Here is a 144,179-nt window from a genome sequence, read left to right as displayed (position 1 = left end):
AACAGGACAATGGATGTTATTCTCCCCTTTGGAGAGTTTAGATACCTCAGTTTGCATTTAGATGCCTTAACTTCCTCATCTGTAACAGATGATATTTATGGTCTCTTCAGGTTCTAAAAGGTAATGATTCTGGTATTTATTGAATGCACACTATATGTGAATTACTGATTTTGTTGATCAATTATTTTAGTCATGTCCCTGACCCCATTTGGTTTGCCAGTTTCTTCTCAAGCTCATTTTAAAGATGAGGAAACTTAGGCAAACAGGGTTAAGTGACTTGTCCAGGGTCACGGAGTTAATAAGTGTCTGAGGTTGGATTTGAATGTGGGGCTTCATGACTCTTGGCTGGGTGCTCTATCCATTGTGTCACCCAGCTGCTCCACAAAGTACTGAACGAGGTACCAAAGGGGATATAGGAGGAATATAGGAAATCCTGTCATCTAGGACCTTATGATATAATTGGGAACAGAAGACATACATATATGAAGTAGTTAAATAGCATTTCTAGGCAATATAGGATTAAGTACCAAAATGAGTGGTACAGATGATAGGTACTATATATAGGCATTTAGATGAGGGAGAGACACTAATGTGGGTTGGAGTAGCTAGGGATAGACAGGCTTGTGGAGGAGGTGGGACTTGAGCTGGGCTCTAAACCAAAGGGGAAGATTCAGATAAGTATAGTGGAGAGGGAAGGGCATTCTAGGTGGGGAATAGTCTATGTGTGTGTGTGAAAGTCTGGAGTTGGGAATAATTGTCTTATTTAGAGTACAGTGAAGAGATCAGCCTGACACAAAGTTTGTTTTGAACAGCTAGAAGGCACAGTGGATAGAGTTGGAAAGACTCATCTTCCTGAATTCAAATGTGGATTCAGACACTGGCTTTTTTATCTTGGGCAAGTCACTTAACCTGGTTTGCTTTTGTTTCCTCATCTGTAAAATGAGCTACAGAGGGAATTGGAAAACTACTGCATTAGTTTGTACTACAGCCAAGAAAACCCCAAATGGGATCATGAAGAGTTGGATATGACTGAAACAACTGAACAACAATTTAAGTCCTAGGACAGCTAGGTGGTGCAGTAGATAGAGCACAGATCTTGGAATCAGGAAGACATCTTTCTGATTTCAAATCTGGCCTCACTTACTAGCTGTATGATCCTGGGCAAGTCACTATACTGTTTGCCTCAGTTCCTTGACTGGAAACTGGGCTAGAGAAAACAAGGGAAAGCTACTTTAGTATATTTGCCAAAACGAAAACAAAAACAATCCCAAATGGCATCCCTAAGAGTTGGACAATGACTCAAAAACAATAATAAAAATTTGTTTTGGGGAATAGTAAGAATTAAAGCTTGAAAAGGCATTGGAGTCAGAATTAGAAAGGCCTTGAAATTCCAAGATAATGAGTTTGGATCTTATTTTGTAAGCAAATAAAGAGTTATTATAGTTTCCTAAGCATAGGGGTGACATGATGAAAGCAATGTTTTAGGATGTTTAGTGTAGCTACAGTGTATAAGATTGTCACTAGAGAAGAAGGGAAACACTAGCTGACTTCTTGTCAGCATAGATACAACTTTTTTATAAAAGGATCAGTTAACTCAAAAGATGACATGAACCTTGGAGAAAACCCTCAAGGATGGAAAAAAAAGAGAGATCAGCACAGGAGAAAGAGAAGTATGTAGTAGAGTAGTAATGAGAAGAAAATCTGGGAAGTAAAATATTACCCAAATCAAGGAAATATGGTGGGTTAGTTTATATAGAGGAAACTGTCTTTCAGTTATAGCTTAATTCAATCCAAATCTATTAGCCATTTTATAAATGCATGCAATTAATTACATTGAAGACTGTTGGGGGGAAGGGGTTTATTTATATAAAAGGTTTTGACTGAATTATTTACAAATAGGGTCACCAGGAATTTATATTAATTCCAAAGAGATTTATTTACAATTTATTTACAAAATATAGAAAGAGTGAAGTAAGACAATCAGAAAGAGAATAGGGTAAGATATCTAGCCTAAGCACTAAGTAATTTACTTTGGGCCCCTGACTCAACCAGGGTACGGAGAATTAGTCCCTGGGGAAATCTCTCCTAAGGTTAGTCTCTTTAGAAAATCCAATATGAAAGGAGTCAGCCTTTCACTCACCACATCTCGGGTCCAGTCAGTAGATTCTCCACCAGCTTCCACTCCAAAGAAAGAAATAACTATCAGTAGAACTGCCTTCAGGAAGTTGTAACTACCTTTTAAAGACACTTTCTTTTGAATAACTTCCCATGTCTTCCTGCACTTTTTATGTGGATAAATCATAGTCTAAACCATTGCTTAGGACTTCCCGGGAGGCAGTCAGTCGATTCTGATTTGTCACCTACTACTGCACATATGGGTCACAGACCTCCCACTTAATCATTAAGTGGGATGTTTATACTTTTGTTGGTTAAATCTAAAAATAGGCAGGGGTTACAATATAATCTTCATAATCAGGGGAGAGTTAATTAATTCCATTTTCTCCATCAGGGAAGAGTTAAGTTTAATCTTTATAGGACTATATGAGGGATTCAATATATTTGGCTTTCATTGCTAGGAAAATACTCAAAGAATGTTCTATGGATGTGATGATAGTGGGTACTACTATTTCATAGATCAGAGATTTCATTCTGGAAGGGACTTTAGATATTACATAATCTCAAACTCATTGATAAATTAGGTGGATACTTACCCCAAGCATGTAAAGACTTTTCCCAATGGAATGAGTGCATGAGAACAGTTTTTTTTTCCCATTGATCATGAATGTGGCTGAAACAGGTGCTGTGGGACACTTAGAATTTGGATTTGGTAAGATATCAAAGATGCGAAGTTCATCCATTGCATCCCGGGCATCACTAGTCATCCTGACTTTTGTTTTGCTATTGGACTTTGATGACTAGAAGAAAAAGTGAGGATGCTGACTTTGGGTAACCCTGTCCCACTTGAATCCAATTCATATGCAAGTCAAGATATCACCTAGTGATGTCATTGGTCCTCTTTGAAACAAAGGATGAACAGCAATCTCATCTCCTCCTTCTGCAGATGAAGAAACAGAGACCCATAAAGGTTAAATGCTTGCCCAAGGTTACACAGAGGAGTAACAGCTGAGATTCAAATCCAGGTTCTCTTCTTCCAAGACCAGTAGTCTTTTCCCTGTAATATACTACTTCCCACTGCATGAAGAATGCTTGTCCAAACCAAAACATAGTGCATTATTGGTGTGTCTACTAACAAACCAATTTTTTTTTTTACGAATAGCAATTTGTATGAATCAATCAACAACTAGTTATTTAAATGTATTAAGCAACACTTTTTGAAAAATTTCAAAATAACCATTGGTTTGGTTGAAATAACCTATTCCTGACTTGTTATCTTTCCTCTCCTATAGCCTGCCCTCCAAGAATTGTGTTATGAATTCTGATGTTTGTATTTAGAAGTTATTTTTTTTTGCATCCTCCTGGTGGAAGGAGCACTTTCCCCCAAAGCAACGATTCCTTTCACTATTACACTGAGTATTTAATGCCAGTCAAAATTTTAAAAAAGAGAGAGATACAACCAACAAGAACCACATGATTATCTCAATAGACGCAGAAAAAGCCTTTGATAAAATACAACACCCATTCCTATTAAAAACACTAGAAAGCATAGGAATAGAAGGGTCATTCCTAAAAATAATAAACAGTATATATCTAAAACCATCAGCTAATATCATCTGCAATGGGGATAAACTAGATGCATTCCCAATAAGATCAGGAGTGAAACAAGGATGCCCATTATCACCTCTACTATTTGACATTGTATTAGAAACACTAGCAGTAGCAATTAGAGAAGAAAAAGAAATTGAAGGCATCAAAATAGGCAAGGAGGAGACCAAGTTATCACTCTTTGCAGATGACATGATGGTCTACTTAAAGAATCCTAGAGATTCAACCAAAAAGCTAATTGAAATAATCAACAACTTTAGCAAAGTTGTAGGATACAAAATAAACCCACATAAGTCATCAGTATTTCTATATATCTCCAACATAGCTCAGCAGCAAAAACTAGAAAGAGAAATCCCATTCAAAATCACCTTAGACAAAATAAAATACCTAGGAATCTATCTCCTGAGACAAACACAGAAACTATATGAACACAACTACAAAACACTCTCCACACAACTAAAACTAGACTTGAGCAATTGGAAAAACATTAACTGCTCATGGATAGGACGAGCCAATATAATAAAAATGACCATCCTACCCAAACTTATCTATTTAGTGCCATACCCATTGAACTCCCAAAAAAATTCTTTACTGATTTAGAAAAAAAACCATAACAAAGTTCATTTGGAATAACAAAATATCAAGGATATCCAGGGAAATCATGAAAAAAAACACAAATGATGGGGGCCTTGCAGTCCCAGACCTTAAACTATATTACAAAGCAGCAGTCATCAAAACAATTTGGTACTGGCTAAGAGACAGAAAGGAGGACCAATGGAATAGACTGGGGGGCAAGCGACCTCAGGAAGACAGTATACGATTAAACCCAAAGATCCCAGCTTTTGGGACAAAAATCCACTATTTGATAAAAACTGCTGGGAAAATTGGAAGACAGTGTGGGAGAGATTAGGTTTGGATCAACACCTCACACCCAATAGCAAGATAAACTCAGAATGGATGAATGACTTGAACATAAAGAAGGAAACTATAAGTAAATTAGGTGAACACAGAATAGTATACATGCCAGACCTTTGGGAGGGGAAAGACTTTAAAACCAAGCAAGACATAGAAAGAATCCCAAAATGTAAAATAAATAATTTTGACTACATCAAATTAAAAAGCTTCTGTACAAAAAAAAAAACAATGTAACTAAAATCAGAAGGGAAACAACAAATTGGGAAAAAATCCTCATGAAAACCTCTGACAATGGTTTAATTACTCAAATTTATAAAGAGCTAAATCAATTGTACAAAAAACCAAGCCATTCTCCAATTGATAAATGAGCAAGGGACATGGATAGGCAGTTTTCAGATAAAGAAATCAAAACTATTAATAAGCACATGAAGAAGTGTTCTAAATTTCTTATAATCAGAGAGATGCAAATCAAAACAACTCTGAGGTATCACCTCACACCTAGCAGATTGGCTAACATGACAGCAAAGGAAAGTAATGAATGCTGGAGGGGATGTGGCAAAGTAGGGACATTAATTCATTGCTGGTGGAGTTGTGAACTGATCCAACCATTCTGGAGGGCAATTTGGAACTATGCCCAAAGGGCGACAAAAGAATATCTACCCTTTGATCCAGCCATAGCACTGCTGGGTCTGTACCCCAAAGAGATAATGGAGAAAAAGACTTGTACAAAAATATTCATAGCTGCACTCTTTGTGGTGGCCAAAAATTGGAAAACGAGGGGATGCCCATCAATTGGGGAATGGCTGAATAAATTGTGGTATATGTTGGTGATGGAATACTATTGTGCTCAAAGGAATAATAAATTGGAGGAATTCCATGGAGTCTGGAACGACCTTCAGGAAGTGATGCAGAGCGAGAGGAACAGAACCAGGAGAACATTGTACACAGAGACTAATACACTGTGGTATAATCGAACGTAATGGACTTCTCCATTAGTGGCTGTGTAATGTCCCTGAACAATCTGCAGGGATCTGGGAGAAAAACACTATTCATAAGCAGAGGACAAATTGTGGGAGTAGAAACACTGAGGAAAAGCAACTGCCTGAATACTGCGGTTGAGGGGACATGACAGAGGAGAGACTCTAAACAAACACTCTAATGCAAATATTAACAACATGGCAATGGGTTCAAATCAAGAACACATGTGATACCCAGTGGAATCCCGTGTCGGCTATGGGAGGTGGGAGAGGGAGGAAAAGAAAATGATCTTTTTCTTTAATGAATAATGCTTGGAAATGATCAAATAAAATATTATAAAATTTAAAAAGAAAAGAGAGATACATAAGCATTTGGATTTTTGACTCAACATAAGTATAATAATCGGATGCCCCCAGAATTTTTTCTGATCTGTATTAAGTTCTTACACCTTTAAAAAAGGTGGAGAATAACTTAGTTCTATGAAGGTAAAAGTTAAATGTTAATTTATTGTCCTACTCTGCTGACAATTGGAATATAAAAATCAAAATTTGAAACTCATTGTTAGTGCAAAGCATTTATCTGATTTATATGCCCAAATCTTTTCTTTTTAGAATACCCTTCAAGACTCAGCTCAAACACTACTTTCTTTATGAAATATTTCCTGATTTCTTCTTGTTGTTAATGTTTTCTAAACTATTGTATATTTATTTTGTGTTTATTGTGAATACACTTATGTACTATGTATACATATTAGAATGTAAGTTCTAGAGAGCAAAGACTATTTCACCAAAGTCTTCCTTTCTTGGCATAGTTTTTATTATTAATAAATACTTTGTCTCTTCCTTCTTTCTGGAGACATTTATGTCTTCAAAATATACCTCATTCTCATAACAGGATAACAACACATTTATTTGCTTTTCATATGAAACATCAACATATCTGTTTGACAGCATCAAAAGAGCAAGAACAGATTCTCAAGAGACTAGAAAATAGGTTCATATATCTCTACTCAATTGTCAAAAGTACTGAGCAAGTTAAGCCAACCATGTAGATAAGTAAAACAACTTTCTAGCTCAAAGAATGTTTGCTACCTGTCTTGGATTAGAAATTCAAAGTTCAGGAAAATATATCTGTGTGTCTGGCTTTGCTGACATGGTGGCCTCTTTTTTCAATACAAAAATGCTTGAAGCATTAGTGACTTTGACTTCGTGAACAACTTTTGGTGTGGAAACTCCCTCCACCAACAGTGACTACATTTTTGCTTTTGTAGATAATTTTTAGGGAATTTCTCAAGACACTTAAAAGCTAAGTGATTTTTCCAGGATTGCATCACTTTTAAGTGTCAGAAGCAGGGCATGAAATCAAGTCTAAAAAGAAATGTTCAGAGAAGATAACAAAGAATGAATATAAAATCATGTAACAATCCTGAAAGTATAGTGTCAGACCATACTAAAATTCAGATGTGGGAACTCAGAAGGAAAGCTGAAGATAACAAATAAATGGTGATTTCTTTGCTTGTTTGCTTGTTAGTAGCCTTATTGGGGAAATCTGGAGGATAAGAGAAGGGAATGGAGCTGCTGCTTTGAGTGGGTGAGAAGAAAATTTAGGTTTGATGTAAGGAAAAACAGCAATTAGAAGAAGCAACCCCCTCAATGATTAGAGATATCCAAGAGTTGAACGGACTGTCTTGGAAAGGTAGTAACTTTCTGGGAGACTAGTTTTTGGAGCGTGGACTAGACTATTTGGCCAGAAAAGGGTCTACTAAATCTGAAACTGTGTGAATTATGTGATGCTTCATCTCAGGGTTCAACAATCTAGCCCATTGTTTAATTTTTTTATAGTCTGTGAAGGAAGAATGTTTTTTGTAAACTATAGTCTGTCAAATATACCCTACCACCTGTTTTTTCATGCCATGCAAGATGAGGATGTTGTTGCTCAGTTGTTTCAGTTGTGTCCAACACTTTGTAACTTCATTTAGGATTTTCTTGGCAAAGATAGTGTAGTGACTTGCCATTTCTTTCTCCAGCTAATTTTACAAAAAAAGGAAACTGAGGCTAACAAGGTTAAATGATTTGCCCAGGTTCACAGATGTAGTAAGTGTCAGAAGCCAGATTTGAACTCACCATGAAGTTTTCCTGACTTCAAGCGCAGCACTTTATCCATTGGAGCATGTAGCTACCTGAACAAGATGAGGATAGTTTTTAAATGTTTTGGCCCATGGAGAACCCCTGTTCTATTCACTGCTCTCTCCTGTTTCTTCCAGTGCCATTGCTAAGTTACACATGTTCCATCCTACTGGATAAAGCTGGCATGGTGTTTTCAATGATAACAATATAGTGTTGAAAATAGTAAGATTCCCATTCAATCACTAATTGTTGATTAGAGGGTACTTTATTTACTTATTTATTTAAAAACCCTTACCTTCTGTCTTGGAGTTAATACTAAGTATTGATTCTATGGGAAGAGTGGTAGTGGTTAGACAATTGGAGTTAATTGACTTCCCTCCAGGTCATGTAACTAGAAAATGTTTGAGGTCAAATTTGAACCCAGGATTACCTTCTCTAGGTCTGATTCTCAATCCACTGAGCCCATTAGTTGCCTGGGAATCCAGGCTTGATTGCCTGTAGTTCACCTATATAACTGAGTCATGTCTACAGAAATGAGAAGTCTTATGCAGTGGTAATGTAATTCCCAATGAGTCAGTCGGACCACATATTTGTCCCCTTCACCTGCAGTGCTAGGAACACAGCTGAAAATGGGAATATATGTGGCATAAGATGAATACTTTGTTCTTAATTTGTGTCTCCTGTTTTTTTTTCCTGAAAACTATCAAATTCATTATTTTAATAGCTTTCCAAGAACCTCAAGATTAGCCTTTGGTATACCATAGTCAATCTCAACAGAAAAAGCTTTGTTTGTGCTTCTGAGAACACAGTCTCAGTAGGGTGCTGGGCAATTAAGTTCCTAAAACAGTGGGGTTCTTAGCAGGGAAGTGGAGCTTATCATGGATGCTTGCAGATGTGACCAATCTTTTTCTGTGTGTGTGGGGGGGAGAGAAAGGTGATTGTTTTTAGTTCATTTAAATGCAATTAACTAGGATGTTTGGAAGGTGACTTTTCATGCATTTATACACATACTCACACAAATGAACGTCAGGCAACAAATCCCTACCAAAAGGATCACAGAATGATAATTTTTATGTATCATGTGAATTGTCAATTTGAGAAATGGCTTAAATAACTTAAATAACAGGAAATAAATGTTTGAATCCTTGAGCCACTGATCTTTCTTTGCTTATTGTCTATTAGATATATTCATTTTGCCACATCAGCAGTAATTCAGACAGAGGCTCAAAGTAAAATAGCAAATCATTTCTTATGACTATAAAACTATTAATGTGACCATGGTTATCTAAGGGACAAATTATAGAAAATGGAGTTTTCTAATCATGTGTGTTCATTTTACCTCATCTTTAAGGTTTTTTTTTCTTTTTAACTCATTACCTTCAATTGAACTTATTTTTCATTAAAAAAAAACAAAACCTTACTATCTGTCTTAGAATCAATACTGTGCATTGGTTCTAAGACATAAGTATGGTAAGGGCTAGGCAATGGAGGTTAAGTGACTTGCTCAGGGTCACACAGCTGGGAAGTATCTGAGGCTAGATTTGAACCTAGGACTTCCCATCTCTAGGCCTAGCTCTCAATCCATTGAGCCACCCAGCTGCCCCCATGGATTTTCCATTTATTAATACTGAGATGTACTCTATAATGAAGTAGGAATAAACTACTTCCTTATTGTTCATATTGACATATGGTGAACATATGCTTTCAAGGAATCTATTCTTGGGATTTGGTTTGTAATGCTAAATTGGTGTATAAGAGAATAGATATGTAAAGATCAAATGTCCTAGAAAATGAGAATAGCCATCAACTGAAGAATGGTGGTATAAGTTGTGGTGTGTGAATGTTCTGTAGTACCACTGTGCTTTAAAAGTGAGCAGATAGATGACTGCAAAAATATACGGAAAAACTCATATCAACTGATTCAGAGTGAAGTGAAAGGAATCAGAGAAATATTTTATACAAAAATGGCAATATGAAAATATACAATTTTGAGAATTTTTATGAACTGATGAAAAATGAAATGGATAGAATCTAGAGAGTGATTCACACAAGAGTACATTAAAGGCAAATGATTGTAAAAGCTATAATAACTGACCAATACAAATGACCATTCATAATTCCAGAGAATTCATAAGATGTACTATCCATCACAGAGAGTAACTTTGGTTACTAATCATAATAGCTTTTCACAAATGTTATTTCTCTTAAATTTCCCAAGCATGATTGAATTTTTCATGTTTGAACTACTATAAAGAAAAGGTCAATCACTAATTTGATTGGTGAATACTTGTGATAAAGTGTTACTTAAATTACCTTTAGCTGTTAAAACTGAAGCATAATAAGAAGAGCTAGTATTTATATAATGCTGTAAAATTTTCAAAGCACTTTATAGATACTATTTCATTTTATTCTCACATCAACCCTGGGAAATATTTTAATCTTCATTTATCAGATGAGGATATTGAGGCAGATGGAAGTTAAATGACTTGCATAGCTATGTGATAACTAATACGTCTGAGTCAGGATTTGAAGTCAAGTTTTCCTGATTCCAGACCCAGATAATTTCTATCCCACAAGTATGTAGGACAGAATGCAGTAATATTTCACTTAGCCATTTGTAGCCAAGACTACAGGAAGTTGCCATAATATAAGAAGAAAAGAATTAGAATTCTATTTTGATGGGGAAATGTCATTCCCTTGTCTGATTTTTTTTTCCTTCAGAGATATAGGGAGCCAGCATGATAGTCAAGCTTTGTACTTGTTTGAGTACTTCGAAAGGAGTGTAGATACAAGGAAGTCCTACGACTTAAACATAAGTTAAGCGTCGCAACCTTGAGTCTCACTTTAATATTTCATGTGTGCTCTATTGGCACTATTCAGGTTTAGTCTGTGCTCCTTGTTTTTATCCCTTTTCCTGTAATCAGACACAAACATTAATCACAGCCCTATAATATTTTATCAATAAATGGCAGGTTCCCATAGTTTAAAGCTTTTAGGCATATATTGATATTATAGCAAGAGTATATATATTAACTTGTATTACTGCAGGGAAAAAAATAATATTAATATTAATTATGTGTACCTTCAGTACAAAACATGAAAAAAATCAAATATTCTGAAAAAAAAAATAAAAGAAAAGAAATAAGAAAAAATAAGAAAAAAATCAGTAATTCAATATATTCTTGAAAGAAAAACAGCATCCATTTGTCTATGGATTATTATCTCCAATTCTTATGATAAGATAGAGTCACAATTTATATGATAGGATAGAGTCAATCAGTCTCAGCAGAAGATGCTTTCTTCACATGTGAGCAATGAATCCAAGAGTCTCTTTCTCCAATCTTTATAGATGTTGGAGTAGTTAATAATATTTGGAATGGTCCTTCCCAGGAAGGTTCAGTTGCTCCAGTTCGCTTGAAATTCTTGATATAAACTTTATCTCCTGGGTTCAGGTCATGCAGAGAAAAGTCTAATGGTCCAGCTTGTACTGCAGCTCCGGATTCATGAAGTTCACGTAGTTTGTGCTGTAACTCCTGTATATAGGAAGCAATAGTAATATCTCCCCCTAATAGCGATGTATAAGCCGGGGAGAAAGGCTTAGCCTGTATAGGCGGATGTCCAAAAAGCATCTCAAACGGTGAAATATGTAAGTCTCCTCTCGGCCTGCTTCTAAGATAAAATAGGGCCAGAGGGAGAATTTCAGGCCATTTTAAATGGGTCTCAGTGCATAATTTGCCAATCATAGTCTTAAGTTCTTTATTCATCCTCTCCACTTGGCCTGAGCTCTGGGGGTGATATGGAACATGGAATTTTGGAGTTATCCCCAAGCAAGAATATATTTGATTTAAGACAGAATCGGTAAAATGACTCCCTCTATCGGAGTCAATACGTGCTGGTAGGCCAAAACGAGGAATAATTTCTTTTAAAAGTATCTTTGCAACAAAATCTGCTGTGGCTCGGGTCGTAGGAAATGCTTCTGGCCATCTGGTTAGTTGATCTACAATTACTAGACAAAATTTATAACGTCCAGCCTTTGGCATTGTTATGAAATCTATCTGTAGATGTTCAAAAGGTGTGTAAGCCAGAGGACGTCCCCCAAAGGCTTTTCCACGATATGCATGTTGGTTATATGCCTGGCAAATAGGGCAGGCTGAACATACTTTAGAGGCTACAGTAGTTATACCAGGGGCTATCCATACTCTCTTGACAGAGTCCACGATGCCCTGGGTGCCAAAATGACCATTTTTATGAATAGATTGGCAAATTTGGTTATAGAAACTTCTAGGGAGCAGGGGTTTTCCTTCAGGTGACACCCATACTCCATTAATTTGTTTTGCTTTAAATTTTTGTTTCCATTTTTCCACTTCCTTTTCATTATAGGAGAGTGATAAATTTAAATTATCAGTGGTTGTTAATGTTAAAATTAATCCAGGTCCTTCTATGGCTGCTAGTTTTGCAGCGGCATCTGCTCGGTCATTTCCTCTAGAGACAGGGTCAGAGCCACCTGTATGGGCAGAGCAATGAACTACAGCTAGGGCTTTAGGCAGTTTGAGAGCAGAAAGAACTTCATTAATAATTTCTGCATTAGCTATGGATTTTCCAGCTGAGGTTAAAAATCCTCTTTGGAGCCATAGCATCCCGACTGAGTGACAAATGCCGAAAGCATATCTAGAATCTGTATAAATTGTTGCCTTTTTATCCTTGGCAATTATACAAGCTTGTTTTAGAGCTATGAGTTCTGCTCCTTGAGCGCTAATGTTAGAAGGTAGTGAAGCTGACCATTCAGTGGCAAATTCTGAGACTACGGCAGCTCCAGTGTAACGTATGCCATCCCTCATAAAAGAGGAACCATCGGTAAATAAAATCAGATCTGCATTGTCTAAGGGAGTGTCCAAGAGATTATCTCGAGGCTTTTCTGCCATGGACACTAATGTTTCACAGTTATGTAGTGGTTCTCCTGAAGTGGGTAAATCTGGAAGCAAGGTGGCAGGGTTAAGAGTTGAACAGCGTTTCAAGGTAATATTTTCACTATTTAATAAGGTTATTTCATACCTTGTAATTCTCTGATCCGAGAATGCCTGTGTTCTATGTTTTACCAATAATGCTTCAATCTCATGTGGGCACATTATTGTTAATGGACATCCCAATACTAAATCAACGGTTTTTGTTACTAGTAAGGCTGTAGCAGCTACTCCTCTAAGGCATGGTGGTGCTCCTGCTGCTACTGGGTCTAGTTGGGCAGAATAATAAGCAATTGGGCGCTGAGAAGGTCCCAAAGTCTGAGTTAACACACCAGAGGCTACTCCTCTTCGCTCATGCACATATAAAGTAAATGGCTTGTTGTAATCTGGGATGCCTAGAGCAGGGGCAGACATGATAGCCTTTTTCAGATCTGTTAGAGCTGACAAGTGTTCAGGCTCTAATTTGAGGGGTTCAGGAACTGAATCCTTTGTTAATGCTATAAGGGGTTTAGTGATTTCCCCATAGCAAGGAATCCATTGTCTACAAAACCCTGTTGCTCCTAAAATTGCTCTCAGCTGTTTCTTAGTGGTAGGAGCACTCAATTTTTTGAATGTTCTCAATTCGTTTTGGAGAAATATAACGAGCACCCGCAGTCAAGATGAATCCCAAATATTCTACTTTTTGGAGACACCATTGAACTTTATCCTTAGAGATTTTATGTCCTCTTTTGTGCAATTCCAAAAGAAGGTGTTTGCATAGAAGGTCCCTCCCCAGCAAATTTAAAGGGGAGTCAGGCATCAAAAGGAAGGAGTGTTGTACCTCTAGGGGTCCTACAGACACCATTCTAGGAGGAAGTCTTTTAACTCTTTGGGTTATTCCTGATACTCCCATTACATTCTCTGAGCCAATAGAATAACATTGTAAATCAGGTGTTCTCTTTAATACAGACCAGGAAGCTCCGGTGTCTAATAGACAATCATAATAGGTGTTACCCACTTTTAAGGTAACATGGGGTTCATTAGTATGGGGAGGGCAGTGGATAGGGACAACGGGTAGTAGGACATCAGGGTCTGGGAAATCAAAGGTTGTATCCTCTGATTCCTGTGCCCCAGCCCCCCCCGGGCACCATCATTGTGTTTGGGATATTCCTTGGGCACCCCCCTGAAGGGCACCTCTCTGAGGGTCATTAGTACCTCGAGTAATTTTTGGACGAGCGCCATTTCTCATATATTGTTGAGTATTATCATTAAAATTTTCTTCAATTTGAGCATTGTCATTAAATTCCCAATTCCTATTTCTATAATTCTGGTTTCTAAAGTTCTTATTTCTATATTCATTATAGTTATTTCCATAGTCATTATTATAATTTCTAGAATTCTGGTTTCTATAACCATTATCATAATTTCTATAGTTATTATTTCTAAAACCATTATTAAACTGTGTATTCCTTCCAAACATCTTAAGAAAGGTTCTACATTCCATCATTTTGTGGCCCTTCTTCTCACAGAAGTGGCAAGTAATGGATTGATAATTGGATTTCTGGAGAGGGGCAATTGTCGTTGGTTCATTATCATGCCCACTTTCTAATTTAGTTATCCTATCTATTACACATCTCATTTTTTTCTTCATTTCCTCCATGTCATCATTATTCTCTTTCTCCTTTTCTTCGTTTCCCTTAAAAATATATATAGCTGTTTTTCGCAATTCTTCAAGGTCCATATCTGACCATCTTGGGCATTGTGTTTTAAAATAATTTTTAATTACTTTGCATGAATTATTTACAAAGATTCTTCTAACTTGTCTTAAACTATTCTCTTTATTTAAGTCCCAATCTAAGTATCTGTCCCCAAACTCGATAATTCTGTCCATAAATCTGGAGGGTGTTTCGTTTTCCTTTTGCTTAATTTTTTCCAGTTCCATCCACTTATCTGTACTGTCCGCACATTCCTTCATGGCTGTGAGGATGGCCTCTCTACAACGGTATAGTTGTAGATAGTCCTCAGGATTATTATAGTCCCATTCGGGATCCTGAGATGGCCAATGTGCTGCATTACGCCCCCGGGTTTTGTTGACATGAGCAATTATTTTATTTTTTTCACGTTCACTTAAAAAAGCCTGTAGTAAGCTCTCAACGTCCTTGTAAGACGGATTATATTGAAAAAATATGTCTCCCATCTTTTTTGTTACTAGAAAAGGATCTTGTTCATATGTGGGGATATTTCGTGTAAATTCATTTATTTCTTGGGGAGTAAACGGTATCCTATGTCTTAAAGTCACCACATCCCCATTTCGTCCTATTTCAGGTACTTCTCTTAGAGGAAACAGGCCTCTAGTTGAATTTTGCACCTGTGGGTCAGTTTGACAAGGACAGGTTTCTCTAGGAGGACAAGATCTCCCTTGCATTGGAATTTGGTTTTCTGTAGGAGAAGGAACATGAGAAGCTGGGATTGCAGGGGAAGGGTTTTGGGGATTAAATTCAGACAAGATTTGCACTGCACGAGAGAAGCAATCTGTTAACTGGGCTATAGGGAAGGTGTTGTCCATCTCTATTTCAGGGAAGGAAATTTCCTCATTCAAAGGTTCAGAAACAGGTCTGTTTCTGGTAGAGTGGGTGTTTGCCCATTGATCCTGTAAGAAACATTTTAGATCTTCTAATTGGGCTTGCATTTTTTCCTCAATTTTTCCTATTTTATCTTCCATATCTCCCATTTTATCCTCAATATTTCCTATTTTATTCTCAATATTTCCTATTTTATCCTCAAGTTTTTCTATTTTATTCTCAATATTTCCTATTTTATCCTCAATTTTTTCTATTGTATCCTCAATTTTTTCTATTGTATCCTCAATTTTTTCTATTTTATCCTCATTTTTTTCTATTTTATCCTCAATATTTTTTATTTTTTCATCTCTAAATATAGTATTGAGGAGTACAAAAATGACAGTACCTATTAATATAAAAATTTGGAGGTATCCTTCATTCCTCAATGCCCCTACTTCTTCAGCTGCCATATAATTGTCAAAGAATGTAGTACTCATTTTTATATGTATATTTTGTAATTTCACAAAACACGTGGGGAGCAGGGCAAAGCAACAAACTTTCCACAGGTTTTTTTTTTTTTAATCCAGGAGGTTGTTCCTTAAGGGAAAGGATATTTAGAAACAGTTCTTCCAGCCAGGACTTTAGAGTCCTGTTGCTGAGATTTAAAAACAGCTGTTTTCTGTCTATCAGAGTCACACAGCTGGGAAGTATCTGAGGTCCGATTTGAACCCAGGACCTTCTGCCTCTAGGGCTGGCTCTCAATCCGCTGAGCTACCCAGCTGTCCCTTAAGATTAAAGGGAAGAAAAAGAAAAAACTGCTGATTCCAATTTAACTTAAGGAGAAAAGAGAAAAAGTTTTTTTATACTCACGTGTTCTAGCAGCTGTGTCTTTAAGCCAAGTTTTTTTTGTTAAAAAAAAAAAAAGAACTAAGTGGTGAAACAGTATAGTAAAAAGGCAAGGAAAAAGTTTTATTGAGAGGATTCTTTAGACTCCCGTGTGGTCAGCCACAATGTTACAAGGGAATCACTTTAAAAGACTGATATATATTAATTTAAGGTCGCCAAGGAATCAGCTATGTAATTCCTAAATGAAAAACTCAAGTCAGCCGTCAGCCTTTTTTGGAGTTTAATTACAATAGGAGCAAGAAAGGAATTAGAGATATATATAGAGAGAGAAAGGGGAGAGAAGGGAATAGGGCTTAAATACCCCTTCTGTTTAGGCTGGGCCAAAAGGCCCAAGCCCTTAGATAGCTGGGGCAAAGAAAAGAGATCAGTCCCTATTACTCACGTGTCCAAAATGGAGAAACAGTCTCAGAGGCCCCCACCTTCAGCTTCCTTCAGAGCAAGCTTCCTCAGAGACCAGCAACCACACCGACCCAAAAACTCAACAACCACCACCTCGAGTCTCCAGACCCTCCTATCTTTAAGGAAACCATCCAAGTTGCCTCCCCTCAGTCCTCACATCTACCAATCACTCTTCATCAATTTCCCTGTCAATGGAGGCTCTCGCTTAACCCAGGACCGCCCAGAGGTTTCTGGCTTTTTGCACATGTCTGTTGAAGGTCATATTTTCCAATGATTAAATCTATACTCCTTTGTTACAGCCCTTTCTAAATCCTGTTAACTTGAGTATGGTAGAGATTGGAATAATTAAATTTTGATCTAGGCTGCAGCCCTTACTCAATCCTATTAGGACTGAATAGGGTGGAGATTTATTCCAAGTATCTCCATTGTATCAATTCTAAAATCAATCAAGACTCAAAGAAATTCCTGTTCTATGCTCAAGCATAGGTCAAAGTCCTTTCCATTGTTCAGCAAAGGGTTTCTGTCCTAAAGTAATCTTAAGAAGGGAAGAGAAGGAACCTCCCATGCCAATGGAGTTCCCATTCCAATAGACTATCAGTAAGAAATTTTCCAAGTATGAAATATCCCAATGGTGAAATTTTCAACAATTATAAGTCTAAGGAAATTTGAGGTTTACAACTAATCATAATAGCTTTTCACAAATGTTATTTCTCTTAAATTTCCCAAGCATGATTGAATTTTTCATGTTTGAACTACTATAAAGAAAAGGTCAATCACTAATTTGATTGGTGAATACTTGTGATAAAGTGTTACTTAAATTACCTTTAGCTGTTAAAACTGAAGCATAATAAGAAGAGCTAGTATTTATATAATGCTGTAAAATTTTCAAAGCACTTTATAGATACTATTTCATTTTATTCTCACATCAACCCTGGGAAATATTTTAATCTTCATTTATCAGATGAGGATATTGAGGCAGATGGAAGTTAAATGACTTGCATAGCTATGTGATAACTAATACGTCTGAGTCAGGATTTGAAGTCAAGTTTTCCTGATTCCAGACCCAACCCTCTATCCCCTATAGCACATAGATTCCTCAAGGGGGTAATTCTAAATTTAATTCTACTTATATGCTGCAGGTCTTACAAAGACACTACAGAAATGGAACATTATTGGACAGTATGTGGCAACTGTCATTGTAGAGTCCAAGTTGAAGAATGAAGAGCACTACTTGCTCCTGTTTGTAGATTATATTGTGCTGATTCTACAAAAACTTCTGGATGAGATTCATAACCGCTAAAAAGATTTTGGCGTAACAATTCACATAGGAATATGCAAGGGGATGAAGAATACTTATTGTCTAGATTAATGGCTTCCAATGTCATTATTTTTTTTCCTCCCTTGCCTTTCTTCATGTCTGCAAAGCTTCTCATGGCACCTGCTAAATAGTAGGTGTTTACTCAATGCTAGTTGGCTAATTGATTGACTTAATTAAGTCTGCCATAAAACAACACTGCTGACTCTCTTCTATGGGTGGTTGTAACACCCACTGGTTCTTGTTTTACTTATCTGACCACTTATTAGTCTTAACTGTTAGATAATCATCCAAGTCCTACCCCTTAACTGATGGTACACCCCACTAGGGATTCAGGATCTTCTTCTAAATATTCTCTCACTTAATTACTATATCAGATCCTATGACTTCAATGATGCTTTCTATTCTGATGACCTCCAGAACATAGATTCTCTCCTGAGTACCAATCCCTTATTAAACTTCCTATTGAATGTTTTGCACCAGATATATCATAGACATTCCAAATTCAAAACAGAATTTATTACCTTTTCCCTCCCAAATTATCTTTCTTCTGAACTTTCCTATATTTGATTAAGTAATACCAATTTTTACATTGGCCATGTTTCATTCTGTATTCTGAATCTATCACTCTTCTCTGAGAAGGTAGTCTGTCAGGTCTGTCTAATCTTAGAGTCTCACCATCCTTGGTAAAATTTATAGAGCACCCGAGTCACCATATTGACAAGAAGGAAATAGATGCTTTCTAGTGTTCTCTTCAGTGCAGCTAGTTCTTCTTTGGAGAATTTGAAATGTATTGAATATCCATTTTCAGTTCTTATATCCTTTTCCCTATAGGTCTTTTCCACCTGTAGGCTTCTTGAATGAGCTAACTAATGGGAATTGAGGACATTAGCAATATAAAAAGAAACTCAATAATAATGCATCCTTTTTTTTCCTGGCCTCTCCCTTGTGTGAAGTAGGGATAGAGATACACCCATCTTTCAGGAGTGTTTCTTAGATTAAGTATATCCCCTATAGCACCTAATACTGTACTAAGTGCACAATAAATACTTGTTGATTGATTATTTTGGCAAAGTGCTTCATAATTGTAAAGTTCTATTTAAGTGAAGTATTTCTATTAGGATAAAGCACAGGAGGGTATCTTGACATCTTCAGGGCTTCTCACTTCTCAGACTAAAATAAGGTGTCAGAGTTGGGTTATATATCAGGTTCCTTGTCAGAGCCTCCATCACATCTTTCCTCAAGTCATTGATTTCCCTTCTAATATGTATGTAATCTATTGACCATTTAGCCCGCTGACAATTGCGTCTCCTTCTCTTGTTTGGTCCCTAGTCATTTTACTTTAGGGCCTCAATTTAAAATTTTTTCTAAGTAGAATGACTGTAGGATTTTTTAAAAAATGAAAGCCAAAGTGTTTATTTTCAGGAAAACTCAATAGAAAGCTGTTAGAAAAAAAGAACTTGGAGATAATTCTATGTAACCCTCCTTGCCTCCGCAGTTTACCATTTTACAGATGATTTTCATGATGAGAAAGGAGAATCCTTCTTCCACTTTGATCACACATTTTCTCATTTGATGGTGGTGCATGACAATACCATATTTGATCATCCTGGACCTGGATGGATGGGTCTCAGTGGGCCGAAGTGAGTATAGCATGGCTAGGCTAGGGCAAACTGCTACCCATTTCCCTATGTTCCATTCTTTATTGTCCCTTAGAATACTGTATGACTTTTCTTTATAAAGTGAGAAAAAGGCTTTTCTTACCTGACTTCATTCTCTTTGCAATTAATTGTACTTAAGACACATTTCTTATAAAGGCCATGGAAATGGACCCAACAATGTATATCTTAGGCTTGTATCCAAATCATTTATTAATATTATATATTTCTATTAATGTACTTACTTTGTTAAGAACACTATAAAATGACTTATAGGGGGTTATGCTGTTAAAAGCCCTACTTATGCTAATTAGCCACTTTTATTTTATTTATCAACATCCTTCAGAACCAGGGCAAGAGTCAGTTCATTTGAAAATGTTCATACTTTTCCTGGCAGTACCTGAATGGTTAAAATTTCATCCCTTTGCCCAAAATATAACTCAAAGACCCAAACTTTTTTTCCTTTCCTCTCATTATCTTACTGACTATTCCTCACTCTGTGAAGTATATTGTAGAAGTATTCTCCCTACTAGACTGATGGGAAAATGAAGGATCAATTAGGTTAAGTGATCTGCTTATAGACAGTCAGTAAGTAGAAGAGATGAGACTTGAATTCTCATCTGATTTACAAAATGGTTCTCTTTCTACTATATTATGGTGTTACTTTTTTTTACCAGATCACACTTTTTAGTTACCTTTCCTTAAACTTTTTCTTAAATCTTGAGTAAATTAAGTTCAAAAAGAATTTATTAAGTGTCCTTAATGAGGAGAGTAAACAGCCATTAAAATGATGTTGAACTGTATTACACTGAATAGTTAAAATTAAAGGCCTTTGATATGAGAAAAGATACCTGGATTTTTATAGAAGATGCTCCATGGTACATTTGCTTGATTGCTGCACTGTTGTATAAAGAAAATTTTGCCTTGGGAAGGCTTATCCTTGTTTCAGACTTTTGTCAGGTGAATGCACCCATTAGGTTGAAAAATTATATATTTTTTTAAAATATATTTTATTTGATCATTTCCAAGCATTATTCGTTAAAGACATAGATCATTTTCTTTTCCTCCCCCTCCGACCCCCCATAGCCGACGCGTAAATCCACTGGACATTACAAGTTTTCTTGATTTGAACCCATTGCTTTGTTGATAATATTTGCATTAGAGTGTTCATTTAGAGTCACTCCTCTGTCATGTCCCCTCAACCGCTGTATTCTGGCAGTTGCTTTTCCTGAGTGTTTCCACTCCCATAGTTTATCCTTTGCTTATGAATGGTGTTTTTTTCTCCTGGATCCCTGCAAGTTGTTCAGGGACATTACACCACCACTAATGGAGAAGTCCATTACGTTCGATTATACCACAGTGTATTAGTCTCTGTATACAATGTTCTCCTGGTTCTGCTCCTCTCGCTCTGCATCACTTCCTGGAGGTTGTTCCAGTCTCCATGGAACTCCTCCACTTTATTATTCCTTTTAGCACAATAGTATTCCATCACCAACATATACCACAGTTTGTTCAGCCATTCCCCAATTGATGGGCATCCCCTCGTTTTCCAGTTTTGGGCCACCACAAAGAGTGCAGCTATGAATATTTTTGTACAAGTCTTTGTGTCCATTATCTCTTTGGGGTACAAGCCCAGCAGTGCTATGCCTGGGTCAAAGGGTAGATATTCTTTTGTCGCCCTTTGGGCATAGTTCCAAATTGCCCTCCAGAATGGTTGGATTAATTCACAGCTCCACCAGCAATGAATTAGTATCCCTACTTTGCCACATCCCCTCCAGCATTCATTACTTTCCTTTGCTGTTATGTTAGCCAATCTGCTAGGTGTGAGGTGATACCTCAGAGTTGTTTTGATTTGCATCTCTCTGATTATAAGAGATGTAGAGCACTTCTTCATGTGCTTGTTAATAGTTTTGATTTCTTTATCTGAGAACTGCCTATCCATTTCCCTTGCCCATTTATCAATTGGAGAATGGCTTGATTTTTTGTACAATTGATTTAGCTCATTATAAATATGAGTAATTAAACCTTTGTCAGAGGTTTCTATGAAGATTTTTTCCTAATTTGTTGTTTCCCTTCTGATTTTAGTTATATTGGTTTTGTTTGTACAAAAGCTTTTTAGTTTGATGTAGTCAAAATTATTTATTTTACATTTTGGGATTCTTTCTATATCTTGCTTGGTTTTAAAGCCTTTCCCCTCCCAAAGGTCTGACATGTATACTATTCTGTGTTTACCCAATTTACTTATGGTTTCCTTCTTTATGTTTAAGTCACTCACCCATTTTGAATTTATCTTGGTGTAGGGTGTGAGGTGTTGATCTATTCCTAGTCTCTCCCACACTGTCTTCCAATTTTCCCAGCAGTTTTTATCGAATAGTGGATTTTTGTCCCAAAAGCTGGGGTCTTTGGGTTTATCATATACTGTCTTGCTGAGGTCGCTTGCCCCCAGTCTATTCCACTGATCCTCCTTTCTGTCTCTTAGCCAGTACCAAATTGTTTTGATGACTGCTGCTTTGTAATATAGTTTGAGGTCTGGGACTGCAAGGCCCCCATCATATGTGTTTTTTTTCATTATTTCCCTGGATATCCTTGATCTTTTGTTCTTCCAAATGAACTTTGTTATGTTTTTTTCTAAATCAGTGAAGAAGTATTTTGGTAGTTCAATGGGTATGGCACTAAATAGATAAATAAGTTTGGGTAGGATGGTCATTTTTATTATATTGGCTCGTCCTATCCATGAGCAGTTAATGTTTTTCCATTTGTTCAAGTCTAGTTTTAGTTGTGTGGCGAGTATTTTGTAGTTGTGTTCATATAGTTCCTGTGTTTGTCTTGGGAGGTAGATTCCTAGGTATTTTATTTTGTCTAAGGTGATTTTGAATGGGATTTCTCTTTCTAGTTTTTGCTGCTGAGCTGTGTTGGAGATATATAGAAAAGCTGATGATTTATGTGGGTTTATTTTGTATCCTGCAACTTTGCTAAAGTTGTTGATTATTTCAATTAGCTTTTTGGTTGAATCTCTAGGATTCTTTAAGTAGACCATCATGTCATCCGCAAAGAGTGATAACTTGGTCTCCTCCTTGCCTATTTTGATGCCTTCAATTCCTTTATCTTCTCTAATTGCTACTGCTAGTGTTTCTAGTACAATGTCAAATAGTAGAGGTGATAATGGGCATCCTTGTTTCACTCCTGATCTTATTGGGAATGCATCTAGTTTATCCCCATTGCAGATGATATTAGCTGTTGGTTTTAGATATATACTGTTTATTATTTTTAGGAATGACCCTTCTATTCCTATGCTTTCTAGTGTTTTTAATAGGAATGGGTGTTGTATTTTATCAAAGGCTTTTTCTGTATCTATTGAGATAATCATGTGGTTCTTGCTAGTTTGCTTGTTGATGTGGTCAATTATGTGGATGGTTTTCCTAATGTTGAACCAGCCCTGCATCCCTGGTATGAATCCTACTTGATCATGGTGAATGATCCTTCTGATCACTTGCTGGAGTCTTTTTGCTAGTATCCTATTTAAGATTTTTGCATCTATATTCATTAGGGAGATTGGCCTATAGTTTTCTTTCTCTGTTTTTTACCTGCCTGGTTTTGGAATCAGTACCATGTTTGTGTCATAAAAGGAGTTTGGTAGAACTCCCTCTTTGCTTATTATGTCAAATAGTTTGTATAGTATTGGGATTAACTGTTCTCTGAATGTTTGATAGAATTCACAGGTGAATCCATCAGGCCCTGGGGATTTTTTCTTAGGAAGTTCTTTGATGTCTTGATGGATTTCAATTTCTGATATGGGATTATTTAAGAATTCTATTTCCTCTTCTGTTAGTCTAGGCAGTTTGTATTTTTGTATATATTCATCCATTTCTCCTAAATTGGTATATTTATTGCCATATAATTGGGCAAAGTAATTTCTAATGATTCCTCTGATTACCGCTTTGGCTGCATCCCAAAAGGTTTGAAAGGATGTTTCGCCATTGTCATTTTCCTCGATGAAATTATTAATTGTTTCTATGATTTCTTCTTTAACTAGATGGTTTTGGAGTATCATATTGTTTAATTTCCAATTGGTTTTAAATTTGGTTTTCCATGTACCATTACTAATCATTATTTTTATTGCCTTGTGATCTGAGAAGGCTGCATTCATTATTTCTGCTTTTTTGCATTTGTTTGCTATGTTTCTGTGACCTAATGTATGGTCAATTTTTGTGAATGTGCCATGTGGTGCTGAGAAGAAGGTGTATTCCTTTTTATCCCTATTTATTTTTCTCCATATGTCTATTAATTCTAATTTTTCTAAGATTTCATTCACTTCTTTTACCTCTTTCTTATTTATTTTTTGATTTGATTTATCTAAATTTGATAATGGTTGGTTTAAGTCTCCCACTAGTATGGTTTTATTGTCTATTTCTTCCTTCAATTCTCCTAGTTTCTCCATTAGAAATTTGGGTGCTATATTATTTGGTGCATACATGTTGATTAATGATATTTCCTCATTGTCTAGAGTCCCTTTTAACAAAATATAATTACCTTCCCTATCCCTTTTGATCAGGTCTATTTTTGCATTGGCTTTATCAGATATCATGATTACCACTCCTGCCTTCTTTCTATCAGTTGAGTCCCAGAAGGTCTTACTCCATCCTTTAATTCTGACCTTGTGGGTGTCAACCCGCCTCATGTGTGTTTCTTGAAGACAACATATGGTAGGGTTTTGGATTCTAATCCATTCTGCTATTCGTCTATGTTTTATGGGTGAGTTCATCCCATTCACGTTCAAAGTTATGATTGTCATTTGTGGACTCCCTGGCATTTTGATAGCCTTCCCTAATTCTAACCTTTTCTTCTTCGGCTCTACCTTTTAGTCCAGTGATTTACTTTGAATCAGTCCCCCTTGTCCCCTCCCTTTATGTTTCCCTTTTTAGTCCCTCCCTTTTTCTTCCCTCCCCCTCCCCCCTCTCTTTCCCTCCCTTTTTGGTCTCCCTCTCCCCCTCCCCCCTTTGGTTTTCCCTTCTCCTTACCCTTGTTGGGTAAGATAGAATTCAAGATCCCAATGGATCTGGATGTTTTTCCCTCTCAGAGTTGATTTCCCTGAGATTGAGGTTTTAGTAACCCCCCCCTCTTCCTCTCCTTCTTATAGGAGTTTTCTTCCCCTCCCCTTCCCATGTGAATCTTTGTGTGAGAACGATTATTCTATTTGGTCTTTCTTTACCCCCTATTTATACATTACATTTTCCCCACATATTAGTATACATAGATTGATATAAATGTAGTCCTTATAGAAGAGAGTTTGAGTAAAAGAAGAAGATAACATTTTTCCCCTTTCCTTAATATTTACCTTTTCAGGTATTCCTTGCTCTTTGATTTTCGGTATCAAACTTTCCACAGAGCTCTGGTCTTTTCTTTGCAAAGAGTTGGAAGTCTTCTATTTTGTTGAATGCCCATACTTTCCCTTGGAAGTATATAGTCAGTTTTGCTGGGTAGCTGATTCTTGGTTGGAGACCCAGCTCTCTTGCCTTTCTGAAGATCATGTTCCATGCCTTACGATCATTCAGAGTAGAACTTGCAAGGTCTTGTGTGACCCTGATTGGCATTCCTTTATATCTAAATTGTCTTTTTCTGGCTTCCTGTAGGATTTTTTCTTTTGTTTGATAGCTTTGGAATTTGGCAATTACATTCCTGGGAGTTGTCTTTTGGGGGTTTAGTGTAGAAGGTGTTCTGTGAGCTCTGTCAGTGGCTGTATTGCCCCCTTGTTCTAAAATCTCTGGGCAATTTTCTTTGATTATATCTTGTATCACCATGTCCAGTTTGGTGTTTATTTCTGGCTTTTCTGGGAGTCCAATTATTCTTAAATTTTCTCTTCTCCCTCTATTTTCCAGATCTATCACCTTGTCGGTGAGATATTTTATGTTCTCTTCTAATTTCTTGGTGTTTTGGCTTTGCTTTATTAGTTCTTGCTTTAAAACCTGGTTTTCTTTTACAGTTTGGTCAAACTGGTTTTGTAGGTGCGTGAATTTCTTTTGCATTATTTCCCACTTTTCCTCCCAGAGGGCTTCCATCTTTTTGGTCATTTCTGATTCAAATTCTTCATGGGTTTGTGGAGAGTTTCCATTTCCTTTGGAAGATTTTGGAGCATTTTCTTGTGTATCTTCTTCTATCTGCTCTGTATTTTGTATTTTGGCTCCATAGAATGTGTCCAAAGTCGCCCCTTTCTTCTTATTTTTCTTGGTATTTTGGGGCTTCTGTGCTTCTGTGGAGTTTGCCATCTCTCGATGTGGAGGATTAGCTTTTCTTATCTCTGTCTGGTGTTCAGAGCCTTTAGTCCTGAGCAGATTGTCGGTTCTATGAGCTTTCCCTGGGTTAAATTGAATATGCCTCACTGGAACTGGAATGGAAGGGTCGGACCACGAGGCCACACTCTCCCCCCGGCTTGCTTTCCGGAAGTTGCCTTCAGAATCGCTGGCCATGAGGCTGTTTCGTTGGCCTGCGGGGGGATGGGCTGCAGCTTCCCCAAGCTCCGAGGGCAGGGACTTTCACTGAGACTTGGATAGCAGGATCCAGCCCGTGAGGCTGTCTTGCCCGCCCTGAGGGTTGCTGTTGTTTCGACCCTGCTCTCTGCAGCGGGAGCCCCAGGCAGTAACTTTCACTGGGACTCGGATAGAAGGCCCTGAGGGTTGTTGTTCCGAGGACCCTGCTCTCTGAGTCTGGCCGGGCTGCAGCTTCCCGGAGCCTTGGACTCTGTGCTCCTACCCCTTAGGTACAAGTGATCTCGGGTTCTGGCTTTTGAGGGGAGCCGTACCTTTTGAACCGGGTCCAGGTCCAGGAGGAGGGTTCCCAGGGTCTGTGCTGTTGATCGTTTTGAATTTCAGCGCCTTAGGAGCTTGTAGTTTGAGATTGGTCGGGAAGGGTTTTCCGGAGATCTGAACTTTAGCTTTCTCTAAGCCACCATCTTAACTGGAAGTCCCCCCGAAAAATTATATTTTATACTAAAAATGCTTTGGGTAATATTAAAACACACACCAAGCTATCTCTTTTGGATTATATTTAAGTGTTTATCATAATTTGTATGGATCTGTCACTTTGATGTCTAGAGATCATAGTCAGTAAAAATAATTCACTCTAGCTATCCATATAGGAAGAACTCAGTGGATGAGCAAAGCTCATTAGTACATATACACTGAGTATATACTGTGTATATAAATGAGATGGGACCAGAATTAAATAGGAGGAAGAGTACACTGGGTTATGCTGTGCTTTTATTGACCACAACCTTCTCCCTGGAAAAAAAAGGACTATGTATTTAAACAATATTTTTCATGCAGTAATGCATAGATGTACCTGTTACTCATATACTGTATTTATTTTATAAATCTGGTTTTGTAAGTATTACTATATTAATGATTTGCAACTTCATTGCTATGTGAATTCCCTCTACTGATGCAGAGTATAAACCATCTATAACTTAGTAGATGGTCTGTGGGAGTCACTCAAGGTTTTGAAAGCAGTATCGTAGGTGGAGTCTGAAACAAAGTCTTCTTGAATCCAAGTACAACAGCCTAACTATAATTCCATGTTGCCTCTCTAGGGCTTGAAAGAAAAAAAATAAACAACATTCCTCACTTGCTTAAGAAATTAAAGAATTAGGTATGAAGCAGTTTTCATTTGTAAACATTAAAGAAGAACATCAGGTGATTAGTTGGGAGTCGAATCCCTGTTGCATAGCCTAAAGCTTTTGACAGAGGAAGAAATACAGCATGGAAATAAAATTAGAGAGGACCTTTCCTCCAAATATCAGTACTACATCCTGGATAATGACAGATAAAAGATAATTTACACAGTACAATGCATAAAGCTTACTAATGGTTATTCTCTTGGATGTGCAAAACACAAAAGGCTCTAGGTTAAAACAATGGCAATGAATCATTTATGAGATATTATCTATAGAGATAGATTGAATCCATCTGGTATAGTTGGAAAGTTTGTTGTTGATATAGCTTTATTTGATTTTGTTTACAGTGTTTGAAAGAAAGAAGGATTAGGGAAGATACAAGGGATTTTTCAACTAACAGGTAACCAAATTTAGGAGTTTCCTAAACAATAATCTAAAGCTCAAAGAAAATATGAGGGATGCTGAGGCATCTTGTAGGAATAGGAACTGATGAAACTCCAAATGACAATAACATGTAACATAAGATTAGCAGCTCCCAACCTATACTGTAGGGACTCCAGGTTCTATTTTGACCCCCCCCCCCTTTAGTCTAGCAGGAAACTGTATTATCTTGAGCTCTTATGAAAGTGCCAGACACATTGTGTGGAAACTGGGAGGAATGGAAATTGTGGAAGGAGGAAGCATTTACTTTACAAAGGTTGAAACTTTGTTGGGGCCAATGGTGAATACAGCTTGCTGTCCTGTTGGAGTAGAATAGCTATTAACATGAGTTATTTGAAGAATGAAGGTCTAGTAGGAAAAAACTGCCTCTTAAGTAACTTCAAGTTTGATTTATTTTCTTTTGGGGGGGGCATTGGAGGGAAAGGGAAGAATTCTAAACCCTCAGCTTAGACCCATAAATCTGGAGATTTTATGAGTTTCTGGTATGAAAGTGGGACTCCAAACCCAGAATATTGTTGGGAGAAGAGCAAGTTGGCTTCTGTAGCAACCTCAAATGTATTTCTTTTTTCAGAGATGTTCTAACCATAGGTTAGCCTGTCTGAAGGACTGTAGAGAATTTTAGAACCAGGAGAAGGCAGGACTCACCATGGAGGAGGGGAATTTTATTGATTGTTGATAGGCTACTCTGTGTTATTTATGTGGTTTCAGTATTTTCTCTCTCATACATATGTACATTATTACTCTGAGCATTTGTATGAGAAGTAGGAGATCCCTTTATCTTTGGAGTCTGAGAGATGACCTGCATTTGTAGATTTCCCAGATAAATTTTGAATGGGTGCCAAACAAATCAAAGAGATAAAGTTTAAGATGGCTGTCTCCAACACTAAATATGGTAGGTCAGGACCTTGGAGCTCTGGGCCTTGGGTTATAAAATGGGTTACATCTAACTTAGAAGGCTTGGGTTTTCATCATTAACCAGGTGCATGCTAATGGTTACATTTCACCTCTGAGATGTCTCTCATGCCTTATGGACTTGGTATTAGGAAGACCAATGTTTGAGTCCTGACTCAAATACTTATAATTGGCTATGTTAGCCTGGACAAATAGCAATAAGTCACTCTTAAAGACTGTTAAGTACAGTAGTCTGAATTTTTCAAAATAAAAATCACTCTATTAGTAGGACCAGAGCCATCCCTAGATAATTGTAAATTGGGTGAAGTTTATTTCAGGTATTCTTCCTCATCTCTATAAATTATCTTTTGATCCTTCTTGTTGGTACCCCACTGTGGTATATGGTATTTTCACACTGTCCTTAAGCTGCCCACAGTATCCCATTAAAAGAAAAAAAAACCCAAACAACAGTCTTACTGGTACAATGCTTCTTCTAGTTAAACTCACCTATATTGTTCTATAGCTCTTGTAGATGTTCCATAACTCTTCTCAACTGGTCATCTAAGTGAATAAACAGAGTAAGCTTAACTTTTTAAAATTTTATTTAAATTATATGATTTAGAATAATTTTTCATGGTTACAAGACTCATGTTCCTTCCCTCCCCTCTGCCCACTCCCTCCTGTATCTGATGCAAAATTCCACTGGGTTTAACATGTGCCATCAATCAAGACCCATTTCCTTATTATTAATATTTGCACTGGGGTGATCTTTCAGAGTCTACTTTCCCAGTCATAGCCCCACTGACCCATGTGATCAACCAGTTGTTTTTCTTCTATGTTTCTTTTCCCACAGTTCTTCCTCTGGATGTGGATAGTGTTTTTTCTCATATGTACCTCTGAATAGTTCTGGATCATTGCATTGCTGCTAGTAGAGAAGTCCATTACATTTGATTGTGCCACAGTGTATCAGTCTCTGTGTACAGTGTTCTCCTGGTTCTGCTCCTTTTGCTCTGCATCACTTCCTGGAGGCTAATTATTTTACTAGGAGATAATATGTTACCTTTCCATAGATAATTTGAATTTTAAAATTCCTTAGCTCTTACCTGTAAAATTGGGAGTGTTGAGGGCTAGATAAGATGATGTTTAACATCCCAAACATTCTATAGTTATCTAATAGTGAATTTTATAATATTAGTCACCATTTGAGGAGAAGGAAGGTTGTTTTAAAAATCATCATATAGGTTTGACTACCTACTCTACCTTAGACTTGTTTTGAATTACAGCTTTTTTTATTTTAATGAGCCTTTGAGAAAATGGAAACATCTATTATTGAAATTGAGGTTTCCCACTTATACCATTTAAAAGCCTAGAAAAGAGCACACAGCCTGGGAGCTGAAAATATTGAGGTAACTTCATAAAAATAATTATGCCCCTCTGATGGAGTCCATTGGCTTCTCAGTAGAGAAAATCAGACTTTGGCCCACACATGGATATGAATGCATATTGACATCTTCTGGGAGTGTGATCCACTCTGCTTAGCTCTCAAATCCCACTTATGCTGATATATGTGGTTTGCTTCAAGCCTCTGCAATTTGGAAAGGAAGAAGATACATTCCTTGGGATTTCTGAAAGAGGAGTGTGTGTGTGTGTGTGTGTGTGTGTGTGTGTACCTGTGTGTGTACGTGTGTGTGTATTTGTGGGAGGATAGTTTTGCATTTTAGTTGCTTTAGGATTAAGTTTAGAATCATATTGTAACATATCAAAATAGAAGGTCCCTCAAAGACCCTCTGATTTAAGCTCTTCACTTTACAGTGAAGAAAATTAAGGAAATGAAATAATTTGACCCAGATTTCACAGCTAATAAATGACAAATTTGGGATTAGGACTCATATTTCTTAACTCACAATAGAGTAAGTTCTCATTTGGATGAATCACACTGTCTTCCATAGTTATATAGCCATTTTGCAGAAGGCCTTTGAACAGATATAAGGGAAAAAGAAACAGAGGGGAAGATGAAGAGCTGGCTCCATACATAGCTGGAGTAATTAATTGGACACTGAGCATCTATCATCTGAGTATCTCCAGAAAGATCTGCTTTGTTCAAAAAATATCTTCCTATCAGTTGGCTTAGGGATTTGCACAATCATGAGATTCACCAATGATAAGAACAATTATTATCTCATTTTATCCTCACAGCAACTCTGTTTAGTGTGTGTAACTGTTATTCCCATTTTCAGATGAGGAAATCGAGGGATAAAGAATTTAAGTGAATAACTCAGGATCACACAGTTAGTAAGTTTGAGATATATTTGATCTCAAGTCTTTCTGGCTCCAGGTTGAGCCAGAACAACCTCCTACTCTATCCTTTATTTCTGTGCTGGCTCTGGACTTACTATTAACATGAACAGAATGGTAGGGCAGTCGTATAATTTTTGTGACTACTATAATGTTTGATGCTTGACTTTTGAAGTTATTCTCTTTTAGGTATGCCAGGTATAACTTGGCTTCATAGCTCTGGTATGAGTATTCCCACTTAAAAAAATCCTTACCTTTTATCTTATTAATAACTCTAAGGCATAAGGGCAAGGGCTATGCAAATAAGGTTAAGTAACTTATAGTCATCCAGCTAGTAAGTGTCTGAGATCAGATTTGAATCCAGGTCCTTCCAACTCTAGGTTTGGCTCTCTATCTACTCTGCCATCTAGCTGCCCCCTTTGGTGAATACTTCTGATGGAGGATTCATAGCTCTGGAATCCTCCCTGGGACTTGGGACTAGTGTGATCATTGAGCCTCAGCTAGCCAAATCCCACAAAGAGGAAGAATGGCTATGGAAAAGGATGGATTGGGAGAGGAGAGGAATGGAGTTGGCAGGAAATGAAGAAGGAAAGTGACCAGGAGGTACTACTGATTAAAAGTTATTAATACAGCCCTGGAGGAAACAGAGCCTAGTAGAAGAAAGAAAAGAAGGAGAGTAAAAAAACTCAATTGCAAATCCTTCTTAGAGTAACCCTTGGGAAAGTGGCTAGGGGCACAATACTCTGAATCTTCCATTTCCAAAACCCAGAGAACAGAGGAGAGATTCAAGAAAATCCATTTCAGAAGGACAAAGGAACTCAGCTGTGTGGGACTGGTAAAAGGAGAGAATAGTTCCTCTTATGGTGATTACTAAGAATAAACTTGCAGAAATTTTTGTGATTGTCCAACCTTAAAGCCCTTGAAGGAAACAGACCTCACTTGAACCTGAGAGTCTAAGTCAAGAGAACCATAGAACAGTAGCAAAGGCTGGGAAAGGAGCACAATAACATTGAGTTTTCTGCAATGAATTAGTATAAATGCATTTTTAGGAAGTACATAGTAATAAATCAACAGAGTGATTGGTTCAAACAGACAAAAAAAGATTAAGGAGGAGAAATGAATAATCATTTGAACAAAAGACCCATCTTTATGGATAAATGCTTCTCAAGAAAGAAAACGGAGTTCAAAATTTCTGAGAAAGGTAAAGAATAATCAAAAATATGGGTAGCAGAAAGAGTAATTCAGATTGTATATTTACAGAATCTTAATAAAAAGAAACTCCAAGTTTAACTCACCAAGCAATATTGTAATAACATTTTAGAATTTAAACATCAAAGAACAAACCTTCCAGACAATAAGGAAAAACTACACTCTTCAAATTCCAAGGAGAAATTATCAGGATAGCACAACATTCTTCTCTGGTCATAGTAAACCAAAGTTCTAAAAACAAAGGACATATGCTGACATCTCCAAATAACATATCATGAAAAATCTGAAACTAGATAGCAACAATAACTTGAAATTGAGCAAAAAGTAAAGTCATACTTGTAAAAAATCCCAAAATCATCTGATTTTTGTTGACTAAACAGCAAAAATTTTGAAACTTTCACATACTAATTAAAGCCAGAGAAATAAAATGTTTATTTTACCATTTTGCATATTGACAAAGGCTAGGAGAGGCATGAATGGGTGTGTATATGTGAAGTATTTGTTGTTTGATTTCATTTTAATGAAAAGCACAAATATTATCTGAGTGACAACAAGAAGGAAAAGAGAGCATCAGAGGCCTAAAAGACCTAAATAATAGGGGCAGCTAAGTATCTCAGTGGTTAGAGAACCAGGCCTAGAGACAGGAGGTCCTTCTCAAATTTGGCCTCAGACACTTCCCAGCTGTATGATCCTCGGCAGATCACTTAACCCCAATTGCCTAACATTTACCTCTGGTCTGTGTTAGAATCAATATTTTGTATTGACTCTAAGATAGAAGTTAAGGGTTTGAAAAAGTAAAAAAAAGAAACTATCATTCCCTGATAGATGGTAATATTATATGAACAAACAGAAGATCTGAAACAATGTTGAAGTTTTAGCCCACTCCATAGAAGCTGGCAAAGATGATCCAAAGTGGCAACAGGAAAGAGGGGCTGTGGGAAAGGCAAGTTCGCTGATGTCAGTCAGTTAACCAGCATTTAGTAAGTTCTCACTATGTATTGAGCATTGAGCTAATGAAACAAAAACCCAACAGAGGGATGAAAAACATAAAAAAACACAATGGTAACACACTGAAAAACACATTGCCAGATAAGGTTTCTCTAGAGGGGATTTTTGCTTGTTTTTCTTTGTCACAGGAGAATTGTCAATCTGAGGGGATATTTGTTTGGGAAGTGACTGTGATATATAAAGGCAAAAAAAAATTTTTTTTAATAAAACAATAAATCGTGCTTAAATTTCTTAAAAGCAAAAATTAGAAAGGAATACAGAAATAGAGGTGAACAACACACATTTCTACTTCCTCCCTATTTTGCCAAGAGTTGGCAATGGAAATTGACCATGGTCCATTGCTTTTGATCACCTAAACTCACCAAGGTAACTGAGTGTGATCTGGTTTCTTGGTTCCTTGGGCATAAGTATTTTTTTGAAATTTAGAGTATGCTTTCGGTGGAGTTGTTTACTCCTTGGGATTTTTCAGGCTTCTCACAGCCAGGATCATAACTTTATTTATACATGCCAAATGCAATTGATTTGTCCAAGATCACAGAAGTAGTTTAGCTTGGAGGTGGGATTTGAACCCAAGTCCTGTGGCTAAGATTATAGCTACCTATTTATAAGGCCAACCTTGCTGTTACCACATATTCACATATTCTACCTCTCACCTGCTCTACCTTTACTCGTTGATTACCATCATTTATTGCCTGCTCTATCAGTAGCATCAATTTCCTTAGCTAGCTGAAAACTTTCTATCCACAGTGGTAACATGGCAAAAAGTACAGTATTTACAAGGGCATTTCATTAGTAAGTACACTCTTGCCAAAAGGTTTTAGAAAGAATAAGCTCTAATTCTGACAATGTTAGGGAATTATATACGTGTGTGTGCGTGTGTGTGTGTGTGTAAAATCACCCATAGATTTAGATTCTTGGATTCTTAAGGAAGGAGGATGGGGATCACTAATTAACTAACATTTATTAAGTGCCTACTATATGCCAGGCACCATGCTGTGCTCTGAACTGGATCTGTGATTCTTTTGATATGGGAAAGTCCTAGATTAAAAAAAAAATCTGTTTATATAAACCATTACTTTCTCTGCAGCTCCCAGGCTTAGAGAATTGTCCTGGTTTTTAAGAGTTTAAGTGACTTGTCTAGAATCACCTAGTCTCTCTCTCTCTCTCTTTCCCCTCTCTCTCTCTCTCTCTGTCTCTCTCTCTCTCCCTCTCTCTCCCTCTCTCTCCCTCTCTCTGTCTCTGTCTGTCTGTCTGTCTGTCTGTCTGTCTCTATATAAAAGAATTAGGACTTAAACCTATGTCTTTTTCAACCAAAGTCTTTCTCTCTGTCTATCACACTGTGTTTTCTATCAAGAAAGACACATGGGGCTTGGAAAATGGAACAAGTAGCACTAGAGTCTGTTCATGTGAATCTGCTACTGGTTTGTGAAGCTATGAAAAGGTTCAGTGAGAGAGTCTCCTAACCATCACCTTCAAAGAAACCAGAATTACTGTTTTTGTGAGGGACTTGTAAAGGGAGAGTGTGGTAATGGAAGTAATTTAATTCTTATTGATTTTTGTGCACAACTGAAGATAAGCACATAAGGGGAGACTTGGGACATTGGGAATCAACCATATTAGGTAATTCACGGAAACATAGAATGTTAGAACTCAAAGAGATTTTAGTGATTATTCTAATCTCATTTTCTCTGTTGTATCATTTTAATCATGCCCTACTGTTCATGACCCCATTTGGAGTTTTCTTAGCAAAGATTCTGGAGTGCTTTGCCATTTCCTTCTCTAGATTATTTTACAGATGAGGAAATGGAGGCAAACAGGGTTAAGGGACTTGCCCAGAGTCACAGAGCTGGTAAATGTCTGAGGTCGGATTTGAATTCATGAGGATGAGCCTTCCTGATTCCAAGCCCAGTGCTCTATCTGCTTCATCATTTTGCTGCTCAACTTTGTTATATTATAGTTGAAATCGAGAGTCAGAGAGTAAGGAACAGATTTGCTCAAAGTTATAGGGACATTAGGGTTTACAACTCAGAATCCCATTGACTATTAGCTTTGGGTGAGTTCTATTGCACCCTCTTTCTCATCTAATCTTCCTTGAAAATAATAAAAGCACCAATGAAAGGGAACCCAGAAAATCCAGAACTACCTCCACTCTCAATGTTTGATTGGACCATTTGTGCTCAATAGGCGGTGATGCTTCCTAAACTCATATTGGTCTGATCAGCCACAACTGAACACATCATAGTTTAGCTCCAATATTGGATTTCATTAGTCTTCTTAAAAAATGAAGGATGAACATTAGCAACTCGAATATAAACTCCTTGAGTGCAAGTATAATCTTTTAGTGAAAGGATCTTGAGGTCATAGAATATAGAGCTAAAGAGAGCCTCAGACAGCAGTGACTTGTCCAGAGTCACACAGATAATGTCAGGGTAGGATTTGAATCTAGTTATTTTGCCCCTAAAGCATTGCTCTATCATAAATAAAGCTTCAGATAATTGAACATTAGAAGTATATGAAATTTCTGAATTTCTCCAGCTCAACTCTATCTAAAGCATACAAAGTAACAGTTCACTTTATATTTATGTCCTTTCTGGCCATCATAATAATCCTGAGAGGTAGGTGCTGTTACTTTCTGCCCTTTAGAGATGAGGAAACTGATATTTAGAGAAGGTGACACTAGAGGGACTAGCTGTATCAAATGTTGCGATTAAAAAAAAAAAACTTGAAACTTAAAAAGAGGTTTTTCTCTTTCTTGGCTTTATATTTGTTATCAAGTGTTCTAAAGTATTCCAAAATTTTTTTAAATAAGATATTAAACATGTGATTCTATCTACAATGCAACAAATGGTATATGTGTTTTATTGACTTGCTCAGGGTTACATAGTATGACTCTAAGGCAGAATTTGAACTCTGGTCTTCCTAACTTTATCCATTGTACTACCTGTGAAAGGTCTGTAGTCAAGTAATTAGATTTTTATGATATCAGTCAGTAATGGGTTTGTATTTCATAGAATTGAATGAGAAAGAAATCATTCATTGTAATGGCTCATCTAATACATTTTTGGAAAAATGGACAGAAATAAAAATTTTGATTTAAAAGTTTTTATAGGATAAAAGTATTATAAGGTATTGCTACTGACTTGCTTTGTTGTGATTGGGTAATAGTTTGGTCTTGCCTAATTAGTAAATCTTGTTAGGATAAAACAACAACAACAACAACAACAACAACATTCCACTTATATTCCTAAGAGGTCATCATCTAGTCTCTGCTAGAGTACTTGCAGTGATGGAGAACACTTAGCCTCATGAGATGACCCATTTAATGATCTATTAGGAGCTTCTTCCCTATAGTGATTTAAAATTTGTTTCCCAGTGACTTCTACTCATTGGTTCTCATTCTTTCCTTTAGGATCAAATGAAACACATTTAATTCCTCTTCTTTGAAACAAACCTTCAGAGAGCTGAAAATAGTAATCACGCTTCTTTTAATTCCTGTTGTCTCAAATGTTTCTTAGATGATATGGTTTTTAGTTTTCTCAGTCTAATGATTCCTCACTCTTGACAGCTTTCTCTGCACAGTTTATCAATAATCCCATTGTAACATTGAGCCCAAACTGAATAATAAAATTTACATTGGTCACTTATTCATCAAATGTTTATTAAGCACCTAAACACTATGTTATATGTGTGTATGTGTATGTATATACTACTATGTGCATTATAAGTGGAGAATATACAAGGACAGTTAAGACATGGTTTCCCCCTTTCTTGGAGATTACAGACTTCTGGGGAGAGAAAAGAGAGACACAGACAAACACAATACTAATTAGAATGTGATGAATATCCAAGGGGAACACAGAGTATTATGGGAATGGATGAGAGAGATCATCTTTAGCTATGGCGATCAGAGTACAATTCAGAGTAAAAAATGACCATCACCCTTCTCCTCATCATATGCTCATGTCATATCAATGAAGAATGGGTGTAAAATGTGCGTTTCAACTGTTAGAGATGCTCTGACATATTGCTTTATAGGGAAAAGGTTAATAATAATAGTTAGAATTTTATAGTTTTAAAGTTTGCAAAACATTTTATAAATATCTCTTTCTATCCTTACAATGACCCTAAGAATTAGGTGTTGTCATTATCATTATAATTTTACAAATGGAAAACTAAGATAAGCAGTTTAAATGACTTGCTCAGAGTCACATAATTAAAATGTCTGAGACTGGATCTGAACTTAGGTCTTCCTTTCTCTAAGTCCAATAGTCTATTGATTGCATCACTTTGCTACATCAATAGCACGAATGGGATAAATATAAAACAAGATATTTGTAATGTGCTTTGCAAACATTAAAGTGTTATATAAATGTCACTGCTTTTGATGTATATGGAATGATGATGATGATGATGAATCTAGCTATTTCCCTAATCACTCCTGAATTACTTGGGATGTGGAGGCTTAAGGAATTCCAACAAAATGCCCTAGACATCATAGCAATTGGGCTATTTGCAGGGTGTGACCAAAGATTGCTATAGCTAATACTCTGTTGACATACTCCCACTTCATCTGAATCTTCCAAACTTAGACAAATAGAATTAGACAAATTAAAACTAGAAAAATACTTCAGTGGAGTTGTCATCCCTGTGATGGAAGTGTAATTACAAACCTACCACTAGTCCTGTTGGAAGTTACAAAAGTCGTAGGTGAAAATACTGCCCGAATTGACATGGTTCCCTTTGTATCTGGAAAACTCCTTATTTTGAAGTTACTAACAGGTAAGGGGGCATTTGCTGATTCTTGTTTGTTTGCTTTTTTGTCAGTCCCAACATCTTAGGTTATGACTTCTATATGGTTTTATCCAAGGTCACTTTTTTATCATTTAAGGAAATTTGAAAAAAGTATCTTGGAATGACCTTTTGATAGGGGCTTTCCATCCTGAATCTGTAATTTGAGGTTTGTGCAAGTTCTCTGGAGTTATTTAGCTTGTCACATTTTGGATAATTTCTCTTAAGTATTGTACCACCTGACTATTGTAAGTATGTAAGAAAATTGTCTTTAATGTCCTCCCAAGGTATTTTTGCCTTGAAAGGTTTGCCCTTGAAAGACAGAGTCCTTGCAAGCTGTGGCTTTATAAATGTGTTTATTGGTTCCTGATAGAGATAAGATTTGGAGTGTGCCAGAGAGACCAGCCCCAAGCTGCTGACAGTCATTTTCCTAGCTTATGCAATCAATGAACAGCCTGTATATTAGCAAACTGATTGAAAGAGGCTCTGTATATCACACTACAAAATATTTGGCTTGGGAACCATCAGGCGTTAAGTTGTTACCGCATGATAGTGTGATTGAAGCACAGCAAAAAGGCAAATTTGGGAAATCCCTGAAAGGATGATTCTTCATCTGATCTGATGACGGTGCAGTAAATTGTGAGTTGCAGAGTATAGATGCCATTTCAAGCTAAGTATATGCAATTTAAATTAAAGATGCTCAGATGTTCGCTGGCTGCCACGGCATGTTGGCAGCCGCCTGTGTTTGAACTAGAGCAGATCATTCAAATGGCTTGTTATCCACTTACACTCTAATCATCCATGAGGTGGCTTCTTTTTGGGCAGACTGGGTAGGCTCTCAGAAGAGACTGGAGAGCTTCTGAATGTCTTACAGCAGGAGAAAGGGAAGTTTCATGTTTCTTCACTTCTCCTGGTCTTCTTCAGCTGCTCACCTTTACCAAGAGGGCCTGACACCTCCCATGAGGACTTTGTACTAATAAATGGCAGCTAAATGGGTAGAATGAGTGCCCTGGGGCAGTTGTCATGCCATCCTGCTCTGGATTGACGAGAACACATTGGCCAACTATGACCCACAGACTTCCTCACCTGTTTTTGTATGAATCCTCTGGCAAAGAATGCTTTATTTTTCTATATTTTTAAAGAAAGTTCTTATCCTTTTAAAAAATGTAAAAAGGAAACAAACCCAAACCATTCTTAGCTATGTAAAAGAATTCTTCAATGGGCTGTACAAAAACAAACAGGCAGGATTTGATCCTTTGGCCTTCGTCAATCCCTGTACTAGAATGTCGATTACCTCACCTTTCCTGGGCCTTCCTGTGGTTGGCCCACTTTGAATCAGAACACTTTTACCAGTGAGAAAGGAAGGAGATTATAGGCAATGTTTCACGATCAGAACTTTTGCTGCTAGTCTAGCGTGACTAACAGATACATTCGCCTGTCATCCATTTAACCTCAGAAATTGAAGAAGCCATTCTTGTAACTAGCATTTTAAGGATGACAGAACTAAGTATTATTATTATTATCCCCATTTTATTGATGAGCAAACCAAGACTGAAAGGAGATTTGCTTAGATTTACACAGCTATAGAAGGTAGTTGAGACATCTATGAACTTGATTCTTCCTGACTCCAAAACCTGACTCCAAAGGTATCATTTAAGAAGTATTGAAAATAATGATTGGCTTTTAGGGCCAAAAATTCTTGTAGCAAACACTACTTTGAGTTAAGCAGTTTGCTTATCTTCATGGTTCAAATGGACTGGAGAACTGATGAATTTCTACTTCATGTATTATAGTATCATGCTTAATGGGGCAGGGTGTGGAAGGGGTAGGAGAATCTATAAATCTTATGTGGCTCAAATTTGAGGGTTGTTTTCTTCTGTCTTTAGGGAAAAGACATTTCTCAAAGGGTGTCTTCAAATCTTCAATTTGTTGAGGAATTTGTGAGGTGTACAGTAGACTTTCTGTTCTGGGAAGCAATCGATCTAATGTGCTCTTATTTGACAGTTTTACTTTCTGCCGTTCCATTATTCTCTTGATGTCAACTTATCCTCAAGGTGAAATTCTTCAATAAAGCGTTTCCATAAAGCATTTCTGATCTAGCATTCTGTGAAAGAGACTAGTATATCACAGAGTGAACATATCCTATAGTCTTATTGAGGTTGAAGGGTCTTTGGTAGGTACCCCTCAAAATGAGGAGAAATTGATAGGAAATTGTAAAGATGGCATTTTGTTATAGGAAAAAGGGTGCATTTCAAAGTTAATTATACTGTTTGCAGAGGGACTTCAGTTGGAGGTGCGAAAATTTTTTCCTAAAGTCATTCTGGCCTGCCATTTCTTTTATATAGAACATTCTAAGAATGGCAACCATATTAGGACACCTGCTTCACAGTAAAGAGCAGGACTAGGATAAAAATAACCCCTCAGAATATTGCTTATTTGGAAAAGGATGTGGGAATGGATTCCTCAAGAGGGCATTCCTTAATAGTGGGGAAACAATTAAGTTTCTCCTCTTTGTTTACTAGGCAAATAGTAGGTAGTACAAAGGATAGTGTTGGATTCAGAGTCAGGAAGACTTGGGTTTATCTTCAGAAATGTACTTGCTATGTGACCTGGGGTAAGTCACTTAACATTTCTGAGCTTCCATGGGCTGGATTTGACCTCCAGGGTCTTGTTCAGCCACAAATCTATGATCCTTTCCAGTACTTTCCTTCCCCCTCATGTCTAGAGCTAGAATGGATGGAGCTATTAGAGCTGATAATTCTACCTGCTGGAACAACCCAGAGGGAGACAAAAACTCCTGAGAATGGCACATGCAGCCACTTTTGATTTTGCTTTTCCCAGGTGGCTAGTAGGGTACAGATCCCCTAGGCGAGTGTCAGTTTATGCCAGTTGGGTACAGTGGCATTAATATGGCAATGGAATTGGATAACCCAAGGGCTTAGGCAGTAGAGAGACTTTGGACTAGGAGACACTAACGGTTATGATTTTTTAATGATTTCTCTGGAGATGCTGAGGTAGGTTTAGGACCAGGACCACCACAGGAAGCATGGCCCTCTTGTGTCAGTGCCTATGCCATGTTGTGTTCTAGGGAAAGAACTCCTATTGCCCTGTGTTTGTGACACTTCAGTAACTCTTTTCACTTTACAATGCGATTTCCACAAATCCTCTGGTTCTGTGGGGTACCCTTAAGGTGAAGTTAAATGGAATGGCTCTCTTTTTAGAAATCATCTGTTCACAAGCAGACAAGCCAAGGTAGGAGAAGAGTGAGTGTAAGGAAATCATATTAGTATATGGGCACCTTCCATCAATTATTGTAATTGACACTAATGTAATAAATGATGAGTTAATATTCTAAAACTGGGTAATCTGATAGTTTTTTTAAAAAACACCACATTTTCAAAAAGACTAACATTTCTACCCGGTCCCTTCTTTCTGTCTCCTTGATACACTCAGTTTTGCAAAATTTTTGAAAAAAGCCATTGCTTTTGTATACTTTGCTAAATCCAGTTTTTACACTTTGCCCAAATCCAGTTTAATTAAGTCATAGAAACCTGACTATCTCTTACAGTGGTGGGCCACATAGCTTTTCTTTAGGCCACTGGTTCAAACATGAAGAGTAGACACATTTCATTAGCTTTATTGTCATTGTTATAATCATCCCTCCCCCACATTCCATCATCACTGATTTATAGGATAAAAAATATTGTGACCCAAGGAGAAACTTGAGGAGAAATGGAGCTTATTTTTTCTTCTGAGATCAGCAAAAGGAAACAGTAACTGACCTGAGTGTCTCAATACAGGACCATGCCTTGTCTCCTCTTTAGGGCCAGATGCCCCAAAGAGTAGTCATATACTAACATAGTCTAATTGAAGTGGATAATAGGAAGAGGGGGAAACTAAAGCACCATTAGCAGGCCATTAGAATAGCTGAAGCTCAGGCCAGGATTCATGGACCTGGAAAGACACACTGAATACTTAATCAACGAAGCCAGTCAATGAGGAACAAATGGAAGCATGCAGGATGAGAATCAGAATTAAGGCAAATCTAGGTAATTCAGGGAGCAGTTGTGTGTTGCCTTTTCACTTGTCAGGCTAATGAGTCTGTTGTACTCCTTTCAGGAAGATTTCAAAGGGTCAAAGCATCATTAAGCTTAGGTCTGGAAAAGAGAAAGCATTAGAAAACACACTTTGCCAGAGCAAGAAAGGGGAATGTATTTTAAAATAATCTCCCACATTAAGTTCAAAAGTAATCATACTGGCTCCAAGAAAACGAGAGCAAGAAAGTAACAATAATATCTTTAAAAAGACAATGAACAAAATGTTGACTGACACGTGCCAAGAGTTTTCCTCCTTGGAAAAAAGATCTCCATGACTCTGGTCATGGAGCCAAAGGCCAATTACAACATGTTCTGTGGTAACAGACTCAGACAATAGCAGACTATAATACAATATTGAGAATTTTCACAATCCAGGGAAGATGGTCTGATCTTTCAGGATACTTATTTCCAAAATGTACATTTCCAAAAATTTTTTTTTCTTCTTACACTACTTGCATTGTGTTTTTTTTCAAGTTCAGCTACATTTGATGGCCTTTAAAGGCTTTTAAAATTCTGTGCTTTATCATTATTGGCTGATAAAAGAACTAGCCCTTGAAGCAATGTTTATTTAGGGATTGAGATTCTTGCTTAATAGATTTGCTCAATAATTTCAGACACTCATATAGTCAAATAACTTTGTTCTTTGAAATTATTCTATTACTCTGTTATATCTTACTTCCAAAGAGCTCACTGTTTTACAAATGCTCAAACCCTTTTCCATGCTTGGTTTCAGTCAAAGAAGGGAAATGAGTGTCTTTTTTCCTTAGGCATTCTCTCCTCTATGCACTTCTGTGCCTGAGTTGAGGGGAGAATTGTAGGTCACATAGCAATTAGCAATTTCTCAGCATAGTTCTAAAGACATGCATGATTTTCCTGTGGTGGGATGATAAGAGGCAGAGCCTCTCCCTTAAGATTAAGCTCTCTTACTTTCCCAGATGTCTGGAGAGTCTCCTGACTTCTGCCAAACACCTGGATCCTATGTAGAGTTCTCCCAAGTAGCAAAGAATGACTGCATGTCTGGTACCTGCTCTACCTTATGGGCATCCCTTCATCACTGTCTCCAAGCTTCTTGAGAGAAAGCATGGTATGGCTTCTGCTTTGGGTATAGATTTTCCTGGAAGTCTCCTTGGAGGAATACAAACAGTTGGAAAGCCTACTCCAATTCTGTACTTGCCTGTATTCATAGTTTGCTCCAAACCCCCAACTCCTATTGTAATTGTAGAGTTGAAGCCAGGCAAATAAGAGACTGAGGGGTAAAGAAGTATTTCAAAATTTGTTTTTACATGACTGTGCCAGAGGATCAGAATACCTTGGTGGGCACTGTGAGCCACAAAACCAATTTTACCTATTTTCTCTGGCAGTATCATAGAAAGAATGAAGTGCTACAGGGGGTGGAGGCAGAACAAGGTTCAGGCAGCTGCTTATTTTGCAATTCCCTGGGACTCTTCTGCTACCAAGGGTGCTATTAAAACAGCTGACATGAGCAGTGGCTGATTTCATTGGTCCTTCCTGTGGACATTTAGGAGAGCAGAAAGTGGGATTGGTGCTGGTTTCTCTTGGACTGGTCCTGCTTATTTGTGCTGGTGAGAGAGTGCATAGGAGAGCCTTAGACTAAGACTGGGATAATTACTACAGTTGTTACCACATTGTCAGTATTTTGTTGCAGATCCTTGTTCTCTTTTGTCATCATTGCTCTAAGTGGAGGGTTCAGAGTCCTATCTGATGGTGTTCCAAAGACCATAGTTGTGAGGGTCAGAATGGGAGGAACAAGCTAGTGAAGAAAGTTACAGTGGGATTCAGTCTAAAGATGCTCAATGATTTCTTGCCCCTAAAAAGAGAAGGGGTGCTTAGTGGTATACATTGGGCACAGAATACTCTCCTTAACAAACCACACAAAAGGTTCAAACAATCAATCTACAAATTATTTATTCAAACTTACTATGTGCAACAAGCTTCTTCAAATCAATTTGGATAGTCTCTCCTCAAGAAGACTTTCTGATCTTTCTTTACCTCTCCATTCCTTTTCCAATATATTCAGTTAATCTTTCACCTTAAGATCTTTTCATCCTAAGATTCCAAGGCACATTACAATCCTTGTTCTACCTCTACACTTATTTTTTGTGAAGAGGTCAATGCCACTTTAGATAAAACAGACCGGGACCAGTCTTTCTATACTCTAGTGCAAAATAGAATAGCAGATAATAATTCTGCCTGTTTCCTGGACATAAATTAGTCCCTGTTAAGGGAGAGGTTCAGAAAATTCTGCTAGCCTGGTGGAACTGGAAACTACTTGTGAGACTGCTATGAAATGTGAAAAGTACTTTTAGTTCCCCAACCCCCATCTAGAAATTGACACATGAGCCCATTTAAAGTCATTAGTATATCACAGACATGCTCTTTTTTTTTCTTTTTCAACTATTTTAAACTGTGATAGTGTTTGGGTGGAAGAAGTGGGAATTTGACTCACAGTTTAGCAATCATCTCATTAGAACATGCATGTTGCTTTGATTCTCCTTTGCCAAGTGTTTGCTGTCCCAGACTTTCTCCTTTGTCCTGATATGCCACTAGTAGCTAATGACTGTTTTAGGTGGAATGTTGCTAAGAGGTGAAAGCAACATCCCCTGTTCTATAGTTATGTCAACAGTTGGGGAAATCCTCTTCTTTCTTGAACCCCACCCTCCCCAGTTCTGCCTCCTGAGCTAAAGAGAGCATTCTTGATTTAGGAAGATTTTGAGGGGAAGAGAAAAAAGAGGATTTGGCAGCTTAATTGGGAAATCATATCCAAATCCTGAGGGAAGTGTGCTTTGTAAAATGTAGGGGAATTGTAAATGGATATTACATGATAAGGCACAAAGAAGGGACCCCTAAAAGACGTCTCTTAAAATGAACACTTAGTGCTTTTTTCACTGAAATGGGAGGGTATTGTGGAAATGGATATACAGAATATGAAAAGAAGCAATACCTGCTCTTCAAGATTTTTTTTACCCAGCTTAAATAAGACAGATTAAAGTCACCAAACTATGGCCCAAGGGCCAAATCTGGCCCAGAATACTTTTGTATGAATAGAACGAATGTTTTTTTTAATTTTAAAATACCATGCACCTATATTTAAAAATGCAAAAATACCAAACAAACTCGATTTTAGTTCACTGATCATATAAAAGAAACAAGTGGAAGATTTGGCCAGTATGTCAATGCTTTGCTGATCCTTGAGATAGATGAATGTTCAGGTGCTGCTGCTATCACATTTGATTTTAGCGTTTTGAGAACTTTTGGTTTACGTAAATGATTAGTATGCATGAGGTTCTAGAATATATGCCTTGGGAGAAACAACAAAAAAGAATAAGATTAAATTCCTGCCTCCTTTAAATTTATAGTCTAGAAGGGGAAGTTAAGGCTGTAGAATACAAATTTTTTTGTTAATGTGTAATAAGAAATACAAAATATAATGGTAGTTCTGAGAAAGAAAAGATGATTTTTTTTTTTTTTTTGCTAAGAGAACCAAGGAAGACTTCATAGTGGAAGTGTTATTTGAATTTACCCTTGAGGGCTAGATAATATTTGAACTAGAAGTCTCTTTCAGACCCCTAGAAATCGGGCAGCCCAAGTTATGGGGCGGGGGAAGGACTAGAAAGCACGGTCAGGGGACAACAATTAGTTTATTTTTCTTAGAGCACAGTATGTGATCTAAGTGAGTAATGTGAGTAACTGAGTAATACTGGAAAGACTGTCCAACAGACCAAATCATAGAGGGTCTTGAATGCCAGCCAGGTTAAGGAATTACCACTGAGGCTGACCATCTGTTGGCTCTCTTTCTCACTGCATGACTGACTGATCTTCCTTTTGTGGTCAACATGGTCCTGAATACCACATTTTTTTTATGTCACTTCTCTTGCACAAGTCAAGAAAGCAGCAGAATAAGGTGGAAAGAGCATTGAATTTGGACTGAAAGGAGCTATACGTAAATCAGATCTTCTTTTTACCTGTGTGGTCCTGGGGCAGTGACTTACTTAGCCTCTCTGGGACAAAGTTTCTACATCTGTAAGATAAAAACTATTTGATCAAATTACTTTTGATTTCCTTCTCAGCTCTAAATTTAGGAACTTAAGTAGGTAGCATGTTATAACCTGTTTAGGTCCTCTATGTGTCTTCCATCTTCATTCCTTATCATTTGCATTCTTTGGATGCCACTCCATGATCAGCAGGCCCCATTAGGAAAAGATCATTGCAAGAAAATACATCACAAAATTTGCTTTGGTACCCACATATTAGCAGAACCATTGGTCACCTCTATTCTTCTTGTTGGAGGACTGAAGAAAAATCTCCTTCCAAAACTCCATATTAGAAAGACTCAAACCCAGCAAACTCTTCCTTTTCCATCAGATGTACTCTTTGGATTACACTCCACCTTTATTATGCCCCCAGACAGCTAATTTTCTCCCTCACTGCTCTGCCTTCCCCTCTAAGCTTTCTTTTGTGCATTATCTTCCTCTCATTAGATTGAAATCTCCTTGAGGACAGAGATTGTCTTTTCTGTTCTCATTTGTATCCTTGCTGCTTAACACAGTGTCTGTCATATATATAGCATGCAAGCAAAAGTCCTGTATTGTATTGTATCTTTCCCCTGTTGGTATTTTAGATTCTAAGTCATATAGTATCACTAAGATGATAATTTGTGGTCATTGAATGTTTTATACAATTTCCCAAATGTTATTTAATTCTCTTGTTCCTACTCAACTCTATTCAATGAATGTGTATACATATATATGTTTAATCTGCCCATATACTGTATATACATTTTATTTGTACATTTATATATACACACATATAAATAATACATACCCATATACACATATATAGTATTATATATATATATACATACATATATGTGTGTGTAATAACTTGATAGATTCTCCAGTGAGCTGCATATTGTGGCCTGAAAAATAAAAATATATAATTATTTTTGTTGTTCTGCTGTATATAACTAAACCATTTTTTTTCATGTTGCCAAGAATTTTGCTGAGGAGGCTTGTTAGTGTACTGGGATTCAATCCTAGTACAATGTCTTCTGCAAATAGCCTGAATGTGACTATGATAACCTTACTCTTAAAAAGTACTCTTCCTTGGAGAAGACGAAAACTTTACAGTATTGCATTTAAAAGTCTTGAATTTGCTTAGCGCATAGAATTCATTGTTTTATTAGAGTCTCGGGAATCCTTTGGATGAAAAACTCACCTTTTTGAACTAGGAACTTTTGAAATCTAACCTAAAATAAGCACAGATGTAGTCTAAATACAATATACTGCATACATTTGGTTTGTTTGTAGAAGGGGAGGAATAAACAGCAGCTATTTAGGGTCAGAAAGCTTGTGTCTGTTTTATTATTTATTAGCTGTTCAATACTAGACAGTTTGCTTCACTTTTCTAGGCTATAATTTTATCCTCTTTCAAATGAGGTGGCTATACCACATGGCCTATTAATTTCCTTCTAATTCTGACATTGATATTCACTTGGTAGGTAATAAGGAGCCAGTGAAGGTTCTACTTTAGGGAGATCAATCTGTCAGAAGAGTGTAGGACAGACTGGACACAGAGAGGCTCTCTTTCAGTTAGAAAACTAATTTGAGAGGTAAGGAGGACCATGAAGAAGCTGGTGGCTATGGTAATGGAGGGAAGAGTTCTAGACTGAAGTTTCAGTAAAAGAAGGGCGATGCCCAGTTCAGAGAGGAAGCAGGATCAGTTTTGAGACCTGAGGAGAATGAAAAGAATGTAGAAGAATTATTCTAGGGAATGTATTTTACAATCCTCTCTTGTTGTAGTTCAGTCATTTTAGTTGTGTCTCCATTTGGTTTTCTTGTCCCCATTTCATTTCATTACCCCATTTGGGGTTTACATGGTAGAGACACTGGAGTGGTATGCCATTTCCTTTTCCAGTTAATTTTCCAGATGAGAAAACCAAGGCAAATGGGGGTAAGTTACTTGTTTAGTATCAGTAAGTGTCTCAGGTCAGATTTTAACTCATGTTTTCCTTGCTTCTGATCTGGCCCTCTATCTACTGTGTCACTCAGAGGCTCTGTATAACCCACTAGAGATGCATAAAATGAATGCTGAACTACACTAAAGATACAACTAAGATTAAATAACATGAATCTGTGTTGTTTGCTATTTGATTTGGTTTTATGTCTTTAACAAGTGTCTGTTTTCAGCAGGAAAATCTTCAAAATCTCTTCTGTCCATGACTTGTCACACCTTTAAATGAAAAATCAAACAGGCTAATCATCTATTTGGTCTTGCAATTATCAATTGCCTAGTTTACTTTCAATTTAAATTGTTAATAAAAAACACTTTCCTTGTCTGGGATTTCAAAAAATTAAATTTTTTACATATGTTTATTTTTAAAATATATTATACATACATATTTATTTATTTTGTGGGGCAGAGGGTGAATAAAGTTCTTTCCATAAGAGGTATTCTTTGTTCCTCCTCAAGATTTCCACTTACTCCTATCAATGTCTTGATTCCATTGGCCAAGTTTTTCCTGGGAGTTCACACCCACTCTAAAGGCTCTGCTGATAACTTCACTATTCTAGGAGCATTGCCAGACAACCATGTGGCTATTGCCGACAATATTAAATATTCTGGAGGCTGAGTGACTGGTAGTGCCTCTGAACTTATTTGTAGAGCTTAAGAGACTGGTGTCTGCCAATTAACTTAGGTGAATAAATGAATGAATAAGAAAGCATCTATTTAAGTGCTCGCTATGTGCCAAGCACTGTGCTAATAATTGACAGTACAAAAAGAAAAAAATGAACAGTTCCTTCTCTCACGGGGCTCATGTTCTAATTGGGAAAGACTACATATGTTGGAGAGTTCAATGGTTGAGTAAATGGAAAGGCCCATTGAATCTTAGAGAGAGGTGGAAAGGCATATGGTAAAGCATCTTCATTAATATAATTTCTGTTGATAGAACTCTATCCACTTGTGATGTTGAACCATTGAACCATTTTACTGGGCCAAGGATTTCAAAGGTAAAAACTTTATTTTCTAGGTCTTTAATTACTCTGACTTCTAGGAATATAGAACATTAGGGGGAAGGTACTTTGGTACATGCTGAGATGAGTGCTATGTCCTTGTTCATTGGCGTTGTTCTTATGTAGGATGCCTGCAAGGACTAGACTAGAAGCAGGGCCTCTGCTCTGGGGAGGAGCATTGCCATTTCTAGGGCTCTTGGGCTCAGAGTGCTTGGGTTGACTTTGCCATTGATCTCTTGAACATTGTTGATCTGGTATGTCAAGGCAACCATCTCTTCTCTCCATACCTTCAGGGATTCCCTTTCTCTGCTACATTTTTTGAAGTTAGAATTTTATTGGGATGCATGTTCCTTGAGGGCTTCTTGTTTCTATACTTTTATTCCTGGTATCTCTCATGGTAATTGGCATCTAGAAAGTGCTTTAGAAGAAATGCTTGATCAATTGGCCTAGTAATAGGCTCCCCTAAGAATCTGTAGAAAAGTCTGAGTCACTAGTTCTCACATTACTAGTTGTCACACTTTAACTTGCCCAAGTAATATCTTCTTGGCTAATATTGGTTTTGTATTTAAGTTATGTAATATAATCTTCAGACAGGACCACAGGCCTGAAAGCATACTATCCATCATTGTATTTTTGATTCACTTCAACATAGGATGATTAGCCTCCTACTTTGTACAAGTCACTACTAGGTTTGAGATCTATAAAGATAGATGCATAGAAGTTGTTGTCTCCCAAGACCCTACACTCCATTGAAAAGATCTAACAAGTCCTCAAATAAGTGTAATATAATATAATATATATATATTTTTAGGAAGGAGTGAACATTTGCAACTTAGTATGGAGGGCAGGGTTAGATCAGTAAAGGCTTCAGGGAGGCATTGGTTAAACCAAAAAGGAAGACAAAGTTTCTGAGAGGTGGAGGAGAAAGTACATTTCAGGAATAGGGGACACCTAGTATGAGTGCTGCATGATTGAAAATCTGTTACCCTAAAAAAAAACTACATATCCCAAGATCCCATTAATTTCCTGTTATTACGTATTTCCTGTAGACAGAGGATAAAGGACATGGGCTTTGGAGGCTCCCTCTCTCTGATGTAGAATGAAGCAGGAAGCCCAGAAAGAGCTCCTGCAATATTCTTCAGTTTAATTTACTTCCACCAGAATAATCTAGATTTCTTGGTGATGTTCTCGACCCAAATAAGTTTTACTTTGAGAATATATCTGCCTAGGTTGAAAGATTTGCTACATCTGTAAAAATTGTGACAAATATCCATCAGTTCTTAGGGTTTTTTTTTGTCATACAGCAACTTATATGAAATATGATAGTGGGTTTGTTTGCTATTGTTATTAAATGGGCTATTATAATTTTGGGGATTTTGATACTTTTTGAATGTGCGTTACATATTGTACTATTGTTCTTTATAAAAAAAACTGTTACTTTGTGAAAATCATTTGCTTGTACTCACAGTGGATCATGATCAAGTTTGAAGAGGAAATGGATCTCATTTTTGGTGAGAAACCTTTGTATTCTACATTTTCTTAGCTGACAGAGTGTCAATGATTGTAAGCTATATATTTTTGGTTTTCAAAACTCTTTTATTACTGTTTTTCTTGCATGTGCAATATACTATTTCAGTTTTATTTTTTCTCTCCATAATGTATTTGAAGCACATGTCACCAGCATTGAGATTTTCTTTAACTTTTTGGATTTTGCAGTAATATAAGTTTAAAATATATATTTCCTATAATGTCAATGCATGCCCCAAAAGCTTGAGACTATAAAGCTGATGCCATTGATTGTTTAAAAAAGAATTATGTGACTTTGCTTAATGATTCTGGCTGAATCCAAGACAAGAGAATACAAAAAGAGCCATTGCACAGTGCCAAAGAAGCACAAAGCTAAACTGCATAGTGCCTATCAAGCACAAGGTCAAAGAGACCGACCAATCCCAATGGGATTCATGAAAATTTTGAGCCAAGACAATAGGACTTGAACTTGTTTGGGGTTTGAGGTTGTGGCTACTTAAAATGTGTGAAAGGCAGGTCTTCCTTGTCCCACATTCTACCAGGTATCTCAAATTTGGCTCCTACCTGGCTCCTATAATCTAGTCCTTTTCTGTCTTTCATGGTGTGGTAAACTTTCTATAGTCCTGGCTACTGATTGGGTAAATTCATAATTGCTTAAATCATTTTAATTGGGTCCTGATTCAAGGACTATTATGGATTTATTTTTCCTTTACCTCAAATTTTTAAATATAAGACTTTGATAATCTATATTTTATCCAGAACTTTTTTTTAATTTGGATTTTTAAAAATATTTTTATTTCTCTTGCCATTTGATTCATATACCTCATAACTCAGCCATGCATCCCTAAGTGATCCCTGTGTTTTTCAACATCCTCTTCAGGGGAGAATGTATTATTATTATTTTAAATTGCAAATTTTAAATTCTTTTGAGGGTAATTTTAGATTAAGAAACATGCTACCTCTCCAAATCCCGAAAATGAACTCTTCTTAGAAGGCACCATGAAGATGCCTCTACATACTACAAGCTACATCAAGAAGATCCAGAATGAACTTTGGGTGTGGTTGATTGAAAGAAAGGTTGATTGAACATTTAATTTGAATGTATACTCTTATGCCAAAAGGGGACTGCCCTCTAACTGGATTTTTGTCAATGTGCCTAGCAATTATTGTTTTTTTTTCTCTTTTCCTCTTATCCTCAAATTATTGCAATTTCAAAGTTGGTATGTTTACAAGACCCACTGGAGAGACAAGTCTTCCACAGGTCTCGGGGGGGAATGTATGATTTAAAATCTGTTACCCTAAAAAAGAACTATATATCCCAAGAGCCCACTGACTTTCTGTCATTATGTACTTCCTGTAGACAGAGGATAAAGGGCGTGGGCTTTGGAGGCTCTCTCTCTCTGATGTAGAATCAGCATTGATGGTGGTGAGTGGGGTTGACTAAAAAATGGCTAACCAGCCATGGGCATATGGTCTTATTTTGTATCTTCTTTATTCCTTGATTTCTAATGATCCTTAATAAACCTCAATAAAATATAATATTTTTATTAGAGATTTAATTTTTACAGTGCCCAGAAATGGGAAATTAAACATTGAATTAGGGGGATAGTTAGAAGTCTAGTTTGTCTGGAACATGGAAAATTCCCTTTTCAGGGCCCATGACTTTAGTTTTTGACTCAGGACATGATTGTACTCTTTTCTTAGTATAGTTCTATTGCCATTATTTTGTTAGGTTACTAGTATAATTATCATATTAGGGGTGTATGACATGGGTGAACTCATGGGTTCTTCTCAGAAATAGACAGCTTTATCTTCACTTGTAACTCCATCTTTTTTCAGTGTAGGTAGGAGCAGAAGTAGGAAACCAGATAATGGAGATAAGCCCCCTTGGTAAAGCAAAATGGCCTTTGGTTAGGCTTTCTACTTTGGCTTCTTTTCCTCTTAATTCTGTGCTTTCTTTAACCTGAGCCTTTACTTTCCAGGGGGCCTCTTATATTTGTCTCTGTTGTTCACTGTAGAGTGAACATTGTTGGGTGTCAAATAAATATTGAGTTAATTTATCAAAGACAAAGTATTCTTCTTGGGGAAGGAAAACTGTGGTATGGGGATTAAAGGCTATTATTTAAAATTCTGATGGCCACTGTTGGTGGTCCTTCAGAATCCTTCACATATAGTTGATCCTGGGATTAGGGCCTGCTATGGCTACTCCACAGGAGAGTATAGTTCCTGGTTGCTGCCACAAAGGGAGACAGACTGGCTGTCTGTAACAGTGACAGACTGCCCGCCCTGGTCAGAACACCTAAAGTCAATAATAATAGATTGGGGCTAGACTGGAGGACCCAGAACTATATCAGATTCTGTTAAGATTAAAATTAGTTTCTCTGATAAAAGTATTATATTTTTCTGAGATTTATTAAAGATTAAGAAATAAAGAAAATAAAAATAAGAAATCCTGTGCAACCTACATCTTGCCTGCTAGGTAGAGAGCCACTTGTCCCTAGAAGTGGAAGCCAAGAGAGGGCCAAGTGCCCGTACAGTCAGTTTAAATACCCATTGTGTTCTCACATTCAGGTGAGGACTCAGGGATATTATAGGGCATTCTGAGAACTTCAAAGGACTTCTGGGAATTGAAGTCTGGGGTTCAAATCTCCACTTTTACAATTCTAATTGTAATAACTATTCTAATTGTAATAACTAAACAAGACCTAGGTAAAAAAAAACACAAAAAATACTAAAATCCAGGTAACATACCCTAGTACAAATAGGCATCCTGGGACTCCAGCAAAAGGCCAATAATTAAATATATTGGCCTGGCCACTAAAATGTAAACAAACAAACAAATAAATAAATGAATGAATGAATGAATAAGGGCAAGCAAAGGAGAAAGAAACCAACTATTGATAGTTATGGAGACAGAGAGGACCTTGGCTCAAACTCAGAGGACAATGAAATAAAAATACCTACATCAAAACAGCAAAGAAATACAATAAATGGCCCAAGCTCAAGAAGAGCTTCTGGAAAAGCTTTAAAAAGACCTCAAAAACTAATGAGAGAGGCTGTGGAAAAAATAAGAACAATGCAAGAAAACAAGAAAATTATGAAGGAAAGATCACCCCAAATAGATAAAGAGATCCAGAAATTTACAGAAGAAATGCATTAAGAACTAGAGTTGGGCAAGGGGAAACTAATGATTTCCTTTGACAATAAGAAATAATGAAGCAAAATCAAAAGAATAAAATAATAAAAAGAATTTGAAACCTCAACACAAAAACAACTAATTTGGAAAATAGATCAAAAAGAGATAATATAAGAATAGCTTGACTTCTAGAAAGTTATGATAAAAAAAAGAATTTAGATGCCATACTCCAAGAAATCATCAAGGATATTGCCCAGGAATTCTAGAATCAGAGGGCAAAATAGAAATCTAAAGAATCCACCAATAACTACCTCAAAGAGATACAAGGATGAAAATGCACAGGCACATCATTGCTAAGTTCCATAGCTCTTAGTTAAGGAGAGAATACTACAAGCAACAAGAAAAAAAATTCAAATACTGTGAAACTATAGTCAGAATAACACAGAACTTAAAAGCCACAACAACGAGAGAACAAAGGACATGGAACACAACATTTTGTAGAGCAAAAGAACTGGGCTTACAATCAAGAATAATGTATCTAACAAAGATGAATATAATTATAAAAGGTAAAAATTGAATATTCAGTGAACTAAAGTAGAGTCAACTATTGCTGGAAAAAATCACAGAACTCAGCAGAAAATTTTATCCATAAGAAACATAAAAAGGTAATGAAAGATAAATCATAAGATACCCAAAAGGTCAAATTGTTTGATTCTTGTATGGGAAAATGTCATCTGTGGTCATTGAGAATGGCATCATTGACTGGGTATTTTGAATGGAAATGGTAGGGGAATAGGCAAGGAGGAGGTTGGGTGGAATGGTTATCTCATATGTAAGAGAAAAGATTAGAGGAATTGCCACAGAGAAGGGAGAAGGGGGAACAGGACTGGTAGTACTAGAACCCTTTTCTCATCAGACTTGGGATAAAAGAACGGCATATACAATTAGAAGGGTAAAAAGCTTTATGTATAGAGAAACGAGGGAAGGGGTGTGGGATAAGGGGGGACACTGGGAGGTCTCTTATGGGACTGAGGGAATAAAAAAAAGAAGAGTGGGTTAAAAGAATGGAGGGCAAAGGGATAAGTAAAGGGGGGGCAGGAAGGGATACCTGAAGGGGAAGATATAAAAAGAGGTAGGAGGTAAGGTTAGGGGATGAGGGGCAAACTCTTAGGACAAAGTAGGGGAAGGATTTTTAGAATCAAAACTCATATCAAGAAGTAGGAGAGTATGACTGTGGAGATAAGGAAAGGATTTCTTGAAATGTAGATAGAATTTGAATTAAAAGGTAAAGGGGAAGGGACAAGGGAGGGTTTTGGAAAAGTGGATCAATTTGGAACTAGGAAGAGAAGGGGAAAGGATAAGGGAAGTTTTTTGGGGGAAGGGGTGTGAATTGGAGAAGTATTGATCAAATGTAATTTGCTATCTGAGGAGGGTTTTGGTGGAAAGAAAATAAAAGAGGGACAAATAATGGGGAGGAACAGAGTAGATGGAAATGCACAACTAGTAACTATGACATTGAGTGTAATTAGATGAATTCACCCATAGGAAGAAAATAGATAGCTGGAAAGATAAGTAAACCAGGGCCTGACAGTGTTCTGTTTACAAAAAATGTGCCAAAAATGAGAGGCACACATAAAGTGAAGATGGGGGGCCAGAACAGGCTATACCATGCCTCAGCTGATCCAGAGAACACAGGTGGAGAAGACATGATTTCTGACAGAGTTGGGGCTAAAATGGATCTTGAAAGGGATGAACAGAGTAATTATATTATGTTGGGGAAGTATATTATGAATAATGAAGTATTATCAAAATTGGACCTATATTACCCAAATGTTATAGTATCCAGATTTTTAAAGGAAAAACTAAATGAGACACAGATGGTAATAGATAACAAAATAATAATAGTGGGAGACTCTAATTTTTACCTCTCAGAACTAGATAAATCTAACCCAAAAATAAAAAAAGAAGTTAAGAAGATGAATAGAACCTTAAAAAAGTTAAATATGATAGATATTTGGAAAACTCCCACACATCTGCATGCAGTTAACAGTAGATCTAAGCCTGAACATATGATCCAAACATAGTATCTGGTTGGACAACAGTGGCCTGGAGAGCAAAAATATTCCACAAGTCTTAGTTTGACACTCATCGTACTATGGAGGTAATCCTACATTATTGGGGGATTGTGGCATTAGAACAAAAGTTCCACTAGGTATGATCAAGCTGGAAAGATTTGATTTTAAAAAGAATATGGTCATGATAACTGATTATGTCTGCTTCCTAAGAACCAATCTAGCTAAATATGTTAACTGAGAACCAGAAAGGTTTATATAATCAAATTAAATGCTGATAGGAACATGGAGAAACAGCATGAATATTACATTGCCAGAGCAGTTATGAATTATTTTTTTAAAAAACAAGATGGAAATACAGTGATTCCTCATCTATGGTGGGAGGTTCCAGAGACAACCCCCTTCCCTCCACCCCATGATAGATTAAAATCCACAAAGTAGCAAAGTTATATTTATTTTATTATGCATATCTATTTTAAGACTATAAATCCTTCCCATTCTTCTATAAACCTTTTCCATACTCTTGTTAACCTACAGTCACTGAGTCAATCAGTGCCCAGGAAACAGAACACAGCACTGTGGTCAGTTGATTTTCATTCCATCAGCCAATAGTGTGCAGTGACAATAGTAGCTCCATGATACAGAGTTAGATATTTTTACAGTGAAGCTGCAATAAATGAACTACAATATAACAAAGGAAGACTGTATACAATAAGAGCTGTAAAGTTATTCATGCTCATTGACCTGGGATCCCATTAATAGGATTAGAACTAAGGACATTATTGAGAAGGTATGTATGTTATATAAAAGGATTAGACCATAAGGACAATATATAAAACCTATGTACATATAAAAATATTCACACAAACTTTGCTTATAAAGACAAAATTACTGGAAATAGGATGAATACAATGAATGGGAGAAATGGATGAATAGATTATGATATTTGTATTGTGTTATTAGAAATGGCAAATATTAGGAATATAAAAAAGGGAAATATATGAAGAGATGAAAAGAAAAGAGAATAAGAATAATACATACTATGATTATATTTAAAAAGTAACAGGCACAAAATCAAGAGAAAAAAATTTCCAAGAAAACAAATCCAAAAGGAACTTAAAAGCAGAGGATATTTATATTAGCATACATGTATAAATGACATATTTTAAAACAAATTATAAATATTGTGAGGTTTGGTTTTGCAAATAATTTTTATGTATTTATTTAGTTAAAAGTTTTTGTTAGTGTGGTGGTTATTAAATTATATAATAAAAACATAGTAGATCCTTAATAAATGTTTCCTTCATTTAGAATCAAATTATTACATCAGTTTGTCCTGGTGATCCACAAATCTCATCTCTATTTATAGTATTGGAATTGTATAATTGAAAATCTGTTACCCCAAAAAAGAACTACATTTCCTGGGAGCCCACTGACTTTATGTCTTTATGTACTTCCTGTAGACAGGGGATATTAGGTGGGGACTTTGAGGGTCCTGCCCTCTTTTTGGCATCTTGAATTGATGATGATGAGTGGGACTGTCAACAGGCTGATCAGTCATGGGCATGTGGTCTTTATTTTGTATCGTTCTTATTCCTTTATTCCTAGTGATCCTTTAACAAATCTCCTAAAATATAAATTTTACTATTATTGAGATTTAATTTTAATTTTTTCATTGTTGGCAACTACTAGTTGGAGAAGAACTTCTCAATTTTTTTTTTAAGATAGCCTAGATAGATTTTTAAGTCACGTTTTTCCTGTCAAGGCTTTTTGTCCATCCTGCCCATCCACCCACCCTCACAAACACCAAAGAACTCCAAACTCTCTTTGGAGCTGCTGCCCTTTTCTTTCCCTACTTTTTGCCTGGTTGGTCTCCCTACCAGCCAGGCTATTTTTAGCGGGGGGACTCTTGACAAAGAGGAGATAAGTCACTTCTCTCCACCATCTACTTGAGCCCATGTTTCTCAGTTCTTTGCTACTCATTGCTGCTGCTAATACTGCCTGCTCCTTCTCCTGCTCCTGCTCCTCCTCCTGATTCCTCCTGGTCTCCAGGCCCAACCCTGATTGCTGTTGTTGGTCCTACTGGGCTGCTGGTAGCCTCCAATGTTTCTTAGGAACTCACAAACTTGGAGCAGATCTCCAGGCAACTGGTAAAAACTGGGGTGTACTTTCCTTAAGCAATGATTAGCCTCCTAACTCCCTCTTCACATGCCTGGGGAAACTATCATTTTACCTCAGGGGGGAAAAGAAGGAAGTTACTCTTCCAAGCAGGAAGTAAATTACAAGCCTAGCATATTCTTTGAAAGAACAGTGCCTTGCCTATTTGAAATAGCTTCTGGGTGCACTGATCTTTTCACTTATCTTGCCCAAGATTCAGGGGAGAAATTCATCTCCCTACAACCCTTTGCCTTTTGGGCCTGCCCAGTCTCTAAGATTCATCCAGTCTGAGATTCCTCAAACCCATGTTCTCCCTTGCTATGGGAAATATCACAGTTCTGACAAAAGGAATCTGAATGGATAGAGGAAGGAACTTTAAAGAGACTGGAGGAGAAAATTATAAGCCTCTTCAGACTCCATTGTTTTATGAAAATCTCTGTATTTCATTGTATTTTGCTGATTATATGCTTTAAGACTTAATTTTGTTGTTTTAAGTTCATATATTAATGTATTCAATACTATTCTGTTACTCTGAATCAGTTTAATCTACTATGTTTTAACTATTAGTTATATTCTGTTACCTTTCCCCTATAACTGTACTGAACAAATATTATTGAATAAGCCCATAAAAAACACACTCAGCTTTTTCTTCCATTTTGGCTTTGTAAATTGTCACATAGAAGAAGGATGGACTTTATCATAATTGGTTACAATTGTATAACAATCTTTGGAAAATTTAATGAGCTAAATATCTTAAATTGATTTTAAGGGGTCTTTAAGACATGATTTTTAGATTTTTTTTTCCTTTCAACATTTCTGACTGATCATTTTGCCTACCTCTGAGTTATTTATAACAAGAGATAAATGATCCATTTTAGTAGCTGAAGTGAAGCACTAATATGATTCCCACCTCCTGCATTTGTAAAAAGGTGAATGGATTGGACATAACAATCTCATACCAAAGGAGCTGGGAAGTTGATCCCAAGGCATGATACCCCTGGATGGCTCCCAAGAGTGAGTATCTCTCATTTGTAACTCTTAGGCTCACTCTACCTTTCCACCAGAATGATCTAGATTTTTGGTGACATTTTTAGACCCAACATCAACAGTACAGAGATTTATTTCTTTCTAGACTCCTCTGCCACATTTTTGTAATTATGGCAGTAATAGATATTTTTTAAAAAAGAATATCTCAGCAAAGTTTGAAAGGTTTGCTACATCTGCAAAAAATTGTGACAAATATCCACCAATTCATAGGTTTTTAAAATGCCATATAGTAGACTCATGTGAATCCTAATGATAGTGGGTTTTTTTGCTATTGCCATTAGATGGGCTTTATAACTTTGGGGTTTCTGATACTTCTTGAATGTACATTACATGTTGCACTATTATTCTTTATAAAAACAGTTACTTTGTAAACAGTGGATCTTGGCCAGGTTTGAAAAGGAAATGGATCTCATTTTGGGGGCATGAGAAGCCTTTGTATTCTACCTTTTCTTAACTGACACAGTGTGCCAATGATTGTAAGTTATATATTTTTGATTTTTAAAACTATTTTATTATTGTTTTTGCTTGCATGTGCAATATACTATTTCAGTTTTATTTTTACTCTCCTTTTTGTATTTGAAGCATGTTACCAGTATTAAGAAGATTTTCTTTAACTTTTATGATCTTGCAGTAATATGTTTAAAATACATTTGCTCTAATGTCAATGCATATCCAAAAAGCTTTAGACTATAAAGATGATGCCATTAATTGTTAAAAAAAATTATGGGACTTTGCTTAATGATTCTGTCTGATTCCAGGAGAAGGGAATACAAAAAGAGCTATTGCACAGTGCCAAAGAAGCAAAAAGCTACCTGCATGGTGCCAATTGATCACAAGGTCAAAGACACCAACCAATCCCAATGGGATTGATGGAATTTTGAGCTAAGACAAGAGGATTTGAACTTGTTTGGTGTTCGAGGTTGCAACTTTTTGACATGTGTCAAAGGCATGTCTTCTTGTCCCACATTCTATTAAGTATCTCAAATTTGGCTCCTACCTCACTCCTATAATCTAGTCCCTATTCTGTCTTTCTTTTTGTGGTAAAACTTTCTGTAGTCCTGGCTGCTGACTGGGTAAATGCATAATTGCTTAAATCACTTTAATTGGCCCCCGATTCAAGGACCTGTTATAGGTTTATTTTTCCTTTACTTAGAATTTTTACACATAAGACTTTGATAGTCTATATTTCATCCACAAATTCTTTTCTCTTTTATTTGGATTTTTTGATGTATTTTATTTCACTTGCCAATTGATTCATGTACCTCATAACTCAGCCATGCATTCTTAAGTGATCCCTGTGTTTTTCAACACTCTCTTCAAGGGGGAATGTGCCATGGGCAAAGTGCAGCCTCACTCACAACTCCAGGGATTCCTGACAGATGGCAAATGGTCATTCAAGAAAACAACAAATGGAAGATAGCTGTTTATCTTTTGACCATGGGCATGCATTATACCTGATAGCTGCTCCATCATCTCCAGGCCTGATCTTTATTTTATACCCATTTTCTTGCCACACAGATACATTACCTAATACACATCCAAATAGAGATAATTGGAAAAGTGATACATTAACAAATCACTTGATTAACATTCTATATTCTTGTATTATGATTACAGATTTTGACAGGATGAATAAAGGTCTTGCTTAAGATAAATAATTTTTTCACAGGTGGCTTAATTTTCACATTACCCTGTGAGGAGCTTGAGCTTACAGTCAAGGAAATGTATTTATTACTTTTAATAAAAAGAAATAATCAATCAGAAATTCTTAAAGACAATTCAATAATCATAACATTACGGTTGAGAGGTACTGAGAACACAATTCAGATTTAATATTAGACTGATCATTTTTCAGGTTTTACTAGGGAGTTCCTAAAGGGGAAGAATCAAGTCACTGAGGCAATGTGAAGCTTGGTGTACCTGCATATTTTCTATGGGCCTTTATGATTCATTTGTATGCTGGCTTAAGGAGAATAACTTTCTGAGAGTGGGAAAGCTCTGGGCTTGGCTTGTGGCTATGATTTTACTGGGAATTATGTACCTAAGTAAAAATTAACCCATGGTGGTCTTTTGGGATTGGATTTGAGGGTCTGATCTTTTATGCTTTGGGGAAATATAGTACAGGTATTTTGCTCTTATATTATTCCTTCTAAGGCTAGGGAGGGGATAACAATCATGTCAATTCCATTAGTAAGGGATGTTAATGAGATAAGTCATGCAGAGGGGGCGAAGTGGGCAATTCCATCTTGCCAAGGGGCCACTCTGTGACCTCTTTAGCTGCCACGTGTGATCTTTTCAAGATAATGTGGCCTGATGACTCCCAGCAGGAATGTATTATTATTATTACTCTAAATTGCAGAGTTGAAATTCTTTTTGATAGTAATTTTAGGATAAGAAACATGCTACTTCTCCGAATCCAGAAAGAGAACTGTTTGGAGAAGGCATCATTAAGATGCCTGCACAGACCACATGCTGCACCAGAAGATCCAGAGTGAACTTTGAGATGTGGTGATTTGAACTGTGTGGGGTTGAATGCATTTGTTTTTGTATGTATACTCTTATGTCAAAGGGGACTGCTCCCTAATTGGCTTTTTGTTAATATGCCTAGAAATCATTGGTTTTGTTATTTTCCCTTTTGTCCCCAAATTATTATAACTTAAAAGTTGGTTATGTTTACAAGATCCATTGGAGAGACCAGTCTTCCATGAATCTCAGGGTGGGGGGAATGTATAAGTGAAAATCTGTTACCCTAAAAAAAGAACTACATTTACTGGGAGCCCACTGACTTCCTGTCATATAGTTCCTATAGGCAGGGGATATTAGGTGAGGATGTGGAGGATTCTGACCTCTTTTTGGCATCTTGGCTCAATGGTGGTAAGTGGGGTTTTCAACAGGCTGATCGGCCATGGGCACTTGGTCTTTATTTTGTAACCCTCTTATTCCTTTATTCCTAATGATCCGTTAATAAATCTCCTAAAATATAAATTTTTACAGAATGATACCAAAAAACAACTTCTACCCCACAGTTTAAATGTAGGGATTAACCAAAACACCTTTACAAGATGTTCTGCCATAAACAAAGTTTCACAAGGAAAGAAAACAGGGACCAAAACAGTCTTCCTGGGTGACAATCAGTTGCAGGAAGCAAACACCTCTTTAACTATATACAGAGTTTGTGAATTGCCTCTTCTAGACTAGGAATTGTTAGGTTAAGATCTGTAGACTTAAAAAAAAAATGTTAAATACATTTTAGTATAAACGATTTCTTTTGTAATCCTTTCTATTTTGTCTTACATATTTAAAAAAAAACATTATTCTGAAAAGGGTTTCACAGGTTTCATCAGAATGCCAAAGGGATTCAGGATACACACTGTGAATTTTAGATTTACTCCACCCTGCTTAGTCTAGCAATTAGGAATGTATATACCCCTACTTAAGAATTAAGTATTGAGGAGGATGGCCTATGGCAGACAAATAACAAAGAACTGACAGACCCCCTGGGCTGTCTTAAGCCAAGCTTAAGCTACCATTGGTACATGTGAGACACTGGAAGTGATGTAAAAAAAAGTCCATATAGTCATGTCACATCCTCTTGCTTCTCTCTTTTTGGCAGCAGAGGCATTGAGCTCAGGGTTTCTCAGAGATGTTGGGTTTGACTATTAGTGTGGCTCATGACAGCATTTTGGTGTCTTGGTGTCTTGGTGTCTTGGTGGGAGTCAGGTAAGGCGTCTTCCCTGAGCTCTCTCAGAGTTTAGGCTGATTCCTTTTTTTTTCCTTTACCTTTCCTAAAATGCTATCCTCCTAGGAGGCCCCTCATCTCGGAGGAGGCCTTGTGGCTGGAAGGTCTCTGAACTCCCCTTGGCTTAGGCTAGGCCGGAGAAATCTTATACCCTTTTCCCTTTCTCTTCTTCTTAATTCCTTCCCTCTATATTAATTAAACCACCATAAAATTCCCAAACTGACTTGAATATTTTTATTGGGATTTTGATTAATCCCTGGCAACCATAAGTATAATATATTAGTCAAAACCCCCTGAATTTACCCCTTACAACACAAAAGGTTAAGAACCCTTGTTCTGGACTCACTACTTCTACTTTTGTTGTAAACACTGTAAATTGCTTCCATTTAATTTAATTATGAGAGTCTAGTTTTGGCTTGGGTCATCAACAGATACTGTATAATTTCTTAACTCTGTCTAACATAGATCAGTATTATCTTTCCTGAATTTGGTACATTGCATCTAGGTGATATATTGTCAACATTATGCCTATGATCTCAATGTGAAAATGCCTGATAAAATAATCATTGATCACTTAGCCTGCAAGGACTACTAGGCCACAAGGTATACAGCAGTGATGCTAGTTGGCAAAGTAGTATTCAGGGATCGGCTCCACACATTGTATGTTAGTGCAATGGAATATGCCATAAGGAATGATGCAGGTGAAGAACTTGCTGAAGTGTGAGAACACTTGTTGAATTGATGAATAAAGAAGAAAAGAGAATCAGGAAAGCAACACAGCCCATAATAACAATAGCTTTAACATTTATAAAGAGCACTTAAAGATTTGCAAAGCATTTTAACTTTCTTTTGTCTCATGTGATCCTCCAACTCTACAGTAGATCAAATGAGAACCCTACAAGGCTGCCAAACTTTTATTACTTCTAATGACAAACCTTTTTTTCCAGAGAATAGATAATGAAACATTTCCCCCTCTTGTAGAAGAGAAGAAGAGGTCTATGGATGAGGAACACTGGATATACTGCACTTTGGTCAATTTTATTGTCCTTGTTACAAGGAAGACATCAATGGAGTAGTATGTATAGATCAGAGAATTATAAAAAATGTAAAAAAAAGAATAATAAAAGTACAAATTAAATTTAAATTATAAATTGACTTGTAAATTCAAAATATAAAAAGATGAACAAACTTTTAAAATAATAATTAGCTTAAGCTTTTGTAAAATCTGCCTTCATTAAAGAGTATTTAAAGATTGGAGGGAATTTTATAGGTTATATAGTCAAATCCCTTTATTTTATAAGTGAGGAAACTGAGTCTTATAGAGAAGAGAGCAATTTCTCTAAGATTATTCTGAGTAATCAACAGAGAACTAGGATCTAAGCCTAAGTTATCTGACTAAATTTTGAATTATTATCATTATGATTTTAATGTGTGGGAAAAAGAAGTAGGGCAAATAGGAAACAAGGGGACAGATTCCCACATTTAACATCCTGTTTTTTTGTTATTGTTCAGGTGTTTCAGTCATGCTGACTCTTTGTGACCCCATTTGTGTGTGTTTTTTTTTTTTTTGGCAAAGAATAATATGATAAATGATAAATACTGGAGTGGTTTGCTACTTCCTTCTCTGCTTTTTTATAGATGAGGAAACTGAGGCAGATTTCAATGACTTGCCCAGGTTCACATCCTATATATATATCATTTTAAAGAGGGCACATGTCTGCCTTGTGTGGCTGGTGGACTTCATGCTGCTTTTTTCTCTCCATAGTTTTTTTCCTCACAGACATGTTCTCTCTTCTTCTCTAGATGAAGCTGGGTGGAAATATACCCTGACAAATGGGGTGGACAGTATGTCTTCCTAGGTTGTTAGAAGGGAAAATTCATTTCTTAAGATGGTTCAGAAAATACTAGTGCTTCCTGTTTGGGAATTAAGATCAGGTTCCTTTCTGTTCTGAAGGGACAGGTATATGGGGAGCTGCTCTTGCCTCACTACTCAGAATCCTGCTGGACAAAGCCTCCTTTCCAGTGCCTAGGATTCGATGATTATCTTCTCTGAGAGAGGCTCTGGAAAGCTGACTCTGGGCTAGGATGTGAATTGAGTTCCTGAGATTTATAATAATCAAAATATTAATGAAGTAGTCGATACAAATGCTGTTTGTGTAGAATGCCTAAGTAACCGGTTGTGTAATATATCAGGAAGGGATCCAGAGATGAGCAGAGGTACAGCATAATAAATCAGGTCATTTGCTTTGCAATAATGGAATGATAATTGTGATAATTTCAGAAGTCACTATCATCCTGCAGCGTGAAAGAATCCTTTTGCTGGCTTCCCATTGTTTAAATATTTATGGGCTGCCTGTATGAGATACTTCCTGCTGAGAAAACCTTTGCACAGAGCTCTGGTTGGTCCAAGGTCTCTTGTTCTTTACTTTAACCAGGAAAGCTCCAGCAGGGATGCTGGGTCCTCTCTGGCTTAAGGAAGAGAATGCATTGACCAGAGGGCCTGTCTTGCAAGGGGAGAAGGGTCCTTATTAATTACTGAAGTCATTTAGTCTCTTCCAAATGGCTGCTGTTTAGCAACAGCTGTGAGAGGTTTATGGGCTCTCACCTCTGTCCTCTCACATTGAGAGACAGACCAAAGGCTTATATAAGTATGTTGTCTTGTAAAACTTAGTTACGCTATAGAAATACACACATAGCTAATGACTACTGGGAAGATAATCCACAGTTGCTGCAGCCCTCCCTTGTCATTTTTTCCCTTGGTATGAGTGAATGGGACTGTTTTAATTGGGTTATCTAAATTTGGCTTGTCATACAGCCTATCATCTCCTATCCTAGGACTTAAGTCCACCTGTTGCCATCATCTATGAAGCAGCCCAGTAGGAGGTAGACAACAAATGCTTGTAGATTTTTTCTGTGTTAAAAAAAAAAGAACTCAGGAAATTGGCTTCTTGAAAATTGTGCTGTGCTCTGTAGTAAAGAAGACATTGAATTCTTTCTAACAGGATATTCTAGAGTTAAAGGCACTGTGCAGCAGCAGAGAGCAAGTGATATCACTACTGATATCACCCAAAGACAATGAGCAATAAAGAGAAGAGACACACTGTGCCATCTGAAGGTTAGAATTTATTGGCTTTGGCAGCCTGGTGGTGTTTATACTTAAGCTTGAGGAGTAATTCCTGAGTAAACTAACGTAAGGGGAAATAAGGAGAGAAGCTGACAGCCAACTACATTCTTCCAGGAACTTCACGGCTATTGTTTTATTAATCCCTGTAATTTTCCTGCAGGCTAAGAGAGACTAAGTTTATGGTTCTCATTTTAAGGTGGAAAAAACAGAGGCCTGAGAAAATTAGGTGAAATCCTCAAAGTCATGTAAGAGATTAGAGTCACGGAATTAGCACCCAGATCTCTTTACGCCTTACAGAATGGCACTCTAATCATCTGTATTTCCTGCTTGAAAGAGTTAATGGACACTAATGGATGCTAGATTTGGAGGTGATTATGCATATAAACTCTCTGATTAAAAAAAAGTTTTCTAATGTGACTGATGACTTATTTACATATTGTTAGGCTCAGATAAATGATGGTTTCCCATAAAAGTGAACCCTGTGTCTGAGCAAGTTATGTTCTTGATTTGTGATTGAATAGGCTACCAGGTACAACTTAAACAGATGACTTTTATTGAAGTGGAGCAAGTGCAATTGTTCACCTAGCCTGTGTGGTCCAAGAGCCGGCCCATCCAGTGATGGCTGTCTATGTGGGCCGGCGTGATGGAAAGGGCTGAGATGTGATTAATAGCTGTCATTCTGTAAGCCTGCTTTTTAATCACTTCTGGGGAGGGGGAATCATGCTTGCTCACTGGAGAGCAGACTCAAAGGAAGATGAGTAGAGTATAGAAGAGAGCATCTTGTTCCCCTTAACAAATTCATCTTAAAGCCCAGAGAACCCATATCCCAGGGTGCTGAAGGAACTGGCAGATATAACTGCTGAGGCACTGTTGATGAGATTTGAATGCCTGAGGAGAATGAGGCAAGTTCTACAGACTAAGAGATGGGCAAATGCCTTTTAACAAAGGAACTTTTGTGGTCATTATTCTTAGTATCTGAGGCAGCTATGATTCAATGCTTAAGAGTACTAGAGTCTATTCAGACACTTCTTTGCTGTATGACCTTAGGCAAGTCTCTTTATCTCTGTATGCATGATAAAAGAATCCACTGGAGAAGGAAATGGCAAACTAGTATCCTTGCCAAGAAAACCCCATGGATAGCTATGATCATTGGATATAGTTCATTGGGTCATGAAAAGTTGAAACATGACTGAAAAACTGAACACATTCCCCAATTGGCAAATGGTCAAAGGATATGAACAAGCAGTCTTCAGATGAAGAAATCAAAACCATCAATAATCATATGAAAAAATGTTCTAAACCACTATTGATTAGAGAAATGCAAATTAAAACAACTCTGAGGTACCACTTCACAGCTATCAGATTGGCCAATATGACAGTAAAAGAAAATAATAGGAGATGTCACAAAACTGAGACACTAATGCAGTGTTGGTGGAGTTGTGAATTGATCCAACCATTTTGGAGGGCAATTTGGAATAGTACCCTAACAACTATGAAACAATGCAAATCCTTTGATACAGTAATACCACTACTAGGTCTGTATCCCAAAAAATAAAAAAAAGGGGGGGGGGAGACCTACTTGTACAAAAATATGTATTGTAGCTTTTTTTTTGTGGTGGAAAAGAATTGGAAATTCAGGGGATGTCCCTCAATTGGGGAATGGTTGAACAAATTGTGGTATATGATGGTGATGGAATATTATCATTTTATAAGAAATGAAGAACAGGATGATTTCAGAAAAAAGCTGGAAGACCTACATGAACTGATAGAGAGTTAAATAAATAGAACCAGGAGAATAATGTACACAGTAACAGCAATATTGTGGAATGAGCAACTACTTTCTGTAATGCAATGAATGATGCAGGACAATTCTGAAGGACTTATGACAAAGAACACTATCCACTTCCAGAGAACCATTGGTGTCAAAATGCAGATCAAACCATATGACTTTTCGGTTTATTTTGGTTTTTATTTTGGGATTTGATTTTATATGATTGTTCTCTTACAACAATGAACAATATAGAAATATATTTTATATAAAAATACATGTATAATCCAGATCAAATTAATTGCCAGCTCAGGGAAAGGGGAATGAAGGGAGGAAGGGAGATAATTTGAATCATATAATTTCAGAAACCTTATGTGGAAAATTATTATAAGTAATTATTAAATAAAATATCTTTACAAATAAACTACTGAACAAAATGAACAATAATAATATTCTTAGTGTCTAGCATAGTGCCTGGAACATAGAAGACACTTAATGAGTACTTGTACAATTAAACTAAACATTAGTTTGGGTTTTTGAGCAGATTATTGACATAACTAGATGTTTGCAAAAGGAAGATTTAAGACATGAATGAAAGATGGATAAGAGGGAGCAGGAAAGTAGAACCAGATGACCTATTGTAAAGCAATTTTCATAATGAGCATCTGAGTGGTATTGAAAGTCTGTTGCAGAATGGTGGTAGTGGGAATAGAGAGAAAGAGATGAATTTAAGAGCTTCTCCAGAGTTGGAGTGACATGGTTGCTGCTTGGCTTAGGAAAGCAGAAAGAAAGGAAATAGTCAAAGGTAGCACTAAGGACATGGAAGCACTAAGGACTTTGTACATGGAAGACTGAGTGAATAGTGGTGCCACAGCCTGTATTAGTAAAGCCAGAGAGTACAACCAGTTTACAAATATAAGTTGTTTGTTCACTGTTCATCACTAGAAATAAGCATTCAAATTTACTCAGGTTAAGGTGGAAATGTAAACAAAAATCAGTTGAGGACATATTTTGTTTCAAACTCCAGTGTGACATTCAGATAAAGATGACTTCAAGCAGTAGGAAGTATGGTTTGGATTTAAGTGAGTTAGAGTTGCACAAAGTGATCAGCCTTAATTTCTCTTGTAGATCATTGAAGTCTAGTGGCAAGACAAAGTCAAGATGACTGATGATAGCCTGGGATGACTTCCGGTTCTTTGATTTCTAACCAAGCTCTAAGAGCTCTACAGCAACTGCCTCAGATACCTTCATAGCAGACTTTGGAACAAATTGTTCTCATCCACTGATTCCTTAGGGGTGGGGTGGAGTCTTCACATGTTTGGTGTAGACACCCATACTCACCAATGGGTTTATGGCTCATTAGTTATCCTCCACTTGGTTTAACCCATTAGTAGAGATGGTTTACTAAGATGTGGCCTCTGCACTTGCTACAGCTACTTGGAGCCATAGGTGAGAGTTGAATGCCAAATGGACCCTAAAGATGAGAGAGCAACCCTGAAGAGGGCTTAGCAAGCCCTCATATCAGAAGTGCTAGTCCTCCTTGAATTTCCATACATCCTATATGTTAATATGATCATTAGCTAAATACTTTCAGATTAGTATGCCTATTACTACCAATTAAATTTCATAGGACCATTACATACGAAAATCTGCTTTGAAATAGATGACTTTTATTAGATGCTGAAGTGTTAAAGAGCCTAGTGGTTGGGCCCTGGAGATAATAAACTAATAATTTTATCTGTCTAGTATCTACTTTGGATGAGTAGAGAGCAGTGGTATACTCTCCAAAACATTCTGCATTAAGAATAGTCCTGGGAAATGTAGAGAATGATAGCAAAGTTGCTTCCCTGAAGACTTTTTTTTTTGGTTGCTTAGCTATATTCTCTTGGAACCAATATGCTATGAATGTACAGCAAAACCTGTTTAAATGAAGCTGCAACTGGTAAAATCCACAACCAGCAAAAGCCCATATGGCATGAAACAAACAGAACCCACACCTCAGGAAACATTTATTAATTTATTTGCTAATTTCCTTTCAATTTTTAGAAACTTTGCTTCTTGTAAAATTGCTCCAGGGCACAAAAAACAAAGAGAATGCTTATTATAATAAATAAAACACTGTAAAACAATAGCAACTAAAGAACTTAAAGTAGTAGCAATAATAATATTAATAATAATAATACAAGAAGCACCAAAGCATTATGATAATACTGTTCCACTGGGAAAGAACAGATGGAATACAGAACCAAAGATTATATACTGATAGGTGAAAAAATATAGAAATATAATTTAACCAATAAATGTCTAAAGAATCATCCCATCAAATCATGATGAGTTTCTTTTCTGAATTTTACCTTTGACTCTTTTTTTCTTGACTTTTTCTCCCTTTCCCCCATTCCTCCCTCCTTCTGTTATCCTCACTACACAGTAATAGTTTGGATGGTAAAGAGCATTAGATTTGGAGTTGAGGTCTTTTGGTTAATTCCAGACTCTGATACTCATTGTATGTATGATTGGGCAAATCATTTTGTCTCTCTGGTCTCAGTCTCCTCATCTGTGAAATCAAGGGGTTGAACTAGGTATCCTTGGAGGTTTCTTACATTGTGACCCAATGAGCCCACAAAGTTTTGCTTTGAGCAGTGGTTAGAACATAGTATTAATGAAACCAAGGTTTCATTATCTGTAAAGTTCTGTTATCTGTACTCAATTCCATGGCAACATATTTCACTTTAACTCAGGTGAGCTAGTCTACAAACCTAAATTATTTATTCATTGTTCATCACTGGAAATGAGCATTCAAATTTACTCAGTTTTTTTTTTTCTGGTCTGTCCCTTTACTACCAGAAACACTCATACACTAATATATGTAATATTTGGAGATGAACATTCATCAATGACAACTGGTCTGGCTAATCTTGACTATCTTAGTACTGCCTTTCAAATCTCTCTAGTCTCACCAGGATATACATGGAACATTTAAAAGTCATTTGCAAGGGAATCCAGCTTTTCTAGGGGTGTGAAAGAGGAGACAAAAGTCTAGAAGAGCATTACCTCCAAAAGAATCATTCAGATTCACAATGCAAAGGAAAGACTCCTGACCACTGAATGCTGCAGGGGTGAATTTTTGCATTTGAAAGCATTCAAATCTGAGATTCCTAGAATGTTCCTTTTCTGAGGCACAGCTCTGAAAATGACTCCAAATAGTCAAGGAACCAACTAAATTCTATAGTGAGAGCAGGAAGAGGTTTTCTACTGGGCTGAATAGTGGTTGTCATGTAGCTGCTTATGCTTGGGAAAGGAAACTGCCTTGCAGTATAGCTGTAGGTGTGGGACTTGAGTTCCTTCAGCATCTGTGCAGAGACTGGAAACAGATGTGATGGCTCCAACTGCATGGATGGCTTACAAGTCCACCACTACTAGAAAAAACAACTTAAAAAATATATATGTATATTCTGCTGAAATTGAACAAGTAATGTAATTTCCCTCAGATTTAGAACAACATTCATACCATTTCCCCACAAGATTTCTTAGAATTATGCTTGGCCTTTTCAACTCTGATCACTAAATCCCTACCACATTTGTAAAAATGTTCAGAAGAGTTAAATTTAAATTATTTTCTTTTTTTAAAAATCTTTTAATTATTTATTTAACTTAAATGTCAATTCTTTTTATATTTAAATTTAAACTATTTTCTTACTGGTAGTAAGAACAGTGGATGACTTGCTGAGAAGGTAAAAAATAATTTAAAAAGCAAATCAATGCCCAGTAGTTGCTCTTGTGGTTCCACATCCAACTTCAGTCATTGTTTCTCTTGTTTTGTCCTTTGCTATTTTAAGGCTTTTATTGGTGACCCTTTGGAAGTTGGTGTTGGAGCTTCAATGACCCTTTTGGAAATATGTTCAACTCAGTGCAAGAGTGGGATATATAATAAAGAGTGTAAAGACAGTAGTGATTTCAAGAACATCTGGAACCTTAGGGTTAGAGACTACATTTACCTGGGAAGTTGTTTTGACATGTAAGTCACTCCCCTGGAGAAGGGAGAAAATGTAAGACTCATGAGAGATTATGAGATCATGTTTCAACCATGTATATAGGCCACCTCTTCCTAATTGGAGGAAATCTGGTGGAGTTATTATTCTTTAAGCAAGCCAGTGAGTTTCAAACTTGATCATTAAAAATGGAGACAACCCAGTCCAGAAGAAATCATGGGAACAAAACAGCATTTTAGGGGTTGTTGGATTTAGCTGCTCGTGTTTGTAGCTCTCGGGCTCAGGTTAGAAAATGGCAGTGACAGTGGCCTTGGTCAAGCCAAACTTCTAGTGGAGTTTGAAGGGATGTAGAGGTGATGAGAATCTGTTACAGTAAAAACATCTGTACCTTGGGATATGATATATAGATGGAGATGAGGGATAGGGAACCAGATTGATGATTTCATTGGTATTTGGAACTCTTGGATGAGGAAATTCCCTCTGCCAATGTAGGTCGATAATTTTGTTGCAACTTAAGAGTTTTAGAGTTGCCTAGAACAGAGACATTAAACTCATGGTTAAAAAGACAGCAATGAACCTGAAAAAACTTCCAATTGTGGCCAAAACCAGATTAAAATGTAGAAAAAGATTAAAGTGTAATTGGGAAATGTTTGACAAAATAAATAAAGATATACCATACAGATAGGGTTAATTTGTAGTTTTCTAAGTCAATATATAGTTTGCTAGGATTTCTATTTGTATTTGGCACGATTGACTTGGGGCACTGAGGTTGTATCATTCAGTCAATCCATATCATTTATCATTGTTCATATGCTTTGTGACTCCATTTGGGGTTTTCTTGGCAAAAATACTGAGGAGTTTTGCTATTTCCTTCTCTAGCCTATTTTACAGAGGAGATACTGAAAAAAATGAAGTTAAGTGACTTGCCTAGGGTCCCACGGCTAGTAATTATTTGAGGCCAGATTTGAATTCAGGAAAAGGAGTCTTCCTGCTTCTAGACTCAGTATTCTATCCACTGCATCACATAGCTGTCTGGAGTACTGATTAAATTCTTACCATGTATCAGATGGGTGCTAAGAACTGGAAATACAAAGAAGACAAAAACAATCCTTACCTCCTAAGAAATTATATTAAGATGGGTGAGACACCATGGAAATCATTAGGTCTTTACATGATATAGAGAGATAGATATCCATTTAGCTGCCAAGGTGATCTTTTCTAAGGCAGGTCTGAGACCGCATCACTGTTCCTATTCAGTAAACTCCAAAGTCTTCTTATGACCTTCAGGAGCAAATATAAAATCCTCTGTTTGGTGTTTAAAACCCTTCACAAACTGCCTCACCCTCATCTTTCCAGTCCTTTTATACCTTCCATTCTCCCACACACTGTGAACCTGTGACACTGGCTTGCTTGCTGTTCCTCAAACAAGACATACCATCTGACAGGATATTTTCACTGGCTGGATCCCATATACACTCTCGTCAGCTCTGGAGCCTGGAGTCTTCCAAGTCTCTTCTTTACCTTTTACAGGGAGGCTTTTCCCAAACCCCTTTATTCTACTGACTTCCCTCTGTTGATTTATCTCTAATTGACCCAATATATAGCTTGTTTGTACATAGTTTGCACATTGTCTTCCCTAAGAGACTTACACCTTCTTGAGAGCAGGGACTATTTGTTGCCTGCATTTGTATCCCCATCACATGAGAGGTAAATAATAAAGGTTTATTGGTTGAATGAGAGGAGATGGCAGGTAATCTGAGAAGGAAAGTCCTTGTATTGAGGGGCACCTGGAAAAGCTTTGCATGGAAGGTTGGATTGGAGCTGAGTCTTGAAGGAAGCCTGAGAGGCAAGGTGAGGGGATAGATTATTCTAAGTAAGGGGGAACAGCCTGTACAAAGGGATTTGCTCAAAGTTACATTTTGAGCCTTTGGACTGTATCCCCCAGAAGTCCCTTAGTTTTTTCCAGGGTTCCCTTTTCCTGCATCCCCATGTTTTGCATGATTGTATTTAAGTGGCTGTGACCCCTCCCTTGTCCTCTTTTGAATCTGCCACTGGGCTGAAGTCAGGCAGTTCTTTTGCTTTCGTTATTATTAATAAAACTTTAAAAATATACTTAGTTATTGATTATTAATTTTAAAACCCACAATAGCTAATGGATATCAGAGGTGAGACTTGAATCTGTTTTCTTGACATTAAGACCAACTCTTAGTCCATTATGCAAACTATCTTGTTAAGTCCAGATGACTTCTTTTTATTTAATAAATAAACCCTTTGAGCACAGCAGGACTCAGAAAAGTATACTATTATATATAGTGGGATAGGAAGAAAATAAGGGGAGTACAGTGGCTACAATGTAGGGGTTGAGAATGTATGATATATACAGATTATATAGATTATATATAATCTCTATCTAAACTACCTAGCTATCCATTTATGCATCCATCTATCCATTTATTTATCTACCCACATAATATGCATCTATCCATCCATCTGTCTATTCATCCATATATAGATCTTGTATATGTTCATCTGTATCTATCTATCTATCTATCTATCTATCTATCTCTGTCCATCTATTCATCCATCTATCTGTCTATCTACCTATCTGCCTATCTATCTGTATCTCTCTGTCTATCTGTCTGTCTGTCCATCCATCCATCTATACATCTATCTGTCTGTCTGTCTATCTATCTATCTTTCTATTTAATCTATAACCTATCTATGAGACTTCCTGTCTGCTTCTGTTCTACTTCTGAATTTGATTAGATTTCCTGGAAAGTCAGCCAAAGGCCTAGCCTAGATGGACCTTTGATAAGGAGGCTTTAAGGCTAGACACCTTCCCCAGGCAGTCTTGGAAAACTTTCATGATACTAATCCAATAGATGAATCTTTCAGGGGTCCTAGGTAATTTTTTACCGTTCTTTCTTGGAAAATTATTAAAAAATGAAGTTTATTTCTGAGTCACTAGGTTAAAGCTCAGATGCTTTTCTATGTTATCTATTTCCTAGTGTTTAGTTTGAGGGGAGAGGGAAGGAAATAATACACAGCAATATACTTTTCCAACTGAGATTCTAGGGCTCATTTCTTTTCTTGAATTTGGAAACCTTTTTTTCAGTTTTGTTCTCATTAAAGTTTACTGTTTTTTTTTTTCAGGCCCTTTTTATGCTGTAATCAACTAGTGGAATGCCTGAGGCAGGAACTGTTTGACACTTTTGTCTTGAATTCTGTATTGAACTCTGTAAGTGATTACAGTATAGAGCAGACAGAGGGACTAGACTTGAAGTCAAGAAGACCATTTTGAATCTTATCTCAGATACTTCTTAGATTGGTGACTAAGCAATTTAGTTGATCTTTCTCAGGCTCAGTTTCCTCATCTATAAAATAAGAGAGTTGAACTTGATGACTGCTAAGGAGCTTTCTAATTCTATAGTAAATCTAATACTAAACACTAAAATATGAAGGTCCTCTGAGAAGTAAAGGAATCTGGTTTGGTTTTCGAAAGCATTGTCAGAAAGGAAGAGAAGGCCAAACAGTGGGGTTGTGACACTAACAATCCCAGATAGGAGAAAGCATGAATCAATGAACTTGGGATTGGGTGGTGGAGAGTTGATGACAAGATTCCCCCACCAAATAAACCCAAAGACAACCTCAGTTTCTCTGGCACAAAAAGATTTGGAGACAAGCCTGGGTGGAGACTTTGCCTCAGTGAGGAGGGTCTTGGTGCCTCTCTGTTGAACTTGATTCAAATATCTCCTTTAGTATAAACCAAGAATATGGACAAATCTGACCATGGTTTATAACAATATGGTTTGATAAAGGTGCTGCAAGCAAATTGGGAAATGGAAAGTGGGGATTGGTTTTCCTGGTGTTTTCCTTATACGGTCTTTCACCTGGGCAGTGTAATTTTGTCCATCCAGGTTTCTACATCCCATACCCCAACTAAATAACCCCATAAATAAAGAATCTATAAATAGATAGGTGTAAGAGGGCTAGAAGAGCAAGGGAGCTGGGCTCTCTCCTCGTTGAATCCAGGACCCCCCTTTGGGGTTTGAGGGATTGTCTCCTCAGTTGAGAGGTTGTTGGAGATATGACAGATGATGGATCTATAGAAGAACTTGAATACAGGAACAGCATATTCTCTTGTGATGCTTGGCGAGATCCTTCAACTGGGAAATAGGTCCTGCCAGATCAAGGACTCTGCTAAAAGACTAAGAGTTCCATATAGATGTTTCTCAGGTCAGTTTTCCTTTCCCAGGATGCCTCGCTCTCCAACTGACCTTTTCTGCCACTCATCCCTGATGCAAAGATTCCAAAATCCTCTCATGCACTCATCATTACAGGATCCACAATCAAATCAATTTATTTTATTCCTTTATTTATTTAAGCATTTATTAAGTACCTACTATTTGCCAAGAAAATTTTCCAAGTACTGGACATACAAAGAAAAATAAGATAGCCTCTGTTCTCAAGTAGCTCAAAGGCTAATGGACAAGACATATTGGAGATAATCTCAGAATTCTTTGTTTTACATATGTCCCAAAAGTCTTAGTGCAATTAAAAGCATTTTTAAATTTTTTTAAAATCTTGACACAGCCTGTTATTTACTAGCTCTGTGAACACGTCAATCAATTTAACCTCTCTATAAGCTTCATTTCCATCACCTGTAAAATGGAGACAGTAACATTTATATTAGATAATCTTATGGGATTGTTGTAAAGGAAGTTCTTTGTAATCTTTAAAATATTAGAGAATTGTGAGCTGTTATTATTTCTGTCTGCCTCTTTGAAAGTGCACCCAGGGTCAGTGGCATCTACTTTAAATGATCACTACTTTATAGTCTGATAACCTGAAATACTCTGATGGTGAAACACATTTGCAATTTGGATGACTACCAGCCTCAGAAAGAGTGTTTCACCCTTAACACTTTTGTTGCTTCTCTCTACTGCAGTCAGCTTTTCTGACCTTTATTAGAAATTGCCTGTCATCTGTAAAAACATCAGCACACAGGTCAAATAGAAAGATAAAAAGATGAGTTGCCATGAAAATTTTTGTACTTTTATAGCAAAAACAAAAACAAAAACAAAACAAACAAAAAACCCTTTCTCCCTGCCAAACCCACTTATGACCTAAGGTTTTGTGGTAATTGTGTTTGCTGTCTCAACATTTGACCTACGTAGCATTTTCTGCAGTTCTGCGGTTCATTGATAAGTGTTGTACTTTCTATTCGGCTTGGAAGCAGGCAGGGCAAAGTGATTCCTTTTTAGTCTGCTCCATTTCATGACAGCCCGTGTTCTCTGAATGAGAATCTTAGAGCAATCCGGAGCCTTTCCTTCCTACTTTCCAGGGAAAGCCAGCACATAAGACACCTGTTGTCACCCTGAGTGCTTCTGGACCAATCACTCCTTTCTTGACACTAGTCAATGACACCACAGAGTGCTAGAATAAATGCTTCAGCCTATATTGGAGCCGGGGAATGGCATTAGGCAGCTGCTTGAGGTAATTAGCAGCATTAAGACAACTTTTAAAGGGCCTCTAGTGAAAGTAGAAGAACGTCCATGGGAGAGCAGGACTCTCGGAGGACCCCAGAAAAATCTTCAGAAAGGAAACCGGCTCTTTCTGAGGGGGCTGCTGCCAGTGTATAAAAATAGATGCTCGGGGGAACCTATAACCGCTTGGGGTTGGGTTGCAAATTGTCAGATGATTTTAGCATCAACATAAACCTTCAGTTCACTGATGAGGCTTTGAAAAGTTGGGGCCAAAAGGTAGGCCTCATTCGGTGAAGTATTATCCCTGAATCACCCTCTCATACAGCTTCTGCTAATTTAGCTCCCCCAGCGCTGTAAGTTATGCATGATTTCTCTATTTGGTTTTTAAATATATGCCAGTTCTCTGAATTCTGAAAAGTGCCTGAAGGAGCATTGAATATTCTTTTGACTAGAGTATTATTCTTTCATGACAATCCGGATAAGATTATCTTGAATAAGGGAGGGGGAAAAAGAAGACAAAAAAAGTTTCTTTTTTTTTGTGGGTTATGTTCAAGATCTGTAATTAAAAAATGCTGGCATAGTCCACAAATGACTCAATAGTCATGTTTTATTGCACTTTAATTGGCATGACAATCAATTGTTGGGATGATAATGATGAGCTTTTTGCTAAAGTTCTTTAAGTTCTGGAAGAAATTTCTTTGATGGCAGAATTTATAGAGAAGGGGATTGATTCAAGCTCACTGGAGCTCAGGCAGGTGTTGCTAGATTAGCCTCACAGTCTTGTCAATACATCTCTGTTCTGACCTGTAACACCCTTGCTATTCAAGTCCCTGGCTTCCCTTGAGTAGACAGTGCCAGCTGCAATAAATTTGGCTCTGGCTTTATGACATGGATAAATACCCAGAAGAGGTTCTAACTAATTCCACTTGTGCTCCAAGACTGATAGGCACCATGTTCTCCAGAGGTGAGGTGCTTGTGAATGAATTGACTCTGCTGTCTCAGCACCCCTGGAAGAGAAGCTGGTTTCACTTAGGTATTTATTTAAACCAACCCACCCACCTAGAAAGGGATTACCAGCTGTAAGATACAGGAGGGAAGGACTTTGGGAGAGGGAAGCAGTGTCTCAAAATGAAAGCATTTCTTGGAAATATTAAAACACACACACACAAAACCATGCTGGCAATCAAATAAAAAGGCAGCAATTTTTTCTTTCTTTGTTTTTTTTTTTTGGCTTCTTAATGAAAATCTCTAGATCTGTTATTCCTAAGGACTTAAAACATTTTCTCCCAAAGAGCTCTACTAACAATTGGTCCATTGATAAGCATGTATTAAGTGCCAACTACATGCCAGTCATTCTGTTTAGGTTCTGGGGATACAAAGACCAAAATTAAACAGTCCCTGAATATCAGCTCAAGCTGCTTATATTCTAGGAGAGGAGATAACGTGTTTATGTGCATATAACTATGACAAAGTAAACACATAAGTACAGGATAATTTTTGGACAGGTGAAGAGAGTCATATTCAAAAATATTCCAAATATTTTTCAAAACAAATTACCAAAAAAACCCACAAAACTCTAGTTAGGAGATCAGCTAACCCTCTAAGGGAGACTCTTTTTTTTTTTTTTAAACCCTTACCTTCAGTCTTGGAGTCAATACAAGAGAGTGGTAAGGGCTAGGCAATGGGGGTCAAGTGAGTTGCCCAGGGTCACACAGCTGGGAAGTATCTGAGCTCAGATTTGAACCCAGGACCTCCCATCTCTAGGCCTGACTCTCAATCCACTGAGCCACCCAGCTACCCCCAGGGAGACTCTTTCTTAAAGATGATTAGAGAGTCCTAGCTAGATTAGGGTTGGAAGGTACCTTAGAAGCCATCTATCCACTAACCTCATTTTACAGATGAGGAAAATAAGGTTCAGAGGCAGGAAGTGACTTGCTTCAGATCACAAATACAGTAAGTAGCAAAGCCAGGACTTAAAGGAGATCCTCCAACTTCAAGCAGAACTTCAAGTTCTTTCCTACCGTTCTTGTTGTTTAGTCATGACTGACTCTTCATGACCCCATTTGGGGTATTCTTGGCAAAGACACTGGAGTAGTTTGCCATTTCCTTCCCCAGCTCATTTTTACAGAAAAGGAAACTGAGGCAAACAGTATTAAGTGAGTCCTTTAGGGTCACATAGCTAGTAAGTAGACACTTGAACTCAAGAAGAGCTTTCCTGACTCCAGTCCTGGCACTCTATCCCAGGTGCCACCTGGCTCCCTTTCCTTTTCCTCTGTACTAGGCTGCATTTTAATCCTTGGAGGGCATCTGGCTCAGCTCTTTTACTTTACAAATGAGAAAATAGGTCCAGAGAAAGTAAATAATTTGCTCTACCTCCCACTATAGCTAACCTGTGAGCTTCGAACACAGTAGGCATTTGATAAATATTTGTTGAATCCAGGTCTTAGTCTCAGACGAAATCATTATTATTTTTTTTTCTCCACTGCATCACGTTGCCTCTAGGCATGACTAAAGACCTTTGGGGTTCCAGCACAGGGCAGTCATGAGAGAAGGAGTTGGTAATAAGACGAAAAAGGGTGTCTAAGCAGAAACCAAAGGGAACCAAAGGTAAAACCAGCTTTTCCATCGTTTGACTTAAGGCTAATTCCTGTTGTAGGACCTAAATGTCAGGATGGAGGGTCAGGACAAAGAACAGGACACTAAAAATAAGGATGATATAATAAGAGACCTCATCCCTGGCACAGTGACTCTCAAGGGTAGGTCCTGGTTTTCTACTAGGACATTCATTATTCTCTCTCTCTCTCTCTCTCTCTCTCTCTTTCTCTCTCTCTGTCTCTCTGTCTCTCTCTCTGTCTCTCTGTCTCTCTGTCTCTCTGTCTCTCTGTCTCTCTCTCTCTCTCTCTCTCTCTCTTCTTTTGTGGCTGCAGAAAAGGAGGAAAATTTTAAACCTTGGGCAGTGAGGGAGAGAGTTAAAAAAGGGTCTGTGCCTAGTGGGAACAGAGCAGCCACTCTTGGACCCTGGGGACAGGATGGGGTAGTGGTAAAGGACCCCGAGGGAGGAAAAGAAACAGCAATCAGTAGGTATCTCTCTGCTTATGCCTGTTATACGAATACTCTGTTAGGCCTCAAGAGTAAGATTGTAAAGGGCTGCCATCTTGTCATTATCAAAAGGAGAGTGAAATTGGAGCTTAATGACATGAGTGTTCAAAGGACATCAGGAGCCTGAACAATGTCATTAGACCAGGTAAGAAGGGGGCCTGTGAAAGGGGCACTCTAAAAAAGCTGATGGTATACTGAGACTAATAGATTTAATGGGCATGGTAAATAGGGTGAGACAAGGCCTATTATGCCATGCCCAGCCATCAGTGTCTCACAAATAATGACGGATTAAGAAAAGAGAGGATGAAGAATGAAATCAGAGTCTCGGGGAAACAAAAAGGATATGAAAAGTGGTGGGAAGGAAGAAACGCAGCTGAAATTACAGGGATATTTCTTGAACCGATTCTGTGAGAGGAGGCATTGACTGGCCCTTCTAAGGGTATTCATTGTGAACGCAGCCATCCGTCATTTGGGGCTCGAGCGCTCTTCGTGGGATAGAATAAATCATAGAACGGGAAGAGAATTTGAGAGTTTGTGGAGTTTTGAGGCAGGACGGTGAATAACTCTCACAGAAAATAAATGCAACACACGCAGAGGCTCTGATACCTGAGACTTATGTGATGCTGGGCAAGTCTTCCTTTAAGGGAGAAGGGGATTGCGTGACATGATCACGAGGTCCCTCCAGCGCTAGACTTATTTAATAACAATAGCTAACGTTTATAGAGCACCTTTGATGTTCCGGGTGCTGTGAAAAGTTTTTACAATTTTTAACTCATTTCATCTTCACAACAACCCTGGGAGGAAAGTACTGTTATTATCCCCATTTTACAGATGGGGAAACCAAGGTAAATAGGAAATAAGCCCAGGATCATGTAGTTACTGAGTGTCTGAAGCTGGATTAGGACTCAGATCTTCCTAACTCCAGGCCCATTTCTCTATCTACTGGACCATCTAGCTATCTATCTGTTCTAAACACATTTTCTTTAAAATCCTTATTTTATCCTATAACATTCTAATGCATCGCAAATCATACAATGACAGAGTCTTTCCCCATATGATTCTAGAATCTAAATCTGGATTTTTCTTAGCTAAACTGAAAGCTTCTGCTTGATGGAAGAGAACAGCTGCTCACTATGATTTATACAATATTTCTTTATGTATTTGAAGACTGTTACAAGCCCTTCTTATTTTTCACCGCTTGGTTTTTTAAAAAGATGGTGTAGTATAGTAGGAAGAGCACTGGACCAAGAGTCAGGAGACATGAGTTCAAATTCTGACACTGCCACTTACTTACTGTGTGGCTTTGGATATCTCATCTTTAATCTTTGATTTCCTTATCTGTAATATAGGAATAATAATGCCTGCCTTGCCAACTTCGCAGCACTGTTTTGAGGATCAAATGTTTTTAAAAATTGCTTTGCTAAGTATAAATTATTGCAATTTCATATTTCCTAAGAAAAAAAACATTTGTATTTTCCTTTTTGTCCCTTATCAACTCATTCAAAACTTTCTGCTGATGATGGCAAATGTATTCAGAACAGATGACCACAACCAGGGCAAGCTCAGTCCAAATTTAGGAAACTGCCTTACTTTAGGGTATAATTTTTAGAAAGGCATTGTGTTGTAAAATTGGAGACTGACTGTACTTTTTTTTCTCTGGTATGAATAAACCAGGCAGTTAGGTAGTATAGTGCATAGAGGACTGGGTCCTCTTTCTGAGTTCAAATCTGCCCTCAGACACCTACTAGCTGTGTGACTCTGGACAACTCATTTAACCCTATTTGCCTCAGTCTCTTCATCTGTAAAAATGAACTGGAGAAGGAAATGCCAGTGTCTTTGCCAAGAAAACCCCAAATGGGGTCACCAAGAATAGGCACAACTGAAATGACTGAACAACAAAAATAAATAAGCCACATTCTACATTGTCAGGCATGATAACCAGTTGAAAGGTACATTTGTCCATGTTGCCTCTGACTCTGGCATATAGAGGTAAATGACTTCTCCAGGGTCACACTAGATCTAGTATGAGACAGGACAGGTTTCAAACTTGAGTCTCCCTTCCTCAAAGGCAACACTCTCCACTATGCTAATCTGCCTCTTTGTATGTGTTCATAGAGGTAGAATCATGTAGTATTAATAGCTGCCATTTTAGAGCACTTTAGAGTTTATAAAGTACTTTAAAACTACATCTCATTTGAGCCTTATTATAGTCCTGTGAGATAGGAATGATATTATTTTATCATCCTTGTTTTACAGTCAGTCAATGAACATTTCTAAGCACTTTCTACAGAGTGTCCTAAAAGTTTAAGTGCATTTGATCTCAAGTTCTGATGTCTTAAAACTGTACTAAAACTTTTGGGACTCTAGAAAGGTAAAACAATGTTGGCTGTTGTTGAGTCCTTTCCAGCCCTTTGTGACGCCATTTGGGGTTTTCTTGGCAAAGATACTAGAGTGTTTTGTCATTTCCTTCTCAGGCTTATTTTATAGATAAGGAAACTGAGGCAAACAAGGCTAAGTGATGTGCCCAGGGTGACATAGCTAGGAAGTGTCTGAGGTCAGATTTGAACTCAGGAAGATGAGTTTTCCTGACTCCAGTCTTGGCACTCTACCCGTTGTGCCACCCAACTCCCCCTAATATTTATAGATTGAAAATCCCTCAAACACTCTATTCCATCAGCTGCCTCAACTCATTATGTGAAGCTTCACTCTTTTTTAGCCACACACTTAGACCTTATCACGCATAATTAATATATTTTCACAATCCATGATTCTAAAATTTTTCTATCAGATCTTACGACCATTTTGTCCTTCTGGCTTTTCCTTTGACTCTCCTCAACCTATTCTCCATCCTCATTGCAACCTTCAATCACTTGATTTCTCTCCACTTTCCCAGTCCATCAAATTTTCTCTAGTTTAAGTTTCCATGCTTTAACATCTCTATCCTTTGAGCAGCCAGTTCAACTTTGCACTGTCTTCCTTCTTAGAATGTTTTACCCCATTCTTACAACTATTTATTGCTTTGCAGATTACTAACTCTAGTTGACTCCCCACAATTGTCACCTCTTTCCTCCTTGGTTGCTGCTAATAGTAACCGAAGGCAGTCACATAACTGCTGAATGAATAAGGCCACAACAAAAGTGTTATTTAATCCCAATTGGGCTTCATTGGTACATACCAATTCTTTTATTTGTCTATGATTAAAACTCTTCTAAATTTTCTCTTCTTGAGTCACTGATAACACTCTCTCCCCTCTTTCTTCAGAGGGAAGACTTTAACTTATACTTCATGGGAAATATTGAGACTGTCCATCTAGTGCTCCTTCCCTTCCCCCAGTTTATTACTTCACATCACTTCTGCCATTCTCTGGTCCTTTGTTGTAGTCTCAGAAAATTAGGGATCTTTTTTGTCAACTCCTCTTTACCTGTACTCTTGATTCCCTTCTGTCTCCCCTCTTATTGCAGTTTTCCCCTCTTACCCTATTTTTCTTTTTTAAATTGCATTTTCTTTTTATTGAATGAGTAAGCATTTGTTTTCATCTCCTTCCCACTTATCTCCCAATGAAAAAGAAAAAGAAAATCCTGGTAACAAATATGCAAGATTCTCTAAATATACTGGTGCCTTTCCTGCTGACTTCATACTCAGAAGTCTATTTGACCCTACCATTCTTTCAGACTTTTCTCTTATATTTTTCTTCCTTTTCACAACCAGGCTCTAAGAATTTAGCTATCTTCATGCTTTGTCTATATTTTCTCACTTCCCACACACCTCTCAAACTTTGCAATCTGGTTTTAATTCCTACCATTTGATAGAAACAGCTCTCTCTAAGGTCACCAAAGATGTCTTCACTGTAAATTCGTTGATCTTTTCTCAGTCTTTCATCCTTCTTGACCTCTTCAGTGTTTGACATTTTTGATCAACTCCTCATTTGGGGTAATTGGTCCTCTGTGGAATTTGTTTTGCATTTCTGTTGTGACTCTCTTCCTATTTGTTGGACTGATTTGCCTCGGTTTCCTTTGCAAAAGCACCATCCATGATTCTCATATTCAAATATACCCCAGGGCTCTGGCGTGGGCCCTGTGCTCTTTTCCACCTATATTTTTGTCTATTAGTGATATAATCCAGCTCCTCAGTTCCATTTCTTCCTCTGAATATCTCTACTTCACTGTCCCACAGATTTTTCAAATTCAACCTGTCCTAAAACAGAACTCATTATCTTTTCTGACATATGCACTCCTTTTTCTTTTTTTTGTATTTTTTAAAATATTTTATTTGATCATTTCCAAGCATTATTCGTTAAAGACATAGATCATTTTCTTTTCCTCCCCCCACCCCCATAGCCGACGCATAAATCCACTGGGCATTACATGTTTTCTTGATTTGAACCCATTGCTATGCACTCCTTTTTCTAACCTTTTTTAATACCATATTCTTCCAACATCCATAATGACATCTCTTCACTCACACGCAACCCCTATAATAAAATCAATGGTCAAATTTTGTCAATTCGCTTTTTACATAATTACTCTTGTCCAGGCCCTTATCAGCGTTTACTTGCATTATTGCCTCCTCATTGGTCTCCCAGGCTGCATCTAATCTCTTCCTTTTCTAAACCATCTTCCACAGATCTGCCAAATCTATATTCCTATATTCCTATGTCTTATAATGGTATTCTGCTCAAGAAGTTTTAGTCACCTCTGTGATAAAAAGTACAAATTCTTCTGTTTGGCATTGAAGGCCCTTCACGATTTGTCCCCAGCCTATCTTCATGATATAATTATGCATCACACCCCCTCACACATTCTTCTTTCTAGCCAGAAAGACTGGCCTACTTGCTGTTCCCTGTATATAATATGTCATCTCTCATCTCTGTGCTTTTGTGAAGGTTACCCTTTTCCTCTTGTTTTCTCTAATTCCCTTCCAGACTCCATTCAAAGGCAATCTTTTCAAGATGGCGCTCCTCCCCAGTAGTTAGTGACTCTCCCCAAATCATTGTGTATTTATTTTGTTTTTATCCTGTATTTAAATAAGTTAACTTTTATTTTTTCATCCTACCCTTTAATTCAGGAACTGTGTCACTTAAATCTCCAGGATCTAAGGATCCAGTGCTGAGTATGGAGGAGGCACTTACTAAATTCTTATTGCTTAATGAGTTTTCAATTTGTTACATCCATGGGAAAAACAATGGTAAGAAGTTTAGCAAATATTCCCTGGGAAGTTTTATCAAAAGGAAAATGGGAAATATCTTGAATCTTCTAGGAAAACACATTTTGGTAAAAGATTAGAGGGAAAAGTAGAGACATTCCACACATGAATGCTCCTTTGTTATTGAGGCCACTTTTCACAATTCTGCTTATTTCACAGTCAGTTAGACATATCGTAGAATCCTGTGCCACAGTCAGTTAGAGTTACAGCAGAATTATTCTTCTCTACATGCTGGGCAAGAGCTCATGGTTGAGCTTGCTGATGACCTGCTGGGGTTGTTGATGACCTGCCAGCCAGACTTCGAGTCATCATCCTATTATGATTAGGTATGGGCCGTTTTTGCATGCATACCCACTTTGCCATTACATGATTTCTCCAAGTTACAACTCTAGAATTTAATTTTTTTTCAAATGACAGATATTTTAAAATGTGGTTTCTCCTCCCCTGCTCTTTTTCTCCCTATTCCACTTTGGCAATATCTCCTTGAATTTTAATACTCAAGACCATAAAAAATAAACATTTATTAAATGCCTACTATCTGTAAGATAATATACTAAGTTTTAGGGATAAAAAGACAAAATAAAATATACCCTATCCAAAAGAAGGTTATATTTTAGTGTGTATGTTGGGGGACAGGAATGCAACATACAAACAGATAAATAGATATGACTCAAATTTTCTTCCATTTCCTAATATTCTCCCTCACCCTGTTAGAACTATAGTAAGATACAAAAACTTGCTACATAAGTTTTGAGTAGAGCCACAAGAAAATTAATTGATGAGCCCCTTCTAGAAATAATAGCTGTATTGAGTTGTTTTGAACTGATTACTGTTCCCAGAGTAATAGGTGGGAAGGCACAGAGGAAGACTATATGGCTAAGAGAGCAGGGGGGATGGATTGCAAAGCAAGGTTAAGGATCTGGGGTCAGCTGTAGAAAGTGTGTCATGTGTATTTGAGTGAATACTCACTCTTCAGGCAGCAGTCCTAGGTCTGGGTTCCAGATATGAGTGGACTAAGTCACCCAGACATAGGCTTAGAAGGTCTAGGAGTCTGGGAGGTGCATTAAAAGGATAATAGCATATTTGGATGGGCTGTCTATGGAGAAAGAATTGGAATCTTCTCAAGAGAAGTATGCTAAATTAAAATTGGATCTAAATAATTAAATATATAAATTAAATATATCTAAATAATATTTGCCAAGATTAACACAGGAATTATATGAACACAACTACAAAATGCTTTCCATACAATTAAAACTAGATCTAAATAAATAACAGGAAAAACATTAATTGCTCATGGGTAGCATGATCTAACATAATAAAAATGACAATCCTACCCAAATTAACTTACTTATCCAGTGACCTACCTATCAAACTATCAAAAAACTTTTTTACTGAATTAGAAAAAATTATAACAAAGCTTATTTGGAAAAACAAAAGATCAAGAATATTGAGGAAAAGAATGAAAAAAAAATGGGAAGGATGGGTGGGGGCCTAGCAGTGCAAGATCTTAAACCGTACTTTAAAGCAATGGTCATCAAAACAGTATGGTACTGGCTAAGAGACAAAAGGGAGGAACAGTAGAATAGACTTGGGGTAAATGACCTCTGCAAGATAGTATAGTGTACGATAAACCCAAAGATCTCAGCTTTTGAGACAAGAACCGACTATTTGACAAAAACTGCTGGGAAAATTGGAAAAAAAAAAGTAAGGGAGAGATTAAATTTAGATCAACATCTCACACCTTATACTAAGATAAATTCAGAATGAGCAAATGACTTAAATATAAAGAGGGAAATTATAAGTAAATTAGGTGAACATAGAATAGTATACCTGTCAGATCTATGGGAAAGGGAAGAATTTAAGACTAAGCAAGAGATAGAGAATATTACAAAATGTAAAATGAATAATTTTGATTACATTGATTTAAAAAGTTTTTGTATAAACAAAACAAATGTAGACAAAATGATAAGAGAAGCAACAAATTGGGGAAAAAATCTTTATAACAAAAGCCTCTGACAAAGGTCTAATTTCTCAAATTAATAAGGAGCTAAGTCAATTGTATAGAAAATAAAGCCATTCCTCAACTGATAAATGCTCAAGGGACATGAATAGGCAGTTCTTAGATGAAGAAATAAAAACTATCAATAAACACATGAAAAAGTGTTCTAAATCTCTCATAATTAGAGAAATGTGAATCAAAACAACTCTCACACCTAGCAGACTAACCAATATGGCAGCAAAGGAAAGTGATAAATGTTGGAGGGAATGTCACAAAATTGGGACACTAATGCATTGCTGGTGGAGTTTCATGACCCTCTTTGACAGTATGATAAAGTCTCTTGTATAAAAACCATCAAAATGATGTTTGTAAGTATGTAAAATAAAATAGTAATAATATTACCAAGATAACCAAAGATTAGGGAAAATAAAAATATAATTGCTTTCCCATATAAGTTCACAGACCCCTTGAAATCTATCCTTAGACCCTTTGGTGTTCTGTAGACCCCAGATGAATAAATTCTGGTATAAACCATTCATTTGTAACTTTATTTTATTTGTTTATTCATTTAATTTTTTAAAACCCTTCTGTCTTACAATCACTACTGTATATTGGTTCCAAGTCAGAAGTGGTAAGGTCTAGGCAATGGGGGTTAAGTGACTTGCCCAGGGTCACACAGTTAGGAAATATCTGAGACCAAATTTGAACCCAGGACCTCTCATCTTAGGCCTGGCTTTCAATCCATAAGCCACCTAGCTGTGCCCAAGATACATTATTCTAGGGAGTCCTTAGGCTCCCCACATTGCTAAAGGGGTTCATGTCACAAGAAATATTAAGAACCTTTTGCCTAGGTGATCTTTCAGGGTTCTTTAGGCCCTATTCCTAGAATTCAATAACCTCTAAGGGTTGTTCAGATTCTTCTGTGAGCAATTTCTTTCTTAGTGACTCATCAAAACACCAGCTTATTGAAATGGAATGCCAGCACTGCTGCTTTGATGCCTCCAGGGATTGTGTCAGTAGGTATTGTAGTGTCAGATCTTCATCTTTCTCTGCCCACTGTGGAACTGGTCCGAGTCTTGGATCCCTACCAACTTCAGTAAATTCCATTCTAGGCAGTCCTGGGGTAAAAGCCCAATCTGGACTTTCTTCACCAGTTTCTTAGAGGCGATATCTATCTGGTTTATAATCTTACCTTAATGCTAGAGAACTGATGATAGCATATAACTAATTTTGTTTAAATTAAAAAATCATGCTTAATGTTTTTCTGAATCCCCATAATTTGGATGTGGGGTATGAGGTGAGACCATTTTGAAATATAAAAATTCTTCTGTTTAATTCAAAATGTGTTTTAAAGCATTCAGATGACAATATCTTTTTACAGGAACAGGGAACAGATTAGTCTTTTTTCCTATGTGACTTTTAGATACCCATTTTGATACGTTTCTGCATTTAAAATGAATGGCTCAATCCCTGACCTGAAAGTATAGACTTGTAGTCTTGTATACTTGTAGAAGGAGTAGTCAGTGAGCCCATCAGTCAATAAACATTTATTGCCTAGACTATGTTAAGCATTATGCTAAGTGCCAGCAGAGAGGATGGAGATAACACAAGAGAATGTGGGATTGGGCATGGTGGCACACGCCCATAATCCCAATTATTGAGCCATTGAAACTGGCATATCTCTTGAGCCTTGGCGTTCTGTTCTGTAGTAGTTTGTGCTGATCTGGCATTCTTACTGAGTTTGGCATGGATGACCCCAAACCAAGGGAAGCCATCAGTTTGCCTAAACAGAGAGGAGAGATTTGAAGTAGGTCAAAACAATCTTGCTGATTAGCATGGGATTGGGCAGATGAGCAAACGCTGCTTCCTGCCTGGGTAAAAGACAAACAAACAAATAAATAACAAACAAAAAAGGGAAGGAAAATGTGAGAAGGGAACAGAAGAGCTCTCCTTTATTTGTAGGCAATGTTTATTTTATGTCATGGTATGGTAACTACGATTCTTTGGATATCTATGCTTCTATGGCTTGATTGAAAGAGCTCCAATTACTGTAAGAATATTGTCTATTTTCATGCTATTTTTTTCAGGAATGTTGAGACAGAGTGAGGGAAGGCATTACCTCCCCCCAATACCCCCCCCCCCGCCCCAGGCCTTCGGATGCAGCATGTGTAAGAAGAACGTGCTTGAAGTCATCAGTCAACAGTGACAGTGCTGGGAGGAGCCCCCATCTATGGTCATACCACCGTGAACATGCTGTGATTGGCTAAACAGGGTTGGGTTGGGTTAGTACTTGAATGTGGTACAGCACTGCCAAGTACCACAATGCTCTGCATGTATACATGTGGATGGATGGGATGGGAGTAGGAGCTGCCCTTCTAGATGGGAATTGTAGATGTCTTTAGATCTGCTATAGCTTTTAGGGAATACTTTTCTAAGCCCTTCTGTTGGTGTTGTGGTAAGGATCACAGCCACTGGGTTGACTTTCCTTTTAGAAGTATGAAATTAAAAAGAAAAATATAAATATATAAATATGGAAAATTATATAGATGCCAGTAAAGAACTCATGAAAATCTGATCAGGAATTAATAAATAATAAAATAACTTATATTTATCATACTATAAAACCAGCTAAGAATTCAGGCTCAAGTAGATATTTCTTTTGTGTTTATCTTTTAGAAGCCAGTAAGCTCAACTGGTTTATGTGTGTGTGTGCGTGTGAATTGATATTTATAAAGTACAACACACATTTTACATACATTATCATATTTGAGGTGTTTCAGGGCTGCTTATCCACTTTTGGTTTCTACCTGTCGCCCAACTCTCACCTGTGGTCCCAAGAAGCTATATAGCATATGTAGCTGCCACACCATTATAAAACTGTCCAGGCATATAGGCTAAACCAGGTTGAAAGTAACTGATGGGAGACAAACCCATTGGTGAGTTAGGGGATTTGAAGACTTCCCTGTAGAAATAGGCAAATGAGAATAATTTGTTTTAATGACCATGTAGTCAGCTTAAGGAGGTACTATGGAACCCTTAGAACTTGGTCAGACATTGAAGATACGAGGTCATTCATTGCATCCTGGACCATTGCTAGCCATTCTGACTTCTGTCTTACTTTGATGGACTCTGAAATAGAGTGTAAGGTTGATGACTGTGTGTGACTCTGCCTTTCTTAAGTCCAAGGCACAGAGAAGTCAAGACATCATTCCATGATGTTATTGGTCTTCTTTGAAATGAAGGACAAATGTTTATTATTGGTGTTCTCATTTTTAGATAAGGAAATTGAGTTTTTAGTAAGAATCTGAGGTGACATTTGTACATATATCTCTCACCTTTAGCAAAATGTGTAGTATAGAGTAGTAAATGCTTGAAATATGCTTACTTTTTCCTTCCTTCCTTCCTTCCTTCCTTCCTTCCTTCCTTCCTTCCTTCCTTCCTTCCTTCCTTCCTTCCTTCCTTCCTTCCTTCCTTCCTTCCTTCCTTCCTTCCTTCCTTCCTTCCTTCCTTCCTTCCTTCCTTCCTTCCTCCCTCCTTCCCTCCCTCCCTCCCTCCCTCCCTCCCTCCCTGCAGTAGAGAGGACCTAAACCTTCAAAAGTACACATAAAATATTTTAGAAGAAGAGTGTGGTGTCATGGAGAAGCTGGAAGATTTGGAGTTAGAAGGTTCTTTTCTATATCTTTGCCATTAATTTACTGAGTGATATTAAACAGATAAATATGTTTTTGAACCTTATTTTCCTTATCCATAAGATAAAGGAATTGGATTGAATAATTTTAAAAATCTAGCTCTACTCTACTATTTTTCTTTGACGAGTTACTCTTCCATCTTCGTTCCCTTTTCTCAGCCCACACCATCCTCTGCCCTCCACCTGCCCTAGGCAGTATTGTATAGTGAATTTGGAGTAAGTTGAGGTTCAAGCCCTGCCTTTGACATTCAGGCTGTGTCAGACTGTTATTCTGAGCAATAATATAATGTTATATAATATAATTAAAATATAATAATATTTAACAATAATATAATGATATATTATATATGTATTATATGTAATGAATAGAAAAAATAAAATGAAAATAATATAATAATATAATTAAAATGTCAATGTCCCAGACAGTTCCTTCTGACCTTAAATTGTTGACCTGCTTTGGTAAAATAAGTGACTGACCACTCCCTAGGCCCTAGAAATCAAAGTCCAATCAATAGTATAAAATCTTTTGAATATTAATTTTATCTAGATAAACAGGTGTAGTGGGATCCCTTGCTAACAGGTCTCATCTTCAATAGAAGCATTCTACCTGCAAGTAGTTATTTTGTCTTTCCTGGCACAGAGCCTTCAGTGGCAGTGGAGCAAAGAATGAGGTAACAACTAAGGTCTGGATGCCAATCTGTTATGTGGGGAAATACTGTTTTCCAGAGCAGAAATGTCTAGGAACGATTAAAATGGGGGGGAAATACCAACCAATAACAATAACAAAGAAGCCAGATGCTCATCTTGAATTGGTTCATGATACTGGCAGCAAAATAAAGGTCTTTACTATCAACAAAACACCATATAACCAGAGTTGCCTAAAAAGATGCTTTAAAGCAGTGATTTTTATATTTTTCTGTGTAATAGACCCCCTTTGAGAATCTGGTAAAATCGATGAATCATTTTTTCAGAATGCATTTTTAAAGACATAAACTCAGATATTTTGTTGTTTCATTGTTTCAGTCATGCCTGACTCTTTGTGACTACATTTGGTGTTTACATGGCAAAGATACTGGAGTGGTTTGCCATTTCCTTCTTCAACTCATTTTGCAGAGATGAGGAAATTGAAGTCAAGAAAGTGAAGTGACTTGCTTAGGTTCATACTATTGGTAAGTGCCTGAGTCCAGATTTGAACTGGAGTCTTGTGTCTTCAGTTTTAGCACTCTGTCTATTATACCACCTAACTGCCCATAAAATTGGATATATCATATTAGAGATGAAGTCAATTATTTGGAAATTGAGATGTATTTTCTTCTCATACATCCAAATTAATACATCTCTTGAAATCTGCCCAGAGATCCAATGGGTCTGAAGAACTTTTGCCTTAAAGGAATGCAAGACTTTATGGATTAGAGAATGAGAAGGTGGGAATAAATGGAAACAAATGGAGCTTTTGCAAATTCAGAAGCCATCATCATCAAGAGATATAGAGAATATTTCTAGAGGTATCTGAGCAAAGCAAGAAATTGATTGCTATAGAGTCACGAGGTGAAGAAAGCATGTATTAAGTCATCTCATCTATCCACTTGGTGCCTCTGTAGAATCGTTTGCTATTTTCTACTATTTATTTCAAATCTACTTTGAAATGAGTTGCAGAATAGAGTGCCAACCAGTTGTTTAAGCAGAAACTTTGTGCAGTCTAGTTTGCCTGGCATCTAGGAATTTCCTCTTACTATAGCATCTAGGTGAAAATTTCTTTTTTTGTATTCTTCCTGACTACTTGGAGGATATCCACTCCCATCTTGATGCTTATCTGGGGAATTCTAATTACATAACCTATTCCAGGGAGAACAGCCTATTGGGCTTCAGAAGCCCAGTTACTTTTCATTGTTCAGTTCTTGACCTCTCCATTTTTCAAATTCCTGTTCTGCAATAATGGGGATGGAGAAGTCCCTTCAGGACAGAGACCATGTCTATTTAAATCACTTGGGAAAGAGCCAATCATTGTGCCATATGCAGCACACAGGAAGCTGGATATTGCCAGAGTTGACAGATAGCTGTAGGAGCACACAAAGCAGAGAAAGATGACAGGGGTTCAGTTCCTGGCTTTCATTTCATGATTAATATAATGAAGGGATTAGTTTAGGTAATCTCTAAAATCTCTCCCTGATATATATTCACAAGAGCAGAATTTGGGTATGTAGCAGATCCATTCCAGATTCCATTTCAAATATACTGAGTTCCTGGAGAACCAAAAAGAGAGTATTAACTAGGAGTCAAAAGACCTGATTTCCAAACCCTGATCTGTTATTTACTATTTTTGTGACCTTGGGTAAATTAATTATTCTATTGAATCAAGATGACAAGGTATGCCAATTTATTCTGCAGAATAGGGATAACAAAAGACAATAATAGGTAGCTTCATAAGATATGAAGCATAGCTAGTTTGTCCAGTGGATGGACCTCTGGGATTGTAGCCAGGAAAACCTGAGTTCAAATCTGGCCTCAGACACTTATTAGATGTTTGACCCTGGACAAGTCACTTAACTCCATTTGCCTTAATTTCCTCATCTATAAAATGATCTGGTAAAAGAAATGGTAAACCACTCCAGTATCCTTTCCATGAAAATCTCAATGGAGTCACAAAGAGTAAGTAGTACATGACTTAGAAAACAACTGAACAACAAGTATGAGACAATATAGACAATAGTGTTTTGTTTAGTAAACTAACTTCCAATATGCAAAGACCTGAATTCAAGTCCAACTTCTGACATGTAGTAACTATGCCTAGTCAAGTCACTTAAGCTCCTAGTGCTTTCGACAATATTCTAAGGTTGTAAATTGCAGATAAAACTCCTCTTACCTTGGTAGAGAAACTGCTTACTGGGATTTCTCTATACCAATGAAATTATAAGTCCATTGTCCTTTCTTATCCTAATAATAGCTGTAATGTTTATCTCATGGGTTCATTGTGATGAAAACACTCTGCAAACTTTAAAGGCAATATATTAATGTGAGTTGTTGTTATTCATCAGAGAAGAATTTGAGCCAAATTTTAAAGAACCTAAAGGTTTAAAAGGAATTTTGAGTTCTTGCCTGGAAAAAGTGCAATTTAAAATATATCTTTATGAATTTGCTGCTTTTATTTTGTTTTTCACAGCCCCTTCTGTTAACCTTTTGTGCATTATATAAAACTCTTTTATGATCATCCTCTGATTTTTTTTCTATTTCAACATCCATTTTCATTGCTTTTTAGATTTAGAAGGGACTTTAGCATTTTATAGATGAGGAAACTGAGACCTAGAGAACCATGACTTGTTCAACATTATAGAGTCAATGAATGGCATGACTTGAACTTAGATCTCAGGCTGGTCTTAGAATCAGAGGTGTAATGGCCCTTAGTCATGACTAGGTTAGAAATGGAATGTCATAGAGATTACATGAATTCCTGTAAGGACTCAGGTAGGAAGTGACAGAGCTGGGATTTGAACCCCTGGCCTTTGATTCCAAATTCAGCATTCTTTTTTGCTGTACCTATCCCTCCTCCAGCTCTTTTTTCACAGCATCTTCACTGCTTTTTCTCTCTGATGTTGTGCTGGCAAAACATGGGCATAGAGTCCTAAGCTTGATCTCACGAACCCCTGCTGGAAAAGGGGGCATTCTCTTTCAGTCTCTAGTTTTGTCTCATCGTGCACTGAAGGAACAGATTTTTTTTCTAGCATCAACCATAAACTCCTCTCTTGTTGCCTCCTCCTTCAGGATCTCTTGGCATGAGGACTTGTCAAGTTTTCCCCTTCTGCTGCTGCATAGCCTTCTGCCCTATTTCCCCTAGGTATATTAGTTTGGAGTTTTCTAAGCTGAGTTTCACTTTGCTTCCTGTCCTTGTTTTTCAAGGTTCTTGTGCATCAAATTGTTAGGGACAAACATTATTGTAATTACAATAGCAGGCTTGATTTAACTGATAGGACGCAAAACAACCTGTAATATTTAGTTTCTCATCCATTACCTTTTTATTTGAGATTTCCTCCTGAAGAAGTCAATGACTTGATTATTTCTTTGTGGGCAAAAGGGGGGTTGCCTATTCTGATTCCAGGCTAGTGTTGAATAAAGTCTTTGGAGGCATTTCTGGAGCCTTGGTTTGCTCTTGTGGCCCCTTCTCCTGTTTCTCCTTTGCTTTTCTTGCCCTTTTTAGGGAATTCTATCCCTCCCCAGCCTCTTAGCCATAAGTAGATTTTCAAGTGGGTGCTGATGCCACTTTGGAGGGGTTGGGATTGGAGGGGGAATATTTAAGTATCACAGGGCTCTTGCTGCCCTGAGAGAAACAGGAAAGTCAGTTCTGCAAGCATATCTGTCCTACCATTTGGGCTTGTGGCCCTATCAGATGCAGGGAGGGAAGCTTTATAAATGTCCCAATGGCCCCTAGATAGATAGTGTGGGGGGAGCTGAAAATATCCCCGGTCACTCCTTTCCAAGTATAACTTCTTAGGCTGATCCACTCTGGCCCTGGATGACCCTGTGCACCTAGCCTAACCTACCACAACTGGAGTGAGTCACTAAAGTCTCAGGCTGAATTTTTAGACATCCAGAGGGTGACTGGGGGTGAACCAGCCCTACAATCACTAATGTTTCTTCTTTAAAATAACACTCCCTCCTGCCACAAAATTCTTTCATGTCAGGAGACTTGAAAAGCTCTGTTTTCTAGGTCCTCCTCTATGATCCTAAGTAAAAACAAAATCGCATTAGAGATGCTGAGTTAGTTAACATCTTTGTCCAGCTTGTGAAGCATTCTACTGGCTTGGGTGGTTTTTACTATGTTCATTGAAGACTTAATTTTTATTACTGCATTTATTTCAGGGCAATGAAGTGACTTACAGCTTTTCAGCTAAAATGAGCCTCTACTAAGCATTTTAGAAATTCTTATAGTCTGGGGCAGCTAATTGGCTCGGTGGATGGAGAGCCAGACCAGAGGTGGAGGGTCTTCAGTTTAGTTCTGGCCTCAGATACTTCCTAGCTATGTGCTCCTGGGCAAGTCACTTAACCTCTGTTGCCTAGCCCTTACCTCTCTTCTGCCTTGGAGCCAATACTTAGTGTTTATTCTAAGACAGAAGGTAAGGGTTTTTTTTTAAAGAAATTTTGATAATTAGAGGTTTTAAAGGCTGTCATCAGAAAGATCCACAAATGCACCAGGTAGTGAGATAGCAGGTGTGTTCCACTGCTGTCCGTGCATGAATGCCAAGAGAACAAGAAGAAGAATCCCAGTCCTAGATGGTTCTTTAATGGATAATATTCAGTAGAATTTAGAATTTTAGTAGAATTACAAGTGATGAGGTAGCCACATCACAGATCCATTAAAGTAATCTGGGCACTGCCCTGATCTTTCCCCACTAATTCCAAGAAGGATTTCTAGTGGTCTGTTGACCCTTCTCCTCATCCACGTTCACTGGTAGTGGGAGTTTTCTGATCATGAGAGTTAAGGGTCAGTGCTTGGTAGTCAACACACCTGGAATCCTTCACACAAACTCTCTTCAGGAAATAGGAGGTAGTCCCTTTCCTCCTTACTTTCTTCCCTAATTTCATCTCTGTGGCCTGAAGAAAATGAATCAGAAATTCAATGTATCACTTTAAGAGCCAGCTATCACTTGCTTCATACTATGCCCGCTGTGTTTGGCCATCAATTAGTTGTTCACAATATGGTTCATGCTTAAAGTTTTTTGCACCCTTTAGACTTAGTTTGTTATGAGTTTTGCTGCTATCATTGAATGGTTTCAGTCCTGTCTAACTCATCATGACCCTATTTGAGGTTTTCTTGGCAAAAATATTGGAGCAATTTGCCATTTCCTTCTCTAGCTCATTTTACAGGTGAGACAACTGAGGCAAACAGTTAAGTGTCTTGTTCACGGTCACACACTGGATTTGAACTCATGAAGAGTAATTTTTCTGACTTCAGGCCCTGAACACTATCTACTGTGCCACCTAGCTGCCCTAGTGAATTTGATTTTGATGAGGAAAATAAATGGACCCGTTCTTTATCTTCTCCATCATATCTGTTAGACTTTTATGTAGCTGCTCGGTTATTACTTTTTTTTTTTTACTAAAGAAGAAAAAAACAGTAAAGCAGTAAAGTTATTTTAGCACCAATAATGAAATCAAACATTTTTATTTATTGCTTTCTTGAGGCTTCTACCAAAATGTTCGTTTTTATTTCCTGGAAAAGAAATTAGGCCCAAATGCCCATCTGGTCTGCTTAGGATCTGATTTCAGTAAGATTTGAAATACTTACATAAGAGGAAAGATACAGATAGACAGAGAGGACGATAGAAATTTTGAGACCATTGACTTCCTGTCTGACTGGCGCTAGTACATTAGCCCTTATCAAAGTTGGAAGAGCCCAGTACAACACAGCCATTGTAGCTTTTGGATCAATACCTGGCAAACAGCCTGAAGGTCAGATAAAGTACTTAGGCAGGCAGTTTGCCAGGCTAAAGAGATGTCAAGAAAATCAATTAAACTCTAAAGAGAGAGTTGTGAGCTAACTAAAAACCCCATCTTGAAAGGCTCTCTATATTTCAAAGGCAGCTTATTGGTGTTCACTATATCTTTATCTCGCTAATAAAATTACTTTTGGTAAGCAATTAAAACTATACTAAGGCACCTGAGGTCAACATAAAAATGATTGTAAACACCTGTACAATACCAGATTAGAAATGGCTACAGTGGATGGAGATTTAATCAGCCTCTTTTCGGGGTATAATATTACATAATTTTTGATTAATTTGTTCTCTTTTTATATTGATTACTTTCTGTGCATTGAGTCTGCCAAAGATACCCTCACGATTGAGCAGTAATGGAAAGCATGGACTTCTGAGTTTGGCTAGTGTGCCAGGTAGTTTACTTAGTAAATTACAGCTGTCTCAAGTCAATAACTAAAAGGAAAAAATCAGGACTGATTGCTTTTATGCATTTTTCCACTGCCCCAACCAAATGAAGAAAGAAGCATAATGTTTACTGCATAGGAGGCATAAGTATTTTTGCTTTGTGTTTACTAGCAAAATATTTTTGTTATTTATATATCCCCTTCCCTGTCCCAGAGATCTTGTGGACATATTTTGGTATTATAAATAACATGATGATACTGTATTTATACTATGTCTCGTGATATTCCTGGGAATGTTATATAAGACTTACAGATAATTTGTATTTACAGTATGTGTTCCTTTTCTTTTGGAAGATCTGTTGGGCCTGGAAAAAGAAATAACATCTTGGTAATTCATTTATTTGTCAGTTAAGTATTTATCATAATTTGGGGCTATTCAATTTCTGTTTTATGTTACTTTCATATTAAGAAGAGGTAGGCAAGAATTAAAGGCATCACAGGAGAAACAAATAGCTTTCCCTGGCACTGTGCTGCACAAAATATTAAAAAGTTTATTACCTGGGCCAGTCACTTAAATTTCTTGAACGGCCTCAGTTTCCTTAATTATAAAATGAGGGAGTTGGACTAAATCATTGATTCCTAGTCTTTTTTTAATATCTTGAATCCCTTTGCCTATGGACTCCTTCTCAAAGTAATGTTTGTTGTTGTTTTTAATTCAAAATGGAATGAAATGCTAAATTCCAATTAGAGGTTGGTGAAAATAATGTTATTAATTTTTCCCATTCAAATTCACAGACCCCTTCCCAATCTCCTTCCATACCTAACTATAGACTACCATTTAGGGACTCCTGGTCCAGGTGATTTATAAACATATTGAAGGTCTAGCTCTTCACCAATGATTCTAAGACCAGTGGTAGGTTTGGGAAAGATGCAGACCAGAATCATACAGAAGAAGGCAGGGACAGGTGATAAAGTGCCCCAGAGGAGGCAGTACCCACACAGTGAGATATTCTGAAGCATCAATAATTTATATTCCCCTTGCCCATCTATCATAGAAAACAAGATTGCAGGGAAATCTTAACAATAGATACAGAAATGCCAAGGGCTACTATCTAGGATTTTTACATTTTTTAGGGGGCAGGATCTTATTAATCTGTAATGATCTGTTTGACTCTCTCTTCTCATATTCTTTTTACCCTACAAGGTAGGTGTAGGTAGACATCTTCCTTGTCCTCCATCCGCCTAGAAACTTAGCATTATCCCATATTCAGGGACCAATCTTAGCCTTCGGTAGGGAGATGCAGAAAAGGAGGCCCTTTCCCTACTTTGAAAAAATGGTTCTCTGTCTCAAATTCAGGTAATTTCTGTTGACCTTCCATTTAAAAAAAATTAAATCTTTACCTTCTATCTTAGAGTCATGATTGTCTATTGATTCCAAGGTAGAAGAGTGGTAAAGACTAGGTAATGGGAGTTAAATGACATGCCTAGGGCCATACAATTAAGAGATGTAAAAGGTCAGATTTGAGTCCAGGATCTCCTCTTACTGAGCTCAGCTCTCAATCTACTGAACCACTTAGCTGCTCCTGTACCTTCATTTTTTAAATTAAAAAAAAATCATCAAGATTGTGACTTCGCTCTTATAGTTCTTGACTATTATGGATTTCTAAGTGATCCCAGGTTTGGGTTCATTTATTTATTCAGTAATTCAATAAATACTTATTAAATGATTACTGTGCTCTGGATATCATATTACTGGGCAAAAAAATAATGAAAGAGTTATGTTATTCTTGCCCTCAAGAAGTTCTCTCTCTCTCTCTCTCTCTCTCTCTCTCTCTCTCTCTCTCTCTCTCTCTCTCTCTCTCTCTCTCTCTCTCTCTCTCTCTCTCTCTCTCTCTGTCTCTCTCTCTCTCTTTCCCCCTTCCTCCTTCCCCCCTCCACCACCACCCCTGGACTAATTTTACTCTTGCCTTCTGTAGTCTCTCTTTCTGGTAGGTTCCTTTCAGAACTCCCATTTTAAAGAAAATAGGCAGATCTACTATTTCCTCTTTCTCCAGGAACTGCATTCCTGAACATTTTGACTTTTTCTATCATCCCCCCTGCTCCAGGTGTGTTCTCCTCTCCTACCCCCCCCAAGAAAAAAAACAACAACAAAAACCTTTTTGACTTCCTGCAGGGACTATCTTTTCCTGCAGTATTTGTATTCTTAAAAATGCTTAGCTCAGTGGGTGTCACTTAGCTGAATCTTAATAAATGTTTGTTGAGTTGATGTCATATAGCAACATGAGAGATCTGAAGCTGTCATATTGAAGATGGATTAACCTTGTTTTCCTTGGAATCAGAGACAGAATTTGGATAAATAGGTAGAAGCTGAAGGGGACATTTTAGCTTAATATCAAAAAAGAATGTTCTAACAATCTGAGCTAAACACTACTTCAAGAAATTGCCAATTCCTCATCATGAGGGGCTTCAACTGGGGACTAGATGATCACTTGGTGGATGACATGTCATAAAAGGATTTCATGCCTCAACTAACATGATCCCTGATGTCTCTTTCAGCATTGAAAAACTTTGAGATGGAATTATTTTTAACTGGGGATATCAGAAGAGATTTAACGGAGCAGGTGGAACTTGATATATGTCTTGAGGAAAAGATCATAAGTTCATAAAGCCCAAAGGGACTCGGGAGGACAACTTTTCCAACTCTCTTTATTTAAAATTACATTTTTCCAAATTGCATTGTTAACCACTATGTGTCTTGTAGTTTGCAGCTTTGGGATTATTTTTCTGGAGGTCATCTATGCATTCTTTCAATTGACATTTCATTTTCTAGATTCAGAAGTTTGGGACAGATTTCTTTTATTATTTTCTGTATTACAAAGTTAAAGTAGTTTGTCTTACTATGTTCTTTTGTATCCTATGATCCTTAGGTTGTCTCTATACATTCTGTCTTTATGATCAGTTATGTTTTACTAACTTAGTTGACGTACTATCTTCTAATATTGTTATTTTTATCTTTTCTTCTTCTAGGTTATTTTTCACTTCTCTTTATTTACATTCCCAAACTTGCTTTGTTCTTTCTTTTTTCTTTGTTTCTTTGTTTTTTCTTTTTGTTTCTTTCTTTCTAGGTGAGGCTTGCTATTTCATTTTCTAATTTTTCTCTTCTCCTCATTATTTTTGCTGTGTGGGCCATATCTGCTCTCAGAAGTTTCATTTGTCCTTTGAACCACTCAGGAACAATGCATTATGATTCATATTCTCCTCACATTACACAGCATCTTTTTATTTTTCTTTGTTTTATAATATTTATTCATAGAATCCTTTACTACATCTGGAGGCCATATTTTCTTCTATTGTTACTGTTTATTTATCTGATTATATTTTAGGTCTTTAAGTTTTCTTCTTTCTAAAATCTTTGCTAATTTACTGCTCCCACTCACTTTTTGACTCCTTCTTTTCTGTGGTTCTCTTGGGGGATGGATCTTAAAGCATCTCAGCCTCCTCCCATGCTAGGCAATTCACAGTTCACTAGCCTAGATATCTGCCCCAAGTGACTTTTGAGGGGTCAGAATTGGCCTCATCTGGATGCTTTCTTCTCTTCTCAGGCTTAGCAGAGAGCTTGTATCACACAGCATCCTGTAAGAACATGGTATCCTGTTATTAAGTCATATTCCTTCCCTTTGTTCCTTAGTTCTTTAGCTCAATACCAACAGTTTGGAACTTTACAGCATTGATGTTATAGAGTTTTAGCACCTGGAAGGCTTTTGCTCCTGCAGGGCTATAGCAGCACTATCTATCTGTCATGGCTAGGGCAGATTTCCACAGCCTGGAACTAGAGTCTTCACAGCACTCGAAAGAGGGTCAGGATATCAATTTCATTGTAAGCCTGGGTCCTGTCCTTGGGTCAGCTTGTGTAGCTTCACTGCTAACATCACAAGAGATAGAAGAAGGATGCTTATTGAGCTCTGTTCAGTTAGTGTCCATTGGATTTTTTTGAAACCTTTTGGTTTCTGAATGTTCTAGACTATGGAATGGACACAGCTACAGTTACTTTATTTTTGGCACATAGTTTCTGTTTTGGAGCAAGAGGTCATGAGAGGTATTAGAGAAAATGTCTAGTCCTTCATCTTTTTGCTCATGTGCCCTGGAGTCTAAATTATTTTTACCAGTTATCAAGCTTATATTTTTCTCTCCTTCACCTCAGAACCCGAGGAGAGGACTTGATGCCTATACTGGAAAATAAGATTACAAATCAATTTTCAGGGGAATAAAAAAATCCTATTTAGAAGTAGCATAAACTTAAATTTTATTTAGGCTAGAAGCCTTTTGTTTAGTATATAGACATATACACATATGTATATATATATGTGTGTGTGTGTGTGTGTGTGTGTGTTATATAATAATCTTTCTCATTCATAATGCTATTCATCTTCCATATAACTGTTTTCTTTTTTACCCATTAATTTTGATTCTTTTAGTTTCTTAGTAAAAATAACCTTCTAAAATCTTAAAACCATTTTCTGGAAGTAAGGAATAGCTATTTCCATACCTCAGTATAGCTGAGGATAGGTGCAAAGGAGATTTGTGTACCCTTAGCTGCCAGCTGTTGTAGTGGTTCCCTCTGGAGCTAGGGGCTTTTATGAACTTAATTAATTTTTTTGATAAGTATATTTCATTAAAATTGGTTTCCTTTGTAATTCTACATACTTTATTTTATGCACTTAAAAACATGATGCAGGGAATGGGTCCAGAGGCTTCACCGAACTGCCAAAGGGCTACATGACAACAAAGTGGTTAAGAATCTCTCTTTGAGATTAACTAAGTAAACATGGAAATTGTAGAAGCTGTTGCAGGGATTAAATGGATTAAATGGAAACCAGGTTAGGTATAACTAGGTATAACTGATAGGTATAATTGAATAGGTATAATTGAATAATCTTGCTTAAAAGATTGAGAAGAAATTAACTTACCTCATTGTTTTAACATTAATTTCTTTTCTACTTCATTTAAGTTGTGACTGTCTATCTTAGTTTAAGGTAGGCTGTATTGAACATAAATCTCCATCTATCAAAGAACTCTATGTATTAGGTTCCTTTTCTGGATTGTTTCTTTTCTTTTTTTTTAATGCTTCTTAAACTGAAGCTGCCATAATATATCAAACAGTCAATATCCCCAAGCTGCCCAAATGGACCCTTAACTTACTTCAGAAATTGGAGAAAGTAATTGGCAGAGTTCTTAGCTATCGTTTTTCTTTTTCTTTTTTGAGATGTATAAGGCATACCTTAAGATTGGAAATGGAAAAATGTAGTGCCCATTTTTAAAAAGGGGAAAAGACGGTCTTTGGAAATTATAGGTAGACAGGTCATTGTAACTTTATAACTTTGGTACTTGGGAAGATACTCTAACAAGTCATTGGACAGTCAATTTTCCAACTAGGGAGAATATAAGGCCCCAGGTAGTTTCAAGATGACTTTGAAGAGCTGGGTCAAAATCAATCCAATTTATTTCCACAAATGAGTGATAAGGTCAGGTAAAGTCATATATCGGGATGTGACTAAGACTTTATTACTTTTCACGTTATATATTTTCATTAATAAATCAGAGAGGTAAGGTACAAATTGGTACAGAGGCAATAATTTCTGGCCATCCTTGGCTACAAACCTAAAGGCAATAAGCACCTCAGGCAATCATTTCTGATAAATTTTCAGTATCCTTGCTACTCATACTCTTGTAGCCATCTCGGACTCTATTTCCACTTTCCCTTCCTTGGCAGGGACATGACTGGGTCACAATAAAAAGTAAATTACAGAGATTAAGCACATGCACAGCTAAATCATAGCCACTTACAAAGCATCTATTATATTAAATCTGCAAGTATCTATTAAGTACTTTCTATGTACCAGGCACATAGGTGATATAATGGATAGAACTTAGAGGCTAGAGTCAGGAAGACTCAAGTTCAAATTAAGTCTCAGATACATCTGCTATGTAACCCAAGGAAGATCACTTTGCCTCAGTTTCTTCATCTGTAAAATGGTGATAATAATAGCATCTACCTCCCATGATTGTTAAAAGGATCAAATGAGGTTTTATATATAAGTTGCTCAGCACGCCTAACACACAATAGATGCTATATAAATATTAGGTTTTTTAAAATTCTTCTTCATTGTGGTAAATGCTAGGGATATACTGAGAGATGAAAATAGTTCCTGTCCTCAAGTTGTTCATGTTCTAATGGTGGAGAAAATATGCAAACAGTTATGTATAAGCAAAATTTATCTTTTTATATTTATACATACATGTATGCACACAATAAACATGAATATATATGTATACACACACACACACATATATATATATATATATATATATATATATATATATATATATATATATATATAGAGAGAGAGAGAGAGAGAGAGAGAGAGAGAGAGAATTGGTGGTAATCTCAGAGTGAAGGTACCAGTATTAAGAGGGACCATGAAAGATTTCTTATAAAAGAAGGGATTTGAGGTGAGGCTTGAAAGAAGCCAATAAAACCGTGTGGATATAAGGAGGAGAACATTCCAGGTGTTGAGGGCAGCTGATAGGCAGAGAGATGGAGGGTCTTGTGAGAAAAATAACAGGGAGACCAATAGCCTCTGAACTGTAAAGTATGTGGAAAAGTCTCAGGTGTAAGAAGACTGAAAAAATAGGAAGAGGTCAGGTTATGAAGGGCTTTAAGAGCCAAATAGACTTTTATATTTGATCCTGGAGATAATAGGGAGCCCTTAGAGTTTTTTGAGTAGAGTCAGACCTGTACTTCAAGACAATTGCTTTGATAGCTAAGAAGAGGAAAGAGTGGTGTAAGGAAAGACTTAATGTTGGGCAATTAACCAGAAGATTATTTTAAAAATATTTTAATCAGAAGAGCATTGAAATATCCCAGGCATGAGAATAATAAAGGCTTTCACTGAAGGGGGGCATTATATCAGAGCTGTGAAGAGGGGACATATATAAGAAATGTTGTGGAAGTAGAAATGAAGGGACCTAATAACAGATTGCATTTGGAGGTGAGAGAGAGTGGGGAATTGTAGACGAAAATCTAGGATGTGAGCTTGGGATACTGGGAGAATGATGTTGCTTTCAGTAAGAAGGAAATTCATAAGAGGGAAGGGGGCATGAGGAAGGACAGTGATTTCATTTTGGGGCACATTAGGTTTGAAATGTCTACAGGATATCTGGTTCGAGATTTCTAATAGGTGCTTGGAGGTGTGAGACTGAAAGACAGCAAAAAGCTTAGTAAAGGATAGATAGTCTGAGAATCATCTGTAGAGAGATGACAGTTGGATGCAAGGAAACTGACACGATCACCAACCGAGATAGTAAAGGGGCCAAAGAGGAGGTGGCCCAGGAAGGGGCTTTAGAGGACATCTGTGATTAAAGATCATCTAGCAAAGGAGACTGAGAAAGAATGGTCAGACAAGTATTAGGAGAACCAGCAGAAAATTTTGATGCAAAAACTGAGAGAGAGGAGAGAAGAGGGCAATTGACAATATTAAAGCCTATAGCAAGAAGGGTGAAGAGGTACATTAAGAGTGAGTAGAAAAGAAATCATTGGGGAGCAACTAGGTGGCTTACTGGATAGAAAGCCAGGCCTGGAAATGGGACGTCCTGGGTTCACATGTGGTCTTATTTCCTCCATGCTGTGTGACCCTAGGCAAGTCACTTAACTGCCTTTTCCTATCCCTTACTGCTCCTCTGCCTTAGAACCATTACATAGTATTGATTCCAAGTTGAAAAGCAAGGGTTTTATTTTTTAAAGAGAGATCATTGGCAACTTTGGAGATATTTCAGTTGAATGAAGAGGCCAAAGATGAGACTACAGAGAGTTTATAATTGAGTGGGAGTAGTGGGATTAGAAACATTGGTTCTAGTCAGTAGACAGCACTGTGCTAGATGCTGGAATGTAGAGACAAAAATCAAACAGACCTTGTTCTCCAGGAGCTAACATTAGATCAGGTAGATGACGTTTTTAAATACATGTTTATTCAAAAGACAGCTAATGCAATTGGTTTTCTTTTTCTTTCAAAGGGAAAAGGAATAAACAGATGGAGGGTGGATGAGGAAAGGACTCATGTAGAAATTAGCATTTAAGTGAAATATTGGAGGAAATCAGGGTTTGTAGTAGCTGGAGGTGAGGTTGGAGGACTCCATGATTTTCAGCCAATGCTAAGGCATGGCAACAGCAGATAGAATACCACTTGTGAGAAAGAGGAAGAACGCCAGTTTAATTGGACTGGAAGTATGGGTGAAAGGGAGGAATCTGTTCATCCTTCATTTTCAAAGAGAACCAATGACATCACAGGTCATTTCTTGACTTGTGAATTGGATTTGAGTGAAGCAGAATTGCACGTAGTCATCAGCTTCTCTCTTCCAGAGTCAGTGAAGTACAGTGGCCAAACAAAAATTTAAGACCACTGGGAATGGCTCGGAATGCAGCGGATGATCTTGGTGTCTTTGATATTTGACCAGACTCTAGGCTTTCCACAGTGCTTGCTTCAGCTGCCTTCATAGCTACTGGAATGAATTCTTCTCATCTGTCTATTCTGTCAAGGAAGTCTTAACATGCTTGGGATAGACACCCCCCTAACATACTGATGGTTTTGAAGTCTGTTGAGATGGTTTTCCTGGGCTGTGACCTTTGTATCTGCTACAGATTGTCAGAGCCACAGGTGAGAGCAGAATGCCATATGGATACCCAAAGTGGATGAATAGCCCCGAAAAGGACCCAGCAAGCCCTCACACAAGAGATGCTAGTTAGTACTCCCTGAATATCTCATACACGTCTTACACATTACACGTATAATAGGTCTGGAAAAGTAGATTGGATCCAGGTTTTGAAGAACTTTAAAAGCCAAATAGGATATTTTATATTTTGATTCTAGAGGGATAGAGAATCACTGGAGTTATTGAGTTGAGGAGTTACATGGTCAAATCTGTGCTTTAGGAGGATCACTTGGAACTTCTAATTCATCTTAAGAACTCTCTTTATACTTCTCTTTTATTTGGATGATGATTTGAATTTTGAATGATTGTGTTCATTTGAGTAGAGTAGTCAACACTTAGAAAATGGGAAATGCAGTCAAAAGGGCCCTTGAAAAATAAGAGAAATAGTGGAGCAAAGAGGATGAGATTTGAAAAAAAGGAGCACAGTTAGGGATTAGGCATAAACTACATGAATACAAGCTAGGCACCAGGAATGCAGTAGCATGCCTGAATGTGAGTCAACAGAGTTGTGCTGTTATTAAAAGTGCTAACATGAAACTAGCATGTATTAATAGAAGTATGACATACAAGAGACATGAAGTCATCTTCCCACTTCAACCTGGAGTTGGTTGGGCTCTTGTTGGAAGACTGTGTAAATTTTGTTCCACATTTACAAGAAGGTAGAGGAATCTGGAAAAGTCTGGAAGATGGGAACAAAACTGGTCAAAGATGACAAATGTACAATCTATGAGGAAGTTTTATGACTTGCAAAAGATATGGATTTGAATCCTAACTATGCTACTATCTGTGGCAGAGGCACAAGTACCTCTAACTACCTAAGTTACATAGTAAATTACATTAAGGCTTTTCATTTGAAAATGGAGAAGGATGAGATGATTTTGGTTTTTTCCACCTCTACCTCTAGTATTCTATGATGCTACGTGGTCTGGAAAAGAGATATATTATTATGTTGTTTGTTTTTATATTTTTCTTCAATTACATGTAAGCAAACATTTTTTTAAACTTTAAGTTCCAAATTCCACCCAACTTCCTTGAGAAGGCAAGCAATTTGCATACATGTTTAGTCAAGCAAAACATTTCCACATTAGCCATGTTGCAAAAGAAAACAGAAAAAATACCCAAGAAAAATCAAGTTAAAAAAAGTATACTTGAAGAAAAGGAACTTGAAAGCCAGCATGCCGCAGAGGGAGGTTTCAGTTGAAAGTAAGATGGAAAAAGACCTATGGCTCAGCAGCAAAGCAAATGACAATGCATCTTCTTATATGCCATTTCCATGGATAAAACTGCATTTCTTTTTGATGCTGAAGTGTCAAGGATTTGGGAGATGAGAATATCCTTTCCTAGATCTTCAGTAGTTGTATTTGCTGAGGTGATGGAAGGCTGCAAAACCAGCAGATGAAGTTGCCAGGTTCCATCTTCACAGGGTTTGTTTCTTGGGATGATGGAGATAGTCACTGGACTGGAAACAGGATCTATCTGTGGAGACATTGTCACTCCTAGTGATTTTTGGTATACCCACCTATTGATGGAAAAATAAAAACTGGATGTGATGTAGAGAGAACATCAGACCAGGATTATTATTAATTGACTATGCTATGATTGAGGAACCCCAGGTGATAAAAGAGTTGGAAGGGAGCAAGTAAGGGAGCAGGTTAGAAGATGCTCATTTACCCAAATATTTCTGGTTGCTGAGTTCTTTTTAAGCCTGCTTCAAGAATGAGACAAGCCTTAGCTGGCACTTACAACAAGAAAAGGAAAAACTGGGGGTACAAATAGGTTTGAGCTCATATCGGGGAGTGTATTTCTTTCTAATTTAACTTGTATAATATGATTACTGTGCTTTAGATTTTTAACATTTGGGCTTAATCATGCCCCTTCTTGTTCTTTTGAATGAACTTCAATTGTGGATAGCTTTTTGCTGCCTTGAATATTCATAGGGAAACACTTGTATTTGTGTTATGACAGTACACACCTTTCCTCTCAAAGACATAGGCTATTATTTTAGAGTCTAACCTAATTTGCTTTTCAGTAAGTTATGTTGAATACAGTTTAACATATACAATTATACGGAAGAGGCTAATCAGTTCTCTACAGAGTGTTCTATATAAATGGAACCATATGGAATGTCTCAAAATAATTTTGCTTTTATTTCAGGATTTAATGAAATAATACTCATATGCAAGAATAAAAAAATGGTTCCATTAATGTATTTGAAACACCCTGAATATTTCAATGGATCCATGATCTCATTCATGTGAAAATTTCCTTCACAACCATTTGTTTATTCTCATCCTGGTAGAGGTAGTGTGGTGTAGTAGTTAGTGTGTTGAACTTGGAGTTAGAATTCTCTAGGATGATAGAAGAATAGACATATAGGTAGAGTTGAGAGGTATCTCAGAGGTAACAGAGTACAGCCTGCTCATTTTAAAGATGAGAAAACAGAGAGGGGATATTCAGATCTGTGTTCACACAGGTAATAAACATCCGTGGTGAGATTTGAACCCTGGCTTGCAACTCCAGAGACTCTCCACTGTGCCACACTAGCTCTGTGTCCAAGGGCATCTCTGAGGCTCAAATTCTTATATTTAAAATGAAGTGGTTGGATTTGATGACCTTTATGGTTCCTCCCAATGCTGTCTCTGCTGATTAGATTTGGGGTGATCTTAGCAGAAATCTTCCATAAACGATCCATTCAATGGTTGGAAGCTTTTCTCAACATTATGTGGATACCAGTGGAGTAAATAGACTATACATCTGTTATAACTCACCCACAATACTTGTCTGACCTACTTCCTTTTCTGGCTATATGGCTCTTGGAAGATAACCATTTACACTGATTCTTACTTGTAAGACATGGTTGACAATATGCTAGAGCTTACGTAGGTCCATAATATATTTTTGCAGTGCCCCTTTAGGTGACTTGGAATTTTGGCTTTTTGAAATATTTGAAGTATTTTTGATCATTGTATCATGTTTTTGTTCCATCCCTGTGTTCTAAACCTGATTCCTTGGTTTAGGAAACTGCATGACAAATCATCTACAACTTCTAGTTTCCTGGGGCAGAGAGAAGTGAAATAATTTGGCCATGCTCTTAAGATAATATATGTATTTTTATTATATTTTCCTTAATTGCATGTAGACACAATTTTTAATAGTTGTTTTCTGACATTTTTTTGTGATCCTTGTTTTCTCCCTCCTTCCCATCCCTCCACCTTCTCCAAGACAGCAAGTAATATGTGGTAGGTTGCAGGTGCGTTTTTATACAATACATGTTTCCATGTTCATCATGTTGTGAAAGAAGACACATATAGCTTATATAAGGAAAAAAAAAACTTCATGAAGGAAATAAGTGAAGGATGGCTTGCTTCAATCTGAATTCAGACTCTTTCAGTTCCCTTTATGGTGGTGAATAAATTTTTTTCATCATGAATCTCTTGGACTTGTCTTGGAATAGATAATATCTGTTAAAGATAGACCTTGAACCCTGATCTTCCCCATTCTAATACCAGCTATCCGTCTACTACAGACCATGTTGCCTCTCTCAGAAATAATGAAAATGTGAGTTATTCTCATAGTGATTATAAATATTATAAAAAGCGTGTTTTTGTTTCAGAGAGAAGTTTGGAGTCATTGAAATCATTAATTTTCCATATGTAACTCAGCCTAGCTTGCTTTCTTCCTCCTATTTATTTATTTTAGAATTTTATTTATTTATTTAGAATATTTTCCATGGTTACATGATTTATGATTCTCCTTCCCCCTTTTCCTCCCCCCACCCAGAGCTGACAAGCAGCTCCAAAGGGTTATACATGTATTATTGTTCAAAACCTACTTCCATGTTATTCATATTTGCAGTAGAGTGATCTCATCAAAACCCCAGTGATATCCCTATTGTACTATGTAATCAATCATATGTTCTTCTCTGGATGTGGATAGTGTTCTTTCTCACAAGTTCCTCAGAATTGTCTCGGATCATTGCATTGCTGCTAGTAGAGAAGTCCATGACGTTCGATTGTACCACAGTGTCTCAGTCTCTGTGTATAATGTTCTCCTGGTTCTGTTCCTCTCACTCTGCATGAATTCTGGGAAGTTGTTCCTGTTCACATGGAATTCCTGCAGTTCATCATTCCTTTGAGCACAATAGTATTCCATCAACAACAGATAACACAATGTGTTCAGCCATTCCCCAATCAATAGACACCTCCTCATTTTCCAATTTTTTTGCCACTACAAAAAGCGTGGCTATAAATAGTTTTGGACATGTATTTTTTCCTTATTATCTCTTTGGGGTACAAACCCAGCAGTGCTATGGCTGGATCAAAGGCCAGGTATTCTTTTAAAGTTCTTTGTACATATTTCCAAATTGCCTTCCAGAATGGTTGGGCCAATTCACAACTCCACCAGCAATGCATTAGTGTCCCAATTTTGCCACACCCCCTCCAACATTTATCACTTTCCTTTGCTGCCATATTGGCTAGCCTGCTAGGTGTGAGAGTATGAGGTAACACCTCAGAGTTCTTCTTCCTATTTAATTCTAGTCCCAGTTTAGTAATCATCTGTAGCCCAAGAGGTAAATAATGATGCTATAACTTGGTGCAATCCAAATCTCAGGCCCAGAGAGTAGCATACTGGTCTGGGAAGGAGAGGAGGAGTCCCTAGTGTCAGGCAGATGTTGAGATGGACTGGGAGGATCTCTAAATGGGATGAAGAAAGTTGTATCAATCATATAATCTTTCATGTTCTTGATATATTGAGAGAGACACTTTGTTAGAGAAGTCTTTAAAACTGCATTTTATTCTACTGGATCAAATACATTTTAAATTAAATTTTGTATTATTTTCAGATATATATTCTCTCTCTCCCACCTCTCTCGATTCCATTGAGTTGATTAATTAACTAGTTAATTAATTAATAAAGTGAAACCCTGTTACAAAAATATAATATGAAGCAAAATAGATTTCTGCACTGGCCACACACATGTATGTATATACAATATACATATATGTAAATATGTGTGCACAGTATATACATATGCATAATTATATACATGTTTCAAGAGGCTGTATGAGGCTATCATCTCTCTACTGGGAAGTGAGTAGCATGTTTTATATTGGGTTGTATTTCCAAATTTTTGGTTTTGTCATATTCTATTATTGTATAATTTTTTTCTTTTAATTCTGCTCATTTTATTCTCTGAGTTCATATAAGGCTTACCATGTTTGAAATGACCTCCACGATTTCTTACAACACAACAGTATTGCATCACAAACATATACCATGACTCATTCAGACATTTCCCAATTAATGGGCACCCCACCCCCAATTTCCAATTCTTTGCTAACACAAGTAAATATAAAGAAACCCCTTAGTTGTTTGATTGATATGGCTTTAAATCCATAAATGGATTTAGGTGGTAATGGTATTTTTATCATATTAGTTCAGCCCAACCATGAGCAAACATCTTTCCACTTATTTGGTTTCTTTGTTTCAATAGTGTTCTGTAATTGTATTTGTCTTGAGTGTGTCTTGGTAGGTTGACTCCTAGATAGTTTATGCTTTTTGTAGTTAGTTTGATGGGATTTTTTTTCTTTCTAAAATTTATTCCTGTTTTTTGTTCTTGATATAAAAATGCTGATGATCTTTGCAAATTTATATTATATCTTTCTACTTTAGTAAACTATTAATCATCCCATTTCTTTGCTGATTCTTTGTGATTTTAAAAATAAACCCTCATAATGCTTGCAAATAGTGATAATTTTCTTTCTTCTTGGGAAGTTTATGCATTTAATTTCTCTGTGAAGTCTTATTGCTCTTTCTAGCAAGTCTAGATCCTATTTCAGATAATAGCCGGGTTTGAGAGTTTCTTTGTTTTACCCCCTCCATGGTTTTCTTATGCAACCGGCCACTATCTAAAGCAGAGTGAACATTTGTGCTTGGGATATAGTTAAAATTCTGATTTGTTTTCTTTTAATGGTGAGCTGTCTCTTGGAGGGGAGAATTGACTGGACTAGGTGTCTGTGGGCTAGTAAAGACTCTTATTTACAAAGCTATAGTCACTGAAATTTTGACTTGAAGTCTTCTCTTAGCAGAGTGGTGAAGACAGAGGAGCTAGGGTTTAGCAGTAGGAGGAAGACTTATGGTCAGAGGCCTTGACTATTATAGCACAACCATCACTTAACCAGCAAGCAATTCTTAAGTATTTACTATATGTCAAGAATTGTGTGGAACACTTGACCATCTTCTTTTCTATGTTGGAGCTCTGGATAGATAGTATATAAAAACTGGAAGGAGCAGACTTCAAATTTGGGAAAACTGAAATTGCTCCCTACATACACAGTTGGGCAGAAAGCATTGAGCGACAACCCCAAGAGACTGGAGGTGCAGCTAGCTAAGGCTTAGGGGTGGCCAGTAGCAACACTCCAGTACAAGTATGTGTCTGGAGCTCTTGCCTCTTTTCCCCTTCCGTCTGAATGTATGTATGTGGTTGGTTTATTTTTCTTTTCTAAGCATTTTCTGAGTGATATTTCCTTTGAAGATAGAGAACAAACATACAAATATTCCCTTCTACCTTCCCATATTTTGATGTTATATTGTCCCCTATTCTAGGGATGTTAGACTTAAAATAGAAACAAATCTGTGCAGCCTATTGACTCGGTTTTCTACCACAAATGAAATACTTGTATTAATTTTATTTATTTTGTTAAACATTTCCCAATTGCAGCCTGTGTCTGAGGGTCCTTGTAGATATTGGGCCAGGGCTTAACTCTTCTGCCCTATTTTATCTTGGTCTCTGAAGGAAGGAAGCTCAGTACTTAGCCCATTTTCTGTGGAACAATGACCTCATGACTCAGCTTCGGCTGGACTTGGGTCCCAAAGGCTACTCCTAAAAGTCATTCCTTGTTCCTCTGGGCATCAGTGCTAGTAAAGCTGAGCACAACCTAGATTACTATGACCTTCCCTCCTGAGCTTTGAAAACCTAGCAGGTTAGAGACTCCAATCATCTTCACTCTAAACAGAAAAGAATAATTGATTGGCATGTCTGAGGGATGGTGCCTAGCTCCTGAATTCAAGTAACTGTGATATATGTTAAAATGCCAATTGACTCCATTGCCCACCTGCAAATTGTGTTCAGGGAAAGGTTTTGGAGACAACATCTTAAATTTTACTTCATGGATCTCTTTTGGTTCTTTTTATCAATTTGATCATGAAGATGGCTTTAGTTAATTTAACTCCCATTTGTAGAACATTTTCTCACATTCCTCTATTTACCCATCCTTTTACTCCCATCCACATGTACTTAGGAATGCTCTTTGGCTCTTCTCAATTACTCCTGTTCATGAAAGGGAAGAGAAAAAGGTAGGATGGAATAATGGATACTTGGTAAAAATTTCAATTTGTTTGGACTGCAGAGACGAATCCTTAGGAATACTTCCTAAGGCAAGTGAACACACAGACACACACACACACACACACACACACACACACACAAGTATTGCTTGTGTGTGTTTTCACCCACTACTTTTCTACACTGAAACCAATATGTGTTTTTCACTCAGCCCTTCTGTAACTGCTCATTTGGTTCATGATTTTCCCAGACTATAGAGCAATAAGTAGGACTCAGTTTGACTTGTTAATCTAGCAAGAAGATAATTGAGAGCTGAATGTTCCATTTGGCAAATTGTTTATTATCGCATCCATTAATTCTCTCTCAGGACTCACTTATGCTATGAAGATTTTCCACAAGTGCACCTAATTGAGGTAACCAGAAATAGATCAGTAATTAAGGTAACTGATGGCTGAAATGGTCAGCTCTTACTATCAGTTGTCACCTGTCCCTCCCTCACTTTGTTCTTTTCCTCTTCCTTTCCCATATTGTCTCTTGGTACCTCTTTTTGTTTTTAGGCTATTAGTTAGGAAACTCATTGCTTCATTTATAATAATAATAATACTAAGGAAAATTATAGTAAGCTAATGATAATAATAATAGCTTGCATTCACATAATTCTTTGCAATATGTAGATTGATGTTAAGAACAACTAGGTGAGTTAGTATAAATATTACCATCCTCAGTTTACAATTGAGTAGTTTCATTCAAGGTCATCCATGTAGTAAGTGACAGAATTAGAACTCCATCTCATCTGTTACTCTGATTCCAAACCCAAAACTGTCCCACTACATCACTGACGCCTATTAGAACTGAACTATTAGAACTAAGAGAGGAAACCCATTAATTTATGTAATTCAGTCTGCCTCTGATAAAGTAATATTCCCCTTTATTATGTCAGCAATGATTTAAACACTGATAATTATACTGTTGCAAAACATTTGATCACTAATAACCTCCCAGTCAAACACACTTTCGAATGTTATATCTACTTTTCTCTAACCTAACACCCTCTATGCTTCAATTCATTTGGACTTTCTCCTCTACTACATTCACTCTTTCAACCAATTTTCCACCATATTATTTTCCATCCCCATCTCTCAAGATGCTATTAACAAATGAGGTGATCCTGTAAAAAGTCATGGGATCCCATTCTGAGAAGTAGGATTTCCTGTGATTCTCTTTGAGAGTCACTTTTGTCTGTGATTTGTTTATTTTTACAGCATCTTATGAGGGATTCTAGCAAAACTATGGAATGCAAATAAGTTATAACTGTAAACAATACTGTTGTTACAATTTTGATTGTATTGATTAATTATTAACCAACCAGTTAATACCAACTTGCTAGTTAATAACTGTTGTGAAGTCACCATGTGTTCTGTAGGCTCTCTCTGTCAGTGGCTTATTCCATGAAAATCAACAGGTGCTGAAACTGAGTCTAAAGTGACTTGGAGCCAGGAAGGTCCAAGAGTAGTTTCATTGCCAGGCAGGAGTTGTGGCATAAACAGATTATTGATTATCTCTGTCGAACTTGGAAGTGAGACCAAATCCTACCTGAAGGTTAAAAGAATGGGCTTGACTTGTAAGCCCCATGTTTAATGGACAAATTCAATCAAACACAAGGAAAGACATCCTGTAGAAGCTGGAATTTTACTGAGTCTGGAGAGAAACCAAGGAAACGAATGGGTAGAGTCAAATGTCCTGCATTCAAATCTCATTTCTGTGAACTTGGCCAGATTTTGTTCTAATCAGCTCCCTTGCCTATAAAATAAGTCATTAGACTGGATGGCTCCTGATGGTTTATTAGCTCTAAATTTTAGAATCTTGTGAAAACTGCTGAACTGATTATGTAGCTGGAGACACAGATTTTTAAAACTGTTCAATTCATTTCCAAGCCTGAAGAGAGACAAAGAAGGCATTATTTTTCTTCCTGTAAGAAGAACACTACAATCATTGGTTACTTCTAGTCAGAAAAGATAAGTGGGAGAATTAATCAGTTAATTTGTGAATCAGGGTATACAAGTCTAAATCATGATGACAAGCAGAAAAAACAAAATAGTTTTAAAAAAATCTTAAAAAAATAGACCTGACTAGTTGACTAAAGAAAGACTTTGGTTAATATATCTATATATCGTGAACTAGAGAAATTGGCTTGACTTAGGAAAAATGTATTTGACTGCAAATCTCTTGACCATTGAGGCTGCAATAGGTAAAGAAGAAATAAATGAATTTCTTAAATGTAAATAAGAATTGCTGTTTGGCACTTTTCTAAGCTTCAGGAATATGGCAGACCCTGTGTTCATAAATTTAGATGTGTATGTTACTTGGCATCAATTTAATTTTAATTATTTAAAATTAGCATTGAGGTTCTGTGGCTCCTTTTCTGAGTTAAAGTAGTCATTTTTGGGGAACACAAGGCAATAGTTATAAGAATTCAAAAAAAGTTATTTAGCTTGTAAAGCTGCATCTTAACAAAATAGAAATAGCTCAGAGAGGAAAATAAATCTGGGGTGAAGATATTCTTCAGTATGTTCAGCGTATCAAAATGTTCACAAATGACTCAAAATAAAATTTTCATATATGATAAATATTTTTCTGCATAGCCACTATAAGTTGACAAATGAGCAACATTCTGTACTGTTGGTGAAGAGGCTGAAAATGTCAAATACTAATTAGTGTTGCTGATTTGAATTTGTCAGAACCAGCATCTTGAAAACTTGGTGAAGGATATTTTCTGAGGGAAGGTTGTACAGTATGTCATGAGTTTGGGATCATTTTGTTTTAACCATCAGAAATACTCAAATCATTAAATTGAGGAAGGAAATATCAGGGGCTTGGTTATCTTGTTCAATCAAAGCAAAAACCCTTTTTTCTCCATCTGAGTTCCATATGGTATTTTTTTTTCTGCGCTTCAAAAAGCCTATCCTGATTTCCTCAGTTGTTAGTGGTCTTTAAACCCCTGCATTGCTTTGTATTTACTTGATATATGTCCAAATTTGTTAATTTGTGAACAAGATCTATTTCCCCAGATAGGATATAAATTCCTCAAATGGAGATGTTGTCTCACTTTTGTATTTGTATACTCATAGCCTAGCACAGCAACTCGCCTGTTGTGAATGCTTAACTGCTTATGGAGTGACTGGTTCTTCCTCATTTTTTGCTTTGATAATTCCTTTGTTCTTCATTAGAGCTATTTGGTTTTCTGGGAAATGCAAGAGAAAGAAGAAAAGTCCAATATGAAAGAAAACCATATCTAAGTATGTGTATATGTGTATTCTTGGTATGGGATAGGGACTTGGATGGGACTTCTGCTTTCAATTGTGTAGGGATGTCCCCCCCCCCAAATTTCTTTTATCTACCTATATGTAAATATATGTATGTATATGTTTATGTGTGGCTATATGATATTTTAGCCACATATATGCACATAAATACATATGTAATCTTCATGACTTTGGGCAAGAAACTAAACTCTTTATTCTTCAATAGTTCCTTTATCTGTTAAAGGAAGGATTAAGCTTGGTGGCCTTTAAGATCTTTTTGAATTCTAAGACTAATATAGGATACTTGACCTTTCTGATCCTCAGGAAAATCTGTAAGATCATGAGTTGTCTGTACTTGGCCTTGGTAGAAGGAATTCCTATTCAAATTAAATCCAATTAAACATACCCATGACATATTAAGGTAATTCTTCTTTGAGGTTGCCCATTATGCTAATTAATAATTATATAAAATTTAGGGGGATAGACTGGAAGAGGATAGGGCTGAAAATCAGAAATCATGGGTTTCACAGAAGAAATACATGTGATTAATCACCTGGTCTGATGGGGATATGTTTAGGGTTTTAATGTTAAAAGATAGCTCTACTGCAAGTATGAATAATGTGGAAATAGGTTTTGAACAATTTGAACATGTATAACCCAACGGAGATGCTTGTCAGCTCTAGGGAGGGAGAAGGGAAGGGGAGAATCATGAATCATGGAACCATGGAAAATATTCTAAACACATTTAAAAAAAAATCATGGGTTTCACTTAGTTTGTTCACATATGAGAAAAGTTAACTGAGTCAGTTGTTTAACAACCTTGGTTTCACCATCTAAACAAAGAGTGGCCTGGGCTAGATAAGCGTTAAGATTCCTTCCAGATCGAATATTTTATGCTTGTAGAAACATAATATGACTTGGTTTAGTGTGGCTTAGACTGTGTGGAGAAGTTTTTATTAGATCTGGATTTATCCAAGAAGCTGAACCTGGTCTGAGGCAGGAACCCCAATCATAGCACTCCTGGAGAATGGCCCATATAAACTTTTCTGATAGAGAGCAAAACCTTGAAACTGAACTCCTCATTCACTCTTTCCTTCAGACACCTTCTTTACAAATGTTATCTCCTTGTCTAAAGGCAGAGTAATTGTCTGCAAGCACTTTAGTGCTCACCCCATTGGTCACTTCTCAACAGAGATCATAATAAGTAACTGTTTGGATCAAATTCCAAAAAAATCCCTCCAAAACCAAAACCCTCTCATTATGATTTCCCTGGGAGGAATAATGACTTTACTTGTTAAAAAAACAACAGTAACAAACCTTACCTTCTATCTAGAATCAATACTAAGTATCAGTTCCAAGGCAGAAGAGTGGTAAGGGCAATTGGGGTTAAGTGACTTGCCCAAGACCACAAAGCTAGGAAGTATCTGAGGCCATATTTGAACCTGAGACCTTTCATCTCAAAGCCTAGCTCTCTATTTACCAAGCCACCTAGGTGTCCCAGAATAATGACTTTAACTGGATTAAGTATTCTAGTATTTACTTCTAATGGCCATGGGTCTGAAAACTACTTGTTAGCATCAACTAGTCTTTGCTCTGGTGTCCCTGCTATAGCTCTTGGAATTATGATGATTCTCATAGACTGAATGGAGTTCTTGGGAATGTTAAGTTGGTCAGTTAAGGGCAGCGAGGCAGCTCAGTAAATAGAACATCAAGCCTGAAGATGGGAGGTCTTGGATTCAAATATGCCTCAGAAACATCCTAGGTATGTCACCTTGGGCAAGTTTTTTAACCCCTATTGCCTAGCTAGCCCTTACTGCTCTTTTGCCTTAGAACCAACACATAATATTGATTCTAAGTTGGAAGGTAAGGGTTTTTAAAAAATAAAAAAGAGTTGCCCAGTAAAATACAACCCAAGCATTACCTTGATGTGGGAATGTGACCCAACCCTCGACCGTGCATGAAACTTCCTTTTTATATTTAAAAATTTATGACAATTTCAATAAACAAAAACTCTCTGTGGGGGGGGGAAAGTGTTTAAGGGAATCAGTGCAGATATGTAGCAGCTGTGCAAAGTAGGCAGTAAAAAGGGAGAGAGAAAGGAGGAAGAGGAGGAGGAGAAGAAGAAGAAGAGGAAGAAGAGGAGGAGAAGAAGAAGAAGAAGAAGAAGAAGAAGAAGAAGAAGAAGAAGAAGAAGAAGAAGAAGAAGAAGAAGAAGAAGGAGGAGGAGGAGGAGGAGGAGGAGGAGGAGGAGGAGGAAGAGGAAGAGGAAGAGGAAGAGGAAGAGGAAGAGGAGGAGGAGGAGGAGGAAGAGGAAGAGGAAGAGGAAGAGGAAGAGGAAGAGGAAGAGGAGGAGGAAGAGGAGGAGGAGAAGGAGGAAGAAGAAGAAGAAGAAGAAGAAGAAGAAGAAGAAGAAGAAGAAGAAGAAGAAATTATAATAATAATGTGTAGACAGCAGGGACCCAATCTAATCAACTGTAGTACATATGAATGTGGAAATAAGATAAACTTGAGGTAAATTTGAAATCTGAGTAAAGGTAATTAGCAGAAATCCTTAGGTTAGAGCAGAGGGAGTGAATATGTGACTCTCAGGTACAGAGTTAGAAAATTGCCCTAATGGTCCCTCACTATCACCTGAGACTTTCTGAAAGGTCACTAGAAATATCTTGGGCTCGTGAAGGACAGTATGACACTTGGGGATAATGGTCTTTTGGTTGGATAAGGACAAAGGTTCTCAGGTCTGATTATGCCACCAGAGGATTGAATTCTTAGGCCCCCAGGCCACAATTCCAAGTGGTAGAAGAAAATGAGGTCTTTCTGGAAATAAGGGGAAATGGATCTATCATTCTAGTTCTTTTCTCATATGTAAATTGGAGAGTGCTGGAGCAAGAGTTCAACCCAGGCTCTAAAAGTTTTGCTTTGTTTCCAGCATTGTCTTGGATTTATTTTAAAATAAAATACCAGCATGCAACTATTTCTTAAGATTGCTTTGATGATTGGAGAAGGTTCTCAATAAACAAAGCTTGTTGTTATAAATAAATAAACACTTGTTGATTTTGCTTGAATAATATAATGAATGACCCAGCTATAGGACAATAAACAAGATGACACATGCATGACTTCTCTTACTTATGGGGAAAAATAAACAATTATATTTATTTCCCATGAATGTGACTGTGTCACTACTAGCATCTGCTTGCCTCATGGTAAAGTTGGCCATGTATTTTGAGAGAACACAAATTATTAGTACTGACATTTTGAGATCTTATTGTTAGAATAATAAAACAAAAGTGCTCTGAAGATAGCATTTTTAACTGAAGGATCTTGGAAAGCGGGTGAGGGGGCAGTGAACCCCACCAAGTCTGAGGCACAGAAAGAAGGAGACACACCTCACAGCTGCAACATCCTTCAGGACGGAGTCCCTATGGCTTCCTGGGAACCTTGTTCATTGTTGTCCATGAGCTAGGACTAAATGCTGCTCTGGGTGATGGGAGCCTAGAGAATTGCTAACTGCTCGAAAGACTTCAGAAGGGACAGGAAACACGTGCCCTATGTCCTTGACTATCATGAATATGGGAAAGAAGGGAGGCCCCAAATTACAAGTCTTTTTTGCTATAAAAGATCCTTTTGTGGGGAAGGAAGGTAGATGTCATGGGGTGGGGGTGGGGATGGAGAAGCTGTCGGGAAGGACACACATTAATATGGTCTTTTAGTGAATTCCAAGATTTGCACTGGTCCTATACTCAAATGAATTCTACCAGAACAGCAAGGAAGGGCTGTATAGGCTGAGTGGAGTAAGGGAGAACTTCTATATCCAGAGAAACCAAGTTTCTATCAAGTCACTATCAGCTTGTGACCCATGAAAGTGCAATCATGCGAAAGCAACGGGCACTATGGTGAGAAGAGAAAAATAACCAGGGTTAACATCGAGCAGAGTCCTGAAGGGCAGGGGCACGGTGTTTGCCATCTGCTGGCTACAGGAAGGCAGGTGGCTAGAAGGGCATGAGCTGGGCCTTGCAGGTGTGGGCACAGACAGGTGAGGCGTAGGTACATCCTTATTCATCAGTGGAGAGCTGAGTCCTCCCCCTGGACACTGGGTGCTCACACGCTCAAAGGCATTATGGAATCATAGCATCTCAGACTCCTACCTCAGAAGTAGTCTATTGCATTCCATAGTAAAATAAAATCCCCTTTGCACAGTCAATGAATATTTTGAATATCTCCAATAATGAAGGTCTTTGAGATTTAGGCTCAATAGAAAGAAAAACTGCCTAACAATTAAAATTATTTAGATGTAGAATGACATGCCTTGGGAAGAAACAGGTTTTCCATTTACTAGAAGTCTTCAAGCAAAAGAGTGATGACCTGTTTGATCTGTTCGACTTTGGATGAGTCACTCAAGCACATCTAAGTTCTTGTCTGTAAAATGACAGGGCTGGGCATGACCTCTGACTTTCCTTCTAGTTCTAGTTATTGTTTTATTCCATGAATTGATTAGATATATTGTATAGCATTTTCTTACTCAAGTATGGGTTAGGCTAAATAGCCTCTGGAGGGCCTTTCTAACTCTGAGATTCTAGGGTGCTTAATACCTCTTCAAGAAAACTATTTTTGCATAGTTCTAATTGACAAGAATCTGTCTATCTAAACTTGTGTCTGTGAAATTTTCACAATTTATCATAGACTTCTGGAGCTAAGCAAAGCAATTCTAAACCATTTCCACCATGATAGCCTCTCAAGATTTGATGACAAATCTCATCTCATCTAATTCATTTTTCCAGGCTTCACATCAACTGATACATATATGAAATGGTTTCAAGTGCTCTCGCTATCTTCAGCATGTCTTTAAACATGGTAACATGTCCTAGAAATGGCATTCCAGGTATTTTTTTTCTCTAGGAAGAGTACCAAGGGACCAACACTACACTTATATGAACATATCTGAAGATTTACATTAGTTTTTTAGTTGCCTTGTCACATTGCTGATATTGAATTTGCTGAAACCCATAGTTTGTTTTCACATGAATTGTCATAGTCAATTCTCTTCTGTCTAATACTTGGACATTTGAATTAAAAAAACAAACAAAACAAACCATGAGAGTATACTTTTGTACTTCCACTTTTGTCTTATTAGATTTGTTTTAACATTAAACCCTTTAGAGATTCCTTTGTCCTAGTCTTGCCTTCCATCATGTTAGTCTTCTGTCCCAGCTTCATGCCACTAAAATTTTTAATTAAAATGCCATATATACCTGCATCCAAATAAATGACAGAATATTCAATAGAACAGGAATGAGAACAGAACATGGTGGCACTCTTATATATTTCTATAAATTTATGTCTAGTCATTAATCCTCTTTATTTTGAGTATTAGCATTCAATTAGTTCTGAATCCACTTAATTTTACTACTATCCATCAACACAGTAGAGACTTCAAGATCTTATTATCCATGGGCATTCCTTTAAGAACCCAGAATCAGCTCCTTATTACATTGAAATATCAGAGCAGGGCTTAGTGGGGGATAAATTCCTGAATATTAAATCAAAATACAAATAACTCAGTTATTTGAATGCAAAGAAGATGCAAAGATGGTTTGGAATAAGAAGCAAGAAAGGCCAATGGCATTTTAGATTATATAGTAGTTTTATATCTATGTATCATGACTACTTTTTTTCAAAAATAATTGTGAGGTATTATATATTATTAATATTATATAACTTACCTATAATTAAGTTTGTTACTTTTAAATAGAAAGGAAATAATTCATTACTGATGTGGAAGATATTTTATCCAACAGAAGCTATTCCAACAGTCTCTATTTAGACAAACAACTGACACCCTCAAATAAGGGGAATGGATAAAAGAACATTGACATAGATCTCCACTATTTCCTAAGGACTTTTAACCAACAATGGGAACAAAACTGAGTAGAAATTGCTTCAACCACAACTATGCCAGACAAGCTCTACATATGATCCAAAGAACTAACATTCTACATGCCAAGAATAAGCCAACTGAACTTATGATTAGTTCAGAGAGCCTTATTAGTAATAAGCTAATCATTTGATGATGTATTTTTTGCTGATAATTCACAAAATGAAAAATATAAATAAAATCTCCTTCAATTTTATGTAACTTATTGCTTCTAATGTGATAGAGGGAAAGGTATTAAAAAAATTAGCTTTTAGATGATCCAGAAAAAAAAATCTCTTGGTTCTTGGTACCCTATATGGAAGATGCCTATCTCATGATGAGAGAATGAATATATATTTGTATGTATACATGTATTATATGTATACATAGATACACATATATGTGTATATAAACACATACATATTAGATAAGCCAAATTGTATAAATATTATTCTTGCTATGAACAAAACCAAATAATTTAATGAATTTGTAGTTACATAGAAAGATGACTTATTGGTTCTCCTTGGAAAAAACAGTAGAAGTTGGTTTTGTTGTGCATTCAAAGGGAACAAGGAATATTATTTCATGGGATGTTTGGCCATCTTGCATCACAGTGCTTATGATGAGAAATTTGCAAAATGACGATCATGAAAATAATTATAATTTATTTACAATTATTTATTGAAAAGGATGAGGAGGAAGAGAAATTCTGCAATGTACTTGATAGAAACTCCAAATTAATGAACATTAAGTACAACAAAATATGATGCCTTCTTCAAATACTTTGTTGAAATATATTTTCCAGTAAAGTAAATACTATATTTACCACATTTCCCTCATCTACTAACCTAGAAACTATCAAGTATGGAAATGAATTTAGTTAGCCATGCCTTACTTTTGATTGACCCACGCTGGCTTATAGTGATTGATCAATATTTTTGTCTATTTTTTCAAAGAACTCCACAAAAATGATTTCTACTATTCTAATAGGCAGGATGGTATATTGGAAATAATCCTGACTGGATTTGGAATCAAGAATATTACTTCTGACACAATAGTATTTATGTGACTAAGAGTAATTCACTTAATTTCTCTGAGCTTCAGTTTTTTCTTCTTTAAATTGAGGATAACAAAACCTGTAATGCTTACCTCAAAGCAAATGAGATTAGGTGTGTAAAGTACATTGGGAAAATTAAAGTGCTATGTAAATGTCAGCTAATAGAATTATCTTCCTACATTTAAGTTCATGGATGTACTCAAAGAAATAGCTGAATGATTTCTGAAATACAGTAAGACTTCATTACCACATTTCTCTAGTCTTTTCGTTAGGAGTAAAGCATACCCTTCTATTGACATTTCCCTGTCATAAATCATATGCTCTTATATGTCATGGATATGAGTGTGCTATAATTTACTTTTTTGTATTAAAATTTGTAGTTGATTTTTTTTATCATCCACATGTTGTGATTTTGTGGATAGAAATCTGACTATAAAATTATTGTCCTTCAATTTGGGATATTGTTTTTCAGGGGGTGTTCTTTATTTTCTTTTAAAAAAATTTTGGTGAATTTCTACATCTTTCTCTAGTGCTATTTCTTTTTCCTACATGCTTGTACAACTCACTGTGGTATTTGGTTTAGGGTATAAATATGGACATTTTTCTTCCTTTTTTAGTTTAATGTTTCCTTGGCCAGATGAAAAAATTCTTCCCCCTCACTAGATACATTCCACATTCTTCCAAGAGTCAATATTGTTTTTTATCTTAAGTCTGAGTCCAGTGTGATAGAGACTGGCACTAGAGAAAAAGTGCCAGACTGAAGAGTATATGAAATTGATCACCTAGATGGGGGAGGGGCCCCAGGAGTGAATTTTCCTGAGGAGAGAAGACTCTAGTGAGGGGAGCAGTGAGGGTCTCTCTGTCTGGAGATGTCAAAGAGAGAAGGCAGATAAAGACTTTCTCCTGAGTGTTACCCACTTTTCCTGCTGGTGACTAGAAATCTTTCCACCTAATGCTTCTCAATTGAAGGGACTTTCTGAGGAGAAACCTGAGCAGACTTTACTTCAGCTCCTGTTGCCCAGGGGTGATATCAACCTGACTTTCTCTCAGGGGAGCTCAGGCTGCCAAGGCCCAAGCTCCCCCCCAAACTCAAGGAGGGAGGAAAAGGGTTTAGAGACAGGGTCCCCCTTTTCCCACTTTCCTTTTCCCATTCTTCCCTGCCCATTATTCCATCTGTTCCCCAAGCTGAGTGTGAGTGAATGGGATCAAGGGGAGATCTTTTTGGTCTCGAGTAGTGGAGGGGGGACAAGAGGGGCAAGAGTGAATTGGGGAGAGCAGCTTTAGCTAAGCAGGGAAGGCAGAAGGGGGGGTTCTCCTCTCCTTCTCCTTCTCCATACCTCAGGGTACATCCCTTCTCTCTCTTTTTATTTTTTAAAACAGTTGGCACCCCAGATGGGACAAATCTAATACAAATCTAGTTCTACTTCTCCATCTTCTCAACTTGTGCTCATTTCTTATCATCTTATTTTTCTGAAGAAGCTTCTTCCTGCAATCAGAGGGAGAAACGTAAAAAATATAAACAAAAACAAATATTTGTTCCTCTATATTTTCCTTGTCTGAAACTTCATAATCCTTAGAGATGCTTTCTAGGTTCCTTATGGTTGTATTATTTGTTCCCACAATGAGCCACCAGAAGGGGATATTGGTTGTCAGTTTTGATAGCTCTCTAGTGGTTCTTTGTCAATTTTTGGATATCTGCCTCAGAAAAAAGATTCTGTCTCTCATTGGTTTATGTTAGGGCCACCTCAGTACTCCTCAACAGGGAATAACCATTGACAAGGATTTGTTTCTTTCTTTTCATAACTAATAGTTGACTTCTCAAGTCTTGGCTGAACCTTTGCATCATCATCATTTTTCCTGGAGCACAAGAGACTATTTTTTACTCATTATCTAGCACCACCCTCGAAGGAAAGAGGAAACCAGGATAAGAAGAAAGCATGAAAGATTTGTAGCCAGGGGATTTGGTTTCAAATCCTGGCTTTGTTAGTTACTTGCTATATGATTTGGGACAAGTCATTTAACTTAATCTGACCCTCAATACATTCATTTGTAAAATGAGAGGGTTTGATTAGAAGATTTCAAAGGACATTTCTACTTCTGAGTACAATATTTGATATTGAATAATTGTAATAGTTTAATTTTTCTCCTCCCTTATCTATGATGTGCTGCCACTCTCTAAATTCCTGACATTCACCTCGGCCATGCCACATTCTCTTGAAGCATTTCTTCTATGTTTTCAAAGAACACTTTTGTTCTCTATGCTAAACTAAAGAATCAGGAGCTTCTCCTCCAAGAAGCAATTTCAATTTCTCTTCTAGTAGTTAGAACAACCTGAATTTTGTACACATGTTGTTAGTTGGCTATAGAAGAAATGCAACATATTGTAATCTCTACAGGTCTTTGGAATGATCCCATCACCTAGATACTTTCTGAAACTTTAACAATCTCAGTTCTCTGTAACACTTGCTGTTAATTCTTGATGCCAGCTTCCATGCCACATTGCCTGTTTGCCACCCACTGGAGTTTTGAGGCTCCTAAATCCCATACACGTGCATGTGCACATACATACAAACACACACCGACACAATATACACATTCTAATCAGAGACACATAGTAGAGACAAAAAGACTCACAGAGAGATATATAGAGAGATTGGATTTCTTACTCTTTTTCCAGGTTGCTTCATCTTTTTCAAAAGCTATTAATTTAAGTCGCATCAGAAGAATATTTCAAGGTCACAGGCAAATGCCAGAGGTTCTCACCATGAGCTGCCAAAAGATGCTTTTAAGATGCTCTAAGTGGATGTTATGGCTATATAGTGGATTTCAATAAGAGAATACTTGAAGAGTATTCTCCTGCTGGAAAATTAGATTGTCCTAGTAGCAATAAGAAAGATTCCAGAATGAGAAGAATCCATAATAGATTGATTAATTGGGCATGACACTGGGATACACTTTGTGGAAATGTTGTTACTAATTTCATTTCCTCAGGTTTACTAGTATAATAGATTAGGAGAATACTATGGATATAGGACAGCAGTAATTCCACAGTATGTTTCAGCACCTCTTTCATCACATCCTTGGGGACAAGATAGGGAGATATGAGACAGATGATAGAACTGTTAGATTCATAATTTGTTAACTGATGGATCTAAAAGGTTTTGACTAATGGATTGATATCAAGCTAACTTTTGTTACATGGAAGTTGTAGACTTGCTCCTTGATTATCTATTATCTAGAACTCTCTTGGGTTATAAAATCAGCAAACTCTAGCATATAAGTGCTAAGCAGTCATGAAAGTGTTGGTATCATCTGGGTCTCCAAAAGGACACTCCCCTTCTTCCTGTGATGAAATAAGGAAGGAAAAGTTGAGGTCTCTGAGTTCACCTCCTCTGGGACTATTTACAAATCAGAGATCAGGGTTGGGGTGGGGGGCTAAGTGATGACATGACAAAGAGTATATATATATTGGGCTGACTCTAGGTTCAGTACTCAATCCACTCTGCCACCTGGCTGTCCTTTAGAGAGCTGGGATTGGAATCCAATTCTTCTGATTATGTCTTTTTCTGTCACACTACTCAACTTCCTTACATGATATGATTTTTCACATTTTTGGAAAAATGTTGTATAAAAGAAATGTAAAATTTGTTCTAGATGATTCTAGCAGGTAGAATTGGGATTAATTGGTAAATTTTGAATTTCAGCTCAATATATAGAAAAGTTTCCTAATAATTAGAATTTCTCTAAATTAGAACATTCTCTAAAAAAATGGAGTTACTTCAGGACATCATGATTTGCTGTTCACTATGTGTCTGCAAGTAGAATGTTGAATGACCAGTTATTGGGAATGTTGTTTTTGAGATACGTTATTTTGATAGAGTTTGGCCTATATAATATTTTATATATTCCTGACTCTCAGATGCTAGGAAATCCAACTTCCAGACATTTCTTGGCTTATTTTTCTTTTCTTTGTTCTTAACACTGATCAGATTCTCTCTATGTATGTTTCTCTTTTTTCTTGTGCCATTTACTCTATTGTGAGTTCTCAACAAACTGCTGTGGTGGGAGAGAAGTCTGGAATATAATTAATCTAAAAATAATTTGTATTCAATCTTGGAGGACATAGCTTTTGATTTTCTTGCAGGATTTACTTTCCTAATCATATGTCAGGTATTTGTCTAATGAAGCCATAGAAAAAAAAGATTGGGGAAATAAATTTGGTTTGAAGGATTAGATTAGGGTTTAGAATGAACTCTACAGTCAAAGGACTTGGTGATGCTTCATAACTGTGTAATTTTGAGCAAATCACAACATTGCTGGGACTTAAGTTCCTTAATGTATACAATGAGGGAGTTGGACTAGATAGCTTCTGCATCAATAATTTAACCAGAAAATAGCAACATACAGTTAACATCGAGTTAATTTGATTTTTAGATGTTTTATGAGTAACAAATATTGGTGACATATTACGTAAGAGCATGGGGCTTGGAATCAGGAAGATGCATGCTTTATTAGTTCAAATCCAGCCTCAGATGTTTTGTAGCTATGTGACCTTGAACAAGGTGCTCAACCCTGTTTGCCTCAGTTTTCTCATCTTTAAAATGAGCTGGAGAAGGGAATGGCAAACCACTCCAGGAACTTTGCCAAGAAAACACTGAGTGGTGTCACGAAGAGTTGAATATGACTAAAACACTCAATAATATCAACAACAACAAAGAAATATGAGAAAACTTCAATATTTTTGTTTAACTTTTAGAGTATCAAGACTGATTTCTTGCTTATATCCAATACTAGAATTACTAGAAGCAGGCTAAGGTTCTCCTTCCCTGGTCTTATGTCACCAGTGTCACAAATGACCTTTAAACAAGAAGGCTTCCTTGAGTTTTCAATTTAGAAAGGTCAATGGATAATTTATAATTAAGAAACTAAGTATATTTTTCACACCTTATCCACAGTGACAAGTTTTTCTTACTTCTTATCTTGTGAACTTTTACTATGCCCACTTAGGCGTAATAAATGCAGTTAACTTTTAATATAATAAAAACCTTAGGAATCAAATCAGCTGGAAACAGTCCTTCAGATGGTAGTCAAATGCCCAGACAACGGGTGTTTATTATGACTAATCTTGAAATCAACTGAAGTTTAAGCATACATTTTAATAGAGTATTTTTTTTTCTTCAAGAGGCTAGAAAAAAGATGCCATGAGTGCAAGAAAAAGTTTCATGCAGAGAAGACAATTTTGTGTGTCTTTGAAAATTGAATGTTATTTGCAAGAAAGCTAAAGCTCTGAATAATAAAAATTCATTCCCATGTGCTGTTAATTCCTCCAGAAGGTGTAGCTTCGTTAGGCATCAGTTTTTTCAAGCAAACTCTATCCCAATGAATTTATGGATTTACATGTAACAGTCACTAAGTTCAAATAAGAATGTCAGCAGAAAGGAAGGGAAGAAAAGAGGCAAATATAGAGTAAGGGAAACTGACAGCTGATTGGAAAATGGTGAGAATTTTACATAAGGGAAGCAGCAAGCCTCCAAATGATGGCCCTTAGTATTGAAAACTCTGCTGAGATTTAACTTGTTTGAAGATAGTGGGACAGTAAGGAAGTGCCTAAGTTTTAAAAAAATAAATTATAATCAGAAGGAGGTCCATCTTGGAAATGGTTGTGGGGACTGCTAGAGAACTCTGCTTTCAAACTCTTTCAGGAAAGAGAAGGATTTGATAGTGAAGAAAAACCACTGATAAGAAAAAATACGATTTTTAAAACAGAGAAGAGGAAACAGGAAATGTTAGAAGGGAAGTCAAGATATTGACAAGGCCATTTTAGAAACTGTCACTGTAAATCCAGGAGCTTATGTTTGGATCAGGCTGCAACCTTCTAAACCAGTTTTGTTAGACCCAGACACTGGATATTTTCAGATCACACATGCTCACTGCCATGAGGTACATCATTGTTAGGGTTCCTGGAAGGACTAGGAAAAATTGGCACCTTTCATTCATTCATTTTTGCTTTAAGACAGGATGCTTCCTGCAGTAGAGATCATTATGAATAATAAGGCTTACTGAGTGCTATAATGTACTATCTGAAGGACAAAATGAAGCAACAGAATAGCCTCAGCCTAGTGCAATTTCAGTCTGAATTGTAAAGTCTGGTCATCAATAGAATGGTACAGTCAGAGACCTAGAATTTTTTCAATAGCATCGAGACCATTGCTGTGATGTGGATTTACCACGACAGTACCTTGTTTCCTGAAGTCTAATGATTATTTGTTGAATTTGACCTGGAGGTCATGGTGGGAAGGGGAAGGGAAGAAAAAAACAACATTTATTAAGTTTACTTCTATAAGCTACTATGTGCCAGACATTGTGCTAAGTACAGATATCTCATTTGATTCTCATAACATTTACTCCATGAGGTAGATCACATTATTATCCCCATCTTACAATTGAAGAAAGTGAAGTAGATAAAGGTTAAGTGACTTGCCCAGAAACATCCAATTAGGAATTGTCTGAGAACAAATTTGAAGTCAAGTCTTCCTGACTCCAGGTCCAGCTCTATAGCCACTGCATGCCCAATTGCCTCTGGTCATCCTGTGTGTCCTGAACTACTACAGACACCACCACCACCACCACCACCACCACCACCACCACCACCACCACCACCAACACTACCACCACCACCACCACCACCACCACCACCACCAACAACAACAACAACAACAACACACTACCAGGGAAATAGCTTCCATAATTTTCTTCAGGAACCTATCTGAGTAAATGAAGAGTCCACCCCTATTAAAATATAATCTCCTTGAGGAGAGGGACTGTTCTTACTTCTGCCCCCCAGGATGTAATACATTTCCTTGAAAATGGTAAGGTATCAATAAATGTTTTTGGATTAGATGAAGGACAGTCAATCAGAGTAATATCTGGAGAGGACTTTCCTGGAATAACAATGCCATGAGAAAAGTTGGGGAAATAAATAAATCCTGAGAAGGAGAAGCCAATGGGGAAAGAAGAAGAATTTGGTAAGCACTTACCATGTACCAAACACTATGCTGAGCATTTTATAAATATTATCTCATTTGATCCTCACAACAACCTCATGAGAAAGGTAGGTTTGATTTTTAACTCTATTGATAATTGATTTTTACAGTTGAAGAAACTGAGACAAACATAGGGTAAGTGATTTGCCCACGGTCACATAGCTAGGAAGTATCTGAGGCTAAATTTGAACTCAAATTTTCCTGATTTGGGGGCCAGTGTTCTATCTGCTGTGCCACTGATTTGCCTCTGGGCTATGTTAATGAATGTAGCTTTCCTGAAACAAAAAATATATATGTGTATAGTATGATGAAAGGCTAGAATGATGAGATACTTCCACATTATGAAGGGTTTTGAATTCTAGATTAAAGAGGTTGGGTTTTATTTGGGAGGCAAGAGGGAATTCCTGAAGATTTTTAAGAAGTGGAATGATAAGATCAGATTTCTGCATTAGGAACATTAATTTGGCCATAGTGTAAAGGATAAATCAGATGAGAGTTTAGTGTTGTCATGGAGCTAGAGACAGGGAAACTAATTAGATGACTATTAAAATAGTTGTGGTGGGAGGTAATGAGGGCTTGACCTGGCATGAAAAGAAAGGGACTGATGTGAGAGATATTATTGAGGCCCAATTGATAGGACTTAGCAGTGAAATTGAATGTGGGTGTTGAAACAAGGGGAAGAGTCAGAGATGATCCAAAGACTGTAAGCTCCTTGAGGGCAGGGATTTTTTGTTTGGTTTTGTTGTTTGGTCTATCACCAGTAGTTGTTTTCAAGTCATTTCAGGAGACCATTTATGACCCCATTTGGGGTTTTATTAGCAGAGATACTGGAATGATTTGTGATTTCTCTTTCCAGCTAATTTTATAAATGAGAAACTGAGGCAGATAGGGTTAAGCAACTTTCCCAGGATGACACAGTTAGTGACTAAGGCCAGAATTGTACTCAGGAAGATGAGTCTTTTTGACTTCTGTCTTGACACTCTACCTACTGTGCCATCTAGCTGACCCTGTTTCTCCAGTTCCTGCACCCAAAGTTAGTGCTTAATAAATACTTTTTGATTACTGATTACTGCTCTTGAGGTTTCTTGCAAGAATCACTGAGAAAATGACAGCAGAAAAAATAAAGTCAGAAAGAAGAGTAAGTTTTGTGAGCAAAATAAGGAATTTAGTGTTGTATGTGTTGAGTTTGAGGTGACAGCTTGCTATCCAGGTGGAGCTCTCCAGTAGGCAATTGGAAACGAAAGTCTGGAGCTCAGGCAAGAGGCCAGTCTTGGAGATAAAAAATTGGGAGTCAACTTCATAGAAATAATAGGTGAAGCCATGAGAATGGATGCTACTGCCAAAAAAAAAAAAGAGCCAGATAGTGAGGGAAGAAGCCACAGCCTTGGAAAACACCTGTTCTACAGGAATGGAATGAGAAAGAAGAGCCATTCAGGGACATGGAGCAGAAAAATTTAGAAAGAGAAAGAAATCTGAATGTACAGTGAAAAGAGAGATCATGTCCAAGGGGAATGGGTAGTCAACATTTTCAAATGCTGCAGAGTAGTCAGGAAAGGTGAAAAATGAGGAAAGTTCATCCTATTTGGCCACAAGAAGGTCATTAGTAACCTCTAAAAGCAATTTTAGCAGAAAGCTACCCTTGGGAGACAGCTTTCAAGAGCCCAAGGGGCAAAAGGGTGCTAAGGAGATGGAGGATTAGGGTCCACTGTACAATTTCAAGAAGTCTGACAGTGAAATGGAGGAAAGAGATAGGATGGTAACTGGGAAAAAGTAAAAGAGGAAAGAAATTATTTTTTAAAATGAAGTGTTTTTTTAAAATTTATTCATCAATGCTGGCTGCCATCTATGATAAATTCTGGGAAAGGATTTGTCTCTTTGAATGGATTTAAACAATGGCTAGCATTGGGTATTTGACACACAATGGGTACTTGATAAATATGACTTTCTGATAATGGCAAAGCATTCCAAAGAATATCAATAGGATATATTGCTTAAAAAATAAAATAAAGAGATCAAAGATTCCAGAACTTTTCTAAAGTGTTCACTTAATGAAGTCATTTAATTTCCAAACAGATTTCTATATGTCAAAAATATTTCTCTCAAATCTTGAGGCCAATGTTCATTTGGCAGCCTTATATACTACAGGAGACTAATGACTCCTGTTATAAAAATGTTAGCCTTTGGATTGATGTTAATGAGATTAATTCACCTCTCTAAATGATGACTATCTTTAGGACCATATTATTTTTTTAATGCTTTCTATGTTATCATAGCCTCTCCAGCATCCATTGTTTCCCAGAGAATACTGACAAGTGGAATTTATTGCCCTGATTTTGCCATGAATGCTAAAGCTGTTTCCATTGTAATTCAAGGTACTGTTTAAGTCCCCTTGCTTAGAAGCTACTGGAGTGAAACTGTTCATGTTGCAGAATTACTTTTTGACAATGATGCATGGGAAGATTATTCTGCAAGACCCAGAAAATATGATACTTGCTGGAAGAAATTCAACATCCTAACCAGTGGAAATAAAAAAAACACCCAATCCCATGTGCTAACAAAGTGGGGATGACTTTCCAATGCTTTGTACTATCCAAAGGATACTTGTCTAGTGTGCTGAGAAGTTGTCTCTGGGACCGTCACACTTGGAATTCCAGCAGATTACCCTATCATCAAGTCATCAGTATGCTGCTATTTGAATAAACACAGCTGTTGTTTTCCAAGAAATATGGCAAAGAGCAGCAAGGGGGGAAAAAAGGGCAATTAGTGTTATTGAAATGGTAGGGTACTTAGCCTGACACACACACATATATTTTATTATGTACATACACACATACACATGAACATGAGTAGTTTCTCAAAAAGTGACTTAACAGTATGGAAGTAATGATCCCTTCCATAAGTCTCTAGTGCTTTTCTGTCTTTTACTATTCATCTAATATTAAGTATTTTTTTTGTGATTAGATACAAATATGTTTCAGTTCCCCTGACCTTGTACTATATCCTACCCATAAAATACCTTAAAATAGGATTGCCATTCACTTGTCAAAAGGACCATGTACTTGGTGAGATGAATAGGATTGCTTGTTTTATTTTAATTTTGTCAATTAATTTTGTTCATTATTTTTATTGACATTTTCCTAATAAAAGGATCCACTGGAGAAAGAAATGGCAATATATTCTTATATCCTTGTTCAGAAAATCCCATTGATAGCTATAATTTATGGGGACCTGAGGAGTTGAACATGCCTGAACAACTGAATAACAACAACAAATTATTTTCACCACTATTTTTTTGGCCTTATGTGTAAATAGAGAGCAGAGATATAATGTGCCAGGGTATGGTTTGGGGTTTCTGGCTTCTAGTAGGGGCAGAGGGGAGATCCCCCAGTATGGAATAGCATAAAAACAGCTCAAAAGTTTTTCAAACCCAGCTCTAGTCAGGGCTTTCCTGATTAGTAGTTGAATGACATTGGACAAGTTATCTTACTTCTCTGGGCCTTGGGCTCCTCCTTGGTTAAAGATCACATTTGATGATCTCTAAAGTCCTTTCTAGGTCTACAGTCTGTGTAATTTTAGAGCTTTCTTGTTCAGCTATGGCACTGTCCCAGATTGCCAATTTAAACAAGACCATTGGAACTGGTTGGTATCATTTTTGCAAATAATCACAATTTAATAATAATAGCAATAATAAAAAAATTCTGGCTATTTTTATGCTCCAAGTACAAATGGACAACCATGATAGAATGAACAAGGAATGTGCTTTTTGTGCTCAAATGACTCAAAACTGTTTGTTTTCATTTGTACATTCTTAGATTTTTAGTCCATGGTTAAGGAGTAGGACTTCGGGGCATTTGGGTAGAGGTGGGAGTAGGGGAATAAGATGCCAAGATTACGTTTTCTCTATTGCAAGACCTTTAGGAAAAAAGAAAATAAAACTAATGAAACGTTGCCTTTCCTGAAGTGGGTCAATGCTCTGGTGCATTTCTAAATTTCCTCATTAAGAAGAGTGGAAAACACATGACCACCCACCTACTTGCTTTGTGCCAATGGTTCCATTGGAGCATTGTGTAATGACCATTAGAACCAGAACCAAATACTTGGGTGTTTTGTTTTATTTTATTTTCAAAAGAAATTAAGGCATGGTAATCCTTCTTTTAATAAATGAATCCTCATAGGTTTTGCCCAATTAAACAAAAGTGGTACCTTATATAGTGCTTATATATACATTGGCTTCCCTTGTGTTTTTAAATACCCATGAAGAAAAACCTCATTTAGTCTTCATTAAGAATTTAGATGAAAATCATACAGAAATATTGTGGGAAAGAGAGATATGAAAAAGAGAGCAACAGTTATTTTTCATAAACTTGGAGTGTCTGTTAAGAATGCTTGACCTGGAATCAGAGGGCATGGGTTCAAGTTCCAGTTCTGACTTGGAGTTGTTATCATGCACAAGTCATTTTGCTTTTCTGATGTTAATCTATTTATTCATCTATTAAATGAAATTAATACACATACTATATAATTCATAATGTCCTTTTGAGGCAAAGAACTTTGTGGAGCTTAAAGTGTGCTGTGGGGTGGGCCAGCCTTCCACACAGAATGGGGTCTTGGAGGTGGGATGGTGTTGGTGAAATGATGGATGGGACACAGCTTTTGCATTCAACTCGCACCACAGGTTTCACAGGATAAACTGCTCCGCCTTGGCTGAGACCTGGCTTTATTTTATACCCTCATGGTTACACATTTACTTGGCACACAGTTTCAATTCTCAACATACATGTTTCCATGGAATCTAACAACAGACAGGAAACCTAGGGAGATAATCAATGAAACATTGTTGCTAAGTGCAAGATCAGAGGGTAGGATCAACATGACCCAGATATAGGTTAGGGAATTCAGAGCACAGATTTTCCAAAAGTTTTTATGCCTAGAAAAGAGAGTCCTATCTAAGTGGATATATAAGAATCCTTAAGTTTAATTTTGTAAGTGGGCTCTCCTGATAATATCCTAGGGGGACAGAGTGGGACATCTATATTAACCCTGCAAGCATGTTGCTCTCATTTATTTTTCCTAGGTCTAAGTAAGAATAATAATTATGGCAATTCTAATAATAAGGGGATGTTAATAATGAAAGTCACTTGGGGGTGGTTCAGTGAGTGTTTCCATCCTTCCTGGATGCTGCTTTGCAGTCTCCAGTTTCCACGTGGACCAATCAAACAACGTGATCTTTGATGGCTCCTGGCATCTCCCCCTTTTTTGTTTTTTAATTGGAGTGACTTCAATTCATCTTGGACTTGATGTAGAGTAGAACCTAGCTATGGATGATGACTGTTATGCAGTCAATCAATCTTCTACATATGTGACATTCTACAATTTGATTGTATATTATCAAATCACCTAAATAATGCTCTTGTGATGTTACTACAACAAAGAATTCTGTGATCATTCACTAAGTTTCTACAACACTCTGTGATAGATATGATTAATGTGAATAAAGTCATTTGTAGGTTAATACCCTTTGACCTGCTGAGAGGACAATTGTGCTTTTGGTGAGATTTTACTATCAATCATAATTGTTTGGGAGATCAACAACAAAACATCTTCATATCTAAGTGTGAGGAGTTAAAGCAGACCAGTTTTGGGGTTTTCCTCAATTTACAAGTTCTGTTTTTCTTTTGTTACTTTGAAATGCCTAGCAATGCTGCTTGGCTTCTGTTTCAACAAATTCATTGGAGTATGGTAACTATAGGAAAAGATTCATTATAGTACTCAAGCTTTTGGCCAGTGATTATTTTATATAGGACCTTTGAGCATGTCTTGTTCTTGAGAAAGGAGTGGTCATGGGCAGTAATCTCTGTGCTTTAATTCAGTTATTGCAATCTTTTGGGGGTAATAACCTAGGGGGTTTAAAGTAGCATATATATATATGTGTATATATATATTTATATATTTATTTATTCTATAAGTATTTGCTTTCATATTATTTCTCCTGTATTGGGGAGAGATAATAATCATAACAAGTCCATTAGTTGGGAAAATGTGGGGAGAGAAGTCACAGAGGGAAATCAGTAGACGACTCTCATTCTGGTATCTTATTTGCTGACCTTCCTTCCTTGGACTGTGACCTTGTCAACTGGCTGGGTTATGATGACCTCTGGCAAAGGTGCTATATAAATATTACAGTCTTACCTAATTCATAATGTTTCTGTGAAGAAGGAACTTTGTAAAGTTTAGAGTGCATATAAATATAATATTATATCTAAATTCCAAACATCTAGAAACTCATATGACCCAGAGTTTATCCTCAAATGGCTATTTCCTTTGTAACAGTTAAAATAGAGGTTTTGATAAAATAAAAGAGCAGCTTTTAATAACTTAAGTTTTAATGAGAATATAGTAGAGTTTTAAATTAATATTATCCCTTTAAGCCAGAGAAAAGAAAACTTCTAGCAGCTTTTAACAATTAAAAATTTGGTTTAATTAAAATAGATATAGTAAAAGAATATAGTAAAGGAGGGAAAGATAGAAAAGAGGAGAGATTACTAATCTTATATTCTATAAATATACCCCAAATTCCTAATACTACCTGTAATTCCTTATAACTATCTTTAACTGTCTTCTGAGGACAGCTTCTTCTTGCCTGGCAAACACCAGACCTATCTAACCTACACTCTCTATAAATGATTCACTAACTACCTAACTCCCTAAAATAATAGATAGCTACTACTCACTCATTCCTTCAGTCAGTTTTCTATAACAGCCCAAACTGTCAGTAGACAAATGACAGCAGATCGTTGCCTATGAGACAGCCTCCTACTCTCTAGAGATCCCAGAGGCAAAAAGCCCTTTAAAAGTTAAAGCCAAAAGCCCTCTCAGTAAGCTCAGGCCTGCCTTTATATTCCAGCAACTCATGCCAACCCACATTACCAGCAACCAACCCCAGACTCGTGCCCAGCAGCCAGCTTCCCCACAACTGCCATCCCTGTTAGCAACTGACACTCCTAACTGTCAACAACTCATAAGCTGCTACTAACCTAGCAGGGGGCTCCCCAGTTCCTACTTCCTGTCACTGTGAGCTGATTAATCCCTACACATCTCTATGGCAAAAGGACCTCCAGGTTCCCCATTGAATTAAAGAAATTTAAGAATTTCTTTTTACACCTTAATAGACTATCTTCATATTAATCATATCTCTTTATACTTTTCAAAGTATTTTCCCATTTACTATCTTGATTGTGACCCTGTCCTGGTCCATATTTATTTTGAAACGTTCTGGATTAATTTGATAACTATATGGTACAATTGATATAGAGTGCTATGCCTCAAGTCAGCAAGACCCGAGTTCAAATATGGTCCTACATACTTCCTAGCTGTGTGATTCTGGACAAATTTGAGATAATAATGGCATCTATCTTCCAGTGTAGTTGTGAAAATCAATGAGATGATATTTGTAAAGCACCTAGTATAGGGCCTAGTACATAATAGGTGCTACATAAATGTTAGCTATTGTTATTCTAGCAATAAGATCTGATTCTTGGTTTATTTCATTTTTTGCTTATCTGTTAATTTTTATTCTTCCAACATATTTTAAAATTGACAATGTCTCTGAGTAAAATATCATATTTCCTTTAAGACAGATGTCATATTGAGTAGAACTATATACTTGAAAATTCAGCCCTGTTATACTGGAATTATGAAAAATTTGGAGTGAAAAGTAAACATTTAAAGGTTGATAGAAATTCTTAACAGTGGTACAAACATTTATTTCCATTATAAATGTTCATTTCCACTGGATTTGGTTGGAGGGTGTAAGAGTTAAAATAGTGGAAGACATAAATTGATGGCATATAAAGAGTGGATGAGTAAATTATGACCTCAGAAAATATGGTTCAAGACAGTGTCTTGTTTTAAAATCAAATATATAAGGTGGTCGCCAGGGAAATATTCCCAATTATGAAATATACCCAACTCAACTGGGTTTTATAGAGATTTTAATTCATACAATGAGGAATTAAAGAAAGAGAGAAAGAGAATAAAAGGAAATAATGAGAAAAGGATAGGCTGGCCCAGGGCAGCCCTGGCCAACCCAGGCCTAAGCCCTAAGAGAAAGATCAGTCAGTCCTTAATCACTCACCACAAGATCTGTCCAAGCAAGGATTCTAGTGACACCAGGCCAGCTTCATTGCAGCTGACTCCACCAGCTCAATCCTGAATCTGAATCTCCATCTGAATCTGAGTGACCCTTCAGCTCTATCTGAGCTCCTATTTAAAGAGAATTTTCTCCTATGTCACCTCCCCTAAGTTCTCCCATCTACCAATCACAGTAGACATTTTTCAAAGGACAGACCATTCTTAGTTCACACCTAAGTAGTCTAAACTTTTGAGTAAGTTTTCTTTGCCTTTTGCAAGTTCACAAGTTGCCTGACCTTTATAAGTACTTAGCACCCTTTTGTATTAGATCTAAGAATAGGTACAGCTTAAGAACTTTTGTCTTACTATAAGTATGGGTTTAAGTACTTTTCATTGTTCAGCAAAGAGTTTACAACTTTATCTTCCCCTAAAGTATGCTTAAGTAGGGGTGGAGTAGAGGTCTTCACATTCCTGATCTAAGTAGAGGTCTCACATTCCTCATCTAAGTTCCTTCATTGTTTAAAATGGGTAATAGTCTTAACCCAATCTTATGTAGTAGGGTCTGAGAATTTTAAGGTTCACAATCCAACCTTATGAAGTAGGGTCTGAGAATTTTTAAGGTTCACAAGGGGACCCAAGGATGAAGGTCTAGACCAAGTTTATGAATGCAAGTCATTTGAATGAGGATGGATTTTATCTATAAAAGAGTCTGCTTGACTTTTGAGGTCCATTTTGTAGGATGAGGAATGGAATTTGGTATGATATTTAACAAAATAACGAACCCAAACAGGAATTTAAAGTTTCTGAATGGGTCAGGAGTACATTTAAATTAGAATTATATTATGTAAGAGTTGGAAGAAATTTCGGATGTTAGTTTAAAGGGTTCCCAAGCTAGAATTCTATTAACAGTATTTCAACAAGTAGTCATTTAGCCCCTGCTTCAAGATCTCTGATGATAGTGATCTCACTTCTTTCTGAAGTAGCTCATTCCACAGTTAGATAGCTTTAATTGTTAAGAGAATTTTTTAACTCAAATATGGTTCTTTCCCACTTATACCCATTATTTCCCCCTTTTGATGGAGCCTTAATTTCTTTCTTAGGAGTCATCTCTTCCACATGTATGCTATAAGTAATCCCTAGACTCTTTATTTGTAGTGCTTCTTTGCTTCTAACTGGCTTTTCCTCTGAGTGATGGCACAACATCCTCTATTTATTGGAATCAAATGTGGAACCTCAAGGGATCTTTAGAAGTCACCTAGGCCAGCTTTCTTATTTTTCAGATCATGAATGGGGACCCAGAGAGGTTAATTATTTTGTTCAATGTCACATAGGTAGTGAATAATCTATGAGAAAATTTTAGTTTTCCTTAATTAATCAATGAACATTTCTTAAGCATCTACTATGTGCTAAGTGCTGGGCACACAAAAAGAGACAAAAGACAATCCTTGTCCTTAGGGAGTTTCCAATCTAATGGAGGAATGAAGATAACATGCAAGCAAACATATATAAGTCAGCTATACTGGATAAGTAGGAGATAAATAACACAGGGAAGGCACTAGAAATAAGAAGAGTTAAATAAGGTTTCCTGCAGAGCCTTATATTCCCTCATTCCAAGAACCAGCAACTGAAGTTCCAGCATAGTACAATGGAGAGAAGCCTGGATTTGAAGTCAAATAACCAGAGCTTGAATCTTGGTTCTGTCATTGATTAGCTATGGAATTTTGAGTGAGTTGCTCAAGTTCTCTGGGCATTGATTACCTTATTCTATAAAATGAAGGCGTTAGATGACCAATACAACCCTATTTGGGTTTAGATTTATGATCTTATGAAGTGATAGTGTCTGTAGCTGAGGATGCTGTATAAAACTTTAGCTAAGTGTTTCTCACTTTTATAGAGAACAGCAGGCTTTATTAATACTATTTTGATGATCAGGAGGTTATAGCCCTGAACCCTCATCCCAGTGCTACCTTTGACAAATTCCCTTTCTGTTTCAGTTTCTTTTCTTTACAAAATGAAGGCAGCACCTGAAGTAGATGAGGTCTGTGCCACTCTCTTTGAGACCCTTGGAGAGAGGCGTTCCATAAATGTGGGGAATTGTTGTTTTTATTACTGCTTAATACCTTACAATGCCTCAGTACTCAGTATTATGAAACCTTGATCCTCATCCCCACTGTGCTGAAATTGGTCCTCTTGAAAACCATCACCTACTGCTCATTTCTTTGTGAGCTCCATGGGATTGTGAAAGGTTATTGAACTGTGAAAGTAAGGAAGTTGGAGACTGAAAAACTAGCTCTTTTAGTCCATTTTCCACTTTCAGAGCTGGTGTAGGCTCACATCCTACATCACACAAAGGAGGGAACTGCAACAACAGCAGAAAAAATGCTGGGAGCAGTGGCAGAAAGGAGACAGATAGAGAAGCAATTTCACAGTGCTGGTAGTGACACGTGATGCCCCAAGTTCTTGTTACCCCAAATCTGTAGCAGCAGAATCTGTCTACTGTCCCCCAATGCTGCAAGCAGAAACTGTTCCTTTTCTATCTACCCTAGAAGACCAAGAGCTGCCTTATTCCTCTGAATCATGGGCAAGATGACATCCAAAGGAATGGGTGAGAATGTAGCACCAGGCAAACACTTACAATATTTGGAGAATGATAACAATGGGGTCAGAAACAGAAGTTGAAAGGAACACAGAGAATAGTTGTAGGTCATGGGATTTACAGGTGAAAGGGATTTCAGAGACCATGTAGTCCAACTGTCTTATTTCAGAGGAGGCCATAGGAGGAGACGTGACTTGTCCAAAGTCATGATGGTGATAAGTGGAAGAAGAAGGCTCTGGATCCAGATACTTTGGCTTCAAACCCATTGCCTCTCTCTTAGATCCTAAGTCAATAATAGAGATCCAGAGGGACCGTGCAAAGATGGTCATCAGAGTCAACAAAAGATACATTTCCTAGGAGAGCCATCCATAGAAGCTGAGGGATCAGGACTGAGGTGGGATAGGATGGGAAATGCCTAGGAGGAGGCATCTTGGTCTCTCATTTTCTGCTCTGGCTATTCCCCTCTCAGCTTCTCTGGGCCTTGATTATATTTTCTATAAAATGAAGGGGTTGGATGACCTCTAAGGTCCTTTCTGAGTCTAGATCAAGATTCGTATGCTGAGTGAAAATTTAACTAGGCGTTTCTCATTTTATAGGAAAGAACAACAGGCTTTATTAATACTATTTTGATGACCAGGAGGTTATAGCCCTGAACGATCATCCCAGTGGCACCTTTGACACATTTCCTCTCTGTCCTGGTAAGAACTGACTCCAGGGGAGCTTGTCCTGAAGGCTTATAGGAGCTGGTGACTGAAAATGCTAGCTGTCTAGTGAGTCAGGGACTGAAGAGAGGATAGTTCTCTAATTGAGGCAATTCCTTGTTTGAATTATGCTACCAGCAATCCAGCATGAGACAGAGCAGGGGTGTAATGAGGGCCAGCTAAGACTGGTTCAGGAACTGATCATTAAATTTTCAGTTTGAATATTTGCACCTCTGAAATCAATAAATATGACAGATCAGGTCTTGTGTTATTGTTTTGCCTGGGCCTAAGAAATTGATGGAGGAAATGTTAACAATGTACATTAAACTTAAAAGTATGTCCTTGAGTTTTTATTTATTTATTTATTTTTCTGGAGAGACAGTTAAACATTTACCAGTAAGAATACTGCTGAGTTAAAGGTAGTTTTGAGGTTGAGGTTAGTTTTGGACATTATTAACTTGGAGGTAAAATGGGCTCCTCTCATGTCCTTGCCTTGATTATCCAATCATTTACAAAGTTTTCTCAATCCTACCTTTACAATTGGTCTTTTCCTTCTAAGAACACCTTATGCCTACACTGTATAAATCCCGTATTTATATTGTTATTTACACATCTCTCCTGTTAGAATGGGAGCTCTTTGAGAATAAGGACCATCTTTTTTTTCCAATTCTTTTTATTCCCAGTGCTTGACTTAGTGCCCAGCTCATAACGAGTCTTCACTTAATATTTGTTGACTGATAATAATTTCATATTTGTCCTCGTCTTCCAACTTCCAACTTCTCAACTACTTTGGTTTACACCCTTATACTTCCTTATAGTTTATTGCAATAGCCTCTTAAATTGCTTCAACAATCTCCTTGCTGAACTCTTTATCTCTCATCTCTTTCTTTCTAACCCATCCTTTACCTGGTTACCAAAATAATATTAATAAAACTATAATATCCAATCCCCTACGTAAGGATCTTCCTAGGTTCCCCTCTGGATAAGATATAAATCCTTCAGCCTGATATGTAGAGCCCTTAAGGGTCTGTTTACTTTTGCACTTTCAATTTTGATTCATATTGCTCTCCTCATACTCTGTTAAAGTATGTGTATAATCTATAACTGTATTTGTTTCCAAAATATTCTGCACTTATTTACTTGTATGGAAGAATGTAAGTGCCTAGAGATCAAGGATGCTTTTGGTTTTGTCTTTCTATGGTGACTCATAGTGCTATGTACATAGTGGGCATTTAATAAGCATTTAGTGAATTGAATTGTTGAATTGTGCTGCAAATAGTGTTCAGTGAGTTGAATGAGTAAAGAAATTAATTGCAGTGTCTCAGTGAATAGAGCACTGGGCCCATAATCAGGAAGGCTTGAGCTCAAAACTGGCCTCAGACTATACTAGCTGTGTGATTCTGGGCAAATCACCTAAGCCTGTTTACCTCAGTTTCCTCATCTGTAAAATAAGTTGGAGAAGGAAATGGCA

Source organism: Monodelphis domestica, chromosome 4, assembly GCF_027887165.1.
Source record: "Monodelphis domestica isolate mMonDom1 chromosome 4, mMonDom1.pri, whole genome shotgun sequence".
NCBI lineage: Eukaryota > Metazoa > Chordata > Mammalia > Didelphimorphia > Didelphidae > Monodelphis > Monodelphis domestica.
The sequence above is the reverse complement of the archived record's forward strand: the minus strand, read 5'-3'. Positions refer to the sequence as shown.